Source organism: Xiphophorus couchianus, chromosome 15, assembly GCF_001444195.1.
Source record: "Xiphophorus couchianus chromosome 15, X_couchianus-1.0, whole genome shotgun sequence".
NCBI classification, from domain to species: domain Eukaryota; kingdom Metazoa; phylum Chordata; class Actinopteri; order Cyprinodontiformes; family Poeciliidae; genus Xiphophorus; species Xiphophorus couchianus.
The window spans coordinates 2,870,170-2,973,135 of NC_040242.1; the positions used below are offsets into that span (position 1 = coordinate 2,870,170).

Below are 102,966 nucleotides of genomic sequence, written 5' to 3' on the forward strand. Positions count from 1 at the left end.
TATTTTTTATGTTTTATGCATGAGGATATCCTTTGTAAAATATAAATTGGTGCAAATATTCACAGATCTGACTTTTGTGTGTAAAAACAAAAGCAACAAAACACAAAACAGACATTTAAAGATCAAAATGTCTGCTGTGTAAAATGTTGAAACATTCACTACAAAATGAGTTTTTGTGTTATAATGTGAATAAATATTTAAAGTTATTTGTGTTTCATTTTATCATTAAACATCTGAACAAATGTGAATTTGTTTCTCCTGAGAAATCTCCACCTTTTAACCAATACATATGGATAATCTATACTGATTTAAAACATTTCTAACAAAAAAATATTTTTTTCCTTCAGCGATGACACAAGTCATCACCTTTTTTAAAAAATCAAATCTTTTAGAGTCTGATAAAATGTTTTGAGCATTTATTTTAGTGCGTTAGTCACAACAACTGAAACATTAAAAGTATGATTGAGATGCAGAAAGAGAAAAGTATCAAAACCAGTCAGGATTACATACAGTTACTATTTTACATACCTGATTAAAAATACAAAAAACCAAAAGAGAAGCTGAACAACAACAGGTTGTAATTATCTTGTGTCTGAGATTCTAAGGGTTAGAACTTTGGTTTTCATCCATGCTTCTGTTTTTGTTTATTTGCTTAAATCTTGTTTTAGTTTAGGAATAAATTTAAATCTTACCATTTTAGATGTCATGTATTGTTTCCCTGCATGTCTGTTTTTTCTTTCTCCCACTCGACTTTCCTTCCCAGCTGTTTCACTTCTAATTTCTCTGCCTGCTCCCTTTCTCAGCTGCATCTACTTACCTCTGATTAGTTCCTCTGGCTCCATTAAAGCAGGGGTCTCAAACTCCAGTCCTCAAAAGTCGCTGTCCTGCAGTTTTTAGATGTGCCACAGGTACAAAACGCTGGAATGAAATGGCTTAATTGCCTCCTCCTGGTGTAGATCAGTTCTCCAGAGCCTTAATGACCTAATTATTCTGTTCAGGTTTGATCTAAACGTTGCAGGACTGCGGCCCTCCAGGACTGGAGTTTGACACCTGTGCATTAAAGCAACTGTTTGTGTTATTAAACAAACTGAGCAGCAGAAATAAAGAAATCACTTTAATATTCAGGGGTCATCTGCATGTAGTTGACCTCTGACTTTTGGATATAAGTGAAGGTCATTTAATTTAGACTCCTGTAGCATTCTTAGCTCTCCAAAGAGTTAACATTTACACACATTTCTACCTTTCACAAGATTTACATTTATTCTTTTAAATGTGAAATTTATTAAATTGATCAGTGAGATGAGTGTATTTTTATCTGAGAGTCCCAATATTTACAGTTGATCTTGTTTCAAATGTTAAACAAAAGAAACAAAATCTAAAACAACAGAGTGAGAAAATCTGCATGTCCATATTTATTTTGATCATTTTACATTTCAGCAAATTGTCTTTGAGGACATTTACACACAGAACACCTGCTAACTGGACAGTTTTTGCTCCTATAATATACTGGCTTTCCATAATAACTTCACATTTCTGCTTCAGTGTGGTTTTCCTACTGCAACTATACAATCAAAAAACTGTGAGAAAAGAAGAAGTGAGTAAACTCAAAATTATGCATTCGTTTCTTTTCTCCTCAAGAAATGACCAATCAGTAAGAAAAGATCATTCAATGTCATCAGTGCACAAATACTTAATGATCAGAAACAATACATTAGATTCTCAGTGGAACAAGTGGCTTTGGCAGAGACATAACACAATTCAAAGTCAGTGAGAATTAAACCGCTTACAGACTATCGATTATTACAAAATACTGAGTAACAAGAGCGTGATGGAGAGCAGAAGAAAGAAGGAATGAATCCCAAATCTTCATTAAGCAGGCTGTATGCAGAGAGTTGTCCCTGCTGGAAGCTTTAAATCGGGGAAAAAAGATGATTAAATCAGTGGAAAGTTATTCAACTCAAGTTCATAAAAGCCAGGAGGATTTACTTTACTGGATGTCACTGAAAACAAACCTACTGATAGAAGGCGAGTTAAGAAATACTTCAAACAAGAGAAGCTTCAGCGCTGTGTCTGGTTTACTGATTAGCTTGAGTAAAACAAAAGATGCAAACCACATCAGTTACCATCCTGGAGGTTCCTGTGTTTTAGAAACAGCGGCTGTATTTTCATTACAAATGTACTCAAAACTTTGTGTTCTTGTGGAATATCAATAATTTTGCAATTGTGTGAATATGTTTGTTTACGCAATAAGTCAGTAAAGATTACACCACTCCATCATCCTCCAACTACTTCCTGTCTTCTTCTTTTGTCTTTTCCACCATTAGTAACATCTGGTTGAAAAAAAAAAGTTTCCATTAGAGTTTTATGAAATACACTAATTTCGATACGATGTGAAAACCACCTCATCCTTGCACAAAAACTTTTATTTTTTTTCTCAAATTGCAACTGTTTGCTAACTTTAGTTTTTTTGTAACATTTTCTGGCTTATGGAGACAAACACACATCTGCTGCACTGGGATGGATTGTCTTCTTTCTTATTCTGTGGGCACAATTTGACCAGATAATTCAGATTCTGAAATCAGACAGAAAAATGTCAGATTTAGCTTCTGCAATCTAAAGTTAATTTTAGTCATTTACACAAATCTTTTTCAGGTGTGACTAAATGTGACGACGCTGTATATTTTCAGGAGAAAATAAGCTGAGCTGCACATTTTTTAATAAAATAAATTACAAAACGTAGTTTTTAAAGACTGCTGTTACTTTTTATGATATAGTGCATTGTAAAGATCTAAAATGTTTTGGTAAATGTGTATGAAGATCTGTGAACCTCCAGGGTGGCATCTTAGGTGGTTTTTAGATTTAAAATTTTTTTTTTAAGGTTTAAAATTCTGATGAAAACTTTGGGATAAAAAGAAAAAACATCATGTAGAAAAACATTCAAAATGCTGAATTTCTTACATATGAAACTTATTTCAGACTGCTTACAGTTTAAAAAGCACACATCTGACATTTTAATAATAAACATTAGCAATTTCCATAAAAATACTGACAAAATAAACATCAAAAAATATTAAATGTTCAGTGAGAAATTACCAGAAAAGACATTTCTTTCTGTAAAATTAAAGATCTTCTGTATAACCATCTGTTAAATACTGTCAACCAGTGAAATTCACTTCTGTCACTGTAACCTTAGAAACCTTCGGTGGAGCAGCAGGAGGCTCTGAGTTCTCGGAGTGGAGCGATATTCAAGCAGTGTACATGTTTAGTTCATGTAAACGTTTAATCCCAACAACTGGAAGCATCTACAGTGTGTGTGTGACAGTGTGTGAGAGTGTGTGTCCCTGTTTGTCTTTACACCTCATGACCTCTGACCTCCACCATGCTGTTTGAAAAAATACATCCAAGGTGTTTGTTTATGTGCAGAAAATAAAGTCTAAGCACCTGGTAGCTTCTGTGAAGGATTGTTACATTTTCTCAGATTCAGATTTTGCCCGTTAGTGGACCTGATTCATTTTGAGATTATTTTGCATTTTTTTTGCAAAAAACTCTAAAACTTAAACTAGATTAATATTAACAAAACAGGAAGCGTTCCTCTTTTTAAACCAGAATATATTTGGCTGGATCATTAAACAACATTTGACTAGAACAGCTGGTGAAATAAATGTTAACTGTTTAAGTTTATAGCTTAAAGTGTTTCTTCCTTAAATTCATTCAAAACTGTTAACAATTTTACCCAATTTATAGAGGAGATTTATGTTCTTTATAGAAACTTTATACCCCAAACATAAACTTTGATTAAATCAGATTAAACTCCTTATGGCCCAAAAATGTCAATTTCAAAATATTAGCTACATCTCTTAAAAAGTGGATTTACCAATTAGTTTAATAGCATGAAGACTGAGGTCCAGATCAAAAACTATTAAATGATCAATATTCATGTCTAAACTTAGATTGATTCTTGTTGTTAGTATAATTTCTATTATATTTCAGCCACATCCTCAGTGATGCAGGCAGCCAAATTTAGCATGACTCATTTTTAAAAATGGCTGCTTAACGTCATGAAATGGTTTCCAAAATGTATTTATTTTCTGTAAATCTCTGGTGAAAGCAGGACTGTATTGGCTGCTGAAGCTCCAAAGTTTTAATACCTCTAAGTGGCAGTGATTGGGATTCTGTAGAGGCAAATTGATAATCCAACATGTAAATTTAGGGGAAGAAATGACAAATAATTTTTTTTTTACAGGAATTTGAAGTAAATTTAGCATTAAAAAGATTTGAAACTTTTAGACCTACTGTAAATCTTCGCATCAAGATATTCTTCATATTACCCTCATACTTGAGGTGGACCAGAAAGAAAATTATAATCTCAAATTTGTATAATTTTATGTAAAAAAATGTAAATAAGTGTGAAATGTTTCATTGTGAAAAATACACCGTCAAATTTTTTTTCATGCAGGAACCGTCAGAGTCAAATTATTACAAATTTTGAGCAGCTTTTTGCTCAGAGGGACAAACTGATTATAAATTCAGTGAATGAAAGTGTGAACCTCAGAGCGGCTGGTTATTGTCTGTGATTTAGCAGCGGATCAGGAGGCCTGGCTGCTCTCAGCGCGGCTGATGCTGAGCAGCGTCTGCTGGTTGAACATCCCAGCTGTCGCTCCGCGTTCAGCCGGACACCTGACGCTCTCTGCCTCCGAGCGGACCGCACTGGACCCGCCCGGCTGCCCGTTTCCCAGCCGGAGAGACTCTGCTGACATTCACTGGTTGAAGCTTTGCACTTCATTCGCCTGATGTGGAGAAACTGTAACAGCGGTTTATCAAACTCCATCAGAGCCGGATGCATTTCAATAAACTCTAAAAATAAAAAAACAGGGTGGAGCAAATGCTGAGTTAAAGCTTCTATCTTGTCTATGCAGTAGCAATTTAAATAAAAAATCTCACTAATTATAACATCTGTACTCTAAATATAAAATTTAACCTAAACTCTAAGTACTTAAAGGTCTTTTTACAGAAAATAAATGTCCAAACTGTTTGGAATATGTTTGAGTTTTTCTCTCATTGTGTTTACATAGCTAAAAAAAGAAAGTTCTGACATAAATCATTTATTATTGTCTGTGTCTGTAACCTACATTTACTAACGAGAGACTTTATTGCAGTTTGGAATGTCTGCAGGTGAGGAGAGTTTCTGTCAGCAACATTACAAACTAAACATCCAGTTTAGTTCATTTGGATTTTTTGGGGACATTTTGATGTTTTCTGAATCATGAAAAAAATCAATGAATGATTATTTTTCTCAGAATTCTTTTTTTTACTTTTATTTGTCAGAATTTTGGCTTTAATGTTGTGATCAAAAGTCAGAGTTCTGAGAAAAAACTCAGATTTCTACGATGGTTTATTTGGACCACATAGAAAAAATGTGGGAACTTTTTGAGTTTCAAAAGTTGAACATTTTGAAGTTTTTTATTTGGCAGAAATGTACTCCATCTTTTTTCTGTCTGCAATGGCCCTAATTCATAATATGTATGTGATAATGGTCCAAATAGATGAATATCTGTCTAAAATTAAACTCTTAAGTGGAGTATTGTTTATTGATTATAACACTATTGTAATAGGAGACGTTTAGAGTGAGAACTAGCTGACATGTTTGAATTACAAAGCCTGAAATCAAACCAGACACAGAAATTTAAAAATATATATACTCGTAAAAGTGAAAGCTAAATTGATGTGTGGATTGGTTGCAAATTTTAAATTAAAAACAATAAATATATATATTTTTTTAACATGAGCCATTAAACCTGCAGAGCCATTTGCTGCATTATGTACATGTGATTTCCTGCAGAAGCAAAAGAAATGGTGCACTCTATTACATCTATTTCTATAAATCTTACATAGTGAAAAAACCTTTACCCTGAAGTGAAAGTTAAACTGCAGCTATTCAGTGATTAATTGATTTTTTTGGATGAACATTATCACCCAAAGATTTCCCACCTTGCAACACAAAAAGTGCCACAAAGCAAAAGAACTTTGCTTTTATAAAATTATATTTAGCCCTGTTTTTAGTGGCTACACCCATTAGGTTCTGAAAATACGACTTCTTCTGAGGAAGAGAGCCTGCGGCTCTGTGGGTCTTCTAATGGTGGAGCAGAGCAGTTTTCTGTGACATCTGGGTCAGATGGAGAGAAAATGGCTGAAAGAGGGAAAAAAGCCGATGATTCATTGAGACAACTCTTACCGTAAAGGGAGGTTTGCTTTTCCAAAAGATAACTGGAGAGAGACGGAAATTTTAGACATTATTGTCATTGGAAAAATCTTACAAGAAAACAAGCAGTGTCTGTTTTTCTGCGGCCCCCTTCTTGTCCGTGTGCAGAGTTTTTCTTCAGAAAGATATCAAAAAGCCTGAAGCCCTCTTTGAAATATGCTTTGCAGTTTTCACACATCCATCCTCCTGTAGTAACCGTGGGAACCGTTACCTCCACACGTCGGTTTTAGACCAGCCTTCCCTGCTCCGCTCTGGATTGTTTAAAGACTTCATATTTACAGTTTCTGGAATTGGCACTTGACATGAAACTACATAAATAAATATACTGTATAGAGGACCATCAGAAGCTCGTCGGTTTCTGGACGTGTTCCTGCTGCTTTCCGTAAAGTTTGAAGGAACGTCTTTCTGCAGGATGAGAGTTGCTTCCAGTATGTGCACAGGTAGGTTCTTAGGAACTGAAATATTGATCTATTTCTGCTTCTCTGCTGTAACTTTGGGTGTTTAGTCCAACGACAGCAGCGGCTGCAGGTTGTCTTCTTCACTCTTCACCTTGTCGGGTCTCTTCAGGACTCCTGGCTCCACCACCGACTGAGACCTACAGCAACACAAACATTCAATAAGATCCAGGTGGAGCTGATTAATTAATAACCACATCAGTGTTTACACACAAACTCCTATAAGACATTGTGGGAGATGCAAAGGAATATTTGCAAAAGAAAAAAATCCAGCACAAGTTAAATGTTTCCTGAAAGGTTAAAGTAAAACGTGAAAAAAACGAATGAATTAATGCCATATATTACAGAAAGAAAATAGAAAGCAATTAAAAAAGAAGTCATATTATGTTGTGTACATTTTTCATTTAGTTACAATCTTCCTGTATGAGTTCCTACATGACTGCTTCTAATAAATATAGAAATTATTTCCATAATGCTTACAAAACAGGCTTTACTGCTTTGAAACATCATAAACAACAATTCACACAAACACGTCAGAACTGAAACCAACTGAGTCAGAGTATTTTAACTATCCAGACTAATTACCTGATGAGTCATTATTTGATGATTAATTAGTGACTAATGATTCAACAATAAGTGTTGTAAGTGTGATGCCCTGCGGTGACGGTTTGTTGTGTCAGCTCAGGATTGTTTGTCTTCCATATCATGAACACGTTTGAGTCGCATTATGTCTCATGTGACGAGATGATTTACTGTCACAGTGGATTATGTTGTATTGTGGCCAGCAGCAGGAATTTGCTCTGGGTCAGACTGGGTTCATTTCGCTGGCCCTACCACATGGACGTTAGCTTTTTGTGGAGGATTTAATTTAAATAAATGGTGAAGATTTTTTAAATCACCAAGCAATCCAACTTGGTAAATAGTCTGACCTCTTCATGGTCTTTGGGGACATGTTTTTCTCCAGGTCTCTCTCCAGGTCCTGCACCGACAGAGTGTAGGACTCTGGGCAGTAGTCCGTCTCCTCGTCGTAGGCGTGGTCCAGCAGCGTGCGCGCCCACGTCCCCATATCGTACGGCGGCATCATCCCACCCAGCTCTGACGGCAGGATCTCCGGGTGGATCAGCTGGTGGAGGCTGTTCAGGTTGTTACCGTGCATGAAAATCTGCAAAAAGGAAAGAAATGCAGGACTGGAAATGATGAACTGGAGGCTTTCATTTCCTAAGATTTGTTTTTAGAGTAAATGTTTTCACTCTGGTGGCCTGAATTATAAAAGAAAGGACAGGAAAGCAAAGCTAGCATCTATTTGCTGTTCATTTATGATGCAAAATAACTTAATTTACTTAATGATTATATTACTACAATATTTGTTACATCTTTATTTAATGTGTCGTAATGAACTTTAACTTTTAACATCCTAATTGAGGTCTGTAGGATCTGAGATGAAGCTATTGGTTTTTTTTAAAGTTTCTCTTTTCTTTGAGAATTTGCTGGAGTTTTTGCTCTTGGAGAGATTTGTGGCTGTGCTAAAGGTTTTTCTCTCTTTCCCTGCATTATGAGGCCTTTCACATTGTTTGACAATGATCCTATAACCCTTCCCAGATTAATAAGTGCCAGCAGTTGCTGACCTAAAAAAAGCAATTTGCTGCTACACTGTCAGAGCCGCCGTGATGAAAACAAACAATGAGCCACGAGGCTGTGCTGTGTTCACACCACCAGTCCTTCACTGGATTACATTTTTTTGATAATTACAGAAACACAATCTTGAATAAAATAGAATAATAATAACTCCTGCAGTGTGTGCAAAGCATTGTAAGCAAACCGCTCAACATTCAGATTGTTTGTGAGTTATTGCTGATAAATAAAGTACAACTGACACAGTGTACAGTTTCATTCTATTTGCTGTTCAGCTTATATTTTTTAAATCAATGTTTAAAGACATTTTCTCCTTTCTTAACATGTTAACCCTCTGGTCTTACCCTTTTCCTGGTCTTGTCTTTGAGAAAGGGTCGGATGACCGTGTAGAGGGCGTGGATGTACCAGGGCTGGTTCACAAAGTGGATTCCTCCGAACCTCGCAGGAAAACTGTCCTGTTAGAAACAGAAACATAAATAAAGACGCAAAAGATCATTTTATCAGGAAAACAAGGGGAAAAAGAGAACAAAAAGTTTTACTTTTAAATAATTTTACTAAAACCAAAAGAACAAAACTACTTTTAAATGATTATCAAAATCATATAGCAGTATATATTTCCTTTTACACTTCAGGCCTTCAGTTGCATTTAGCACAAATTTAATTTAATTTATGCTACCTCAAAGGAGAGGTAATCAGACTTTAATTAGTAATCTAGGACATTTAATTTTGGAAGGAAAAATCTGTTTTTTAATTAAATTCATTTTTTAAAATTAATTTATCGCCTTCTCAACAATCAGCAGAAATTAATTGACATCACAGCAATCAGACCCTTGTGATTATAGTTGTTGACAAGATTTCTTGCATTTTTACTCTGAAATTTTGACAACTCCTTAGTAAGTGTTTGGAAGTACTCTTTGCCATCACCCTAATCAATTTCTATCAGATTCAGTTCAGGTCTCTGGTTGACTCTCCCAAAACGTTAAGAATTATTTTCATTTGTTTTATTTAAGGCTACCATCATCCTGAAGGTATTTATTTCAAATTTCTTGTGTTTTATCAACCAGCCAATGAGACGAGTTTAAACTCGACCTACATAAAAAAACATTGAGATCCTGTTAACACAAAATTACCTCTGCGAGTTTCCTGTCCCTTTTCATTAGATTACTTTTGCAAATGGTCTCTAATCGCATATTAAGTAGGAAATGGTCGGGTCTATTTTAGAGGCACCGCAGCTCAAACCCGGAGGGACATGAGTCTGTGTTGCTGCAGGTTGGCGTGCGCCGTTGGCGTGCGGCACCGGAGTCCGGCGCAGCCGTGTTTCCTAGAAGGCTGGACACAATTATTATAATTACAGTCCACTGCTTATGTGTCTGAGTCATAATTCGGCTGCGGTCCAATATCAAGGCGAGATTACGCTCTGATGAAAATTGCTTGGAGAGGACTTTAATCTAAAAAAAAGTGGGAAAAAATATTTTGGCACCGTGATGGAGAGAAGAAAAAGATAAAAGTGCCAGAGGTCAGTTAAAGTCTGGGCATTAAAATGGTCAACATGGTGGAAAAGTTTCTGCTTCACTAGACGTCATCTGTGAATAATTGGCTGAAAGTCTTTGGTCAAAGTCAAATTTTTTAACAGTTGGGTTAAAGAGAAACTATGAAATTAATCAAAAATTTTTTTACATTTTTCTCCAAAAATGGCATTTTATGAGTTGCCATATAATGTTTTTACATATTTTATATTTGCATAATTATATTACTAAATCTGCACTGAATATACACAGTAAAAATAAATGGATTATTTTCTAGAATAATCAAATGAATGATGCAAAACAAGTTGATTATTTTAGAAGAAACAGGTGAAATTATGCAACTGATAAAAAACAACAAAGATAATCAGAGCAACTGCAGGATTTAACATGAAGCAAAGCCAAGTAATGCAACAGAAGCTGCAAAAAATAGAAGACATGGAAATATTAAACCAAATAGGAGCTGGAAAATTAACATCAAGAGACCAAATCTGGCAGCAGCAGCACTTTATCACAAACATCACTTTGTATTTCACATGTAAAGACACCAGAATCTTCTCAACTATGCAAGTTTATCCAGCATCAAACTAAATATCTCAGCAAAAAATTTGATACAAAGAGTTTGTGCTATTGGAAACGTTTCTAATAGATGCATATTTTAAAAATAAGAGGTTATGACTCACCTCCATTTGCAATTCCAAAGTAATTCTGCTCTTGTTTGGAGATGAACACTTAAAAAGCTTTTAGTGGATCTGTGCAACTAAGACTTCATTTTGAGAGTTAATATTTTGATTTGCCATCAGAACAAAATTTCTATGTTTCTGTAACAGAATGCTGCGTAGAAATCGAACTCAAAGCTGAAGTAAAACGTAGTTCTGTGGTGATCGCAGCTCAGGAAGCTAACAGTTAGCAAACAGTTAGTGTTATGGCAACAGATCCATATTTATGGCTCTAACAGTTAGCACAGCATAAGAACAGAAATCTAAGGATTATCTGGTGTAACAAACAGGAAGTGTTTTTCTTAAAATCTAATTTCCTTGCATGTTTTAGATGTTTCCATCTGATTGTTCCCACAGGATTTAAATGATCTTTCATCTGCCACAGCAGATGGATAAGAAACATTTTTCTTTTAACATCTGAAAGTAGATGCATTTAAAGGTAAAAATATGTTTTTAATTCAAATACCAGGACTGTATATTCTGTACCTACACTATTGACCCACATGGAAGAGAAATGTATTTTAGTAGCCATGCAGACGTGTTGCTCCTCTGTGTGTAAACCTTCGGCCTGCCCTTTGCCTGGCAGCCATTTTCACTTTGATGAAGCGACCTGCTGCATTATGCATGAACACCTGAAAATGGAATAAGAGCTGCAGGCTCCTGACTGCAGGATCAACAGGAATCTATAACTGACGTACTTTCATACAAGAATTAGTCAACATCCAAAGTGAAAGACATTTTCTGTCCCAAAGAACCAAATGATGAGAAGGTTTCCCTTTTTTCTAGACAACAATAAAATCAACAATTAAAACTAAATAGTCAGCAGATTCTAATTATATAATAAAAATGTATTTTATTAATTTGACTTGTGGGCTAATTTCACACAGAAGTCGAATGCGTCTAAAATTGGCCCATAATATCCGACTTTTACAAGGCAGCCTCAACGGTCCAATCCCAAACTTTTCACCACAAAAAATCCAACTTGAGCCACTTCCATACATGGAACCAAATCCGATACATATAAAATAGTTTTCATAGTTTGCAGTCTGGATGATCATGTCGCATTTAATCCGACTTTTACATTATTGAAGTGATAAATATGTCATAATTTTGCAACGGACGTAAACAACGGCTGAAAACATCCTAATTATTAAATTAGGAATAAAGTTTGTTCCACCAAAACGCATCACATCTCTGTTGGTACTGACATCCATACAAACTTCTCTACAGAAGTTAAAATCAATGACTAAAGATTGCTGCTAGGACTTGTGGTCCTGTTATCAGCTTCCTTCGTCTTGTTCTGATTTTGGGACGATCTTTTTGACTTCCGTCACCGAATGAACTTTAAAAACCATTTTTTATCCATAAACAGTTTTTGTTCTGCGCATGCGGGTTTCATGGGATCGTAAATCACAAAGAAATTTGGTTGAAGTCACAGAAAACAGCAGCAGCATGAAGCATCACATTAAAACATCAGATTTCAGCAAGAAATCCAAACTGAGATCTAATTTTACTTGTATCACTCTGCTGGTTTTTATCACGAGTGGAAAACTCAAAGTCCAATAAGGTAAAATATGTTAATGTTTGAAACGCAAGTTAAAAACAGAGAATCTGCCACCCAAAAATGTAACCAAAACACAATAAAACAAAAATAAACTGGAACAAATTGAATCTTTATATGAATTATTATAGCTATTTTCATCCTGGGGTTAAAAATCAACATTTTGAAGCTGAACTAGTTGACAAATAAGAAGCTTAAACATGAAGAGCTGCATTAAGAGTCAGATCCACTTCAGCGTTTCCTTTGAGGCTAAAGTCGATCCTACAGAAATGAGAACTTTATTTCTGGTTTCCTGCTGCAGGTCACTTTCTGAGGGGAGGGGATGATTTTCAGAAAAAAATGCTGAAGAGGCAAAAAAACGACAGGAGGTTGAGAGGAGACAGTTTACAACTGGACAGCATGTTGATCTGATGCTTTTCACTCCAACATTTCTGTTTTCTGATGCTGACTCATCTTCCTCCTCTTCCTCCTCCTCGGAGCCTGTGGCTTCACTGAGGAAGATAAACACATTAGAAATGATTTGCTCCCTAAAGCCTGACTTGGTCTTAAAGAAATGCACCTTCCCACTTCCTGCTTCATGACATAAAGCACTCTGGCAGATTTGCCTCCAAATCTGACCCCAGGCCACAACCAGCTTGTAAAATCTGCTAATCTTACAGACGGCGCTCTTTTCCTTCAGCAATAATTACAGTAATGATTTTCATTGTCTTGTCGACCATGATGGAATGGATTAACGTTGACATTTTGGCTGCATTCGTTTCACGTCAGGAGACTGACAGAAACAGGAGCTAAAGATGCTTTTTTACCGATGGTTTAAATTTATTGCTCACTCTCTGAGATGCTGCTCAAATGAAATCAATTGTAGTAAAATTGCAACGACGGTTTTATTGTTTCAGTTTTATACCCACAATAAACTAAACATTCAGACAAAGTGGTGTAGTTTCAGTAGAAAATGGATCTGTGAATCATTATAGATTCGAAACATAAAATAATTCTTGCAGGTTTGAAAAAAACAAACAAATAATTTCTTCAATTCTTCAAGTTGATTATGTTTTCCTAGATCTTTTCAGCAAAAAGATCAGGAAATGAATCGCTCTTCTATTTTGCGTTTCAGTAGCTGGATGTTTATAGTTTCATTTATATTAAATTGATCAACGTATTTTATTTGTATTGATGATTTTAACAATGACATTTGATTAAATGTGATGTCTGTTACTGGTTTTCTGTTGACTCTGATATGTTTATGATGTAAAGCACAAACTTCACTGATTGAATTAGATTAAAAATGGCTGATAGGATACTTTGTGTTGCATGTACATTTTCCATTTTAAGAATTTGATTTGTTTGAAAGTTATTGTTGGTAAAAATTTCAAACCAACTTTTAAAAATTATTATTATTGGAGCTGCCAGACCAAATTTAGGCGACTGAGGGCCACCCAAAATTGCTCAGAGGGCTGAAAATGGCCCTCGGACCACCCTTTAGAAACCCCTGCTTTTGTATTATACTGTTGCAAACTGTTTAGCACCTTTTCTAATTTGATCACAAAATGACTGGGGTTGAAGATTGTGTTATTTTTACGTTCTGAGTCGTATGACGTACTGGGTCAGGTTCTGTTTCTCTGATTTTGTCCTTCCTAGTTGCTTTTCCTCCCAGCATTAATCACACACCTGCTTCCCATCCTGCAATCATCCTCCTGCTACAGAAACTACCTGGTTTCTCTTGCTCTTCTTTTCTTTTTGCAGACCTTTCCGTTGCTTTTTGATTCTTAATTTGATCTGCTTGCCTGCATTTTTGTTCTCTGTGACACTTAAAAAAATAAAAAAAGAAGTCTTAACCAGTATAAAAATGATCTCTACTCTAACCTGTTGTTTGAAAAACTCAAAATAAAATATTGGTAATTAAAGAAATAAATCAGCTGGAGCATGAAACCAAAATAAAACATAATAAACAATGCAGGTTTTAGCTGTTTCTGTTTGTCTCATTGAATAATTGCTGTAAATTTCCACTACAGAATATGAAATTTAACAGCAGTATATTAGCTGTTAGTTTGGAAACTAACAGCTTCCAGAAATATCAGCATCCCCTAAAAAAATTGCAAATTATTTTCTTAATTTTTAACAAAGAAATGGAACAATTGTCTAGAATTTCTGCCATATGATGATTTGCAGGGGAATATTTTAGTGTTCATGTTTGTATTTTCTTGTTAAAAAATGAAATGTAACGTTCAAGAGCAGCTGCAACACTGAATCTACTTTATGTTAGGTTCAGTCTGAAAACATTTCCAGGAAACCCTTCAGAGTTGCAGTGTGACTGAGAGGATTTGGGTCGGGATCGTATCACGGGAGCTCCAGTTCAGGAGAAGATTTAACAACCGTAGAGATGTAAATGTCTAAAACGAGCTTCAGAGCAGAGCCTGGACATGACGCACAGCAGGAAGCCTTTCTGATTTATGCATCCGTCATTTTTCAGATTCCACAGCTTCAGTGTTTGGGTAGAATGTTGAGAGCTTGGGAGACGGCAGGCTGCTCTGATTGGATGTAATTACGTTTGGTTTGAGGCCCAGCAGGCTGGCAAAGTTTCAGGCATCAGAAATAAATAAACATGCTACAATGGAGTGAGGCATGTTAGCATAACACAGGCAAAATAATCCAGGTGGGAATAATCATATTCTCTTTAAATACTGGAAATGTTTTAAGTATTTCAGTTTATGACTGTGGTGAAAAAAGGCAGAATAGATGTTTCTAAAAGGTCAAAGGAAATCTGGACTTTTTAAAAATGTTTTATCATTTCCTGTATATGAATCCACTTCGGCTTTTGAAACAGGAAAAGATCTGAAAGTGTTTCTACAGGAAGATGATGCTGCAGCGAACACTGCAAAGACACAAAATCTCACCAAGTATTTTAGTCTAGTTTCATTCGTAAATGTCTTAGTACTTAAAATAAGGACAAAACTAACTTACAAGAAACTTTTCTGCAAGAATTAGGTCAATATTTCCTTAATACAGGGAAATAAATATCAGTTCCACTGGATGTTTTTTTAACTTATAAATATTTTCCTGTAAGTGAAATAATCAGCAAGTGGAACTTGTACTTTTCCATCCAATATAAAATATTTATTTATTTAAAACAAGCTCTAATATCTTGCTGAAAAGTTACTTGTAAGTCGTTTTGGAAACATTTATTTCAGGTGTATTGAGATATTTGCATTTTATGTTTTTTGCAGTGAAATCACAGAAAATCCTTATTTTCCTTTATATAGTTACTTTTGTGATAGTTTTTGTCTTATTTCAATTGTACAGATATATTTGCACTAGAAACTAGACTGAAACACTTGGTGAGATTTTATGTTTTTGCAGAGCAGAAGAGTTACAGTTTATGGCTCCTGGTTACAGAAGCAGCACAGTGAATGCAGCCGCCTGCGTAACTCAAACTGCAGTCACTGCAACATTAACCAACGTTTTTGTCAGTGCTATTAAAAAAAATCTAATTTGAGTGATACACTGGCTCGTATTATTTTCAGTTTTTAATGGTAAATGCTCTTGCAGTTATTTTCCAACACTGAAATGCTTCTGTGCGAAGAGTCCTTAGACGTTGCGTATTGATTAGCTGGCAGAGGACCAAGCATCAGCGGCAGCAGCAAGAGGACAGAGTCAGCATCCGACGCTGGCTGGACGCTACAACAAAGTCAAACAGGAGAGATTTATACACATGCTGTAACCCTGCGTCGGCTGTAAAGCCCAAACAGCCCGAGTCATTATTTATAGAACAGATTAAAACCAATTAGGCTCAACTGATTACACATAAAACGGATCTGTTCAAACTGGCCAGCAGAGAGAAAAACCTGTGATTGTCTAATGGGACAAAAATGGAATAACAATACAAGGAAAACATTTCAGCGATGGATCCTGGTTGATCTGTTTATCAGCAGATCCTAGAAGCTTTAAATGAGTTTCTAGTGAAACCTGGAAGTGATAGGCTGATCATTTATTATTCGGTTTATCAAGCGGAGCTGTGACAGCAGGGTGAGACGAGATGGAGTCAGATGATGGGAAACAGATTCACAGCATCGCTGCCTGAGTTATCGCTCAGCACCTGTCCAGCCACACACACAGCGAGAGCATCAGAGGTCGCCTCTGGAGCGATAACACAAACACACAGCCTGGTGACGCTGCAGAGGAGGCGTGCGGCATGGAAATGTGACGAGAGAGGAAAGATTAGTGCTGCAACGAGAGGCATGTTGGGGACAAAGATTTTCCATTTGTTTCTGCTGTTTTTCTTTTAAAAAAATCAGACATGTTTTTCTGAAATCCAACGTTTCTTGGTCGTTTGTGCTACTAGCTAAATGTGAGCGCAATCAGATAACTCTGAACAGTTTACGACTCCAAAGGGACAAACATGGACACTAAACGCAACACAGCTGTTTACATAAGTAATGGACGTCAAAATCTATGGATCAGTTTTAAAGTTAACAATAAGAGTCAGAAGATCATAAAACGAGATAAGAAAAAAGACGTTTAAAGTGTCGGCATCGTTTACTTCAGTCATGGTTTCCATCCAGATTTACATGTTTGGTTTCTTCTGGTGCAGAGTTCTGGTTCATGTCTGATCGACATGAATGTTCTGAAAACTATCAAACACATCTCTGATTTATTACCACATAAAGTAGTAGTAGGCATTTATCATACTGTTTATCATTCATTGTGATACATTTAAAAATGATATGAATGTTCATTTATTGTTGTTAGATAAATTCCATTTATGTTAAAACTCACCAAAACTGTTATTGGTGAATTTTTAAATGATCATTAAATTTGGTTAAATGCATTTGTGCAGCTCAGTGTCATGATTGGTGGTTGAAATGTGGACCAGAGGCAGAAGTTGAGTTTGTGGATTTAATGAATAATCTTAGAAAATACAAAGTCCAGGCAGCACAGCTGAGTAATGGCAAGATAACTCAAACACTGGAGAAAAACCTTGGTAAAATCTGGCGTAAAACAAAACATGAGTGTATCCAAACTATTCAGCATGGTGGAGGATCTGTGATGCTGTGGGCCTGATTCTCTTCCACAGAAATGGGAATTCTTTCAAATAAAATAGGTAAAATTTGTTTCCCTCGATAAGAAAACTGGTTACAGCAGGAACGAGTTGCTTCATTTGGATCAATATTTATGATTTAAAGTAAGTTTTTTACTGTTTTGCTTAAGTTCTGTTGCTTGATTACATCAAACATTGGATGGAAATGCAAATGATTTAGTTTTGCAGAATCGAAAGCTATAACAGAAGAAGAAAGGCCTGAGGCAGATTTTTTTGTAGTGATACAATAAAACTTTAAATAATTAATAAAAAACACCCATAATCCATTGCTTTAATGTGCTTTTTGTTTTAGCTAGATGCTGATGTTGATTTTAAATGTTGCTCTTAAACAAAACCCCGTTTTACAGCATGAAAACCGATCACTGCTTCTGTCCAGGCTTAAATCTATTCATGCTTTTGTTCTCACTGATAGTTATATGCAACTCTAAAGCCATTATGTTAAATATATGCAAACATATTTCAAGAAAATGATTAAATAACTGATTATTTTCCCTTTCAACATTAACATCATGCTGAGCTTCTGCGCCTGCTGCAGAAAAACCTGAAACAGAATCAGATATTTAGATGAAATCAATGTTTTAGCAGGCAGTGAGTCCATCAGCAGCTGCTGTTAGGCAGCTGATGTAATAAAACCTGACGTGTCTTCTACGCTCCGCGTGTGCCCGACTTCTGCTCATAAATCTTTTTATCCCCCATCGTGTTTTTTCTCAGGCTTGGTACAACACAGGTTGATGAGTTCCCTCCATGTTCTGCTCTGCTTCTGTCACTTTTAATCCACATTAAATAAAATAACGTGTGCTCAAAGGAGGAACAAATGCAGTTCGAAACGGGGGACAGCGGTCATGTGAGGGCTTTTTTTTAAAGTGTAGCCTGCAGTGATGACTTTGTTTGCTTCTGGTCGGCTCCATTCAGAAACCTCCTTTATGGGAAAACAGAGTGGACTTAATGGGGAAAATGGGAGAAATCAAGGATGAGACTTTCAGGGATGCTCCGACATATTTATGCTGCTTCAGTTTGGCCTGAACTCTTTTTACCAGCTTCAACAGAAAAAACATTTTCTTTGATTTTATTTCTATTTGCTTTTAGAGATGAAGAAGCGTGAGTTTCTGACTTTGGGATTTCTCTCTCCTCATCTGATTTCTTCAATCTGTTTTCCTCTCATCTCGTCAATTCTTGTTCATCTCTGCTTTTACTCTCAGATCTTTTAACCAATCAGACCAATTCACCTCTGCTCTGCTGCTCGGAGCATTCGACCCATTTGTTTGTGTTCTGCTACAGAGTAGAACTTTTTTTTATATTACAAGGTAACCAGTAAAAACAGATAAAGAAATAACCAGAACAGATGAGGTGATCTCTGTATTCACCAGCGATTCTGAGAAGTTTCAAACAGGTTATTGAGTTTTTCTGATGTAAATCAGTCATATTGTGTAGTTTGCTACAGGAAAATATATTTTTAGCAATAAAACAGGTGGTATAACTTGGATGTGATAAATTATTCATAATATAAGCATAAACTGAAAAATAAGATGACAAAAATTATCCAATTTCACCTGAGCTACTTCTAAATCTATTTCACCTGCAGTCATTTAGTTGTGCTTTTTAAAACCTGAAGAAATCTGAAGTGTTTAAATATCTTTATTCAATGAATCTAGAAAAGATCATGTTTTAAGGGATCAATCCGACCCATTGTACAGTTTTACACTCTTTTTCCCCCCTGTAGCTCTAATAGTGTTTATGTTTTTTCTCTATAAATATCTAACTTCATCGTTTGCAGAGTCCTCTTACAACATCGTGATCACTCCCGTCAGTCAGTTATTCTGCTGTAGATAATAATATTTAACACGGTGACCAGAGCCTTCAGCTGCAAAACAAGCCAAACTCTTCATCCAACCTCCACAGCACAATCAAGTTACTATGCTAACTTCAGTGGTTATAAATATGCAATGTATATCAAATAGGGCTTAAAACTGAGTATACTTTGTAATTTAATGCCTTGAAATTGGGCATCTGCCCCTTTAAGAAACTCCTGCTCTTTCTGAAACTCCTCCTTCAGGAAGTCATCACAACATGGCTCCTCTAAACGCTGGTAAAACAACGATTTTTCCAGCGTTTCACTGAGAAGTAGCTCCTATAATGAGCTCAGCAGATGTTTGCTAATTGCTGCTGGCTAGTCTGAAGGAGCTGAGTGGAAGAGTTGCAGAAGAGGGCTGCTCTGAATGGTTGCCATGGAGATTAGAGGATTTCTCAAACATGCATGGCAGGATCATGGCAACACTTCAGTTGTTTTTTTGTTTGTTTGTTTGTTTTGAGGCAGTAACATTATAGTATGATGGAAAGCTCAGAAAAGCGTATTTTACATAACACTGGCCCTTTAAATCATCCTCCATGCACAGTGGCTCCTTTACTGCAATTACTAAAACAAACAAGCTGCCGAGCATCATTAACATTCACAGGTTCTTCACTTCATTGCTTCACTGAGTGCTGAGAGGTAATCAGGCTGGTAATGACATCATTCAAGAGCTACTTCAGGAATCATTAAGAAGCTTTGGGTTTTTTTTCTTTCCTGTGTTTAATAAGTGTATCATGATGCTGCTGGTTGTCTTCCTGCTGGCCTGCAGCCTGGGTGTGTTTGAGGCAGTTGACCTGCCTGTGCGTACGGATCGCACTGAGCCTCAAAGGATCTTGTTGTCCTGCCAAACAAACAGAAGGAGGGAACAAGGTGCAGCGACACAGAACTGCTTTGGACCGAGATGCTGAGATCATCACTGCGTCGCTATTTCTGAAGCTTCTGAAGATTTTACACCACACTGTTAACTGACCTGGTTGCAGAAATCTGTGGTCTGCTTGAACGGCACCCCTGATGAAGATCTGAACTAACCCTCTGAGAAATTCATTTTTCACTGCAGCCGTGTAACCTGATGCACGTAACTTAACATCCGCCTCACTGCGTGGTGACAACAGTCCTGCTCATTGTCCTGCCTCGCCTGAAACACTTTCTATATTCATGTTTAGGGGTTTCCTGACATATGAAGATCAACATCATCTGCTGCACACCCTGCCATGTTCTCCTGTCTTTCTGCTATTTGAGGAGCAGCTAATAAGTCTGAGCTGCTGTTACATCATATTGTCTCACACAAATAATTATGTCATTATTGTTATTTTTTCAAGCAGAATGTGCAATTTTAAATAAAATTGTGCAACTTTGATTTATTAAAGGAGACCCACAATGCAAATTGTATGTTTTGTTTGTTTTTGTTCTTCCATTTGGGTTTCCACTGCTTCTAAAAACAACCCAGCCACTTAAAAAAAAAAGACAAAAAACAAACAAACAAACAGAAAACACCCAACTGTTTTTCAGCATTGAGTTACAGATTGTTGGTGTCTGGAAAAGGAGCTGTTTCAAAAACTTCTGGAAAGTAACGTCACAAATCAGGAGGCACTTCTGCATTCTTGTTGGTTGTCCAGGAGGCTACACTTCTGCTTTTCAAAGACGTATAGCTGTGTAATTCTGCATTTTTTCCCCAGATATTTTCACATGTGAGTGTAAACACTGAGTTGGGGATGTGGCCAGCAGCAGCTTATTTGGATTTAAAGTGACAGTAGCCTTAAGACATCTCATTCTAAAAGGAAATGGAAATAGTCAGAACTGAGGAGACTAAAATGTCATCATCTAAGAAGGATTTTGTGCAAAATATGTAATGAACATGTTTTGTATCACCCAAAGACACATCCTAATGCAGGGGTCTCAAACTCCAGTCCTCAAAAGTCGCAGTCCTGCAGTTTTTAGATGTGCCACAGGTACAAAACGCTGGAATGAAATGATTTAATTACCTCCTCCTTGTGTAGATCAGTTTTCCAGAGCCTTAATGACCTAATTATTCTATTCAGGTGTGGTGCAGCAGAGGCACATCTAAAAGTTGCAGGACTGCGGCCCTCGAGGACTGGAGTTTGAGACTCCTGTCCTAATGTGTTCAACAAAGCATAATAGGTCACCTTTAAAGGCTTTAGAGTTAAAACATATGAAGGATACTGTAAACTAACAGCAGTATCATCTTAATCTTGATAATCAGACCTTTGGTCCCCTCCCTAGTGGTAAATGGGTGAAAGTGCTTTTAGGGTACACCCTGAGCTACTCGCTAGTCCATCATAATTCATGAAACCTGTGAATTTAAAAATCTGTGGTCTGTTGAAAGGGAAACATGCCAACAACTGTGATTAACTCCAGATTTCTCCACAGGGCTGAAAGTTGGCTGAATGGCCAGGCTTAATGATTGGAGAACCCAGGAACATGACGGACCAAACTAATCATCCAAAAATGAAAGAGTTGGGTTCAGCTTGGCTTCAGGGAAAAGAACCATCACATCTGTAGAAATGTTCAGCCTCCTTTCAGATAGAGAAAACCCCCGAGGTTTACAAACCCTGAAGACCTGGACTGCATTTATCACAAGGAAAAATCCAAGCATGCGTCCTACTCCAACACCAAACGCAGCTGAAGATGAATAAGGAGCATTAACACGTCTGACCTGCTTACATGTAACTTACACACATGAAATGGCCTAAACCATGCTACCCCAAAGTCATGCTTTTGAAACTACATGCAGCATTTTTTTAAACCAATGGAGAACAAATGACGTCAGATTGATTAATAATTATTTAGTAACAAATATTCAGCTGATTAAAAGTCTTTTTTGTTTAAAAGTGAAGAACAGGAGGAAGTTTCTGCATCACATCACTAACTGACATGAGAATATTCAAGCATCCAATAAATCTGCTGGGTTGTTTGTTCAGTTCAGAGACTCGGCTGAGTTTAAACACATAATCTAAAATCACCTTTTAGCCTCAGCCATGGATTTTAAAACAGCAGCTTTCTCAACGTGTTGCTGCGGGGGGCTAATTTTTGTTTACTGCCAGTCAAAGTGACAGAAAGATGTTTAAAAATCTGTCATTTTCAAGCTGCTTTTGGAAAACTGGAAGTCTGTACTGCCTTTTGGGAATAAAACAGCTGATGTCTGTCTGACTGAACAAATGACCCATAAAGCAACAAATAAGACCAAAAGGAAAAGCTTAGAATCATCTGTATGTGTGTTTTTTCTGAACAGCCACCGGTTTGACAGGGACAGACGATATTTACGAGTCGTCCTCCACAGTCAATGCCACTCTGGTAAATTTGTTTAAAAGCTCAGAGTGTTTTTGCATGAATGTGTTGGTGAGTGGAAGTTTGACTGCTGAGTGTCGTTCTGTAAACCTGCAGCTGTAGAGATGCTGTGCAGCTGCAGAAACATGGAAAAAGTTTTTTCTGTTTTAATGGGAACATGGGAGACTGGATGATGTTTTTATGTTTTCAAGATGTAAAGCACGTTGAACTGCTTTACAGTTACTTCTGTTATAAATGTTCTCAATTAAAATGTATTATTTAGGATTAGCAGGTAAATAATACCATATGAAAGCTTTCTTATGTCTCATGATGGAGGGAAAACGTGACATTATTATAATTTTATGAGGTCGGAGAGTCTTGCAGAAAACACTAACTAATTGCATCACTAAAGGTTGGGAAATATGAAGCGCTCCCTCTATTTTAAGGGCACGAACAAAGAACTAATGTTGTTTTCTGGTCCACATTCAAATTACAGACACTTGGATGTGATTTCTTGTTTTTTTTCTTTCTTGTATTTTTGGCTGAGAACACAAACTATTGGCAGCTTCTCTTTGAAATCATCTTCAAAACCTCAGATCAGCCAAACTCTCAGAAGCTTATTATACAGAGATGGGGAACATTTGGTCAGAGCGTCCCCGTCTGCAGCGAACAGATAGCAGGCAGGATGGAGAGTTTAAATCGAGAAGACACTGTTTGCAAAGCCAAACCTGGTAAACAGCTTCTTCACTCACATCAAACTTCAGTGAGTCTCAATTCCTGGGTTATTGACACCAATAATAAACTTTCAAGTTTGCATTTCAGCCTCTAATGATTTCAAAATAAGTTTTCACACATTCATTTCAGCAGACTTCAATAAATCCAACATCTCAGGATTCCTTTTGCCTTAATTTATTTGATATGAATCTGAAACAGAAGTGTAATAATTCTGCTGACTGCAGCGAATCCTGCGAGGTGTCAGGAAGCAGCGCGCCTCTCTTCATGCATATTCTACTGGCTTATTGGCACCATTTTTACAGGAGTCCCAGTTATTTTGGAGGTCTGTGTTACATAACAATGCTAATGAAGAGAGACTCCTCTGGGAGTTCAAGGCTGCAGATATTTAGGTTTCACTGTGGGACAATTTCTCTGTTTTCATATGTTAGGTTTATGTTCGCATTTCAGTTAAAATCAAGTATACTTAACACTTTTTGCATATTTTTATTCAAAATTTATTTTCTCATTGAGGGCAAGAAAAAAATTAGCATTCTTAAACCCTTGAAGCATTTCTCTGACTGCAGATATGCAGAGTACTGCTGTCTATTCATGGTATTCAGAGTTTTCTGTGGAATGTAACTCCAGAAAATTTGCAGAAAATTTGCCTATTCACTAATTTTATGAGAGCATATCTCGAATATTTTAAATAAAATGCAGCCTAGGAAGCTGAAATACCAGAAGCATTGCAACTTCACACACTACTGGCTGCAGCCGATCCAGGAACGCCTTGTGTTTTCTCTTTGCGCTCCAAGACAATAACCCTGCATGTTAGCTTCAGTGGTTGTGGTATTAATGCATATTAAGTTATATTTTCAATTCAATTCAAATTTATTTAACCAAGGAGAGCACAGTAAACAATGTGGCATGTTAAAAGCAAAGCAATCTTTGTTTTGTACAGGTTTTCTAGCTTGAGGCTAATTTGCAAACCAAGTCCTTCATTGGGTCTTTATAAAAAGACAGCAAAATTAAAATGAAAGATTCCTTTCTCACACACACGCGCACACACACAGATAAATACGCAGAATTTCTGCAGTTAGAAAACTCATTTCTCTTTTAACGCCATTTCTTGATTTTATGAATATCAATGCACTTTCTTCATTTCCAGTATTTTCCATTTTAATGGGTTTCTAAGAGATGTTCACCTCTGTGTCACGTCAGAATTATGCCCAATGGAGCCAAGAAGTCATGTGTTAATCCTTAACTAAATGTTCCCAGATCCTCTGATCAACCTACAAAAGTAAGGTTTGCATAAATAATATACAGGAATATGTAAAAAGGAAGTATCATTATTTATTTTTTACCTTTATTTCACGAGGAAAGTCCTACTATGATTAAAACTCTGGTAGCTGCAGCTGCTCCAACAGTAATTTTGTCGATTTAATTCAAATTAAAAGTTGGATTATCCTCAGTTTTTTCATTAGACTTTGCAATTGCAATAAAAATGTTTTTGTTTTCACATCTTCACCAGTAGAGCAGAAAAGCAACCTGGAAATTTATATTTATTAATTACAGAAACAACAAAAGGTTTTTTTTTCCTTCTGTTTTCATTATGAATTGTCAAAACTTGATGCAGATCTACAAATGGGAAAATAAATGGGAAAAGGTCAACCCCCAAAAAGATTCCCACGCTGTTTCTCCCTTTGTTCTGCCAGCAGCGTTACCAGCTAATCATCTATTTACATGACTCACGGTACATTTACAATCTCCCACGTCGCGTTCGCTGGCGATTACTGAGGGGAAGAAAACAGCGGAGAATTATGGAGCGGCCTTCTTTCTGTCTCAACACACAACAAAAGGGAGCCCATCTGGAGGAGAGGGCAAAGCAGATAGCGAGGCAGTAGGACATGTTGCCGTGGTAACGAAGCAAGGGTGGGATGAAGCAGGAGGGGGCCTTGGAAGACGGAGGAAGAGGAAGAAAGGCGGGGGGTTAAGAGGAAGGCTGGAAACCGCCTGATGATGCTTGTTTGAGGAGAAAAGTGAGAAGAAAACTGAAGACGTTTTCGATTCGCTCAGATTTTGATTTCAGCAGAAAAACTGAGCATTTCTGGTGCAGAAGACTGACTGATGTTTCCACTAAATCAACAGCTACGTGGCTGAACGCTGCGGTCGTCGCAGACAAAAGGCTCTGCCACTATTGTCTCTGCTGAAAGAAGGATGGAGTGGCTGAAGTGAGGCAGACAGGAGGAACGGGAGGGCGATGATGTTATTAAAGAAAGAGGTGGGGGAGGGGCAGGAACACAGAAAGTAAAAGGTGGGAGGCCAGAGAGGAGGAGCGAACAAAAGATTACTTCACTTCTTTCTACATCAACTCCTTTTCTGATCATGGAACTGAATATTTTCTCCATTTCAGCTTCATTTGCTTCACAATTTACTGAGTTTTATTTCTCATTTATTCACTGAAAAGGTCAAAGCCCAATATTTTTTACCAAACTTTGTCCCATTCTAATCTGAGCAGCACAAAAACATGAGAATCCCGTTGAAATGAGTCCCAGATGTGACAGAAATGTGTTTGACTGTTGGAGCGACTGAACATCAGCAGGTTGTTTCCTGCTGGAAGGCGTGGCCACATCGATCTGTTCCCACAAATAATGGGCTCAGTTAAAGGGGCTTTTAGCTTATTGATAAGATGCTGCGTGATTGATATTTTATCAATATCAGGACAGAACTTGCTGATGTTTCAGCTCTAATTGGCATGTAACAGGTGACACCAAGCGCTCAGCTTCAGCCACGTTACCTGCAGTAAATGTTTTTACTGCAGATCTGCCTCTGATTTCTATACAGGTCAAAGTTCACTTAACTCGGCCTGCAGGACCCAACTCCATACCAAGGTGGTGACTTTACAGTCTGCCACCACGAGGAAGGATGCTTCTGTTGTAAACTTTATACCTTTCATGCAAGACGAACAACAAAATAAAACATAAACACTAGATGTGACAGAATTTGATGCTTCACAAAATGTTTTATTTCTTCTCACTGAGCCTCAGTTAAAGTGTGTTGAATGGAAACACATAAAACAACAAACATCAAAATAAATGATTTCTTCTGAATTTAAATCTAAGTTTTCAGGAAAAATGTTTTTATTTGACTTTAATAGAAAGTAAAAGCCTTTGTATTTTTAATCAATGACTATTGCACAACGCCAACTTTTATTTCAGGTTGTTTGGTATTTAGAAGAATCTCATAGATGTTTCCTAAACACCAAACCAGATTAAATATATGTTCAAACATTTCAAGGTATTTATTCATGGCTAAGGCTCATGTTAGACAAAAAAAATAAAGAAAGGATGGGAATAAATTTTAAAAAATGGTCAAAAGTAGCTTACTTTATGTAGAAGTATTGTTAGGAATAAATAAATAAATAAATAATACAGCTTATTTGGTATTAGAGGAAAATGTATGCATTTATGCCTTAAAAACTCATAAAATAATTTTTTATACTAATGTATAAAATGTGCTTACATGTATTTTTGTAGATTTTTATTGACTCATGAGATGATGAGATGTAATTAGAGGCATAAAAGGACCCGATCAATCAAACTTTAAAACTGTTTTCTCCATTTCTCTAATGGATTGTTCAAAACTGAGAAGAGCTAAAACAAATATGTAATTATTGCTATATTAATTCAGGAATTATTGACATTTTTAGGGGTCATCTATGAAACACATAGAAATAAATACATTTATTTTATTTAAAATAAACTGAAATAAATGATTTATTTCTGCAGTTATAATATCTGACTGCAGAAATATGGAGCGTGGCAACTGAATAATTTTTTGTTTCAGAAATAACTCTGAAATCTACCAAAACTCTTTAATGATTTCAAGCGGAGCTGTCGGTTAGAGTGATCTAAACGTGATGAGCGGATTGAGTCCTTGTACTTTACGCCACATCGTCATGGAAACACACAGCAGCTGTATTTGCACATCTTCCAGAGTTTTTCTTCCATGGACCCAGCAGCTGGTGAGAGGTTGGTTAACTGTCGGAGTGAGAAGACGGCTCATTCATTACTGTGATGGATCACTTTCAGAACCGGAGCCGCAGCTTTGACCTCTGGAACAACATGGCTTCCCTGCATGGGAGGCGGTTCTGGTCTGCTGGCCCTTTAACAGGCTGCAGGATCACATCCAAAACCAGAGAAGTAAAACAACGCCACATTAAAATGCAGTCATTAACTTTATTCATTTGCATGCATGTTCTTAAAGAGTCTGCTGTAAAATAAGCAGCTGTTTTATTCAGACTGGAAGCTAACAGATAATTCATGAGGATTTTTCTGATTTGCTGCTCTAACCGGAATAAATTAGATTTTAATCACTTCAGTTACTTAAAGAAATCACCTAAATTATTAATAATTATTGAAGAATCTCACAATTATGGCATGATTGCTTTTCCACACAGTAGAGATTGTAATCGTGTTTGGAAAACAAATGCACCAATAAATGTTCAATATGGCCATAATGTCTTAAGGTCATAATTCTGATCTGCTCCTGAGCTGTTGGTGTTTTATTGCAACATTTTCTTTTTGATTGTTTTAAAATAATCCGAAATGCTAAACTGACTTATGTAAAACACACATTTCAAACTTGTCCTGAGGAGAAAAGCAGATTCTGGACAGTTGGAACTTTAATCCCTCAGTGAAATTGTAATCCTGCAGGATTATGACTGGATGGGCTTGAATCCCATCATCCAGTGTTTCACCTCCTCTGTTTTCTTGGACTCTTCAACATAATCTCTTTTATGGAGGTGAAGAAGTGCAGGTGGAGGTGTGCTTGTATAAAGCAAATGTAATTACTGTATTTAAATGGTATTTAACTATTTCAAAGAAACTGTCTGCAGAAAAAGCAGCTGGTTATTTATTTAAATGTTGCCTGTAAATATTTTCACCCATGCAGCTAAACGCTCCAGTTTGACCACATTATTTCTATATTTGCTTATTCACAGAGTAAACCATTTTACTGCAGCTTAATATCTTATTACATAATTGTGTTGACATGTTACAACTTAATGCTTAACAAAATATTTTATTAAAAATAGGGAAAAAAAGGTTCAAGTACACAAACCTTCTCTTTGGAGCGTTTCTGTTTGAGATTTCTTACACGTTATGTTACTATTAGTACTTTTTGTTTGCATTTTTACATCCAACTGGTTTAAAATTAAAAACAGTGAAAAAATGAACGAATGAATGAATGAATGAATGAATGAATGACTGACAAAACTACACTATGCATATGATTCTTTACATGCATGTGAAGGCTGATCCAAGCACACGTAAAGAAAACATGTTTGCTGTTTTCCAAACGTTGCTGTGTGATCGTCTCTCACATAACTCAGCTTTTGCGTGTCAGTGCAAATAAATAATCCACAAAATGATTTTATTCATCAAATTTGGCTTGAAAACTTTCCCTAAATGTCATTTGCTCTCCAGTGATGTTCCTACTGGTGGCATAAACCACGAATAGCACAAATAAAATGGAAGATCATGCAAATCATTTCAGAATTCTGTACATATTTCTAATTTTACACAATAGTAAAACACCAGATGGTAAACTATGATTGTTGATTCAAGTTTATTACCAAGAGAAATTAAAGATAGACTTTTTAAAATGACAGTGGTCAAACTACAGCCCATTATCATGAACATCTCAGAAAGAGGCCAAAACCAGTAATGATCCAGTCACTGGGAGGGAATTAATCAACATTCCAGTTTAAGTTATGAATAAAATAAATCATTTTAATGTAGCACTTTGATGTAAATCCAATCAAACTGATCTGCTGTTGTTTTTCTTACTGTCTAATATTATTACAACATGTAATCATATTAAGGCTGCACAGTGGCGCACTTGGTAGCACTGTTGCCTTGCAGCAAGAAGGTCCTGGGTTCGATTCCCGGCCAGGGTCTTTCTGCATGGAGTTTGCATGTTCTCCCTGTGCATGCGTGGGTTCTCTCCGGGTACTCCGGCTTCCTCCCACAGTCCAAAAACATGACTGTCAGGTTAATTGGTCTCTAAATTCTCCCTAGGTGTGTGTGAAAGTGTGTGTGCATGGTTGTTTGTCCTGTATGTCTCTGTGTTGCCCTGCGACAGACTGGCGACCTGTCCAGGGTGACCTGCCTCTCGCCCGGAACGTAGCTGGAGAGGCACCATTAGGGACCGACCCCGACCCCATTAGGGACAAGGGTGAACAGAAAATGGGTGATCATATTAGTATTTAAATATTATTAAATGCATCCAAACACCAAAAGCACAGATGGTTGAGGTTGTGACACAATCAGTGTTTGTCTTCTTTGAAATAGGGCCAATTTTTGCTAAATTACATTAAATTGATCAAATTTGTTTATTACATGTAGATAATTGATAACATCAACCATGACTGCTGTTAGACATCCATCATCTTTGGCATCAAAACTCTCATTTTGGGATCTGATCTCTTCGAATCTCCTGTTTAGTTGCAGTTTTCTGACTGGAAGCACATCCAGTGACCTTTCCTGTTTCTCTGGTTTCCGTCTGTCTAGACTTTACACCCAGAGGCACAAACAGACCCTGAAGAAAGTTGTGAGAAAAACTAAAATTACAGAGCAGATGAGAAGCCTTGAGGAGGCGACTCAGACTCGGCTCTGCTCTGCACACGATGCAGAGCTGCAAATTGGATTGTGAGGGATGTGGTCTGCATGCGGCTCTGTGTTTGCTCAGAAGCAACTGGATCAGGGTCGGCATGACATGAGGAGAACCGAAGCACAGCGAGCATCAGGTGTTATTTTGTTTGTTTTACAACAACTCAGGTTAAAAATTAAATGATTGGCACATTTATGACAGATTCTGATGTGAAAATACAGACTAGACTGCAGCAGTCACAAAAACAAATTCTACTGGATGATAAGTAGTCTCAAAAATAATTGCGATAAATTAGAATATTGTCATTTTACAATTATAATGGCATAATGATGCAAGTTTCCCTTATAAGAAACTTAAGAGGAAGCAGAAATAAATACAAGATACTGTTGATACTCATGTTAGCTTCTCTCATCGATATTTATTAATATTTGAGATATTTATGAGTCCAGAAATCAGACGATTCCTCCAGAAACAGAAGCAAACCTGATCCACAGCTTCAGAGCTGAAGTTGGTGTTTCAGGTGGGAGTTAATTGAACGATGCGCCGGGTGTGAAGCTGCCATCATGCGACTAAACGGCGCTGCAGAATTAACTGCATGGCTGCCATTCTGCTGCTTTAAACTCTCCAACCTGAAGTGACTCATTCTCACCGCCCCACTAGCAGCCTCTCCTCTGCTGAACATTCGCTCTAATAACTCCTCTTCAGAAAGAACAATCAGAGTTAAAACTCTGATGATGCCACAGAGGAGTTTTTATTCGCTGAAGTTTGGATTAAATCTTGTTTAAATGGACTAATCTCAGTCATTAAGTCCATTTGATTCAACAGGAGACAAACATCAGGGAAGGATTTCATTTTGTGCTTACATAAAGAAGCTAATTTCAGATTCAAATGAATGCACACGCATCGCTCTGCACAGCAAGAGTCTGTGTGTGTGTGGGCGTGTGTGTGTGTGTATGGGCATGTGCAGGCGCGCGTGTGTGTGTGTGTGTGTGTGTGGGGGGGGGGTCAGAGGGGTTCTTCATGCCGTGTTTTCATTCTGGAAAAATGACCAAATTTATTCACCTTTTTTACCAACTGATATTCACTCAACAACTTTGTAATCCACGAAAGCAATGCAGTTTAAAATAGCAAAGCTAATAAATCATCAATAATTTATACTCTGTCTGGAGCTCCATAAGGAAACAGTTAGGTATAACTTTATTTTACATTTCTACAGCTAACATCTCCATAAGTTTTTTCTCTGCTGAAAATACGGTTGAAATAATTTTGTAAATAGTTTTCATAGCTTTTAATTAGTGTCTACTCGATATCAAGTTCTTGTTTGGTCAATTAAACTGTTTTTGATTTTATAGACCAACTAGAAGAGTCACAGATTACAATATGAAGGACTCAAGTAAAAGTTACTTTGATAAAAATGTACTTAAATACAAGTTGCAGTAAAGATTAAACGTTCCTCATGAGCAGAAGAAAGTTTTGCTCGTGGATGTCACAATAAAAATGACAGTATCTGTCTCAAACCATTTTAATTAAAGGAGCACCTTTATAAATAAATAAAATAAAACATGCTGACATATGACAACATCCTGTTCATTCAACACCAGGGGATTTTAATACTAACTCAGTTAAAGGTTCAAATCTGTTTTTTCTGATGGTTTTATTTTATTTTTACTCATTAATGGATAAGATTTCATATCTAACTGAATAAATTACTTTCCTCAAAACAAACTCAAGTAAAACTAAAAGTTCAGGTTTTCTGAGCAACTTAAAGTAAAAAGTACAAACACGTTGTACTTAATTACAGTAAATTTTCACCCCAATAGAAACTGGATAAGATCAAATTAAGTCCATGATTAGTAAACAATAACAAATAAAAAAATCATTTCTACATAAAATAGACCAAAGTTTGATGAGATTTAAATGATTTGTTTCTGGTTTAATCAGATAAACCATTTAGAATGAAAGAAATCATAAAATGCATCCCAGTTTCAGAAGAAACACTGTAAATGTTTAACTGTGTTTCTGTGATGAAAACTCACGTTGGTCTCATCTGGACACTTGAGTTCCTTCATCAGCCTAAATGTGTCTGGCCCTTTAAATCTGCAGCTCAACAACTGGATGAACTCCAAGCAGATATGATGCAATATCATACAAGATGCTTTGATTTAAATAGAAGACAGAAAGTGCAAATATTTTAGAAGTACTAAGCAGTTCTGGTATCATAACCTCCAACAGCAGGTATATATTATAAGTATTTATGAACCTGGTAGGTGGGAGTTTTGGAATATTTTCTGGAGACTTAATAAAAAGTATTTGCTTGCTAACTGGATGAATAGGTAATGCACTCATTGGTGTCCAAATAGCTGCCTTTACAAAAAGAGCCACGAATTCTGTAACCTTCCACGGATAAATAGTGTAATAAAGGAAATGAATGCATAAATAAGCAGAATTTACATGCAGAGTGTCAAATGTTTATTCTAAAAATTCAATATGGATAAAAAGGTTTTAAAACAGAACGTTAGTTTAAAGAATCAGTCTAAAAGTGTGGAAGGGAAAATCTGTCCAGCCTGCAGTGACTCTGAGTTTTGAATCAATCTCACCGTAAAGTGCCTCAGGTTACAGAGCAAATAAAATCCGGCTGAGAATTACCTGCAGTATATATCCAATTTTATGTAACGTGTTTTACTTCCCCTGAAGGGAAAGGTGCAATAGATCTATAGAAATGCCTTTTTCATTGCTGATAGTAATGAAGGGTAGCAGCCATGAGCCAGAGGTTGCAGGCCTGTAGCCGGTTATTTGTTTGTTGGGTCTGATTTAGATCTTTTCCCTTCGGTCATTTCAGGATCTTTGTGTGTTTCTGACTTTCTGGAGGTTATTTTGGTTGCAGAGTGGAAAAAACGAGAAGTTAGTGTCTAGTGTGCAGCCCTGCAATGGCCTGGTTTCATATCCATGGTGGATTCAGCCTTTTGCCTGTTGGCTGCAGGAAAAAGACACTTATGGAAACATTAGAGAAAAATTAAACATTAATATGCGTAATATTAATGTTTCACTACATCACTACATTTTGACACATTTACATTTTGCAGTATTTGTTAGTTTATATCACAAATACTGCAAAGGTACAGTAATAGACACATTGTCCGCTCTCTTTCTTCACGTTCAGCAGTTTTTGGGTGAAATTCCTGCTAAAAGTCTCTGACTTTGATTTCCACCACAAACCCATCAGATAATCACTCACAACACACCGCCTTGTCTCTCTCTTCCCTAAAGAATCGCTCTCCCTGTTGGATCTAACTTTGACTAATGGAGCCCAAAACAAATTGGCAGATGATTCACAGCCATGTTGTGAAAGCAATAAGGAACTCCACTCATCTGCACATCAAACCTCACACACACGCAGAGAGAAGAAAGACGTTTTCCTCCCAGGTTTGGCTGCTGACTACAGGACAGCTGAACTCTGCCGCCAGCGCTTTCCTCCGCTAACTCATTTCGATAATGATGTTAAATGTGAGCCGAAGACCGAGAAGACAAATGATTTTTCTGGGATCTGGAGAACAAGGAGGGCATTGAGTGCCTTTGCGTTTTACTAGTTTTCACAACTCTGAAGCAAAATAATAAAAAAGGATGTTTTTTTTGGTATTCTGTTGTTCTTTTGGTACTTTTTGAAAAGCAGAATTGAATCTAAGAGGCAGATTTTGACAGCAGACTAATGGAAGTGAAGCTGGAAGTCTGCTGCAAAAGAAAAATGTAGCTTTTTAGTGTTTCCTGCCTCTGAATTTAAAGAAAAGCAACATTTTAGTTGAAGTGGGATAATTTAAAATTGAACAAAAATTAAAGCAATACAAAAGTTAGAAAAAATTACAGAAAAAGTAAAGCATCACAAAGTGCAAACTAAACTAAAAGCATGTCTTAATTAAAAAATCTTAAGTCTGCTACTGTCATTTAAATCTGAAGAAATAAAAGCAACGATTTATTTGCTTTTCATACTTTCAGTAAATACAACTGGATGTCATTCGTGCAATAAAATGTTATATTAATGTATAATTTCTCTATCAGGATGTGTGTATTTAAAGTAAGAAAAGGATTGGTACTAAACCAGAACCCTGAGGGACTCCATGAAGACGGCTGATCCAATCTCATATGATCTTGTCGACTTAAACCCTGGAAGTTTTCTTTGGAAACTAAAAAGCTGATCAGCTTGAAGATGAACCAGTTCACACTCTGGGTTCACAAGGTCAAACTATTTTTAACGTTCTGTGGTCAACCATCTGAAAAATGAACTAAACAAACTGGGACTGTGAATTCTCCACAGTCTGCAACCAAAATGTCTAACTTGATGTCGCCACACTGCAAAAACATCAAATCTTATTACGTATTTGTGTCTAGTTTCTAGTGCAAATATTTTAGTACACTTGAAATAAAACAAAACTAACTTATCAGTAACTTTTCAGGAAGAAATAGGAGCTTGTTTGAAGTCAATAATTTCTCAATATTGATGAAAAAGTTCTAGTTTCACTGGTAGATTATTATTTGACTTATAACACAACATTTTCCCCATATTTTAAGTGAAATAATTTGATAATTGGACTAGACCTTTTTCACCAATATTAAAGATTGATGGATTTACAACAGCTAAGATATTTGCACTGGAAACTAGACCAAGAATATTAAGATTTTGAATTTTTCACCATGCAGCAGAACTGTCTCAATAGAATGCAAAACCTGATTGAAAATGATCAGAAATACTATTATTATTATTATTTATTTTTATTTTTCAAAATGAATTAATTATTGATTTTGCATCTTGTCCAAATCAAGTTTAGTTAGAAAAAACAACCTTTGGGAATAATTATGAGGAGAACTTCCACAACAACAGCAACGACATCTGTGGAGGAAAGCTGCAGTTTTTGTTTCTTGTTCTGGACACGTTTCCCAGCCGAGCAGCTCAATCAGACGCTGTTTGGTCATGCAGCTTCTTACCTGCAGCCCCTCGATGGCCAGCCGCAGCATGCTGGGGGTCAGCTTGGAGGCCTGCTTGAAGGTGAAGTTGCTCCAGTCGATGATGAGGATGAAGCCGTTCACCTGCAGCTCCGGGTCTTCGATCATGGACTCCAGAGACAGCAGGATGGCTCGCAGGATGTCCACAAACGTGTATCTGAAGGAAACATCACAAGGTTTTCTCTTTTCTTTGAAGTAAAACATGGATGTTTCTACACATTACTCAGTTTGTTTTCATCTGTTCAGCCTTTCAGATCCATAATTCCTGTTTTCTCTGTAGCTAACACTTTAACTGACTGTAAGGCTTAATATCTGCCTGCATGTTTCATGGTTCTTTGGTTATTGCCTCTCAGTTATAAGGTCACTGGTTCCATGCTTGTGGTATCAGGTCAATTGACCAATGCAAACTGCCCTTAGGTGTTGAGTGCTGATGTTTCCACAGTTACAGTCCATTCACAGTTTGTGTTCAACACAAATCTCCAGTATTTTATTGTGTTATGCAGTAAGACACACAAAAAAGTGCAAAAACAGTTTTATGAGGGAAAATGATGCCTGGTTTTAAATGTTTTCCAGCTAAAATCTGGCAAACATTTATGAGTCGATAGTTTGTAGAAAAACATTTTACTGCAATTTTAGCTCCAGCTTTGCACGTCTGGAAACTGAAGGTTTTTCTTCTTCTTTGCAAAAGAATCAGGTCGGCTTACACGGAGAGTGACTCTGAACATCAATTTCAAAGTTTTACCATTGAATCTTAATTACATTTAGGTCTGGACTTTGATTAGGCCATTCAAAAACCTTTGATATAAATTTTCATTGTAGCTCTGGATATTTGTTTCCAGGTTTTCAACCGGGACTGCTTGGCTTCTAACACTTCATATCCAATAATGGAATCCGCAGCATAATGCTGCCACCACCATGTTTCACTTTATGGTGATTTGCATTTGCATCTTCCTCAGCATTCTGATTGTAGGCTAGAGAGCTAACATGTAGTAGCATCTGACCAAAGTATTATCTTCCTCATTCTCTGTCTTTCTGATTTTTCTTGCTACTTTGTCAAAAACAACATTTGTGGGCTGATAGTCACATTTTTTCAATTTTTAGTTAGCTTACTCTCATGTTGTTTAAATTTGCTTCACAAATGTTAATCAGTTTGTGTACTAAAACCAAATAAGATACACATAAATGTATGTTTTTAGCATCACAAAATGCTGACATGTTCAAGCTCTCAGGCTGCAGAGACCTTGTTAGCTAAATTCACAGCTAGCCTTCTGCTCACTTTTATTTGCTTTTCAATCATGTTGGATCTTAGACCTTAATTGCCAGTAATGAAGGCTCCTGCAGAAATCAGCAACATAAGTTGGTGCCTCAGTGGATCCTTGAGGATTTTCATCCAGCTGATGCTTCAGATTCGTCAGCCTCCTGTCTGCTGCTCAGTTACCATGACATCATCTTACTCTTTCATCTCATGGTTTCATCATGAAACTAAATCATTGTGCAGAATCTAAATCCATTTTTTGCAAAAATAATCTGCATAATTAACAGTAATAATGTTCATTTTTATTGTTTTTGTGCATATATTTAACACCAAGCAGACTGACACAGAGGTCAATATGTGACTAAAACTGGTTATTTAAACGCTAAACAGGACTGATCTCTTTTTAAAGCCAAACAAAATCACATTCTGACCCGACTTTTACCTTTAACCTCAACCTAGATGATAATCTGGACCAAATCATGGCGGACGCAGAGCATTTATGGGAACATGTGGGGAAAAATGAGAAGCAGAGGAAGGAGAATGACACAGCAATATTGTGTAAATAATAAATTAGGATAAATGTATGCAAATTAATGATTGATTCAATGTAGTTTAAAACTAATTTATTCAATAAAAATCATCAATACAGGTCTTAAGATAAATGTTGATTAAGCAAAACCACAGTAGCAGCTTTCTTACCCTTAGAAAAACCTACATGGTTGAACTTTTTAGTTATTCATAATCATAGTATTATTTTCACTGTCATCAGTTTATGGATGAAACCAGTCATGTCCAGTGGGCCTTCAGGTGATTTATGGTTCGCCGTCGAGCTCAAAGCAGGTGATCATGGTGTGTAAAAGCAAGCCTGCTTCTTCTCAAAGGGTAATGAGTTAACGAGACTTCAGTCCAGCAGCTGGTCGATCCGTCAAACTGCAGTTAGGCCCAGCGCTGCTTTGAGGATGCAAACATGCTGACATGCAAAAAGAGGATTGTTGGCTGTAACTCGCCTGCTTTTTCAACCAATTAACAAGCAAATATGTGCAACATGTAGAATTATTTGCATCAATAGATTTTTAGCAAAGCTATTGATTTGAAGAGTGCAAGCATCTTTAAAATGTCATTGTTTTGGATGTAAGAAAGATGAAATCATGACCTTTTGCTCCTTCCGTGTGACATGAATGCTGTGCAATTCCACTAAAACACAAGAAATAAGTGTGAAAAATAAAAACAAAGTTTCTATAACCTGGTTGGAAAGTATAAACAACCTTAAACTGATACATTTAACTCTGTTTTTACCAACCTTGCTGCATTCTACCTTTAAAGGGTTTTCCAAATTTCTTAGATTCTCTTCAGCCGAAAAAACATATTTTCTGGTTTGGCCTTTTTAAAACTCAATAGTTTGACTCAATATGAAACTGAAAAACAACATTTAAAAATTTTCTACCAAACACCCGATGGTTTTACGATCAAAACTGACATCATCATGACAAACAAAACCCCCGGTCTAATCTAAAGATGAGCATGAAGCTGCCATGTTTTACTGCTTCTTGTGTCAATTGTCCTTTTTTAGAATTATGGTTCCAGTTTGTTTTCATCAAACCATAAAACATTTGTAAAGATTTGGCATCCATCCATTTTCTAACAGTGGGGTCAGGAGGGCTATCTCCAGCTAATGTTGAAATGAGAGGCGGGGTCACCTGGACAAGTCGCCAGTCTGTCGCAGGACAGGACACACAACCATACACACACACACACACACACACACACACACACACACACACACACACACACTCACACCTAGGGAGAATTTAGAGACACCAATTAACCTAACAGTCATGTTTTTGGACTGTGGGAGGAAGCCACAGGGAGAACAAGAAACATGCAGAAAGATGGACGGGGAATCGAACCCAGGACCTTCTTGCTGCAAGGCAACAGTGCTACCAACTGCGCCACTGTGCAGCCATTGAAAGGACATGATACATTTTTTTGTAATTTTGTAATTATGTTATTCATGTGAACTATTTTCATGTTGGTCTCTAAAATATCAATATTTCCACACGTCATGTTTTCTGATTACGTAATTTGTAAATATTAAATGATTGTTTTAATCTTTCTTATTCAGTACATGAGTTGCCTTTTTACAAAACTCTTTACAAAATTCTTCTTTTCAGTCATTTCTTGCATGATTTTTACTTTTATTTGAGTAAAAACATGTTTCTTCTCTTCCTTGATTTAAATCTTTGCGGATTCGTCCATCTCTGTTAAAGTGTCCAAACATATCAGTCCATTTTATGACCCGTTTTAAAATGACTATATTTAATATTTCACAGCTGTTTGGAGAAGGTTGCTGCAGTGTTTCTTAGTGACTGAGTGGTGCTGAACGGACAGCTCCTCCAGCCTCACTCATTCATTTCTACGGTTTCACAAACACAGATGTCTTTTCAACAATTTCGGACCTAATTTCTTAAAAAAACATAAAAACATAAAATAATTCTCACCTGCTCTGGTCCCAGTTGGCTGCAAACAGGACCAGGATCTTCCTGCCGTATTTGTCCAGATTGGAGAGGACTCCCGGGAAGCCGTCCTTCAGAGCCTGCTTGATGCCCGGGTCGGTGGCCTTCAGGTTCTTGAACATGTCCAGGTTCTGCTGCCTGTACTCGAAGTACTGTGCCAGCAGCCGGAACGCCTCAAAGTGGTTGAATTTCCTCGCCCTGAGGAATCTGAGGATGAAGGCGTCGTCTGTCCTGAGGAAGCCGATGTCCGGCCGGGTGATGATCATGTCCCGGACCTCCTGGATGTCCTGGTGGAGAGTCTCCGGGTTTTCCTTCAGCTCCACCTTGGCCTTCTCCAGGGTCTCCGGAGAGAGGCCAGCCTGCAGGTGAGTCATTGTTTGCAACAGCTGTCCCTCCGTGGGGGGTTCTGGTGAACCAGCTGAGCAACAGGGCAGGGAAGTGGACGGAGAGCGTTTAGTGATCAGTGGCTGACTTCAGATGGAGGCCTGCTGCTCTGAACACGTAATCCACCCTGAACTGGCACAGACGCCGCCGCTGCTCTCATTCTGTGATGCATTTTCTGCATATGGGCCACTCACTTTACGCACACAATCATTTAAAAAAAAACAAAACAAGATTTGAACTTTATTATAATTTCCCAGCATGCAGATGATGATGAAGCGACGTCCGCCGGGAGCTTCAGGCTGCACCAACCTGCTGCTGATCCGGGTGGCCTGAGCGACAGCCGCTCGCCTCCATGTCAAAGCCGCTCCGCGCTTTCTCTCCCGATCTGTGACTCACTGACGACGGCAGCATCCCCGTCTCCCCGAGCGTCGCTCGAAGCGGCCGGACAATGCGGCACGACCCTGCAGCCGCTGCTACGTGAACACCAGCAGACCTCCGCCTTCAAAGCGCGTCTCCATCCGCGGACCTCCTGCGAGCTGCTGCTGGATGAATCCGCGGTTTAAAGCGCAAATCCGCCGCTTATTCTGGGAGCGAAAGTGAAAGAAATCAGAAGGGGAGGCATCCGGTAGTGTACAGGTGTCCCGTGTGGTTTTGCCCCCCTCCTGCCTCCGGTTGCTGCTGTTTGGAGAGGGGTGGGGTGGATGAGGTGGGGGATTACCGTCTGTTCGCTGAAAGTGACTGACATCCAGAGAGTCTCTGCTCGGTGTGTGGATACCGAGGGGGTGGGGGGTGGGGGTGGGGGTGGGGGGGGGGTGGAAAGGGAAGGGAGGAGGTGGGAGGAGTGAGAGATGAAAAGAGGAGAGAGAGAGAGAGAGAGAGAGAGAGAGATGCCAAAACGGGATGCAAGGAGAAAGAGGACGAGGATGGAGAGACAGCTTAGATGGAGGATGAATAAAAAAATTTATAATTTAGAAAGTAAAATAAAGCTCAAATTAATGGACTTTAGTCAGAATTTGTGGCCTTTTCTCACCTTTCTGTGATCCAGTTTTCTCAACATGTTTCAGGCTTTATATTCTTCTGCTTAAAGTTTTATGTATTCATCTTTTAAAATACATTAATTCATTACTTGCTAAGTGCTGCTAACTACAGCCTTATATTCACTGCACTGGAACTTGTCCATGTTTCATCATACATGTACACAATTCAAAGCATTTATTGCAATTTAACGTGGTAAATGTCACGTTAGAGGAAAGTTTGGATTGTTCAACAAATTTACAAATACAATTCTGAAAAGTGCAGCATTTGTGTTCAACCCTTTTTTACCTTCTGCAATGTCATAATTAGTTAACAGTCTCCCTGTGGATAATTTGTTCTCAGTTTGCATCAGTTCCATTAGTTAAAGTGTGAAGTGTGTGAGGAAGACGTGGCGTTGATCATTTTCCAGAAGCAAAATCAAAAACTTAATTAAATTGAGTCTTTCAGGGGAATTTTAAAGCTTTTGTTTTTTTACCAAAATGATTTGGGGTTTAAATTTTTGAAGGAGTCCCTGAATGGTTTCACTTTTATGTGCAAGTAAAATCTTTTTTTGAATAGAGAAAAAACCAAAAATGAACCAAAGGATGTGGGAGGAAGAGCCACTTTTTGCAGCCAGAAATATGCAGGTTGCTCTGTTATGAAATATATACAGCAAAACATTTGTAATGAATATGAAGATGTGCAGCCACAATAGAAAGCCGGATGGTTTGGGGTGTGTGACTGAAAGGCAGAGTGAGGAAGAGGAGGAGGAGGAAGGGGGAGGAGCTGACACCTGCTCAGCAGCCACCAGACAGCTGGACTTTAAAATGCTGAATTAATTTCTTTTGTATCCGCCTGATTATCTCCCATCACGGCTTTCTGTGTCAGTGCAAATGGTGCAGCGTTCAGCTCAGTTAGCTTCACTGCTGCCCGTTAAATCAGCAGTCCAGACAAATCTGGAGTAAATAAAGTCTAAATGAAGCTCTCTGCTGCGTTGTTCTAAACACAGAGCCGTTTATTTCTTCCCCTTAAGATTAGTTACAATCCCAGCATATAGAGCCCAAAGCTAAAAATACATCATGACACAATTTTAAATGATCACAACAGATGTGAACCAGTAGATGTTTGATTAATGTATTCCTGAGTTTTTTCCATAAGTTTGAACTTCAAACGTTCAGCTGGTGGAAGATTTTCCCTCTGATGCTTTGATGTCAGGAAGTGGGTTAAATCTTGAACGTTTGTGCACTGAAGTTTGTTTAACTGCTTTAAAACACGAATATGGGCAACTTTAAAACATTACTTGACCAGCAGGGCAAGAAATGTACCGATAAAGAAAAATAGAGAAGAAAGTGCAGATGAAGAGTCTTTCAAAAATCAAAGATATGAAAATCTTTCAAGCTGAGGTCAAAGTTGGAAAGTGTTTTTTTTCCTGATTTATCCTTTCACGATATGAAAGGTTGTTTTTTCTTTTGTGTTTATTATTATTTTGATTTAAGTTCTTCTATAAAGTTTATTGGCAGCTAGTGAATAATCAACAAATTCTATCTTCAAATGTCCTTATTTAGTAAAACTAAAAAACAGAATCAAATTTTGTCAGCTAACTTTGTGTCCTTTATATAGTTTATAAATGTTTAATTATAACATATGATTGAAGCTTCCCAATCCATTTACTTTCTTCCTCTTCTTGAAGTTGTACTTTTCACATTTTCACTCCTCTCAGCTGTTTTCCATCAGCTAATCAGCACACCTGTTACCTATCCAGGAATCAATCCTGATGCTATTTATATTCCTGATTTCCACACATTCTCCTGTTAATTACCCATTTAAATCCAGTTCAACTTGTGTTTCCAGCAGTCACTTGTGTCTCTTAGGATTTTGGATCCTCTTGCATATTTGTGAATCTAACGCCTCAGTGAAAAAGTTTTATTATCTCTGGGTTTTTTCAGAGAGTTTGCCACAAAACACACTGAGAAAACACAAAGAGAATCCATGGTCAATGGAAAAAAACCCCTGAAAATACAGAGATATGAGCATGACTTCCTGCAAAGCCTAACTTGATTCACCTTTTTGGATAAAGTGGAGTTAAAGGAAACAGTTGAAGCTGTTTGGGGTCTGAGGAAAGATTCAGAACTTATGGTCAGATCAATACCAGCATATAAATCCTGTTTGAAGTTTGGCTATGACGTGACTGAGTTTATCCAGAGAAGATGATCTCAGCAGAAAACCAATCCTGAATAGGAAGTGCAAATGGATAAATTTTTCAGGCGTTGTTGCCCGTTTTTATTAACTGAATGTTTGCTCTCTGATTTTTGTTCCTTGACCCTTGAATGTTTCTGTTCACCGCTGAATTCAGCATGAGGGAAGAAATGTGTCCAATATCCAGACTCAGTTAGCAGTGGAAATGTTTTCAAGCTGTTAAATGAGAAATTAATTCTTAGTAAATTTGTCTGAGTGAAATCCAAATGAAATGACCTCCCACTCACAGCAGCACTGGCTCAAACAAGCAGTGAAGCTCTGCAGCAGCACCACATTTTCTCAAGGCAAGTCACAGAAAAGGCCAAAGAGTGGCGGCCATTTCAAAAGCTTTTAGTTACTATGAAACAGCAACAGTTGCAATCCAAGAAATTCAAAGTTAACAAGGATCTGCACAAAAGATAATGTCTAATTTTTATTCAATCTGTCAATATCAGTTCAGTTTCATTATTCCATTAATTTTCCATGTTATTTCTATTCAAAGTCGTGGGATTTTCCTCCATCTTTACCTGCATGAGGTGGAGAGTAATTCACCCATTTAATACAGAACAATCACAGGGAAGAAAGAGACAAATCTATAATGCATGTTCAAGCCTTGTTCTGAAGTCTGATTAGAAATGAAAAAATCTACCTAATTTCTACATGTTTAAACTGCAGGAGGAAATAAATCAAGTTTCAAATCGTATTTCATACATAATGTCAGAAAAATGTTTCAGTGACGTCCAGTTCATTTATAATACAGAGGAGATTTTAATAGATATGGTTATTCATAAAAAGTTAATTTCAGGAATTTAAAATGTGGAACTCATGGCTTCATTCACATTATGTTCGTTAAATAGTTATTTTTTTAATTTGATGATTATTGTTTACATTTAATAAAAACTCAAAATTGAGACAAAATTAAGACCAAAATAAAAAGAAACTTTAAAGCAGAAATGTTTTGTTGTGACGTCTAGAAAAATGGAGGAAAACTGATTTGACATTTATAAGTCAAACAGTTCTGGATGTTTTGTGTACGAAGGATAAACCACTAAAGATCACAGCTGAAGAATCTGGTTCCTCACAGTTCTGCTTCCAACATGTGAGTTCATAGAAAGTTTAGTAAAAGGTGAAGAAGTGTGGAAATTTTACTTGCTTGTGTCATTTACTTTTTTTCATTCTCTGAATCACAACAGAAACAAGAACCATAATCCTACACTGCCACCTGCTGGTCAGTTCGTCTTTACTCGACGTTTCTGTCTGCCACGTCTTTTTTTAAGGTAATATGGCAAATAAACCGATTAAATGTTTTATTATCTGTTATAGTTCTGTATTCTGTGAATAAATAACAGATGTATTTAGATTTATAAATCTAAAGTTTTCTTACTTTTCTTTGTAACTCTGTGGCAGGACGAAATAAATGTAATTGTTAAAAATGATGATGTCTCAGATTTTTATTGGGAATTTATGCAGCCCAGTGTTAAACCACTTCCTGCAAAAAGCCTCCTTATCTGCCTTTTTAATGTTGAATTAATAAAGAACATTTCCATTCCTATCCGTTTATAACTCAGGTCATAAATCTTATCTAAACTGAGCTTTAAAATCTAATCCAACATTTTACAGAGATATAAATCCTAAATACGTCCAATAGCTTGAATACTATTATCCTGAAATAAAAGCCACAAGCTTTCCCATTAAGCTCATAATACTTATGCGACTTTAAATTCATGAAGTGAGAGGTTTAATCTGCAGAAACAGTACAGCAGCATAAACAGCAGGTGGCAGCATTGTTACGGTTCAATCCTGCAAAAACCTCATTTTTATCATCAGTCAATCTGGTTTTAAGGAATATTAAAACCAGGAGGGTTAATAGGGTCAGTATTATATAACTGATTAAATCCACAGGTGCTGGACTCTAACATTGGGTTTTAATATCATTGTGGATTTGTTTTAGCCTAATTATATTTGGTTTGCAGACTGTGGTCAGTCTTTAGCTGCAGCATTTAAGTCTTTTTATCATATTTACAAACTGAAACTGAAGGTGGAACAGATTTGTGACAATAAGCTGCTAGATGAGATGAAGGAAAATAAGATTTCAACAGATTGCTAAAAAAAAAAAAAAAGTTCCCCCCAAAAAATCAAAGAGAAGAACAAAATTGGGGAAAATTGGGTGATTTCTCTGTGGAAATGTTTCTCCACATGAGGTGTGTTGGACCCCGAGGTCAGCCCGAAGCTCATCAGGTGGAAGAAAATGGATTGTAAGCCGTGTAGCGATCAAAGACGCAGGCCAACATGCCACACCCTCTGCTCCAACACTAACTAACCTCTTTGAGGGGAAACTCACTGACCCCTGCAAGCAGAGCAGACAGGGGGGTCAGGGGCTGGAGGAGGCTGGACGGTTCCTGGAAAGAAGGAGGAACAAGATGGGGTGAGGAGAGGTAGAAAAAAAAAGCTTTTCTCCTAAACCTTAATGCCATCTGAGTGAAACCACATTAAAAAACACAATAAGGTTAACAAAACTCAAACACATGACAATAAATCAGAACATTGTCCTGGTCACACACTGCAAAAAGAAAAAAAATCTTACCAAGTATTTTCATCTAGTTTCTAGTACAAATATTTTAATGCATTTGAAATTTGACAAAACTAAATCACAACTAACTTTTCAGCAAGAAATAGGAGTTTATTTTAAGTCAATAATCCCTAAATATTCATGAAAAGTACTAGTTCCACTGGTAGATTATTTCACTTATAACAAAACATTTTCCCTTCCTAAGAGTCCTGAATTGCTCCAGGATGGCATTTCTGGCTAATTAATATGTTCATCAGTTTTATTTCATGCAGACAAAACTTTTGTTTTTGCTTTATGAGATGCAGAAACATCCATATTTTGTTTATTTTGTTGTTTTCTTCATTTTCAGATATCGGTTCACATAACAGCTTATATATATATATATATATATATATATATATAATTTTGAGAAATAAAACGTAATAATCATGGCAGGTTTGATGGTTTGGAAACATTTACATTTCATGTTTTCATCTCATTCAGTTTCTCACCACTGTAGTGAAATGACACACTTTTTTCTGATTGGCCACCATCTTTTGTGCCCATTCATAAATTCATCCATGCAGGAACAATCAGAGCTTTGTGTTTCCACTCAAAAGATTTACTCCAGTGGGAAATGAACAACTGGTGTTGCTGGGTGAAATTTTAATTAGAGACAATAGAAGACGTGACCGTGTCGTCGGGATGGCAGTAGCTGGCTTCGCTCCAGAAAATTATGTTTAAATATGATTTTGACCAGGATTCCTTTCAGTCTGTGAAAGCAAAACTTTTAAAATTCTGGGTTTTCTGTTTGTCTTTGATTAAACTATGTCTTCCCAAAAGATGAAGCAAGAAACCATTCTAGAACATCTTTTGTGGGATGCTGTCAGAATTTTTAATCAAACTGAATTGTTGCTGTCTGTATTTCTGTCTATTCCTCTCTAATCATGAAATGGGTTTTTGTCTGTGGTGATATACGGTTCTGGTGCCGTCTGCCCAGGCAAAATGGGCTCCAGCAGGAAACCAAATTAAGAGTAAATAATCACCTCATAAATCAAACAAGACAAATGGTAAATAGATATACAAGCAAGAAGGGAAGAAAGTCAGTAAACAAGTAAATTAACTTACTAAATAAATAAAAGCCTTGACATGTTAGAAAATAGATGCATATTGCACAACAACGTATAAAACATTAGACATTAGCTGTGTTTTCATTATGAATTTTTGCCAAACTGTGTCAATATTCTATTCAGCTAATGTCAAAAAACACTATTTCATAATTGTGGTGTTTCCATTAGATAAGAAACATACTTAAAATCACACGTGAATAGGTTAGTACACGCGATAATTCAATAAAAACACCATCATCCTCCAACTACTTCCTGTCACCTTCATTATAGTTTGTTCTATTAGAAACATCCGATTGTTGATCAAACGTTTTCATTGCAGTTACAATAAGGCCACAAAACTATCTCCACATGTTTTTAGCAAAAAACCTGAGTTTTTTCACAATTGGTTTGTTTCCATTAAGCAAATTTATTTTCAAAATGTCAAATTCCACAATTATATGGTCAATGAAAACACAGGGTTTTTTTTTTAGTAAAAACAGAATATAAATATCTAACCTAGACTTTTAGATATGAGACATAAATGAAATATTGAAGGGCTCAACTTGTGTATTTCTGCCACACTCACTTTCTTTTTTTTTCTTAAATTAGCATTTTGTTTGGTGGCTCCTGCTCCAAGTTGGCACAGTCGCCACCAGAGTGAGGTAATGGCTTCTGAGGCGTCTGATTGGCTCCTGGAGACCTGCCTATGGTGGTCCCACAGATCTGGGCTACAAATGGGCTGAGAGCAAACTTCAACCTAAAGGCTGACCCCCTCTAGTGTACACACACACACACACACAACCCTGAAATTCCTTGCCTTGTCTCCCTCACTGATGAAGGCGGCCATTCATGGCCGGTGACAAATTACTACTGAAGCATGAGACTAAAGAGACCCCCCATCCCTGTGTTTCTGTCTCCATCTCGCTCCATTATGGACTGTGTGAGACTTGTGGGACAGAAAATCAGGCAGGACACCCCGGCCATGAAAGGAGTCTTATGTTTAGCTGCCCTGAACAGAAACAGAGCAATGCCAGTTAGGTTTTGTCATGAAAAACTGCATTGTTATTGTATCACTTAGCCTGGAAGTAAAGGTTGAGTTTTCACTTCAAAGAGCAGGCATGGCATGATTTGTCAGAGATATTTAAAGATGGAGTGGTAAAGATTAAAGAAACGGCAAGGAAATTTTTATTTTTTATTTTAATTTAGTCAAATTATAAATGGTAGAATATCTAATATTGTGACTAATAGCATTCAACATGCATGGATGTTGATTTGTTCATGCAAATCTGGCATTAAAAGTTACTACAAAACATCTCACAGATTCAAAATTAAATCTGAAAAAAATGTAAGGGAGGAGAGTTAATCCTCAACAACTAAACATAACATTTCAAATAAAGATAATTTAAGTTACATTTTCTTTTTGAAATCATTCTTTTTGCCTTCTTGGTTCTGGTCAGAACCAGTCTGTACTCCAAACAGGGCAGGCATCAGCCCCTAAAGTATAGCTTGGCCATACTTTGACATTTTCTTTTCTAATTTGCCAGTTGTCTGACTTTGTGTGATAATTATCACACCAAGTCCAAAAGCAAAAGCAACAGATTATCAGTGTTTGAATCTCTATGGTTAAGACAAAGGTCTTAACAACAAAGTTAACATTTATCTCCCAGCATTAACTTGCTCCAAAGGTTAATGCTTATTTAAGTTAATTTATAGGACATTTAATTCAGATATCAACCTGTGTGGAACCTGCGTTGTTCTATCAAGTTCAGGTTTATTTTTAAAGTGCATTTCAGCAACAAGACAACTCAAAATGCTTCACATCAGAAAAACCTCATACAGTCACCAATTGTGAAAAAAGCAATAAACATTATATTTTGTCAAATGCCATCATGAGAATAATCAAATCACATCATAAAATCATCAGTCAGCATATCTGGAGATTTTTATATTTCTCAATACTGGAATAGCAAGGACTTTTCCTGAAGCATAGCTATTTACGCTCAATGGGCATGACGTCACCTGTCAATCATTCTAGGCGGTTTTTGTCAGCGTGCGCATGCGCATTACCACAAGGTAGGACGGATTGTCGGGTAGCACAGGAAGTCAGGACGCCGGGGTTGTCATTGGTAACGCGCTGCGGTTACAGAGATTTCGAGCAAAATAATATGAAATAAAGGTCAAAGGTTGTCAGTGGGGAACATGTAATCCTGGCAGCCGTCACACTGAGCCTTTATAGGACGGAATATCCATTTAAACCCAAACGGCGTCTGGAATAATGCAAGAAATGGACCAAGGCCTTCGACCCCATGTCCCGTTGAAAGAAACTGATCAACGGCAGGGAACCTCTACATGTTCGTCTGTAAGAAGGTAACTGGAAGCAAACATCCCATTTTAATGACACTGATTGATAGTCAAATCAAAGATCAATAAGTGAATGTAGTTATGCTTGATTTTATGTGTGTAAATTCCTATGCTAGCTTTATGGCAGCATGAAAACATGTGCTGCAGTATCTGCATATTCACATTTAAACACCTTTTTATGCTAATTATTGTTAAGCATTTACCTAAAGGCAGATTTTCACAGGCTCGAAGTATTTAAGTCATTACTCACTTGCTTTGTACGCAAAACGTGTCTGACTCATCATCGTCCACAGTCACATGGGAGACTTTGTGACCCTCATTCATTCTCTGGTTTAAAGTTGATTCTCCACCGTTTCCCGCAAATAACCTTAACGACCTGATGTACAACTCGTTGGAGAATATTTTTGTCTTTCGTCATTGCCTCAGTGTTGGCTGATAAGGCAAAATTGACTCAAAAAATGTCGTGTGTAATGCGTTGAGTTTCACTTCCTGTGCCTTCACGTTGTTTGTTTGTAGGTTCGCTCTACTTCCGCCTGGGGGCGGAGCCGGCGTTGCGTCATGTCAATTTCAGACTAATTGCTCTGCCGTAAAGAGTGATGTGTACATAAGAAAGTACACAGAGACAATCCCCCAAATCACAACTAATGAATTAAACTAGTTTATAAACTTTATAGGGCTCCTAACCAGGAAAAATGTAAATGATCAAGTTCATCTTTCAGCAAGAGGAAATTAACTTTTTTGTGCTACAGATATCCATTGAAATAAAAGAAATTAATTTCATATAATCAATACAATTTCACAAGAAGAGATTTCAGAGGCAGAAAACAAATGTGCCTTTAACAAACATAATAAAATTAAATATATATTCATGCAGAAGCTTCTTAAAGAGATGGTTCTTCAAACCTAGAGATGCTGAAAGGGATTATCTTAGCTGGACAAAGGTGATGTGGAGCATGGACTCCCAGATTCCTGCTCCCCAGGAGAGGGCTGCTGGACGGTTATACTGTCCTGACAGTAATCCTCAGATTAACTGGTGTGGGCCTCCACCAGTCGGCCAGAACAAAAGCAGAAATCTATGCAAACTTGAACATGTGGGTCAGTGAGCCAAACCAAACCAGTCAGACAGTCTGTCAACCAAAAACAATGTTTCAACAACTGGATTCAGTCATTTCTTGCACTGCTAAGTGTCGGCAACAATACTTGGAAATATTTAACCGTTTTCTTAGTTATTTCTGTTTCTGGAAAAGGCTCTGTATTGGCACCAATGAAGACTTTTCAAAACTGCAATCGTCTGAAAGTATTTAAATACTCGTCTCCTTATATTTATCTTGTCTGTTTGAGCTTAAATTAGCATGTGAATGAATTTATGTAGTTTAAATAGAAATCTAGTGGCTCTCCGGTATTCGGTGCGGTTAGAAACCACAACCGCCTAATAACTGAAATCCACGAATAATCAAATAATTTTGATTGAGAGAAAAATTTGCACGGTTGGAGTATTTGGAGGATGATGGCATCTTTGTTTTATGACTTATTGCATGAACAAACTTATTCAGGTGTGATTTTAATTGTGTTTCTTTAATGAAAACACCACAATTGTAAAAATGTGTTTTTTCAACATTAGTGGACTATAGACAAAGTTTTACTCACACTTGTAATGGAAACGCAGACACTGTTACCCATGCAGCCTCCCCTGACAACATGAAGCCCTGGGTGGTGAACCATATTGACCACAACCAAAACTGACACTAATTAGACCTTTAAAAAGTTTGGAACTGTGGAAAAACAAACAAACAAACAAACAAAAAACAAAGTATTGAACAAAAACAAGTGATCTGTCACAGTTTTAGCTGCATTTGTGTTTAAAGGCTCAGTAATAATAATAATATTAATAATTATGTCTCTACTACATTAATAAAGAAACATGCTGTTTTGGTAGTTTGGCTGCTACATAAAATGTGCATAAAATACTGGAAAGAACAGAACAGCAAACATTTCATAAGTTTATGAAGCTTAAAGTCCATCATAATCTGCAGCAGAAATCTCATCTACTCACACATGGTTTACAGTTCATCAGTGTGACTGCTCTGGAGTTGAAAGGATTGCTAATAATAGTGAGCGAAGCGATGGATCCACATGATTGGAAGCTCTGCTCCTGTTACTATGGTGATGGAGTCCTCTGCATTGCCATTCCTAGCACCGTCTTAGTCTCCACGGTTACATTTGGACAGGAACTGAGCGCAGGGAGGCCGGGGATGGACAGGAATAATAAAGGCAAAGGGGCACATGAGGGGAAAGAGTTTGGCAAACTCTCCAAGTACAGAGTTGAGGCTCAGGAACGGTTAATAAAAAACCAGACCAAACAAAATCTTCTCCCAAAGTCCTGTGGGTTTAATTTACTAGTAAACCTAGTAGTTCATTCTTTAAACACGAGGATATCTGAACAAATACTAACTCAAGTTCTAAACCTAAATTTCAAATTTTAAATGGGTCTTAATTGATAAAATAAACTGAGGGATAAAAAATGGCTGCAGCAAAGCTAACCTTTGCTACGTCCCATCAGAAAGTGAATTACATTAATTTTAGAAAGTGATTTTGAAAGATGGGAAACTTTTGTGTTTTTTCCATCCAGCTTTTGGTGATCTGAGCTGATGCATTTGAACACACAAAAAAGGCAGTGTGCGGGACACTTTGGTTCGGGTCCACTCAACGTTAGAGGAGCGAGGCAAAAGGGACAAAAGAGTCGGGAGGGTGATGGGAAGGAGGTGAGGGTCAAATTCTTCAGTTGGTGGCTGAGAAACGCGGGGGATTTTCTAGAAAGTTTGAACAAGAGAAGAATAAGATCGGGTGGTGGGAGGGAATGAACTTGAGTGTTGACGGTCAACTGGTGTTGACTGCTGTTGCTTTGCGTCTCCAGCAGGGGGAAACTAGTCCGTGCTGCTTCTGTTTGTAACTTTTAACTGTTATTTCCTCAGTCTTTAAGTGAAATTTTTCAAAATAACTCATTTGAACACAAAGTATACCGGAGGAACAATGCAGTAACGGTTTTATTCATGTGAGGCTTATCATATTTTCATCCTACTGGGACTCCATTTTCCTCCATTTTCAAGATTTCTAAGGCCTCAGTCGTTCCTGAGCCAGAAACGTTGGTTCCCAGACTCTCTGTGAAAAACGTTGATAAGTTTCGTATAAGAAGGTAGCAACTCTGTCTAGTCACAACAGATCAGACACTGAGCATGTCTATTTTCTGTTCTCATTCTTGCAAGAAAAAAGTGCTGCAAGAGTGAGAATCACCAATCTGCCTGGTCACCAAGTGATAGTTAATTAGAGGAAACTTCTTTTACTTAATTTTATTTATAATTCTTTAAGGATAATTAATCTATAAATAAACCAACGTTGCTCAGACAAAATGTTTCTCTTTATTCAGAGAGAATATGCAGAAAACAAAATAAATCCATTATTGTGCAACATCTAACACGTTTTCTGTTTAGTTTTGATGAAGCAGAAAATGAAATTTATAAACATTGTTTGTATTAAAACACAGATTCACATTTAATTAGTTTTAGATAACAAAAATCTCACTATGACATGGCATCTGTAAAACAAACATTTAGTCAAACAACAACACGATTTGCTCCCATTAAATGATCCTGAATCAACTGAACTCCCATCCTAGATACAGGCTCAATTCTCCACAAACACATTCCTGATGACACACAAACAAACTGTGCATTTCTTATAGTAATGATGAAGTGCAAGAAAGGGTTAACCAAAAGCACTCACAAAAACAGAAAATCATGTATTTATATCTGTAAATAATTCTGTTTATCTTTAGGCAGCACTTACAATCACCTATCGAAAAAAAATGATTCATTAATTGAGCAAGATATTTTTTTGGTTTACCGATGTTTCCAGTAACGAGTAAAAACTTTAAAATAAAATATATATATATATTTTTCTTAAAATACAAATTATTTATTCTGCAAATATTTAAACTAACTTTATTGACTGCTAAATAGTTTTAATTAAAATTTCAATTTCAGATATTCAGCTTATCCATAGAAAGTTTGAGTTTCTGATATTTTCAGAATATCAGAAAAATTCTACATTTGAAAACACTTTTTGTACTTAACCCAAATTATTTCTAAATACTAGATTTAGTTTCCATGGAAACAGAAACTGTGGGAATCCAGCAGAAAGTAGCAACACATTTTGGGATTATAATTGCACTTTGACACATTTTAAATCAATAAAATAAAATCAATCTATCTAAAAAGCGCTGAGGAATGTAGACTAAAATATACATCATGACATCTTCTGGTTTTATAGAATATGCAACAACAGTTTTTGGTCATGAAACGTAAACATTCATCATTAAATAATTATATCAGGTAGTTCCACTGTTGTGCTGCTCAACATATCACATAATCAGTTTGTAAAACATAAACAGCATTTATTTATGATCAGTTTGACCAAAAGTCAAACAGAAAAAGTAACCATAGAAACAATCAGTTGTTAATTTTATGTTTCCAAACTATATTAGCATTTATGCAGATCATAAAAATATGATTCTCCACATCCATCAAGTAAAGCATAAAGTGACATAAAACTGAAACACCAGTTTGGATAAAATCCTGATGGTTTCAGTGAAGGCAGAGTTTAACATTTCCCTTTTATTTGATTCCAGCAGATACAAAAACGTGCTAAAGATTTTAGTTTCCTGAGGATAAACTTGCTACCAGTCTGCACTGGCAGCACATTTGGAGTACGACTGCTGGTCCAGGTAGAGAACGGCACACACCTGGCGGACCTTGCAGCTTCCATCACAGACGATGCTGTTGCTGTAGTCGACCATGAAGTGGGTGAAGTATTTATCGAAGGCTTTGCTCTGCGGCAGCATGAAGCTCAGGCCCAGCTGAAGCAGGCTTTTCGGCTGCAGGTCGCTCAGTCCAAAAGCCTTGGTCATGATGTATTCCAGCCTCCAGTCGGACCTTTGTTTCTCATTGGCTTCCGTCAGATTCAGATAGTACTGCCAGATATCCTTCAGAGGGGCAGAAAAGAACCGCATAGAAGGAGAGACAAAGAAAGAAAGCAAAGCCAGTTTGAAAGCCAGAACCAGGTTTTGTGTTTTGATTGGCACCGTGATTAATCATAAAATCACATTTAGCTTCGCTCTTTAAACAGAGAGAGGAAGGGTCATTAGAGGTTTAGCTTAAATAGGTTAGAATACCTGCTCAAAAGAAAATAAGTCATAAATCCTTAATTCCTTTGCTAAAATAACAAAACAATCAGTATGAAGTTCTTTATGCATCAGGCTCAGCAGAACAGATTTATACATGAACTAGGAGTCAGAAATAAGAGACTTATAACTGTTTGTTACAATAAATAATTTTTTGTCCTCTTCACTCTTTGCCAAATTCATTTGGTTTAATAAAGTCAAGTCATTTCGCTGCCTGGCTTTAAAGTTGATACAGAAACTTCATCTTGATATCAAAGATCCTTTTTTACCCCCAATATGGAGACTTAGCATTTTCCAAAACAATGATGTGAATACTATTATATGCTTATTAAATCTGTGCTATTTGTATGAGATAAAAGCAAACAATAAAATCAAGCTTTTAGTTCGTTAAAACCGTCTTACCATGACATTGTAGTCCTTATTGTTGTACAGATACATGCGGAAACCTGGGTTGTTGGAATACGGCTCCCAAAAGCTTTTGATGGGTGTAACAGCCGGCGACACAAACAGAGAATTCACAGGATTTCCTGCAGAAACACAACCAGATATACTGTCACAACAACACCATAAATATCCATTTAAATATTAACTCACTTATATGTTATTCCCAATTTAATGCAAATATCACAGATTTACTCTTCTGTGGCCACATAATTATTTAATTTGATCGATAATGGCTGTAATACTGCATCACAGTAAACAGATTAGCTTCAGGGAATAACTGAGAGTTGCTTTAACGATCTCAAAACAGCAGAACTAACCATCAGTTATCTTAATGCAATGTGTTGCACTTCATAATGAGATGGATATTAAAGTAAACCATTAAAATTAGACAGCAGGTTTGGTTATCAAACAGCTTACAGGCTGCAGTAATAACAGTGAGGTCAGTTAAAGTAACGTTCAGCGTGTTTAGGTCCACTCTGCTGGTTTTTCTTGCCTTGTTCATCCAGCAGCACCATGATGCTGTCTCTGTGGGTGTGGCCATAAAACTGCCCTGCAACAACATGGCTGTACTTCCTGAAGATGGCCACCAGCCTCTCATTGTGGCTCCCTCTGATGGCGGTGGTGTTCCCGACGAAGGGCAGGTATCCCACCGGGACGTGGGCGATGACGTACACCTACAGGACAAAAACGTTAAACTGCAGGGATTAAACTGACTGAGCACACCGGCTGTAAGGTCAGAGTTCAAACCTTTTCTTTGCTCTGAGCAGATTTCTCCAGAGTATTCTCCAGCCACTCAAACTGCCCGGCTGGGTCGGTCATGTTGATGGTGACTTCATCAGGTCCGTAGTACAGGATGGTGTTGAGGCTCAGCAGGCGCAGGCCCGGTTTTACCAGCTGGGAGTAGAAACCACCTGCAGGAACGAATCAGATCACAAAACAACCAACAGAAGAAAACAAACCTTTAAAATGAATCTATTAGTGATAAACAAGCAATAAATTCAAATGGCAAGAAGTATAAACTGCAAAATGTTCATGTGATTTTATGTGCACCGATACCAAATACTAATAGCAGGTTTACTGCTGCTTCTCAAAACTTAAGATTTGCTGATTTTCTGTCCTAAAATTTTGCTGATTTTTGCAAAACATCAAGAAATTAAAAAAATCTGAATATGACTAATTGGTATTTCAAACCATAATAAAAATTGTGCATTTGGATTAAAACACAAAATGACCATCCAATAGAAGATGCAAACATTGTATGTTCTAATATTTACAGTCATATTACCTTTCCTGGCTACTTCTGAGGCCTATAAGAATACAACTTAATTCATGCTAAATATACCAAAACATTTATGAAGTGATGCAGATTTCCTGCATAATAATGCAAAATCTAAACTATACCGTTTAATTTAATTTGGTTAATTTAAAGTCTGCAAAACACCACAGCTGTCCAAAATGCATTTATATTAAAAAAGTATGGACATTTAAAAAAACTGCTCATTTTAAAAACAAATTTATCCTTTAATGGACTAATTAGTATATTCTCCAAATGCATGAAAAAATATTGAAATGAACCAAATGTAGCCAGATTTCCTCTGACTTTTAAGTCAAATGTTCAATATAAAAGTAAAGACAACTTTACTGAATAAAAATAAGATAAAACAAATATTTAACTATGCAGAATTTCTAATCAGCCTGAACTGATAAACTGATCTGAAGAGATCAGAAATGATTTCAGTTCGACTGCTTTACTCTGAGATTAAATCTGTTTTGGTTTCTGGCTCCAAAGTGAAACTGAACTGAACTGGATCTAATAAAAACATGAAGCAGAAGCGTAGCTCAGTTTCACAGCCTGGTCCATTTCCCAGCTGCAGCTGCATTTAAAACATCCTGGTTGGTGTGGAAGGTTTTTACGCACCTTGTGAGAGAGTGGTGAGAGCTTCAGGTTCCAGCCAGCGTTTCCACAGAGCAGCAGCTGCTTTGTAGATGTCGTTAGTCGAGTCTGGCATCTGGTCCTGCATAATAAGTACATACAGCCATGGTGAGAATAAATACGTCCTAATCTGATCTGGCTTGGTTCTAAAACAAAATAAACAAATACATAACCAAAATCGAAGTTGGTTATGTTAATAATAACAATGTTAATATAATCTCTGTTACAGATTTAATTAACTGTAACAAAGTTGCCAAAAAAGATAATCTCTATTTTATTGTCATTCAGTTTTAAAAAGTTTAGGCACAGCCACTGTTTGACATCTATGAGACATTGCAGTAAAACTGCAGTCAAACTAGTCTTTTCCAGCTTTTAGGGGCAGATAAATCTGTAAGTCATCAGCAAAGCAGTTAAGTGAAAGGCTGTGACATGAAAAAATGACCCCAAAGGCAGCAGTGCAAACAAAGCTGGGCCCAAAACTCAACCTCGGGGAACACCTTAGCTAAGTGGGGCGATTTCCGAATTAGAAAAAAAAACTTCCCCTTCTTCAGGGCTACCTGAATCCACAGCCTGGTGATGACTGGGCTACACCGTCATCCTTCAGCCTTCCTCTCTGTGAGGCGCCATGGTTACCTGTGGCCAGTAGTCATGGTTACCTGTGGCCAGTAGTCGTGGTTACCTGTGGCCAGTAGTCGTGGTTTCCCAGTGCAGGGAAGACAGTCAGGTTGGGGAAATGCTGAGTGATGGTCTGCGTCATGTTACTGATCACCTGGATCACCAAGTCAGTAGACAGTTCATCTGGAGGGACATGAGGCGGACTGTCCCTGTGAGACAAAGAAAACCTGCTCACTGAGCTGGTAGATCTGCTTAAGTCATTAACCGTTTGGGTCAAAAAAACCTGTGAAATGTATCTAAACTGATTTATAGCTCAAACTTAAATCATTAACCTTATAAAAAACCACTAAAGAGTACATCAAAGGTCATTTTATCTTCAGCAAAGAGGAAGTGATAGTTCCTCTTCATGGTACATTTAGTTTTGTTACAGAAATGCACAACAAAACAAAAATGCTGAGCTAAACTTTCTAAGCAACACGAGAACATTAGTAGAGAGAAAAAATTATGAGTTAATCTTTCTTTATCATATAAACAGAATAATAAATGTTTATTTATAAATACTAAATGTTTTGTTACAGATTAACTCATTCATAAAATAAAAAGGACGACATTGTGAGGTTTTATTGTCTCAATCCAGACAATACAGAAGGAAGTGATACTTCTGCTTAGTCATACATTAAAGTTTTCTCTGTTCCTTATTATATCAGTAGAGTTCCCTAGTGAAAACGGCGTTAAGTAGGTTTTGAAAAATGTTTGTTCTCTGGTGTTTCTTTTCAGTATAAAAGTAAAGACTGCTGTACAGAAAAAACTAAGATAAAGCAAATCTTTAACCATTTAGCCATGCAGCATTTCTGATCAACTACACATGAACTGAGAAACGGATCTGAAGTGATCAAGAGTTTAATTACTTTCCCAATGTTGGAGGGTGAATTGTTACTTTTACAGATGTTAAAGTTCCCAGGTGTGTTTATTAATTGCAAAACTGACATTGCAGTTTTATTTGACTGAAAACTGGCTGTTTATGGTGCAGTTACAATGACTGATGGGCTAATAAACAACTTAAATACTGAGCCTGTAATCTCTTCATTCACAGTAATTTACATGAAAATGTTGAAGCAATTAAATCATTCAGAATAAACCACATTTATTCCCAGAACCCCAGAACCATTTTTATCTGTTTTAAAGAAGTTTATGTGAGATCCACAACAGAAATAAAGAAACAGAATGTAAAACTGCTGATTGTTTTAGTAAACTGGTTACTTCTATTGCTGACAAATATCAACATCATCAATGTTCGGCACAATTTTACCTCCAGGTAAACTCACTAAAGGACAGAACTATAACAAAAGAAATCACAAAACCAATATTTCCTCCATCATTGGGAGTCACTTTCTATCTGTACTGACCCGGTCCAGATGATGAAGTCCTCCGGCTGTGTGAGAGGCGCCATGTTGGCGAAGGCCGACTGGATCAGGCTGTAGGGGGAATCGCACAGGAAGTCTCCGTACAGACCGGCCTGGGTGGCGGGGGCTCCTTTGGAGGAGAAGCAAACCTTGGTGGGGTCCTGGGCCAGGTGGTAGCTGGGGTCCAGGTGGAGGTCCGTGATGTGCCAGAACCTGCCTGGAAAAACAGGACACTGGATCATATTAATAGAAATAATGAGATATCACAATCAGACAGTGACAGTGATGAAATCCTGAAACGTACGACTCCTTCGTCCTACTGACCCATTGTTTTATCTGTAAACCCTTCAACTGGCAATATATTCTCTATTTCACTTTTCTTAGTTTAATAAAAAATTTAAAAATGTAATTTCTGTTTTGTTAGACACTATCCAAGAGTTGTTTTCTCCTTTCATTTTCTTAACCCCCCCCCCACCACCACCACCACACACACACACACACACACACACGGTTGGTCAAAGTTACAATGGTTATGTCACCTCAGAAAGAAAAAAAAAATCAATCTTTATCACTGTGTTTTCTAGGGCAGCAGAAGTGGAAGTCTGACGTCTCAGGCAGAACTTCGTTTAAAACTCTCCCAATTCTTACATATTTGCTTTTAGAACAAAATATTCACCTTCTACAGCAGATTGTAGCTTTTGGTACACATTATTAGAGCCTTTCTAACAATTCGGCAAGTGAGTAATGAGCCAGTTATCGCCATATTTATATAGATATCCACTTTTACTCATTTAGCTAGCAACTCTGCGTTTCATACCGTTTAAAACCGCAAAGAGAAACTTTAATATCCACAGGCTAACCCCTCCTGTACACTTAGATCTGCGTGATTCTCTGCATATTGACAAAACGTGAGTTTTCCACTCACCTGTTCCTGACAGGTAGCTGCTTCCGGTCGGAGCAGCAGAGCACGGAGCCGCTGCGAAGAGCAGCAGCAGAAAGAAACGAACAACCTGAGCCATGATGAGAGGACAGAAACAAAACCGAGTATTTTACATGGGTTTTATATGAAGTACAGTAGCTGAACTAAAGTAACCGGTCACTTCTCTGAAGTAAACAGGAAGTAGTTCGATCAGCTGATCAGCTGACTGGTTTAGATCTGAAGGGGGAGGAGTAAAATAGGGGCACCTACTGTGTTTACAACTCCAGCAATGACAACAAACCAGACAGTAATTTGTCTTTTATACCATATTTGTTTATGATTGTAATTAGCAAAGTACATTTTATTTTTTTTTGGGGGGGTCAATAAATTAATAAATTAACACTAATCTAATTTAGATCATCAAAGATGATTTATCTAGATTCATGATCTTTTAATGTTAAAAATACATTTCTGTTTTATTGTTCATTCTAATAAAACTTCTTGTCACCTATGTAATTTATTTAAACACTGATTATGTTTGGGATTACAACATATTCTACTAAAATTATTAATTTGATTTATAGTAAAATTTAAATGAAATAAAAAAGGAGAGCATTTAGTCATGAATAAATCCAGTCAGAGGAACATTTCTGCCAAAACTCATTCAAAATGTCCCCAAGTTCGTAATTAAAATGTAATGCATGAAGTTTAATTATCCCAGAAAATATCCTCACTCCCACCCTTCCCTATGTCAAAGGGTGTGGCCGATAATGGCGTTAGACATTTTCTAAACTGAGTGCTTCACATTTCAGAATTTCAAAACGTGCTACAAAAACAGCTTAATATTATTTTGCAATGAGAAAAATCTGTGTTTTTGTTATTGGATTAACTTTATTCCCTCATGGAGAAAACATGATGTGCAATATTGTAAACTTTTTGTATCAAATCATTTATTTTAAGCAATACACACATGAAAACACAAGACGTTTCATTTCTTTATTTCAGGTCTTACACAGAGTTGCAAAGTCGTTCCATTTGTCATGACAGAAATGTATTCATATAAAAAAAACATTTTACAAAACATGTGCAGCTTGCAGATCTTTTACATGTGGAGGAGAATGAAGTGCAAAGAGCAAACAGTCCACAATAATTATAAAATGGAGGCGGGTTGGCCGGTTCGTGGTGCTGCCAGCTGGAGCTCTCATGCCTTCTCATAGGTGCGCACCGCATGGATGTCTTCAAAGGTCAAATTCTGCACAAAACAGACAAAATGATAAAGTTTTATTAGCAAAAACTTTGATTTGTAATACACTTTGTTTAGACAAACAATCATAAAAAAGAATTTTAGATGCAGTCATTAAGGAAGAATGTTTGATAATATTTAGTGTTATTCTTTGCTGCCAATTGTTTTGCTCCACTTGTGCTTAAGTGTCATTAATTTGTGCACATAACCAAATTCATACTTCCAATATTTAATAAACTGTTGTTTGTTCATGGAAAAACAATTCACAATGTTTAGAAGAACATGAACATTTTTACAAAATTCTGTGTTAAGCTTTTTTTGGTAGATAAAATAAATAAAAGTCCACATGCATATGAACTGCATGTGTTGTCTTTACCATGATCATTTTGCCATCTTTGATCTCTCTGACGAACTTGGTCTCTTTGCCATCCCACTTCTGGACGTGGACCAGTTTGTCCCCATCCAGAGTCACTGTGGACTAAAAGGAATAAAATAAGAGTTACAGTGTGAAAAATCCTCGAATAAACCAGAATAAAGCTGCTGGGTTTTCTGCAGAGTTTAAGATGTTAAGTAATTTCACAGTTATAAAAATCACACAATTTCTCATAAACTAACACTAATTTTCACTCAGTTATAAAAAAAATTCAACTTTTTAGTTTGCAGAAAAGTTTTACGCTTGTTTTTAAATCCTTAGTGTCTTTAAATTAATCATAAATAGTTTTTTGATCTTAAAACATATTTTGTTTGCTTCAGTTGCTCATATTTAGACAGTGAATATATTTCCATTTTACTGCAACTTACTGAATAGAATGAACTACAGCAGTTTGTGTTTTGTTTTCTGGGCTCTTACTTTGCAGTTTCTGTCGTCGGCGGTGGTTTCGTCGAACTCCTCCCCCAGCGTGAAGCTGATCTCGGTGTTTTTGAAGGTGCTCTGGGTGCGGATCATCACCTTGTCTCCCTCCTGGCTGATGATGACGGTCGGCTTGGTCACGTTACCAACCTGCCTGGTGGCAAAGCCCACACCTGAGCAAGAGAAACAGGTATGAGATTCTGTTAAACCTCTTAAGTATAAATGTGCAGTTTGCATTCAAAAATAACCTGAAAACATAGATTTATTTTGTACTTGCTCATAATAAGGATCAAAAAAGACAGAATCTGACTCACCAAGTGCTTTCATGTACTCATCAAAGTTCTCGCTCTCGACCAGTTTCCAGGTGGCACAGAAGGCGTCGACCATGGTGAAGGTTTGCAGGGGACAGAGTTATCTCCAAAGCACACTGAGCAAGCTGCAACTCTTCCAGGTTTACTCCACACACTTATCATCCTGCCTCTTATTATTATGCACACATGTGGGCGGTGCCCAGCATCGCATTGGCTCAGGAGATTTTAACTGAGCTGTGATTGGCTGTTAAATTGGGTCAAGTTCTTTCAGCAAAAAATAAAAATGGAATTAGCCCATTTGTCTGTTTAATGATGCAATTACTCTTTTTATTAGTCACTTGGGTGTATATACTCTAGAAACACGAAACAGATTTACATTTAAAAGGAGCAGATTTATCTGTATATCAAATTCTGCTTTGATCAATAGGAGAAAATATTTAGTGGGGAAAAGTAAACACTACAGTTAACTTTGAGCTCAGATCAGTTTTTTGGGTGTTACTGAATGTAAATCTGTATCAGATCAGATCAGACACAAACTGATTCATGTTTGTTTTAAGGAGTTTGGGCATTTTCATCCATTTGTGGCCTTTAGGAGTCGGACCGTTGGTTGTGTGAGGAATGCTTCCTGCAGGGGGTCGGCGCTCAGGCAGAATCACTTTGTTTGACAGCCTATTGTCCTGAACTGCTTGAACGCTATTCTGCACAGTTCCAGACACAATCTCTTCATACACACACACACGAACGCAAACACATGCACACACACTAATTAATGTGGGTAAATGTCTGCATACGTCCGTGTTAGAGACCGAACACAGCTAGCTTTCTAAAGAACCAGAGAAAAAAAAGCTTAAAGGAAGAAAACACATTTTGTCGTGTTTTTTTCCCAGCCTGAATTTCACTTTTTTTTTCTTAAAACTAGAACTTCATGACAATAATAATAAAAGTTAAAATTAAACATTTGCTCCTAAAATATATGAAAATAGTTGCTGCCTGTCTGGAATCCTTAGTAAAACCAGAAAGAAAACAAACTGACTGTATTTCAGAAAACCTTTTACATTTTTCTCTGTATGTGTAACTACAGCTTTGAAGAAAATTTCTATTTGAAAAAGATCCTTCAGTTTAATGCAACAAAACTCTTTTTAATATATTTTTCCTCCTGACTTCATTTTTTTAACATCTCTCTTCAATTTATTTTACTATTAACTCCTCTAGTGTCTTCTCTTTTACTTTTTTCCTGCTAGTTGCTAAAGAATCCTTTACTCTGATTTACTAATGATCCGAATTGTAAAAGTATGAAAATGTGGTGCAATTCAACAGAAATACCAGAGTTGTTTAATTATTTTTAAAGAAAATAAGATAGTATAACTTTGGGGTATTTTGGAAGTCTGTTATCTGCTTTCATCATATGTGTGTATGTGCAAACATGAATACTTATGCATTACATACTATTTGCAGGGATGTGATTCATTATCAGATATCGGCAGTGGTAAACTTGTATTTTGTTTTCTAAGTAGGATAAATGTAGAAATGCGGCAGAAACATGATGAAGGATCTCTAGCGCCCCCTTCTGGTAAATAGTGGGCACTGAATAGGGTGCAACAATTTCGATCTGCTTTTCATTTTAAGACAAATATTTAACTGAATCAAGGAGGTTTTTGTATTTTTTTTTCACATAGTATGAAAACAATATTTTATTTTAAATCCCAGTACAGATTTGTTTCTAACTGCACATTTTTCACCAAAGGAAAGATTTTTTTTCTCACTCAGATGTTTTCTGTGCAGAAATCTTATTCATATCAGTGGAATCTGAACACAAACATTCAGCTTCTGTCTAATTGTTAATTAACTGTTAAGAATAAAATCATAAAGAGGACAAAAAAGTTTGATTAATCAACATTTGAAAAAATATTCAGGAATGTTCATCAAATATAAAGTACATTGTCACTATTGTTTCATGAGAAACATTATAAATAGGATCTATTCGCTTTTTATGCAGCAGTGATCATTTCCAGCAAATCTTCAAGGCATTTTACACAATAAGGAATTCCCCAATTTATTTTCAGAAACATATGATCAAATAACTGTTACAATTACATACTTTCCAGTTCAGTCCTGGTTATAATACAAAGCAGTAACATTCACTCAATAAAGCTGATTGGTTAAATAATATAAGGCAGGTCAGCATTCATTTTGCAGCAATCCCTCCTTCTGATCAAGCATGAGGCGACAGAGGGAAGGAATGACTCTGAGTTAACAGGAAGGAATCTCCATCAGAACCAGGATCAGTGTTAGTGATCATTTACTGGGTTTAAGAGCCTTTTCTAAATAATCTTACCATCATCTGTTCTTTCTCCATTTAGCAAAAAGCTGCATACCATATGTCTAGGCTATCTTAGTATCAAAATGTAGGACACAAAATCTGGAACAAAACATTTAAAAATGTAGAAAAAAATGGGGAAAACATGAGAAAGAAAAGGTGTTAGGCTTTTGTAGCAGAAAGAGATCTTCCTGTCTGATGATGGACAACTGGAAAGTTTTGATGTGTATAAGAATAAATTTGACACTAGAGATGACCAACAGGATGTACAGTAGGTGTATCTATTGTTGGTGAGGTGTTAGTTTCTGTCTATTTTTGAGCTGATCTAAGTGTTGCAACATTAGCAGCAGAAGGTTTTAGTCTGGTGGATTTCTGGACATAAACTTCAACATGTCTGACGTTATGGAAAAATTCAGCATCTGTTTTCTTCTCAAAGTGTGAAACCACAAAAGTTCACAGATATTTATACCATAATAGTCAAACATTATGAACTTTAAAGCACAGAAGAACATAGACCTTGGAGATCATGTCTAACAAACCATTAGCAGATATTATGCACAAGCCTTCAATGTTTCTGGTATTTTACAAAAAAGTGAATTCTACAGAGTTTACATTTCCTGCTTCTCTCCACTAGAGGGCCTCAGCGCTCATTGATGTTCTCAAAAACATTCTGTCACTTTCAGTTTTATCTAGATTAAAGTTGTTGGAAATAATGGTTTATTAAACAACATCTAATCTCACTTATTTACTGAGTGTAGAGTAGAGATGGTCAAGATCGACGGCAGCCTGAGCAGAAGAAGAAGAATTCACTGTGCTGTATGTCACAGTGTCTGGGACCTGGAAAAAAATAACACACAAAAATAAAGATACATGTTTAGAAAAAATCAATATCACAAGTTTAATTATTCTTTGTACATTTACTATTTCACAAACCAACATGCTGCATATTTTAGTAATTATCAGTAGCACATGTTTCTTAATAATCTATTGCACATTACTCTATAACACATCTTGAGTCTTAAGAGAAGCTTTTAGGAAAACAACTTACTCTTGGCTTTTTCTTGGTCTTTTTGGTCTGACTGATTTTGGCGTAGTGGATGTCGTCCTCAGGATCCGTCTGTACACAGAATGCAACAAAATAAATAACACGCTGTATTGTATTTAGATTAGCAAAACATTAGATTCATTTATTTTGGTTTAACTAAATCATTTTCTCAAAATCACCAGCTTTTTAGTTTTTACAGTTGGACATTCAGAGTGAGTTTCTTCTGGATTTAAAATCCTGAAGGAAAAATCAAACCTGTAGATTTATGTTACCTCACTGTTCTTCTAGCTTTTAACAACCTGCTAGCATAAGCAGCAAGTTGCTTCTATTTGTAGATATTTTTTACTCACTGAATAAATATATCAGTTGAGACCACTTTTAATTTTGTTGTACAATTAAGCAATGACAGTAAAATTAATTTACCAATTCATGTATTCACAAAAAAGCTTGGATTAAAAAATAGATTTTGCTACTGAAAAGTGCGTAATTTTTAAAAAGGCTTTTATATTCTTTAATATAAGGAATGCCAGTAAGTGTGGAGGCCACTGCAATTCTATTAGTTCATATTTTAAAAATTATTTCCTTCAAAACACACAATTTTGACCAATACAAACAGGATGATTTTTTCAAAAATAGTTTAAAGTTAATAAATAACTAAAATGACTCTTTTATATTGAAGATTAAATGATTTACTTACTTCTCTTTCTTTTTCCTTTTTCGTTTTATTTTCTGAAAAAATAAAATAAAACAGTAACTTGGTTCAGTTGTTGCTCTAAAACATATTTCCTGTCTGTTTTCTAATGTAGAGGACAGACTGAATGTGATGTGTGTAAGATTGTTTTTAAAAATAACAATAATAACATACTCATTCAGTTTCTGTTGGATACAATTTTTAAATGTAAAGTTTACCGAAGCAACAAAAATGTTTTCCTCACCTCTGGTTTTCTTCCATCCAATGATCACCAGAACAGTTACTATGGTAACTGCTGGACCGATTATATAAAACATAGACCAACCTGAAAAAAAAAAGTTTATCCACCATCACTGTTTGATAAAAAGACTAAAATAAAACTGGAAGTAAGATTAGACTAAACTTTATGACTCAAAAGATTCAGTTTCTACCTGGAGTTTTGGAGAAATTGTTGACATTTGTAGATGAATTTATTGCCATTGACGTCAATTTGTTTGATTCTGCTGTTACTGTTGATAAAGTTGCAGGTAATTTTGTTACAGTTATTTTTGTTGTTGTTGACATTCTTGTTGTTGTAGTTCTAGCTGGTCGTGTGGTGGTCGTTGTCTTGGATGTTGAATTTTTAGCTGACAAGATACAATAAAAGCAGATAAAGAAACAATTCAGTGTTATAATGTAACTTCAAATCTTTAAATTATTGTTTTCAAACTGAGTTCATAAAAATATTCTCACCTGTTTTTCTACCAGAGGACTGAATCTTGTAGTTGAACAGCTGCACTTTGTTACTGAAACTATTTGTAACTTTACACTTTAAGTTTTCAGAGTTTACCTTCCAGTTTCTGTCAGATGCTGGAATTGTTACAGTAGCAGAGCAGGACTGATCCAATTCCTCCATGTCTGACAACATTTCCTCTCTACCTTCATTCAGCCACTTCACTGTGTGTCTGCAGTGGTTATGATCCATCACAGAGCAGGTTAGGATGATTTTATCTTTCTGTTTTTGTTTATCCACTGAAAAGAAAAAATATAGCTTAGTAATTTTTCTGGTTATGTTTTAGTTTGTGGTTGGACAGTTTGTTCTGACAAACATGATATAAATACTCACTTTGAATAACAGACAGAATATTGTTAGAGTCTGAACTTTGTTGTCCGTTTATAAACTGTCTGCAGTTGTACTGACCAACATCCTCCACTGAGACGTTCTTTATAACCAGAGAACAGTCTGATGTAACGTTCAGTCTGTCTGATTTAGCTGCTGCAGCTTCATGAATCTGTCCTTTTTCAAACAGTGTTGATAATCTGCTGTTAGTGAAGATCCAGGTGATGCTGTTACATTGATTCCTAATGTTGATCACATTTCTACAAGGCAAAGTGACTTCATCACCATCTCTGACTGCTGAGTACTGAGTTTCAACAGCTGCTGCTGAGTAAAAAAAGGTCAGAAAATGGAAAAATATATATATTTTATTTCTGCTCCATATTACTGAGAATCATTTTAGATCCATTATACAGTGTATCATTCAAAGATCAGCTGCCAAGTCTCAATAAACATGAGTGTCTCACATAAGGAAACATATTTAGTTTTAGTTAGTTATTAAACTGTTTAAAATTATTGTAAAAATTGCTTATAATATTCTTACCTGTTAAGTAAAGCATCAGCGTTACAAATAAAGATGTTTGTTTCTCTCTAGCAGTGATCATTGCTCCTCTCTGTCTCTCTTGCAGACAATCAGAAATGACTGAGAGTCTAAAGAGGCAAGAGGTGAAATATGAGGATCTTTGTGGTTTGTGAGGCGTTACTTCCTCATCATGACTTCACTCTGTGTCCCATGTTTGAACTTTGTTTGCTCTTTTTGTTTTTATCTTTCTGCAAAAAACCTAAAAATAAAAAAAAGTCTGCAGTCATCTCTTGGTTATATTTGCAAGTTTTGCTGTCCAGCTTTGGGTTTTTCCCATACAAACTAATATATCTCATAAACAACTCTATGACTTTATCTGTGGTCAGTGAAGTGTTAGTTTCACAAAGCAGCCAAATCTATGAACAAAAGCTGTTGCAACGTTTTTTCTGCCTCACACATCAGGATAAATTTGACTTTAAACGTCATGAGATACAGGATGTTGTTGAAGGTGTTAGTTTTTGTCTCTATCAGATCTGATCTAAGTGTTTCAACATTAGCAGCAGCAGGTTTGCTCTGGTGGACTCTTTTTATTTTAGGATATAAACTTCAACATGTCTGACGTTATGGAAACTCAGCAGCAATTTTCTTCTCAATGTGTGGAACCATAAGTGTTCAAAGATATCCTCTTCAATAAAACATTTACAGATATGGTGATTAAACCTTCACTTTTATTTAAGAATATTTTACAAAAAAGTTATATTTAATTAATAAAACAGTGCACAACATACACAATGAGTCTTTATGCTTTTGTCCACTAGAGGGCTCTAGTGAGCAGTGACGGTTCAAATGGATTATCTGGAAAGAAATCTGTTTCCATTTAGATTTATCTGGATTAAAGGGGTTTTCATGCCTCTTTTCTCAGCATAAAATAATTTATTTGACTTATTAAACAACATCTGATATCACTTATTTACTAAGATTACAGTAGAGGCCATCTGGATTCACAGTGCTTTGCGTCAAGCCAGGAATCTCAGAAAATACAGCAAAAATACAGACAAATATGATTAAAATAAATCAAAATTGTAACAAATCCTGTCTCACATAAACTTATTTTGCACATTTACCTCAGTTACTTGTCTTTCCTCACAGCTGTTGAGGGAAGACCCCAACGTCTTGTTCAGTGATCAGCTATCCTGCTGAAAGTTTGTTTTTCGCAGTTTCCATAAGTTAAAATGTTTCTAGTTTCACCTGCCTCCTACTTGGATCTGGGTTCTTTTCTTACTTCACTGTTAAAAGCTTCAATACAATTTAAATGAGAAAGGTATCACCCTTTAACTGTAAACATTGTAGATTATCTGGTTCACTGTGAATGGAGCCTCGTCTATCACAGCTGTACTTTTAAAACAATTTGTAATTATTATTCTGTATGTAGATGAAGCTACATTTAGTAGAATCATTGTTTAGGTTGTTTTTTTACCTCTAAGGATCAATAATGATCAGCATTACTTGAATGGCATGTTCTCTAGTCTTTCTCATCTTGAAAAATGACAAAAAGAAATCGGGCTGTGTGACACATTTTCCTTTTTTTCACCACATCGACCCAGAAATGGATGAAAAATAACAACATGATAATTTAATCAATTACTCATTTCACTTTCTTCTTCTTTTCCTGAAAAGAAGCAGAACATTTAGGTTCAGTTTTTACACTGTGAAAACTTCTTCCCTCTGTTTTCTAAGGATCATCATGTTCAGAATAATGACCTGTGTCTAACTGTTTATATTAAATAACTCTCTTGACATGATTATTCAGTTAGTTTTTTCTTTTCAATCAAATATTTACACCATCAAGATGAATTTGCAATTAAGAAAATCAGTTTTCACCTTTAGTTTTCGTCCATCTGATGATCACCAGAACAGTTACTATCATCGCTGCCAAACACACAGGACGGATAACGAACGACCAAACCCATCCTGGTAGAAGAATTATTATAGTTACAATCACTGATTAACATAAAGGATAAAACATTCAGTTTCTACCTGGAGGTTTTGATAAATTGACATTTACAGATGAATTAATTTCCTTCGTCCTCCATTTGTTTGGGTCTTCTGTTGTGGTCGTTGTTTTTGTCGGTGATGTCATTTTAGCTGCTGACTCTTTATCTGAAGAAAAAAAAAGAAAAGAAATTCTTTGTCTTTCAGTATTAGATGAACTATAACTCAGAACTGTTTGCTTCAATCCAAATCCTTCATTTTTTATTTTCAGATTGAGTTCTCACCTGTTTTCCCAGACGACTGAATCCAGTAAGGAACCAGCTGCACGTTGTCAGTGTATTTATGTGTAACTTGACATTTTAAGTTTTCAGATGACTTTGGCTTCCAGTTTCTGTCAGATGCTGGAATCGTTACAGTAGCAGAGCAGGACTGATCCGATTCCTCCATGTCTGACAACATTTCCTCTCTACCTTCATTCAGCCACTTCACTGTGTGTCTGCAGTCGTTATAATCCGTCACAGAGCAGGTTAGGATGATTTGATTTTTCTGTTTTTGTTGAACCACTGATGAAGATGGACATCAAACAAAAGTAGGAAAAGAAAAAAAAATACTTTAATCATTTTTGTGGTTATGTTTTAGACTGTTGTAGTAAACATGATAATGTAAATACTTACTGTGAATAACAGACAGATAAATGTAGACGTCTGACTCTTGCTGTCCGTTTACATACCGTCTGTAAGTGTAAAGACCAACATCCTCCACTGAGACGTTCTTTATAACCAGAGAACAGTCTGATGTAACGTTCAGTCTGTCTGATTTAGCTGCTGCAGCTTCATGAATCTGTTTTTTTTCAAACAGTGTTATTGTTCCTTTACCACTGAACATCCAGGTGATGCTGTCACATTGATTCTTAGTGCAGGTCACATTTCCACAAGGCAAAGTGACTTCATCACCAACTCTGACTGTCGAGAACAGATCTTGTTCAGCTGCTGTAGCTGAGAGACAGAGATCAGACAAAAATCACTGTCCTGCTTCCTGTTAGTGTGAGGATCATTTTAAACATCTGTACTTAAAACATCAGTTTCTGCCAAGTCACAAAAAATAACTGTACTATTTAACAAAACATATTTAGTTTGAGGTAGCTTTACATCATTTTTGTTATTTAGATTTTTAATATTCTTACCTGTTAAGTAAAGCATCAGCGTTACAAAGAAAGATGTTTGTTTCTCTCTAGCAGTGATCATTGCTCCTCTCTGTCTCTCTTGCAGACAATCAGAAATGACTGAGAGTCTAAAGAGGCAAGAGGTGAAATATGAGGATCTTTGTGGTTTGTGAGGCGTTACTTCCTCATCATGACTTCACTCTGTCTCAAAAATTTGTTTTCTTCTTAATCACACCAGGACTTTATGGCTGTTATATGTGTGGTAGCTGATGTGTTAAGTTCACAAAGAGGTCAAATCTTTGACTAGAAATTGGTGATTTCTTTCTATATTGTTTTAAATGTGACCCATTATGCTTCCTGGAACAGGATATGATTCACATTCAACTTTATTCAAGTCCTGAATGGGCAATTAATGTTACAGCAACTATATGTAAAACAGTTGAAAAGTGAAAAACAATAAGATGTACTAAAAATATCAAATATAAATCAATAGGATAGGTCTATATGCAATACAAAACATGTTGATTACATTTTAATGCAGTCAACATACTGTACACACGTTCACCCCCACACCCCTTCACACACATACACACACACACACACACATTCACACACACACCCCTTCGCACCTACTGGGATGTTTTTGTACTGCAGTCGTTCCAAGACCTTCCTTTTGTTATGTTTTCTTAAATTTGTAAATTTATTCAAGAATATTTAGATTTATATTTACCAATGATCCTTTTCTTAATATTAATTATTTAAGAAGTGATTTGTGACATGACAGCTGAAGTATTTCCTTTAGATGCATTTTTTTTCTAAAATGGCAAAATTATGTACGTTTTGTTTGTTTTCTACTTTTTTTAGGTTTATTTCAGATCACAAAATATAATTATAATTCTGAAAGTTCATCTGAAGTATTCTTGGTGTATTTAGAGTTATATAAAAAGAACTAATAAATGTCCACTCTGAAGTGTCACAGCGCTCTCTGCTGATTCAGAAAAAATTATCTTTTTTTGTTAATTTTGTTCATATAATTTTTTTTAGTTACAAATTGAATGAATTGTTATTTTTGTCATCACATTGTGGGATGTTGACACCTTGATTATTGTAATCTCTTCACAAAAACAAGATTTTATCCTGGTCATAAAGACAAATGTAAAGAAAAATAAAATTCTTTATTATTTGACAGTAGGGTACAACACAGCAACATTCAACAAAAATAGATGCGTAAATAATTTTTTGATAAGTTCAAACTGAGGACAGTTCATTCTTGGGTCATGGCTTCTTTGAGCAAATATAAAGTCAGGTATTTGACCTGTGGGTGTATTAATAAATAGTGTGAGGCGGTTTGATGTCATGGAATATAACCTGGCTGTTTATTTGTGGTGAGCCATGTGTTAGTTTCTGTCAGCATCTCCGTTTCTTAAACGATAGGAACAGAAGTAACCATCAGTTCTGGTGGTTTCTTCAGTCTTTAATTTAAACTCTAACATCCTACACTGTGGCCGAAACACACAGCTGTCATTTCACACTTTCAGTGTGTCAGACCACACTGTTAAATATGCTGTTTTTCCAGAAAGCATGCATTCGTTGTTTCAGGAAACAACTGAGAATACTTGGCAGATGGAACTAAAGGTAAAAGGAGAAGTATTATTTATTTTCCAGGCACATAGTGCCATTTTATTGCACAATCTATAACTACGTTACCTTTAGCTTTTATAAAAATGCTACATACATCATGAAACATAACTTACAATAAAATTGACTTCAACATTTGAAATTGGTCCTCTGTCTCTAAAGAAGTTCCTCTTTCCGACACTCTTCAGCATGTTGTCACTGCGATGTCTTTCTTTTGTGCCATTTTACAACCAGCAGAGACCCTGGATGGATAAGTAGTTTGTATGATGAGCTCCTCAGATGCACAGTTCCACCAAGTGTTTGCTAAATGCTGCTGCCGCTAGTCTGAAGGAGCTGAGTGGGGAAGGTCCGAGTGTTCGGGTCGCTGCGGTTCGGTACGCTGTTTCATTTTTGTTGGGTTGGCTGTGTTCTGCATTCTGAGATATAATCAGAAGAGAGAATAATGTTCAGTTTCCAGCATAAAAATCAAACTTAGAGGCATATATCATCATGTTATCAGAAATAGTCATACTCAGTTGTATATCGGGCGTCTGCTCCACCACCACACCAGCTACAGCCATGAAATACATTATTTTAAAACAAATCCTTGCTTTTGTCTTCTGTCCTCTAATATAGGAAAGCTTTACCAAATATGCGTGATGCGTTTACAGCATTGTTGTATTTTTAATGACTGTAGACTCATAACAGATGGATTTTATTGAACTAAAAAAGATCTGTACAGACAATGGATGGATGGAAGTATAAAAACATAACGTTTGAATGTTCTTACCTTTAGTTTTTGCCCACTTGTTGACTGAAACAACCAACATTAGGAGAGCTGCCAAACCCACCGACACAATGATGCATCTTAAAAAATAGATGAAATCTGAAATAATTTTAAAAAGAGTGCATCAGAACAGAATGACTACATTCATTTAAAGAAATGTTTTGGAAGGGAAGATATCACCTTGTTGCTTTGAATACTTCCTGTTGTCGGTTGCGTTGCCTTTGATGCTCGTCCATTTCCTGCTGAATGATGGCAGAGCCGTTGTTGTTGCTATAGAGATTGTTGGTTTTCTTGTGGTCAGTAAAGTTGCTGTGTTTGTTGCTGTTTTTGCTGTGGTTGTTGCATCTTTTTCTCCATCTTCCTCATCTTCAGACTGAGGCCTGAAGCTGAACAGCTGAACCTCTCCAGTGGTTTTAGCCGTCACTTTGCATTTCAGTAACTCATAAATGTTTGACTTCTGATTGAAGACAGACATTGTAAATGTCACAGTGGTCCAGCAGGAATATGATATGACCTTCACACCTGAGGGCATTTTCTGGTCATACACCCACTCTACTGTGTGAGTGCAGTAGTTATGTTCCTGTAAAGAGCAGCGCAAGCTAACATCATCATTAAACACCGGTTCACTCACTGCGAAAGAGTCACATGAAGAGAGGAAAAAAAGAGAATACATCCAAGTTATTATTGCTATCTTTATGTTGAAGTGACAAGCATATTTTTATGAAAACACTCACCTCTAATAACAGACACATCAACCAGAGACTCTTGTGAATCTTGATTTGCCAGCAGGTTTTGTCTGCAGGTGTAAAGCCCAGCGTCCTGAAGTGTGACCTTCCTTATAACCAAAGAGCAGTTCGCTGTTAAACTCAGTCTACTGGAATCAGTTGTTGCATCTTTGTTAATCTGCCCATTTTCAAAGATGGTTCCTTCCTGCATGAAGTTTCTGTACGTCCATGTCGTCCTGTCACAGTTTTTCTGATCTTTTATTACATTTTCACAAGACAAAGTTATTTTGTCGCCTGTTTGGACGGTGAAGAAGGATGAAGTTTGCCCCTCTGGTGCTGTTGCTGAAACAAAAACCAGAATAAAAACATTCAAGAGTCACAAACATATCCAGACGGGAATGCTGTAGTCAATCTAAACGATTCATACCTGGAAAATGAAACAGTACCATCAAAAAAGGTCCAATAATCGACCCGAATCGAATCATTGTTCTCTGCTCTATTGTCATGGTCAGATAATGTTAAAATGGCTTCATCAGGAAGATGCAAACATGTGCAGTTTGGTTTGTGAGGTGTTACTTCCTCACAGTTCACACTTTGTGCTTCACACTTTCTGACTCACCTCTGACACTTTAATGAATATTTATTTCATGTTTTGAAACAAAAGTCTGACATTTTCACTCTAATTATTTATCTAATAGTTTTTAGGGTATGTTTAAGTGTTATCATTATATTGCTTTTGTTTTGTTTTGTTGTGTTATTTTGATCAATTTAATGTCCAGCTGCATTAGAGGCGCTGAGTCGACTGCTAGTTGCAGGAGTGGTTAACAAAGTGTTAGTTTCGAAACTCAGTACCGGCAGCTGCAGGTTTTCCACTGAGTACAAATAAAACAGAAAATAAAATGTTATTAATAGTGTAGTTACAAAAATCTGCAAGACAAAAAAGTGTTTAATATCATTGAAATATGAGATAAAGTAAATTCTACAAAATATTTGATTTTAAACTGTGATCATTAAGAAGCATTACATAAACTAACCAACACACCAACAATTTTCTCTAAGTTTTTTCCCTCAGAAGGTTTCAAATTTCTATGAAACTGAAAAGCTGCTTTTTATTCTACCTCTTCACAGCCGGAAGGATAAATGAGATTATTTTTAGTTTTAAGTGCAGAGGAGTTTTTGTTTCCATTTCCTGTTGTGATCACTTATAGATTAGTCACAGTGTCACCAACTGCTCAGCCTGAAATCTGCTCCGTGTTGCCGCCTTCGGTCACCGCCTCGTCAGGCTGGTTTATGCTACATGTATCATGGATTTTCCAGGCACATTGTGCCATTTCATAGCACAAACAAGTTACCTTAAGTTACTATGAAAATGTTGTACATATAAAAAAACAACTTAAAAGATATAGGACTTCAGTTCTGTCTTCTGTCTCTTTAAGAACTTTTACTTTGTCCAACACTTCAGTACATCATCATAACACGGATTCTCCATTGGTGGCAGTTACAACCATTTTTAGGAGAGTTGTAGTTTTTACAATAAGTTCAGCGGAGACGCAGCTCCACCAGTTTGCTAATTGCTGCTGCCGCTAGTCTGGTGGGGCAATATGGGTAAGATAGGAGAAGGCTGATTTAAGGTCGCAGCTCAGTCGGGTCACAGTATGTAGAACTGTAGTCTGCAGAAGCTGCGATTCCATTGGTGGAGACAATTTAGCAATTTCTGTGTTTCCTAAATAGAAACGCAATTAAAATCCCAAGTAAAAAAGTTTGTACATGCGATAAGTCATTAAAAAACATGCCACACCATCGTCATCTTACCACTTCCTGTTGTCTTCTTTGTGTTTTCCTTCAGTAGTAAAATCCAGTCATTGATCACATGACTTGTGTGACTCGAAAAAAGCATTTTCCATTGTATTTTTTAAAAACACACTAATTTTGATACAGCCAAAAAACCACGTCATCCAAAAGCATAAATTTTTACAAAATTGCTTTGTTTTCATTAAACATATTAATATTTGTAATTCCAATTTGCGCAGTTATATGGTCAATGGAAATCAGGAAGAGTGGTGGTGAATGAAATAATAAACAAAAATAAAACTGACTCCATTTATTTTCAAAAATATTCCACACAACATAAATGAATCTTATTTGTTAATGTTTTTTCAAATCATGTTTTGCTCTTAAAAATCTATTCCCATAAGAGCTTGAACTTATTAACATAAGATACTTTTTGCATGGTTTCCCCTTAAAACACGTTTTTACATGTAGAATTTAAACATATTATGTTTTATTTGTTCTCAATGTGCATTGTAAATATATGTCCAACATCATAATTTATTTTTAGAACTTTGTTGTTTCTATACGTTTCTGATTGTTACGGTTTGTAAAGTTTATATGTTTAAATATCTTCTTCCTTCTCAGTATTTGGGACAAAACAGAGTTTGCACCTCATTTATGTTTTACAGTGTAACTATTATTCTTGACCACCAGATGGCGGTGTAATTCTTAAAGCATTTTAGCAGCTTTTAATTTATAGATATCATTTACAATTTTAAAATAGTAAGTTTTATTTACGCTCATTGGGCATTATTTAAATTTGTACCAGAACATATTATAAAATACTTCAAAAACCTTTTATGACTTTCGGAAATTTACAACATTTATTTTCTTAGAGCTTATGTAATTATTCTTTAATTTCGTACAAAGTAATTATTACACTCCACCACCAGATGGGGGTGTCGTCCTTAAATTTTAACACCTCCCGATTCAATGATGAACAATTTTAATATTAAATAAGCTTTACTTACTCCAATGTGCATTAATTTTGCCCAAGAATACCTTGAAATGGATCAAAACGCTCAAACATTTAATGAATTCCTGAAATTTTCGAGTAATTTCTTGATTTGTTTCATTGAATTTCACAGTATGTAATTATTATTCTCCACCAGCAGGTGGGGGTGTCGTCCTTATATTTTAACAGCTCCTAATTCAAAGATGTAACATTTTAAAATGCTAAATAAGTTTATTTGCTCTCTGTGCATTTGTTCAATGTCCTATAAAAGTTATAACTTTGGGATTTTTATGAATATTTGAATTTTAAAGCTGTTAAATTTTACAGTATATTTTATTTTTCTTCCTTATCCGCTGGAGGAAAACAGGATTTGAGCAATGATCACATTATAATGTTATTATGTAATATAATCATTGTTGTCGTCCAACAGTTACAAGTCAATACCAAGTGATCCATATATAAATACATCCGTCCATTTAAGGGTTAATAAGCGATTTATTTTATGTAAAACCTTTATTTCTAAATCTTTACCTGTGAGATCTGAGTGCCGATGACTCTCTGCTTAGCAACTAATCTCCAACCAGATTGAAAAGGGAGTAAAATCTTCAGCTCGAACGTTTTCCCGTCACGTCGACTCTTAACTTTCCACCACAATCATGTTGGCCATCACCATATGTTAGGTTTTAAAAACTTTGTGCATTCATTTATTAATAGCTAGAATAAAGTAATCTTATGTGCAGAACTTGCAGGAATATGAGTCAGTCAGAATGTAACTATTAGTTTCCTGTTTCAAATATCAACAGATGGATCTGTGAAGAGGCTTTTTATAAACACGGTGCTCTTTCTGTGGTTTGTGCTCTTACTTCCTCATTATGACTTCTATTCCTTTATATTTTCTCCATCCTTTGCTGTATTAGACTTTCAATACATGTTTTTTATTTAATGATGAAAAAATGTTTTCAAACTTAACTCTCTGCTTTTGAAGTCTGTAATATCTGAAATCTTGTTTACTAAGAAGTTCAAACCATGAAGTGCACCAGTGAGATTATTAACTTTATATTTGCTTGAGTAACATTACCATTCATATCAAAGTGCATATAACTTGTTCGTATCTGTTATGTTACACATTATTATTATTATTATTGTCTAAACACGTCTGTTCAACCATTGTTCCGTGTCTCTTGCCACGTTCAGTAAGTCTGAGAAGAGATGGGCCTTGAGTTGCGTGAGCGGTCACTTCCTCTTCTGAAGTGGTGACTCTGCTGTCTCAATAGTTTCCTGTGCTTTAACCATTTGAAAGTTAAAAAAAGGTAATTATAGAAACAATGAAATTGCAGATTTGCAACCTGCTTGGATTAAACAAATATTTTGAGTTGTCTGGACTTGTGCATGAATTTAAGAGAGATTTCATATGATTAAAGTTTGTGTGAGCGGATGTAGGTGTGTGGTTTTTAAAAGTGGTTTCTTCTGTTCATGCTACATGGATGGGGGAGTTACATTTTCAGCTCTGGTCTAGCTTAGCTGCGGTTGAAGCGATTATGCTTCATAGCTTATCTAATGCATGCAAATGACTTGCTGAGAAAAATGTACAAAACGTTCCATTAGATTGACAGATGTAGATCACCAAGTCAGTCAAACAAATGTTTCATTTATTTGAGGATGGAAAAGATTACAAGCATGTTAAAATATTGTTTATAGCACATAAGACAAAAACTTTATATCAACTCTTTCTACTTGAGAGTAGCAACTCGCTCTACCTGGGTTTCATGAGAGCCATTTTGACCAGAATCTGTGGGGGCGGACTCATTAAGTCCAACAACCAATCAAACTTTGAGCACCATGTCTGAAAGTCCCGAGTTAGTTTCACTTTGATCTTCTAATTTAAGACCAAAAACAGCAACAAACAAATAAAAACCATCATATTAACAAAATTAATATGTTGAGCTAGTGACTTTTTAACATATTTAAGGGAGGAAATCTCATTTCTATATTAGGGGGGACAAAAAACAGGAAGAATTTTTAAGACCAATTTTGGAGGGGTCGGCAAAGTTACAGTGAAATGTAACGTAAAATGTGGTTTAAAATGTTTTCAATGTGTTCAACCTGCAAGGCCAAACATGAGTAATAAGTGGTAATACTCAAACATGGGATTTTCTCAGTGAGCAAAATATTGAGACCCATAAAAGTCAAAGTAAAATTTAAATGTTTAGATATGAGCTTGGTTCAGTGGCACAGATAGAATCTCTGCTACACCTTTACAAAAATGTAAGGCTATTAATAAAAACAAGTTGTAATGAGCAACTCCACTTGATAAAATTCCTCATAAATATTGATTTATTGCAGTGACTCTTAATTCAATTTATGTGTTATTTAAATTGTAACTTGCTAAGTTATTTAAATTATAACTTGCTAAGTTGCCTAAGTTCGTTAAGTTCCCGTCATTGCTAACACTTAAGGCAGGCTGAAATTATAAAACAGAAAATTGACATCAAGGGTCCTAACTTTTCCTTCTGTTCACTGATTGACCTAGTAAAAGTTGTACTAGAGGAATCCACTTCAATGGGAGAAATCCCAGACTGAACAGTGAAGGGAGATGAGAATCGAGGCAATGGCCAGGCTAGTGAAATGCTGATATTAGCTCTAGTTTTGTTTTTTGGCTAAAATTTGCTTAAAGCAAACATTTTGGAAAACCAAATCCAATATTTTTTTTTTAAACAGTTTCAGGCAGTAACATCATCTGTTTCTGTTTTTTTGACTACGGCGTAGACTGCTTCTTGAGCAGCAGCATCTTCAGGAGAAGAGTTGTCCACGGAGGAATGAACCTAAAAAATGAACAAGAAAACACAACATTTAGCCAGAGGGGCGACCAGATTATTAAAAAACCTTTGACTTCACTCTACTTCATAAACCCACCGTCCCTTACTGTTTTGATTTCAGTGTTTAGAACAGACTTAAAACTAATTTTGCAGTTAGACTGTATTCCTGATCACTAAATATTGCTATGATTTTACTAACAAAATGATCCATTTAGTCCCTGTAATGTTTTAAAAGGTGCTAGAAACAAGCACATGATCCACAGGTAGAGTAATTAAGGTGTTTTCACACCTGATAGTCCAGTTTAATTGGGGACCACAATTATAACATTTATTACATTTTCAGCTGGTGTGGTTTGCTTTCCCACTGCACTGTGTCAAACGATCCAAACTAGTCGAAAAGCCTGTTCCCTTCCTCGCCTGTGGTGGCGCTACTGAGGAAAACATAAATACCTCAGTGAGCTCAACTTCCTGCTTCATGTAATGTGAACAGAAATGGAGTGATGTCAGATTTTAGCGGTTGAAGGATTTTGTCCCTTTTGTCTTTGGTAAAAGACCACAAGTCATTTCTTTTGCTAGCAGTAGACGCTCACATCTGTTTTACCCAACAATAACACACACAATAACACACACTGGCTGGTTTCAGTAACGATCTGTCTGTCATTAAAAGGCTGTTCCAAACCTTTTTATGCCATAATGTAAATTAATTAGGCAGCACTTTTAAAAATTGTGATTTATGTTTAAAATGACCAATACTGAAATAAATCACTCACCTGTGATTTTCTCTTGGCCTTATTGGTGTAGCAGACGGAGGCGTAGTACACACACCCCTCTGGTTCAACCTGTAAGCAGAAAACAGTTTAAACTAATCTGTAAATAAGATTCAAAAGTGTCTTTCACTCAAACAGTTCAAAGAGAATTAACACCAGTTTGAACTGGTTTTACTGTGTTTTTACCACAACTTCACTGGTTTCTGGATCCGAAACTCTGACTTCAGGTTGTAAGATTGGTTCCTGCTGAAAATGTAGAAAAAGCAGCCTGTGAGTAAAAGTCTTTGATTCATTTCATTGTCAGTAAACATACATTAATCAATGCTAATAATTTGAGCTTTATTTTAGTTGTAAAATCAATTTTTCAAGCAATTTGTTTCCAACATTAAACAAGCAGGAAGAACGAGCTGCAAACACAGTGATAATAAACACAACCAGCATGTCGCTTTGCTAGAGAAACATATGAAAACTTGTCCACGTTGCACTAAACTGGTCAATCCTACCACTACTAACTTGGACACAAAACTTTAGTAGGTTTTACTATCACTATGATTCTCTACAGAGACGTAGAGCAAAACCTAAAGCATTGATGCAAACTCACCGTGTTTTCTTCCTTCTTGATTTCACTTCCTGAAAAAACGATGGAGGTGAATTCAGCTTCATAGTGCAATATAAAATAATCAGTTCTGTTCCTTAATAATCACCAGATTCAGTAGATATATTCTGTTGTGGATCAAAACAATCTTATGTTCATTTCAAGCACTTTGTTCTAAGTTTATGACAAAGTCATTGTCTTCTGTTATTGTAAGATAAAACAGTAAAATGGTTCAATCATGTAGACTTAGAACGATTAAAAGATGAAGCTGTGAATGTTCTGACCTTTAGTTTTCTTCCATTTGATGAACAGCAGAATGATTATTAATACGCCTGTTGGAGCCACAAAAACAAACAATATGCCACCAAGTCCAACCTGGAAAGAGAATTTATGTCAAACAGGTTGAACTGCAAAACATTTCTCAAACTGAGGAAACCAGAAAGTTTCCACTGGGAGTTTGATTCTTCAAAAAAAGTTGTTTTGGGGATTTTTATGGTTTTTGAAATTTGATTCTTTCTTGTGGGGTGAAGGTGTAAGAGTTGTCGGTTCAAACTTCCACTCAGCCTTCGACTGACCTTAGCCTTCATAAGAGGCTAAGATGTTTATGATTACAAAAAAACCCTTTTGGTTAGGTTAATGTCTTTGTAATTATCATGCTAGGTATGTAAAGGGTTATCTATTATTTTTTAGTGTGGAGTCTCTGTCTATGTTACAACAGCAACAACCTAAATTAATGTTCCATTATTGGAAAATACAGTAATCTACTGAAGTTCAAGAAGAAGCACAGAGTTTGACTTTTAAAAATAAGTTTATTATGCACTCACCTGTTTTATGATCTGTTTTATGATCTGTAGACTGGTGACTGAAGGTGAACAGCTGAACTTCTTTACTTGAGATATTTGTGACGTTACATTTTGTTGAGCTAAAAAATGTTGAGTTTTGATGAAGGGAAGTTGTCAGTACCGCAGCAGAACGATAGAAGGGCAGTGATGGTTTTATATGTGAGGATGTTTCTCCTTCCCCCTCATGCAGCCACTTCACTGTGTGTCTGTGGATTTCATAATCCATCACAGAGCAGCTTAAGACGAATGAATTATTGATCTTCTGTTCAGTCACTGGTGAAGACAGAGAAGTTCAGAGTTAGATCACAATAACTCTATGATTTCAATGTGTTGTAACAGAATAGTTTGAGCAGAAAACATGTAAATACTCACTGAGAACAACAGTTAGATAAACAGAGTTTGGTCCTTGTTGTTCTGATGTTAACTGCCTGCAGGTGTAACGACCAACATCCTCCATGGTGACCTTCTTTATGACCAGAGAGCAGTTAACAGTAACACTCAGTCTGTCTGATGTAGTTAAATTAATCTTTCCAGCTTCAAACAGCGTCACTGTTTTCATTGAACAGATGAAGACCCAAGTTGTTCCGTCACATTGATTCTGACCATCAGTCACGTCTTTACAAGGCAAAGTCACTTCATCACCAACTCTGACCAGGAACTCAGGTGCTTGTTGCCCTGCAGCTGCTGTTCAGAGAACAAGACAGAAAAAAGATCAAACTGAACATACAAAACATTGATTAATGAAAAATGTGTTGCATAAACATTAATGCAGCTTTGTAATGTTATTGTTAAAGGTTTACTTACCTGCAACTGTAATAATCAGTATCAGAAATAAATACATTTTTGATCTCCATATTAAATCATTGTTCCTCTCTGTCTCGTCTTGTGAACAAATGATTCACAGACTATCAGTGGTTTCCTCTTAAAGCTGAAAACGTTGCAGGTTGTTTGCAAGCTGTCACTTCCTCATGACATATTTTTGTTTTTGCATCTGGGACTTGCTTCCTTATGATTTTTTTCGGAACTTTTAATTTCTAGCTGGTTCTAAAAACTCTGAACATCTCATTGTGTATTCATCTAACACTTTGATTTGTTTCCATGTGTCTCAAATATAAACTTTTATTTATCAAAGAGCAACAGAAAAGCAAGTAACAGAAATGTGGGCGTGTCTGAGGTTAGAGGTGTTAGTTTCATCTGAGAGCTCAGCCTCTCACAATGTGAGAACAGAATCACGTCATCTGGTTGCTGCTTCTTTTCATGATAAAGTTATATAAATATATATGTATTTCTTATTATTTCTGACCTTTGGTTTCCATATGTCAGATAAGTTTTCTAAGTTAGACTACTAGTTATTTATCAGTCATTTCCCTGGAGCAGCTTGCTGCCAGGTACCAGGTTAACCCTTCACCCCCTTTGGGAGGAAGTTTCTTCCACATCAGACTGACATCTGCAAGAAGGGTTGCAAGACTCAGAGTTTCTCAGGTTCTGCACATGTTGCAGTTGGCAGCACCGCAGTAGTGGACAATAACAGAGTACATTTACTAGAGTGTTATACCTAAAAGCATTTTCTTAGTATTTTTCCTTCAGTATTCATTTTTTGGGGAACGTCTGACTTTCAATTCCACTTGCCGCTTGCTGTTACTCATTCCTTGTGGCTCAGCATATCTTTATAGTCCGCTGCTGCTGTTTTCCTTTACTGAAATGCAATTGGCCACAAGAAGGGGAGCCAATCACAGTTGCTGCTCACACCTCAGATTTGGCGCTCTGTCATCCTCGTTAAGTGTGCCGAGCTGAGCTCCTACTTTCATTTAAACATTTGAACTGGAGAAACCAGCACACATGACCAGATCTTAGCTCCATGTTTGTAGCTTATATGTTAAATATGACATTACTTCTAGTTACCAGTGTTGCAGTTTGGGGGAATAAGAAGTTGTTGTTTTTTCCTTTTTTGGGGATGTTGGTGGACAGAGTGGTTCTACATTTGTAAACTTTTGATTGAGACACTTTTACTTGTAGTTGAGTAAGATTTGACCTTATCAATACTTTACTCAAGTACTGGAGCATCGTCCACCACTAGTTATCCAGTCTAATATGTGACACACCTCCTGCAGTCAGGCCTTGGAGCAGCTTGCTGGCAAGGACCTGGTTAACCCTTCACCTCTTGGTTTGTCGAAGCATTGCCCTGAGAAAATGACGGGAAGCGTCTTCTACATGACACTGCCATCTGCAAGAAGGGTTGCAAAAGGCACAGAGGCGACGTTCACACTGCAGATCTTGATGCTCAAACTTGACTCTTTCTGAAATCACTTTTTTTTTGTATGGTCCATCAAATTGCTTTTAAAATGTTGCCTAAATCTGAATTCAGTGCAAATTGTTTGCAGTTCCAAACTGACCCACATGCAAAAGAACAAGACCTTCTCTGCTTCAGTTAACCTCCCCACAGTTCTTCACTGCATGACTGACACATGAACAAAACCTAATGCTAAATATTGTTTATTACCGGCCAAGTTTTATTTTGAATTTTGCAGAGCAACAACACACTTATATCAACTGTTTTTCTTTTGCAATTACATATTTTTTGGTTTATCACAGAAAATATTTGGAAAAATCTCCAGCTCACTTTACTGTGAAAGGGAACGATTTGCAAAGCAAACAAAGCAGCAGGCTGTTTTCTTTTCTGTGCGTCAAAATAAAGAACGGCATTTTGGGAAAACGGCATAAAAAATGATGAATCTCTGACTGTTACACACCTCATAAATCTAAAAATAAATGTCAATTAAAATATGAAACAGCTGAATTTGTTTTGAAATATAGCTTACATAGAGGCTGTGTTGTTCATTCTGAGAAGAGTGATGGGAGCTGAAGGTCCAACAGCGCTCTCTACTGGCTGGGGTCACTTCACAACAAAAACAACTGATTCATTTATTTATAAACATATTCTTATCCCACTTCATGGGCCTGCACAGTTATTTAATGAAACAGTTCTTCTTTATTTAAAATCTAAAATCTAACAACTGTTGGTTTCCTTCAGCTGAACTGATTTCTGTTGATCAGAGAATCTGACAGCAGCAGAATTATTCTCTGTTTTCCTCCACGACTGTATCTTCATTATCATCCATGTGCCTCTGCTGAAAACAAAATATGTTTAATATTCCTCTTACATTTCTCCCAATTCTCACTACAACAATAATGAATCAATAATTTGGTGCTCTGACACCTGCCATAACTTCCTGATTTGCTTTTTTTAGTTGTAATATATTTTAACCGGGTTTTTTTCTTACATTCATAATCTGCATCCGATGTTTATGTTCATCTGCATTTTCTTTGTTAATGACGCAGAACTAACTTTATGGTCACTTTAGCTGTAAAAATCCTGGTTTCCCAGGCCGTTTCATGTGTAAACGTTTCATCTGTGAATGTTCTCACCATTTTGTGTTTTGTCTTCATGTTGATTGTAATAACAGATGTAAGGAGCGCTGCCAAACCCACGGACACAACAACGCATCTCAGTACGTACAATACAGGTAGAAAACCTGACAATACAAAGATTTAGATTAAATTAGACAAAATTTACCAACAGCACCAATATCTAAGTACTGATCACAGAATGAGAAAAATAATCTTGCCATTATTTTTGGATTTTGTCATCAGTTGATTGCTATTATATAATTTTCAGAGAAAAGACGATGGGAAGAAGCTTCAAAAATGCATGAAACTGGTTTTCAGTTTCATGAAAACTGGACAATGCATTTCATGCATTGTCCTGAGCCATATGCAACGAAATTTCGTTCTGTATACACCCTGTGCATGCAAAATGACAATAAAGTCAGTCTAAGTCTAAGTCTAAGTTGTTGTGAGATTTATGAAGTGTATACAGATGTTCTGAGTTTGGATTGTCCATTATGCACTCACCTGTTTTATGATCTGTTTTATGATCTGTAGACTGGTGACTGAAGGTGAACAGCTGAACTTCTTTACTTGAGATATTTGTGACGTTACATTTTGTTGAGTTAAAAAATGCTGAGTTTTGATGAAGGGAAGTTGTCAGTACCGCAGCAGAACGATAGAAGGGCAGTGATGGTTTTATATGTGAGGATGTTTCTCCTTCCCCCTCATGCAGCCACTTCACTGTGTGTCTGTGGATTTCATAATCCATCACAGAGCAGCTTAAGACGAATGAATTATTGATCTTCTGTTCAGTCACTGGTGAAGACAGAGAAGTTCAGAGTTAGATCACAATAACTCTATGATTTCAATGTGTTGTAACAGAATAGTTTGAGCAGAAAACATGTAAATACTCACTGAGAACAACAGTTAGATAAACAGAGTTTGGTCCTTGTTGTTCTGATGTTAACTGCCTGCAGGTGTAACGACCAACATCCTCCATGGTGACCTTCTTTATGACCAGAGAGCAGTTAACAGTAACACTCAGTCTGTCTGATGTAGTTAAATTAATCTTTCCAGCTTCAAACAGCGTCACTGTTTTCATTGAACAGATGAAGACCCAAGTTGTTCCGTCACATTGATTCTGACCATCAGTCACGTCTTTACAAGGCAAAGTCACTTCATCACCAACTCTGACCAGGAACTCAGGTGCTTGTTGCCCTGCAGCTGCTGTTCAGAGAACAAGACAGAAAAAAGATCAAACTGAACATACAAAACATTGATTAATGAAAAATGTGTTGCATAAACATTAATGCAGCTTTGTAATGTTATTGTTAAAGGTTTACTTACCTGCAACTGTAATCATCAGAAACAGCTGTAAATACATTTTGATCTCCATATTAAATCATTGTTCCTCTCTGTCTCGTTTTGTGAACAAATGATTCACAGACTATCAGTGGTTTCCTCTCAAAGCTGAAAACATTGCAGGCGGTTTGCAAGGTGTCACTTCCTATTCAGTTCAACGTTTGTCTCACATCAGGGGCTTGTCATTTAAAACATTTTTAACTCAGTTTCTTATTTTAATAACCGAGGACATCAGTATTATTACTGTTTTCTAGTTTTAATGTGTTAAACTTACACTTTTATATCCTGAAGAATAAGAAACAGAAATGCGGTCATGTTTGAGGTTAGAGGTGTATTAGTTTCATATGTCAGCTGGACTGAACAGAATGTAGCAGCTGTTTTTTTTTCTTCTTGATCTGATAAAGAGAAAAACTTTTCCACTCATTTGAAGCATGCGCCTTCTATCACGGCCTGAGAGTCTCAGGGTTTTGCTCAGTATGTTAGCTGTTTGTTAGCTGCTTTTAGGATTGCACTCTTCTCTTTCTGGAATCTCATCCAGTCTGAGAGTCTGCTGCATCCACTTTTCCAGGTTCAGGATTACAGCTTACTGCTCAGAAGATGAGTTGTATCAAGGCCTTGACTCTACACAGCTTCTGCATTTCCTGCTTGAGCTTTTCGTTTTCCTTCTTGATTTTGCCGTCACTGCGATTGTTAAACCTACCACCTTTTTTAATCTTATCTGGTTGGTTGGAGCTGAGAGTCCCCCTACATTTAATCCCTATTGTTCTCCATGATTCTTGTCTCCCACTTTGCTTGGGTAATTTTTTTTTTCAAACTTATTTGAGTTATTTATTTGATAAAACTTATTTCCAGTTTAGAACCTGACCAGTTAAAATGGAGCAGCCTTTAAATTCCTGCTTTTGATTTGTCAGAGCTTCTCCCTTAGGTTGAATGTAATGTAATATTAACAGAACTTAATATTAACAGGATATTTACGCCATCTAGTGGTTACATTTCATCTTAGAATAATTATATTTTCGTCAGAATCAGCAGAGCTGTTGCAGGCTGAAGCTGCTGAGGAACAGCTCCAATATAAACAGCATCATAGTTGTAATAAACACAGTAAAGGAGGATTTAAGGGTTTAAAGTAATTGTAATAAAGGTTCAGGGTCTCAAAATCAAGCTGTTGGAATGTTTTCTTTGGATTTAAACAGCTTTGCATTACAAAACGTTGTCCTGCTTTAATATGAACTTCCACCCTAATCTGAAGACTGTAGCCACAACTGCAACTGATTAGTCAGGAGATGTAAGCAAAGTGGAGTCAGAATGAGCCAATCAGCATCCAGACCCAAGTCCAATTGAGAATCTGTGGAATTACTCTGTATCCAATCAGATTGTTTTAGTTAAGACATTGCATGTCAGGACAGTCATTCACTTTTGGATGCTGTGCAGTTGAAAGGATTTTTGCATCAACATTATCACTTTCAGAAAGTTGCTATGGTGGGCAAGGGCTTCCAAACCAAACCAACACTTAAAATAAGCAAAACAGGAATTTTAAAAAGATGAGTTTTATGATACATGAACTCTCCTTTAGTTTTCAGTCCAGCACACAACGTATCAAGGAGGCACAAATCTTATAACATCAGAAATCTGAGATTGCTGCAGACATATGTTTAACGATGTTCATGCTTTAAAAATCAAAACCAGAATCTAATGCAGCTGAAAAATCAAATGGAGTCAGATGAGAGAACTAGAGAACAGGACCAAGAGTTTAATTTATCCTGCAGCATCTGTAGGTTGGAAAAACTTAAATAAGAAGCAAACATCATCTGCATAGCAATGATAAAAAATTAACTACAAAGTTCCCACATTGCACTACAATAAAAAAAACAAAACTGCTCACAAACTAAAAGAGGACACAGAAATGGATTATTTGGATAAATAAGAAAATAAATGTATCTGTATAAAATCTTTCTAAATTGTTTAGAATCCTTAGCAGAAGCAGAAATAACATCATAAACATGATGTTACTGCTAATAATTCACACTTTGAAATGAATAAATGTTCAGTTTTGAATAACTCTGTATTTTCAGTAAATATAAAAAGACTGTTGTGGCCACATGGATGAGACTTTAAGCATTTTCTGGGGAGTTGAAGTTGTTCATTAGTTCAGCAGCACAGAAGAACAAAAATCTCCAATTTCCTCATAGATCACCATTTCTTCATCTTCATCACCATCACTCTGTAAAAACAACAAAACACTCAATGTTTGGAAAACTGATGCTCTACTTTTAAAAACCGCTAATAGTTAAATGTCTTTTAGCAGCTTTTGTTGTTTTAAATACTCTATTGTTCCAGATTTACCTCCACAATCCCAGGAATCTTTGTTTTGTTTTCTGAAAAGAGTAAAAAAAATTCAACTTTAGTTCAGCCTTAACCCAAAAACTCAAAACACGTCATGAAATCTTCTCACCTTCAGTTTTTGTCCAGATTTCCAGTCTAACAACAGAAATGATGAGAGCTGCCAAACTGATAGATACAACGATCCATCTCATTAAATATGCAAAGTCTGAAAACAATAACAAAATATTCTTAGAAACTGACATTTTCACTCTGAACATTCAGATTAAACTTTAAACACTACAAAATTAAAACATTACAGCAAAATGACAATGAGAATCCTTAAAATAAGCGCTATCTACATAACTAAAATGTGTGTATATTTGTATTGTAACTAATTTAGATAAAAGCTGCAAATGCATCTAAACATCAGGCTGAAATTTAGCTGTGAAAAATGTATTTCTGTAAAGACTGATGTGAAACTTAATGCAGATTCTCACCTGATTTTTCTCCAGAGAACTGAGGCCCGAACACAAACAGCCGAACTTCGTCTGTGTACGGATTCCTCACTTCACACTTCAGTGACTTGTAAACTTCTGACTTCTGTTCAGGGTTGGTTGTAGTAAAAGTCACATTGGAGGAGCAGGAACTTGCTGATATCTCCACCTCTGATGTCATTTCCTGTTCCCCCTCGAACATCCACCTTACTGAGTGAATACAGTGTCCAAATTCCAACATGGAGCAGAACAGAGTGAGTCGGCCATCTTCCTTCTGTTCACTTACTGGTGCAGGGAGAGATACAATGAAAGAACATTCAGCAAAGGAGCCACAATGGTATCATGGCGGACTGATTACAATTCAAAAGTAATTGTAGACCACTTATTAATAAGCTCAAATCAAAGTAAAAATAATAAGTAATACTCACAGTTTATGATAAAAACATAAATTTGGAAGTCTGGTCTTTGGAGTTGATCTAGGACGTAAGTTCTGCTGGTGTAAGAACCGACATCATGAACAGAGACGTTCTTAATGACCAGGGAACAGTCGGCAGCCATAAACAGTCTGTTCAGTTTAGTTTCTGCAATGTCCATTAACTGTCCACTGTCCACTAGCGCCACTGATTCCTTGATTTCAGGATCAGTGAAGATCCAGGTGGAACCGTCACAGTTTTTCTGGTTCAACCCGGTTCCAGTGGGCAAAGTTACGTCGTCTCCAGTTTGGACAATGAAGAAGGACAGAAGTGATCTCATGGTGGCTGTCGACAGAAATGAATGAAAATAACATCCATATGATGTTATTTATACTTAGTGTTGGGATTATTTAAAGTCCAAAACATTATTGAGAACGTTAATCCGGAAGGTCTAACAATATATTATGTATTAGCCTGTACTTTCAATGTAATAAACCAAATAATTTGACATATAAACTGTATATTTTACAATGATGAGAATGAGTTGGTGGCTACCTGTGATTGGATTGTTTGTGAAGGTCTCAGGTGTTTGTCCTGCATGTTTTGTTGTTGGTGTTTCAGTTTTCGGTTTAGATGTTACTCTGTGGTTTGTTGGCGTCACATTTTTGGAAGTAGTAGCAGAACTTGAATCTGAGAATCAGACTAGTTTGCATAAAAAGGCAGTTTGAGCTGAAATGAAAGAATTTAAATACTCACCATCACGAACAGATAGGATCACCTCAGAATCAGGTTTTTGTTGTCGTCCTGCTGCAAACTGTCTGCAGACGTAACGACCAGCATCTTTATCTGTGACTCTCCTTATCAGCAGAGAACAGTTTGCAGCCATCCTCAGTCTGTCTGATTTGGGTTTGGCTGCTTTGTAAATCTGTCCATGTTCAAACAGCATCACTGTTTTGTTGGTTCTTGGGTTGCGGAAAAACCAGTTAGTGTATTTACACTTCTCAAGATTATCTGTCAAACTTCCACAGGGAAGACTGACATCATTTCCCTCCCCGATGGTGAAAGTGACTGGATTGTGCAAGAATGCTCCTGTTAATGAACGACAGGTGGAAAAGGAAGAACAATCAGGATTATGTATTTTCTCTATTTTCTGATATGGTATTATCAAGTGGCTATGTTACCTTCAGTTATGTTTCTATATCAGTAAAAACTTAAACTGACAGTATGGTATTATGTGATTTCCAGACACATACCATAATCAAGTAACTATGTAATCTTCAGTTCTTATAAAAAGACCATATCAAATATGACTTCAAAGAAACTTTACTTTTAATTTAGCACCTAGAAATTGGGCCTCTGTGTCATGATGCGGTGCGGTGAAGGGTGGTGAGGCAGACGCAGTGGACCCAGGTAAGATGAATAATGAATTTTAATTGAAGAAACTCAGTCCAAAACAACAGGCAGCACGCACATTAGACACTGAATTGACAAGACATTGACTACGACAAGGACCCGAAGAGGAACAAGGAACACAGGTGGAGTTAAATACATGGGAGGGTAATCACAGAAACGAGACACACCTGGGAACAATCAAGGGGAGGACAGGACAACGAAGAGACTTAAGGACACAGAAAACTCTAAATAAACACAGAAAAACACAGATCCTGACACTCTGTCTCCAAATCTACCTTCAGGAAGTCGTTTTATATAACACCGCCTCTTTAAGTATCTTTATATCATGTTTACAAGTTATAGTAGTATGGAGCTGGTGAAGGACAGACAGTCTGGGGCTAGTTTCATGATGTCAAGAAACTTTACATTTCCATAAATACGCCTTAGTTGTGTTTTTGTTCTCTGCTAGGTTTTCCCTCAATCATCAAGATTTATTTTCTTTTCAACTAACAGACTCATAAAAACTCCTGTGTGCATCTGACTTTATCTAGCTTGACTTTGTAGAGTTGTGTTTTGTCAAAGCTGATCAATATTGTTAGAACTACAATATGAGTAAATTGTGTCTTTGCAATAAGATTAGCATCATGGTGCATAAAGGAAACATACAAAATTACTTAATGGCTTAGTATTTTCTGAAGGAACGCCCTGAGCTGTAAATGCACTAAACCAGCGTTTCCCAATTCCGGTCCTCAGGCCCCCCTGCCCTGCATGTTTTAGGTGTTTCCCTTCTGCTACACACCTGAATTGAATATATGGGTGATCAACAGGTTTCTGCAGCACTTGATGGTCATGCAATCATTTGAATCAGCTGCTCTGGAATAGAGGCACATCTAAAACATGCAGAGCAGGGAGGCCTGAGGACCGGAATTGGGAAACGCTGCACTAAACCATTAGTTTTGTTGTATGTTAGATCTGGTCCTACCTGTCAGCTGAAGCAGTAAAAACATTTTAATCCATCTGTATGGAAGCATTCTGCTTCTGTCTGTCTTCTCCTGTAGTCCTGATTGTAAATGGCTCAGGCTCAAACGTTTTGAAATATAAACTCTGATGCACTTTGTGTGGTTTGTGAGAGCTCACTACCTCACTCTGATTTCCTTTTATATTTTCTCACCTCTGGTACCGAAAGGATTCATTAAAAACATTTTGGTATTTCAGTTTCAATAAAAGCTACGTCATTCTGGCAGCAAACCCACCAGATCCGTTTCAGAGAATTAGTGCATGTAGATTCAATGCACTGCAGAAAAACATGGCTGACCGTGTGGCTGCTATGGTATGATGTCGCATGAAACATCATAGCTGTCTGGTTGTGGGTGTTGAAGTGTCAGTTTCTGTTGGTTGCATTACTCATGGGAAAGCAGGACATGTTGAAATTTGACTGAGTTCTGCAGCAACATAAAAACATTCAATACTCCACCGGTTTATGCTTTGTTGCGTGATTAGAGTTACGTTGCCTTTGTTTTCTAAAAATAACTCCTTTAATCACTTAGTAGTGATGTGTAGATAGTTAACAAGGTGTTAGTTTCTGAGAGTTGTGTAGTTTGTGCTAATGCAACAGAGGTCACGTGGTTTTCTCAGAAATAACTTCCTCTTTGAAACAAAACTCGGCCTTCATGTCCCAGTGTAAGAATTAACTTCACTCCCAAGATGATGAAACAGCAAATTCTTTATTGTCAAATCAGCCTATGACATAAAGCACAACCACAACTGACTGTCAACACATCAGCAAAATTACTGAGTATAAATCATTTTAAGAACTGAAAAGATATGACAGTAAAATATGGTTGAATGGATCTTACTATTACTGGACAATGGTGTCACAAAAACTTTGTTGTGGAAATACATTGCTATGGTCTAATACAGTTAAAGGATGGTTTATTAGAGTGACAACCTGTCACAGTTTAAGTCTACCACCAGATGTCACTAGTGAGCAGTGAATGAAGCTTTGAATGACGATGAGTTGGTTTCACCTGTCATGGCCGCTGGCTTGAGACACATTTTGCTATTTTTGCTTCATGATTTCTCAAGACCAGCAGGGAAAAACACATTTTCATTGAGGATAAAATTGAGGAACTTGACTGTGAAGATTTCCCAGCTGCATTTATCAGTTATATTAGTTATTAACAGATGTGGCCAGTACAGTGAAGACTTATTATTACCTCAGATTGCAATGTTACATACTGATAAACTGCTGTTACAAAACACAGATAGTGTTTGACTGATCTGAGATCTGTTGGTTCCCTTTCTTTTTTTCTTCCTCCCCTCCAGGGGGTCTTTTTGTGGGCTCTAGTGTCCCTTATATGAAAGTAGGCTGACAGGAAAGGGGGAAGAAGACATGCAGCAAATGTCGCCGGGTCTCGGAATCGAACGCGTGACGACTCAAGGCCTCCAAACGTGGGTCGCGCTATCCCCTACGCCACCACAGCATGCCCTGTTGGTTCCCTTTTTTAACTCTGCAAGTTTCCTTAGACAGCAGAAATAAGAGTCAGATGACACGTGAGCAACACGCTGAATGAGTCTCTATAGCATCATGCAGGATGAGCTACGAACTGGACACTTCACTTTCCAGAACTGAACCGTCTGATGACTGATTCATGTTATGACTCCAGCTGCTTTAGCCTCTTTACGTCATCTCCATTGCATTTCACTGGGATATGGCAAGCAGTAACATACTTAATCTAACTTTATTCTATCTGGGTGGTCAGATTTTCTCACATTACCCAGGATAGGAAAGCATTGACGACCACAACCTTCAATATTTTCTTTTAGAGAGCCACGAATCTCCTCTGCAGAGCAAACCAACATATTATTTAGTTTAAATCTGTGACAAAGAACATGAAATCCTGGCGTGATAGAGAAAGTTTATACTTGTTTCACCTCTAGGGGCAGTATTTACAGGATATCTTTAGTTACACACTTGGGTGTAAAAAGATATTAAAGTTATATTCTGACCGTCTATAATCTGTAGCAAAAGCAAAAAATAAATAAATAAATAAAATAAAAGCAAAACAAACAAACAAAAAAACAGAAATCCAGTTAAAATATTTGTTTTTGACTTTGTCCTTCTCTGTTTTTAACCATTGCTTTGCTGGACAGAGAGGAGAGAAGAATATACAGCAGATTCTTGGGCCGGGAGTTGAGACCCGCTGCACTGCAGACTCAGCCTTGGTACATTGTGTCTTTGCTCAAGCTGTAAAGCTTTTAATGCTTTTTCTATTTCTTGTTGACTGTAGAATAAAGACAGTCTGTGTCAGAGGAGACTCCAGCAGAAGAGGAAGAAGTTCCCACAGTGCTGTAGATCACAGTTTCCTGGACCTGGAAGGAAAAATCACATTCATTATGATGTACAGGGTGTATCAAAGTCTTAACAATCCAGTTTCACATCAAATTTAAACAAGTTTGTGACAATTTTCCTCCAGAAAGGAGTCTGTGTTAAATAATTTTGCTAAAAGAACTCAAATTAAATTATTCAAATACATATCTGCTGGTTCTTTAATGCACTGAAATACTCACTTTGCCTGTTTTCTTTTTGGATTTCTTGAAGTTGATGGTGGCATAAGACAGACCATCCTCTGGTTCAGGCTGGACAGAGAAAAAACAACTTATTAAAATTTGACCTAATTAAAGCAGACAGGATTTAAAAATAAAGTTCAATTATTTCAAGTCATTGAAATAATTATATGTGGTTTCTGTTAAAACTAAACACAAACACAACAGTGTGCATTGATCTGTATTTACTGTTGTACAGGTCTTTGTACTTGTTTAGACTATTTATTTAGAATATTTTCTATTATGTTCAATAATCTTTTGACAACCAATCGACCTCATGAGGATCAAAGCCTGGTTGTAGAGCAGCAGATCCTCATTTTTAGCTTTACTTGTAGTAGGGTTAGGATTGAACGGGTAATGCTTATAGTTAGCATTAAACGCAATGACTTAAATGAATGCAAGCCACTACAAGGTCCTGATATGGAAAGAAATGCAAACGTGTGTGTGTGTGTGTGTGTGTGTGTGTGTGTGTGTGTGTGTGTGTGTGTGTGTGTGTGTGTGTGTGTGTGTGTGTGTGTGTCCTTCAAATAGAGGACCACTTTCACCATTTTGACCAACAAAGGGAGATCCTTTGTGGAAATTGATGACCTTTTTCTGCCCCTCACTGTAGATACTACTTCACTCTGGGTATAGAGATATGGTGTGAGTTAAGTTACAGTAAAGGTTAGGGTTAGAAATAGACTAGTAATGGCAAGGGGTAGAAAAATTTTTTGGGTTAGGCATAAATACAATGACTAAAATGAATGGAAATCAATATAAAGTCCACAAAGATGTGAGTGCGTACGTGCGTGTGGACGTGGATGTGTGTGTGTGTGTGTGTGTGTGTGCGTGTATGTGTGTGTGTGTGTGTGTGTGTGTGTGTGTGTGTGTGTGTGTGTGTGTGTGAGCCTACTGTATTTTGACTGGTTTCTGGAACAGCTAGGCCCACTGAAGACTCTGGGTTCAGGTCCTGGTTTGTTGCCGCTTTATGTTGGGGAACCTTAGATCAACAAATTCACACAGTAAGTGTTGTCTGTTTTCTGGTGACTGTGACTCCTTTGTGTTCAATTCCCTTTTTGTGATTAAATGAATTCCTTGATCTTGTTTCAATATTTAATGAACCAAATTGCAGCACTACTTCTTATCCCTGTTAGACTCTTTCCAGTGTAGAAGAAAATACAGATCTAAAATCAAACCTATACTTAATGTGTCAATGTTGAAACTCACCATGCTGCCTTCAATTTGTGTTTTATTTCCTGAAACGACATAGAAATGGACTTATATGTTCACAATGGTTTGTATTTTCTAAACATATATATCAAGATGAAAACGGCTTCAATAATGAATGTATTTTTTGAATTTATTTAAACACATTTAACATACTCAGATCATTTTTCTACCAAGTCACACCTACTGTTGCTAACGCTAACGCTCTACTACTTGTAGCTAAAGACATGAAACATAAAAATTGAAATGTAAATTTAACTTCTAGGTCTTTCAGGTAATAGTTTGGAAATGAAAGATTCATCTCTGAATTATCTCACCTTTAGTTTTGTTCCATATGATGATCACCAGGACAGTTATTAAAACCATCGCTAAGCATAATGGAATAAAAATATACCACCATGGAAAACCTAAGAAGATAATTCATTACATTAAAAACAATGTAATTCCATAAAAACAATGTTGTTACTCAAAATGTGAACACAGTTAATCGGTCTTAATGTACAACATCACAGTTACTGATGAGAGAGAAGGATTAGTCATTGCATAAATTGGTTTAAATGTTTTATTTCCAATAATGTCAATTACTTGATGTAAGATCTGCCGAGTTGGTTGTTGTTTCTACTCCTTTAGTTGTTTCAACTCCTCCATGGGCTGCCACCTTATCGTGGTGGAGGGGTTTGAGTGCCCCAATGATCCTAGGAGCTATGCTGTCTGGGGCTTCATGCCCCTGGTAGGGTCACCCAAGGCAGACAGGTCCTAGGTGAGGGACCAGACAAAGTGCAGCCCGAAGACCCCAATGATGAAGGAAAACCTTGGACTTGGTGTTCACTCGCCCGGACGCGGGTCACCGGGGCCCCACTCTGGAGCCAGGCCTGGAGGGGGGGCACGATGGCGAGCGTCTGGTGGCCGGGCTTTTACCCATGGAGCCCGGCCGGGCTCAGCCCGAAGAGGAAACATGGGCCCCCCCTCCCATGGGCCCACCACCCGTGGGAGGGGCCAAAGGGGTCGGGTGCACTGTGTGATGGGTGGCGGCCAAGGGAGGGGACCCTGGCGGTCCTATCCTCGGTTGCAGAAACTGGCTCTTGGGACGTGGAATGTCACCTCTCTGGTGGGGAAGGAGCCGGAGCTAGTGCGTGAGGTCGAGAGGTTCCGGCTAGAAATAGTCGGTCTCACCTCGACGCATGGCTCTGGTTCTGGAACCAGTCTCCTTGAGAGGGGCTGGACATACTTCCACTCTGGAGTTGCCCAGGGAGAGAGACGTCGGGCAGGAGTGGGCATACTTGTTGCTCCCCATCTCGGCGCCTGTACGTTGGGGTTTACCCCGGTGAACGAGAGGGTAGCATCCCTCCGCCTACGGGTGGGGGGACGGGTTCTGACTGTCGTTTGTGCTTACGGGCCGAACGACAGTTCAGATTACCCACCCTTTTTGGAGTCCTTAGAGGGGGTACTGGAGAGTGCTCCTCCTGGGGACTCCCTTGTTCTGCTGGGGGACTTCAACGCTCACGTGGGCAACGACAGTGAGACCTGGAGGGGCGTGGTTGGGAGGAACGGCCCACCCGACCTGAACTCGAGCGGTGTTCTGTTGCTGGACTTCTGTGCTCGCCATGGATTGTCCATAACGAACACCATGTTCAAGCATAAGGGTGTCCATATGTGCACTTGGCACCAGGACACCCTAGGCCGCAGTTCGATGATCGACTTTGTCATCGTTTCATCGGATCTGCGGCCGTATGTCTTGGACACTCGGGTGAAGAGAGGTGCGGAGCTGTCCACTGACCACTACCTGGTGGTGAGTTGGCTCCGGTGGCGGGGGCGAAAGCCGGTCAGACCTGGCAGGCCCAAACGTGTTGTGAGGGTCTGCTGGGAACGTCTGGCGGAATCCCCTGTGAGACGGAGCTTTAACTCCCATCTCCGGCAAAACTTTGAACACGTCCCGGGGGATGTGGGGGACATGGAGTCTGAGTGGACCGTGTTCCGTGCCTCCATTGTCGAGGCGGCCGATCGGAGCTGTGGCCGCAAGGTTGTCGGTGCCTGTCGCGGCGGCAACCCTCGAACCCGTTGGTGGACACCTTCGGTGAGGGATGCCGTCAGGCTGAAGAAGGAGTCCTATCAAGCCTTTTTGGCCTGTGGGACTCCGGAAGCAGCTGATGGGTACCGGCGGGCGAAGCGGCATGCGGCTCGGGCGGTTGCTGAGGCAAAAACTCGGGTGTGGGAGGAGTTTGGAGAGGCCATGGAGAAAGACTTCCGCACGGCTTCGAGGCGATTCTGGTCCACCATCCGGCGTCTCAGGGGGGGGAAGCGGTGCAGCACCAACACTGTTTATAGTGGGGATGGTGTGCTGCTGACCTCTACTCGGGACGTTGTGGGCCGGTGGGCAGAGTACTTCGAAGACCTCCTCAATCCCACCAACATGCCTTCCACTGAGGAAGCGGAGCCTGGGGACTCTGGGTTGGGCTCTCCAATCTCTGGGGGCGAGGTCGCCGAGGTGGTTAAAAAGCTCCTCGGTGGCAAGGCCCCGGGGGTGGATGAGATCCGCCCGGAGTTCCTTAAGGCTCTGGATGTTGTAGGGTTGTGTTGGTTGACGCGACTCGGCAATATCGCATGGACATCGGGGGCAGTTCCCCTGGATTGGCAGACTGGGGTGGTGGTCCCCCTGTTCAAAAAGGGGGACCGGAGGGTGTGCTCCAATTATAGAGGGGTCACACTCTTAAGCCTTCCTGGCAAGGTCTATTCAGGGGTCCTGGAGAGGAGGGTCCGTCGGATAGTCGAACCTCGGATTCAGGAAGAGCAGTGTGGTTTTCGTCCTGGTCGTGGAACACTGGACCAGCTCTACACCCTCAGCAGGGTCCTGGAGGGTGCATGGGAGTTCGCCCAACCAGTCTACATGTGTTTTGTGGACTTGGAGAAGGCGTTCGACCGTGTCCCTCGGGGAGCCCTGTGGGGGGTTCTCCGGGAGTATGGGGTACCGGGCCCTTTGATACGGGCTGTCAGGTCCCTGTATGACCGGTGTCAGAGTCTGGTCCGCATTGCCGGCAGTAAGTCGGGCTCGTTTCCGGTGAGAGTTGGACTCCGCCAGGGCTGCCCTTTGTCACCGATTCTGTTCATCACTTTCATGGACAGAATTTCTAGGCGCAGCCAAGGTGTTGAGGGGATCCGATTTGGTGGCCTCAGGATCTCATCTCTGCTTTTCGCAGACGATGTGGTCCTTTTGGCTTCATCAGATCGTGATCTGCAGCTCTCGCTGGATCGGTTCGCAGCCGAGTGTGAAGCGGCCGGGATGGGGATCAGTGCCTCCAAATCCGAGGCCATGGTCTTGAGCCGGAAAAGGGTAGAGTGCCTTCTCCGGGTCAGGGGGGGTGTCCTGCCCCAAGTGGAGGAGTTTAAGTATCTCGGGATCTTGTTCACGAATGGGGGAAGAAGGGAGCGGGAGATCGACAGGCGGATTGGCGCAGCGTCTGCTGTCAAGCGGGCGCTGTACCGGTCCGTCGTGGTGAAGAGAGAGCTGAGCCAAAAAGCGAGGCTCTCGATTTACCGGTCGATCTACGTTCCCACCCTCATCTATGGTCATGAGCTTTGGGTCATGACCGAAAGAACGAGATCGCGGATACAAGCGGCCGAAATGGGTTTTCTCCGTAGGGTGGCTGGGCTCTCCCTTAGAGATAGGGTGAGAAGCTCAGTCATCCGGGAGGGACTCAGAGTAGAGCCGCTGCTCCTTCACATCGAGAGGAGCCAGTTGAGGTGGCTTGGGCATCTGGTCAGGATGCCTCCTGGATGCCTCCCTGGTGAGGTGTTCCGGGCACGTCCCACCGGGAGGAGGCCCCGGGGAAGACCCAGGACACGCTGGAGGGACTATGTCTCTCGGCTGGCCTGGGAACGCCTCGGGATTCCCCCGGAGGAGCTGGAAGAAGTGGCTGGGGAGAGGGAAGTCTGGGCCTCCCTTCTGAAGCTGCTACCCCCGCGACCCGACCTCGGATAAGCGGAAGAAGATGGATGGATGGATGGATGGATAGTTGTTTCAATTTCTCGTTCAGAAGAAAAACATAAAATTAACTTTATAATGACGATAGACCTAGCTTAGTGATGTCGTATTCTCTTCAATTCAGTTTATTTATACGGCACCAATTCACAGCAAATGTGGTCTCAAAGCGCTGTACAAAAATCATTTCAATTCAGTGTCAATGTAAAATTTATCTGTATAACACATTTAAAACAGCACTTTAAAAAACTTCAAAACAAGTTGAGTAAAACAGAAAAACAGTAATACAAGCTCTATTAAAAGAGAATTAAAAAGTGGAATTTCACATACAATCCAACTAATCCTAGTTTTAAACAGTACAGTGTGCTTAACTATTTAATTAAAAAATATATTCTTAGACAACCCAGTAGATTGCATCGAGTCACTAAATTGGAGCATTTAAAAATTAATATTTAGAATGTCAGTTAATAAGTTTAATTTATAACAGACCATATTGTTACAGATGATTTTCAATATTTCATGAATACAAATGTTTTCTCCCTGACTTGAAAAATGAAAACTCTACCTTGTTGTTTAACTTCCTTGTTGCTCCCTGCAGATGTCCAGTGATGTGTTGCTGTTGGTGTTGACTGGGTCACCTCTAGTTCAAAGAAAGCAGCAGTAAAAATCTGCTTCCTGTTAACTTTACAGCAGTGGAAACTCACTTCCTTACCTGAGGACTGAAGACTGAAGGGGATCAGCTGAACTGCTTTAGTGACTGAGTTTGTGACTTTACATGTTAGAGACGGATAAATGTCTAATTTCTGATGAGATGTTGGAAATGTCACAGTGGCAGAGCAGGAATGTTGGTATATTTCCATATCTGAGGGTTTTTCCTCTTTCCCCTCATAAAGCCACTTCACCTCATGTAGACAGTCGTCATGAAAGACCACAGAGCAGAACAAGGCGACTTTATCTGGTTTCTCCTGCTCAACAACTGGTGAAAAAAGAGAAATTAAAGAGAAAAATACTGTAGTATTTAAATTACTACATGATTACTATATTATAAATGTAACTTTACATGTTTAGTTTTTACATGATGTAAATACTCACTTGTAATTACAGATAGATACACAGCAAAGTCATGGTGTTGTCCTGATATTGTCCAACGGCATGTGTACTGGCCAACATCAACCTCTGTGACTTTATGTAGAAGCAGAGAACCGTTTGCTGTAACACTCAGTCTGTCTGATATAGTTTTCATTTCTCTGTGAGAATTTCCAAGTTTGACCAGCTCTCTTATTTCAGATGAATGTTTATCATTGAAGAACCAACTAGTTTCATCAGATTCATCATGTGTGTCTCTTCTGTTTCCACAAGGCAAAGTGACTTCATTTCCATCTCTGACAGTAAGGAAGGTTCGCTGCATCTCAATTTGTGCTGTTAAAATGCAAAATAAAATTTCAACAAAATGTGAAAGATGTAATGACTACCAGCTAAAATGATAAAACATAGCTGTTTCAGTGAAAATCTGTCATTTTGATCCTTACCTTTAAACTGAAGCATGAGGATCAGAAGTAAAACCATTTGAATCCATCTGAAAGCAGCCATGGTGCCTTACTGCTCTGTTATTTTCACTAATGATTCAGTCTCTAACGTTGGTTCTGCTTAAAAATACATTCATGCCGTTTTCAGTTGCATCACTTCCTCTCAGTGACTGTGCCCTGTGAGTTTAACCGTTAATACTTGATAATTTAGCTGCAGATGTCGATGTTTACAAACTCAGGATTCGGTGATGACACTAAGGGAGAAATGGAGAAACGATTTTTATGTCTGAGGTATTTTAATCATTATTTTTACTCTAACACTAAATCCAGGAAGCAAAACTTTGATCAGCAAAAGAACTGAAGAAAATGATGGTGTAAATATTCTTTGTTGTATTTAAAAGTAATGAAGAGTGAAGAGTAAACTCACCAGAATTATTCTCCTGATGTTTGCTCTGAAGAAGTTATATTACCGAACACAACTGAGATGTTTCTCCTCTCATGTTTGTTGCTTCCTTGTTTTAACTCAGGTATTTTTTTCTGAGAACTGAAGGGGAAGTGTTATTCTGAGAATGTGACAGCAGCAGCAGAGGAGATATATTTGTCCACCAATGATCAGCAGCATTTGTGGTTAACATATTGATGAATGTCATTAAAGTCTCCATGACAACTGTTGTTGACTTCCTTTTATGTGAGTGGTCAGTTTAAGTCACAAAAGATGCATAAAAAACATCTCTGTTCTCTGTTCCAACTACAAATAAAAATATAAAGACAATATGAACGAACTGAAGCTGTAAATAATGTGATTGTTATTTTAATCCTGACCTTTACAGAGAACAATGTGCTTTGAATTAGTGGGAAATAAGTGTGCTTCCCCCTAGTGGAGCTTTTGCGTAATGACAATGGATTAACATAAACAATGAAGGTGCTAAAGTTTTGTTGTAATGGCACATAAAAAATAATTAAATCAAACTGATATTCTGTTTGAATAATAATAAAAAGAAAACACAAAAATGCCAATAGGATATTGATATTTTGAATAGACAAAGACAAAGCGCAGCCCGAAAACCCCAATGATGGATAAGAACATTGGACTTGGCGTTCCCTCGCCCGGACGCGGGTCACCGGGGCCCCACTCTGGAGCCAGACCTGGAGGGGGGGCACGATGGCGAGCGTCTGGTGGCCGGGCTTTAACCCATGGAGCCCGGCCGGGCTCAGCCCGAAGAGGAAACATGGGCCCCCCCTCCCATGGGCCCACCACCCGTGGGAGGGGCCAAAGGGGTCGGGTGCACTGTGTGATGGGTGGCGGCCAAGGGAGGGGACCCTGGCGGTCCTATCCTCGGTTGCAGAAACTGGCTCTTGGGACGTGGAATGTCACCTCTCTGGTGGGGAAGGAGCCGGAGCTAGTGCGTGAGGTCGAGAGGTTCCGGCTAGAAATAGTCGGTCTCACCTCGACGCATGGCTCTGGTTCTGGAACCAGTCTCCTTGAGAGGGGCTGGACATACTTCCACTCTGGAGTTGCCCAGGGAGAGAGACGTCGGGCAGGAGTGGGCATACTTGTTGCTCCCCATCTCGGCGCCTGTACGTTGGGGTTTACCCCGGTGAACGAGAGGGTAGCATCCCTCCGCCTACGGGTGGGGGGACGGGTTCTGACTGTCGTTTGTGCTTACGGGCCGAACGACAGTTCAGATTACCCACCCTTTTTGGAGTCCTTAGAGGGGGTACTGGAGAGTGCTCCTCCTGGGGACTCCCTTGTTCTGCTGGGGGACTTCAACGCTCACGTGGGCAACGACAGTGAGACCTGGAGGGGCGTGGTTGGGAGGAACGGCCCACCCGACCTGAACTCGAGCGGTGTTCTGTTGCTGGACTTCTGTGCTCGCCATGGATTGTCCATAACGAACACCATGTTCAAGCATAAGGGTGTCCATATGTGCACTTGGCACCAGGACACCCTAGGCCGCAGTTCGATGATCGACTTTGTCATCGTTTCATCGGATCTGCGGCCGTATGTCTTGGACACTCGGGTGAAGAGAGGTGCGGAGCTGTCCACTGACCACTACCTGGTGGTGAGTTGGCTCCGGTGGCGGGGGCGAAAGCCGGTCAGACCTGGCAGGCCCAAACGTGTTGTGAGGGTCTGCTGGGAACGTCTGGCGGAATCCCCTGTGAGACGGAGCTTTAACTCCCATCTCCGGCAAAACTTTGAACACGTCCCGGGTGAGGCGGGGGACATGGAGTCTGAGTGGACTGTGTTCCGTGCCTCCATTGTCGAGGCGGCCGGCCGGAGCTGTGGCCGCAAGGTTGTCGGTGCCTGTCGCGGCGGCAACCCTCAAACCCGTTGGTGGACACCTTCGGTGAGGGATGCCGTCAGGCTGAAGAAGGAGTCCTATCGGGCCTTT

General features: G+C 37.7%; 7 protein-coding genes and 3 long non-coding RNA genes across 15 annotated transcripts; all 10 read right to left on the reverse strand.

Moving 5' to 3' along the window:
• Nucleotides 1-1,389: 1,389 nt before the first annotated feature.
• Nucleotides 1,390-39,692, reverse strand: LOC114158575 (clavesin-2). Its single transcript, XM_028040209.1, has 6 exons — nucleotides 39,218-39,692; nucleotides 38,510-39,101; nucleotides 34,739-34,913; nucleotides 8,691-8,801; nucleotides 7,644-7,876; nucleotides 1,390-6,854 (listed from the first exon to the last, which is right to left on the reverse strand). Exons 2-6 carry the CDS (start codon nucleotides 38,896-38,898, stop codon nucleotides 6,761-6,763), a joined length of 1,002 nt encoding a protein of 333 aa, XP_027896010.1. The 5' UTR covers nucleotides 38,899-39,101; nucleotides 39,218-39,692; the 3' UTR covers nucleotides 1,390-6,760.
• A 3,737-nt stretch (nucleotides 39,693-43,429) lies between these two features.
• On the reverse strand, nucleotides 43,430-48,800 carry LOC114158576 (uncharacterized). Its single transcript, XR_003598431.1, has 2 exons — nucleotides 48,426-48,800; nucleotides 43,430-44,556 (listed from the first exon to the last, which is right to left on the reverse strand). It is a non-coding gene; the product is annotated as an uncharacterized LOC114158576 (long non-coding RNA).
• Nucleotides 48,801-51,571: 2,771 nt separating this feature from the next.
• Nucleotides 51,572-58,946, reverse strand: smpdl3a (sphingomyelin phosphodiesterase acid like 3A). Its single transcript, XM_028040207.1, has 8 exons — nucleotides 58,732-58,946; nucleotides 57,810-58,023; nucleotides 56,468-56,612; nucleotides 55,774-55,870; nucleotides 54,603-54,766; nucleotides 54,349-54,529; nucleotides 53,814-53,938; nucleotides 51,572-53,213 (listed from the first exon to the last, which is right to left on the reverse strand). Exons 1-8 carry the CDS (start codon nucleotides 58,823-58,825, stop codon nucleotides 52,908-52,910), a joined length of 1,326 nt encoding a protein of 441 aa, XP_027896008.1. The 5' UTR covers nucleotides 58,826-58,946; the 3' UTR covers nucleotides 51,572-52,907.
• Nucleotides 58,947-59,707: 761 nt separating this feature from the next.
• On the reverse strand, nucleotides 59,708-61,312 carry LOC114158135 (fatty acid-binding protein, brain). Its single transcript, XM_028039408.1, has 4 exons — nucleotides 61,133-61,312; nucleotides 60,819-60,991; nucleotides 60,345-60,446; nucleotides 59,708-59,977 (listed from the first exon to the last, which is right to left on the reverse strand). The coding sequence occupies exons 1-4, from the start codon at nucleotides 61,203-61,205 to the stop codon at nucleotides 59,927-59,929; spliced, it is 399 nt and encodes a 132-aa protein (XP_027895209.1). The 5' UTR covers nucleotides 61,206-61,312; the 3' UTR covers nucleotides 59,708-59,926.
• A 1,844-nt stretch (nucleotides 61,313-63,156) lies between these two features.
• LOC114158202 (uncharacterized) lies at nucleotides 63,157-70,312 on the reverse strand. 5 transcript variants are annotated; one of them, XM_028039524.1, is made up of 8 exons: nucleotides 69,977-70,312; nucleotides 66,288-66,605; nucleotides 65,915-66,193; nucleotides 65,614-65,808; nucleotides 65,427-65,507; nucleotides 65,189-65,220; nucleotides 64,495-64,563; nucleotides 63,157-64,283 (listed from the first exon to the last, which is right to left on the reverse strand). In XM_028039524.1, the coding sequence occupies exons 1-8, from the start codon at nucleotides 70,035-70,037 to the stop codon at nucleotides 64,188-64,190; spliced, it is 1,131 nt and encodes a 376-aa protein (XP_027895325.1). In that variant the 5' UTR covers nucleotides 70,038-70,312; the 3' UTR covers nucleotides 63,157-64,187. The 5 variants fall into 5 exon arrangements, with proteins under 5 accessions (XP_027895325.1, XP_027895324.1, XP_027895327.1 ...); XM_028039523.1 differs by lacking the exon at nucleotides 69,977-70,312 and adding an exon at nucleotides 66,823-67,505; XM_028039526.1 differs by lacking the exon at nucleotides 69,977-70,312 and adding an exon at nucleotides 66,823-67,504 and having other exon boundaries at nucleotides 66,288-66,602.
• Nucleotides 70,313-71,111: 799 nt separating this feature from the next.
• LOC114158319 (uncharacterized) lies at nucleotides 71,112-73,639 on the reverse strand. The gene is made up of 5 exons (XM_028039689.1): nucleotides 73,512-73,639; nucleotides 73,094-73,426; nucleotides 72,540-72,989; nucleotides 72,363-72,458; nucleotides 71,112-72,009 (listed from the first exon to the last, which is right to left on the reverse strand). Exons 1-5 carry the CDS (start codon nucleotides 73,588-73,590, stop codon nucleotides 71,978-71,980), a joined length of 990 nt encoding a protein of 329 aa, XP_027895490.1. The 5' UTR covers nucleotides 73,591-73,639; the 3' UTR covers nucleotides 71,112-71,977.
• A 3,858-nt stretch (nucleotides 73,640-77,497) lies between these two features.
• Nucleotides 77,498-80,084, reverse strand: LOC114158307 (uncharacterized). The gene is made up of 4 exons (XR_003598386.1): nucleotides 80,054-80,084; nucleotides 79,639-79,698; nucleotides 79,456-79,524; nucleotides 77,498-78,691 (listed from the first exon to the last, which is right to left on the reverse strand). It is a non-coding gene; the product is annotated as an uncharacterized LOC114158307 (long non-coding RNA).
• A 4,631-nt stretch (nucleotides 80,085-84,715) lies between these two features.
• LOC114158831 (uncharacterized) lies at nucleotides 84,716-86,102 on the reverse strand. The gene is made up of 3 exons (XM_028040723.1): nucleotides 85,624-86,102; nucleotides 85,192-85,503; nucleotides 84,716-85,092 (listed from the first exon to the last, which is right to left on the reverse strand). The coding sequence occupies exons 1-3, from the start codon at nucleotides 85,670-85,672 to the stop codon at nucleotides 84,716-84,718; spliced, it is 738 nt and encodes a 245-aa protein (XP_027896524.1). The 5' UTR covers nucleotides 85,673-86,102.
• Nucleotides 86,103-87,368: 1,266 nt separating this feature from the next.
• Nucleotides 87,369-88,197, reverse strand: LOC114158907 (uncharacterized). The gene is made up of 3 exons (XR_003598496.1): nucleotides 88,091-88,197; nucleotides 87,982-88,013; nucleotides 87,369-87,859 (listed from the first exon to the last, which is right to left on the reverse strand). It is a non-coding gene; the product is annotated as an uncharacterized LOC114158907 (long non-coding RNA).
• A 3,767-nt stretch (nucleotides 88,198-91,964) lies between these two features.
• On the reverse strand, nucleotides 91,965-101,255 carry LOC114159110 (uncharacterized). Of its 2 annotated transcripts, none has more exons than XM_028041210.1 (10): nucleotides 101,001-101,255; nucleotides 100,577-100,827; nucleotides 100,140-100,466; nucleotides 99,760-100,056; nucleotides 99,613-99,687; nucleotides 95,389-95,478; nucleotides 95,072-95,100; nucleotides 94,758-94,844; nucleotides 93,830-93,898; nucleotides 91,965-93,631 (listed from the first exon to the last, which is right to left on the reverse strand). In XM_028041210.1, exons 2-10 carry the CDS (start codon nucleotides 100,635-100,637, stop codon nucleotides 93,530-93,532), a joined length of 1,137 nt encoding a protein of 378 aa, XP_027897011.1. In that variant the 5' UTR covers nucleotides 100,638-100,827; nucleotides 101,001-101,255; the 3' UTR covers nucleotides 91,965-93,529. The 2 variants fall into 2 exon arrangements, with proteins under 2 accessions (XP_027897011.1, XP_027897012.1); XM_028041211.1 differs by having other exon boundaries at nucleotides 99,760-100,023; nucleotides 101,001-101,254.
• Nucleotides 101,256-102,966: the final 1,711 nt, after the last annotated feature.

Bases quoted from the DNA above. Each gene is read 5' to 3' on its own strand.
- LOC114158575 (XM_028040209.1), bottom strand. From the start codon at position 38,898: ATGACTCACCTGCAGGCTGGCCTCTCTCCGGAGACCCTGGAGAAGGCC. The intron at 8,802-34,738 runs GTAAGAAGCTGC...TGTTTCTAACAG, and splicing joins TGGCCATCGAGGGGCTGCAG to GACAGTTTTCCTGCGAGGTT. The intron at 7,877-8,690 runs GTAAGACCAGAG...TCCTTTTTGCAG, and splicing joins AAGACAAGACCAGGAAAAGG to ATTTTCATGCACGGTAACAA.
- smpdl3a (XM_028040207.1), bottom strand. From the start codon at position 58,825: ATGGCTCAGGTTGTTCGTTTCTTTCTGCTGCTGCTCTTCGCAGCGGCT. The intron at 55,871-56,467 runs GTAACCACGACT...CTTATTATGCAG, and splicing joins ACCACGACTACTGGCCACAG to GACCAGATGCCAGACTCGAC. The intron at 53,939-54,348 runs GCAAGAAAAACC...GTGTTTCTGCAG, and splicing joins GGTGCTGCTGGATGAACAAG to GAAATCCTGTGAATTCTCTG.
- LOC114158135 (XM_028039408.1), bottom strand. From the start codon at position 61,205: ATGGTCGACGCCTTCTGTGCCACCTGGAAACTGGTCGAGAGCGAGAAC. The intron at 60,447-60,818 runs GTAAGAGCCCAG...TATTCCTTTTAG, and splicing joins CCGACGACAGAAACTGCAAA to TCCACAGTGACTCTGGATGG. The intron at 59,978-60,344 runs GTAAAGACAACA...TGTTTTGTGCAG, and splicing joins AAGATGGCAAAATGATCATG to AATTTGACCTTTGAAGACAT.
- LOC114158202 (XM_028039524.1), bottom strand. From the start codon at position 70,037: ATGATCACTGCTAGAGAGAAACAAACATCTTTCTTTGTAACGCTGATG. The intron at 64,564-65,188 runs GTAAGTAAATCA...TTCTGTGTACAG, and splicing joins AAAAGGAAAAAGAAAGAGAA to ACGGATCCTGAGGACGACAT. The intron at 64,284-64,494 runs GTAAGTTGTTTT...ATTTTTTTCCAG, and splicing joins AGACCAAGAAAAAGCCAAGA to GTCCCAGACACTGTGACATA.
- LOC114158319 (XM_028039689.1), bottom strand. From the start codon at position 73,590: ATGACAATAGAGCAGAGAACAATGATTCGATTCGGGTCGATTATTGGA. The intron at 73,427-73,511 runs GTATGAATCGTT...TTTTTGTTTCAG, and splicing joins GGTACTGTTTCATTTTCCAG to CAACAGCACCAGAGGGGCAA. The intron at 72,990-73,093 runs GTGAGTGTTTTC...ACTCTTTCGCAG, and splicing joins TGATGTGTCTGTTATTAGAG to TGAGTGAACCGGTGTTTAAT.
- LOC114158831 (XM_028040723.1), bottom strand. From the start codon at position 85,672: ATGGAGATCAAAATGTATTTACAGCTGTTTCTGATGATTACAGTTGCA. The intron at 85,504-85,623 runs GTAAGTAAACCT...TTCTCTGAACAG, and splicing joins TCTGATGATTACAGTTGCAG to CAGCTGCAGGGCAACAAGCA. The intron at 85,093-85,191 runs GTGAGTATTTAC...TGTCTTCACCAG, and splicing joins TTATCTAACTGTTGTTCTCA to TGACTGAACAGAAGATCAAT.
- LOC114159110 (XM_028041210.1), bottom strand. From the start codon at position 100,637: ATGGCTGCTTTCAGATGGATTCAAATGGTTTTACTTCTGATCCTCATG. The intron at 100,057-100,139 runs GTGAGTATTTAC...TAAATACTACAG, and splicing joins GTATCTATCTGTAATTACAA to TATTTTTCTCTTTAATTTCT. The intron at 95,479-99,612 runs GTAGAGTTTTCA...TTATCTTCTTAG, and splicing joins CAAGGAAGTTAAACAACAAG to GTTTTCCATGGTGGTATATT.